The sequence below is a fragment of the Rana temporaria genome, chromosome 2 (assembly GCF_905171775.1).
Source record: "Rana temporaria chromosome 2, aRanTem1.1, whole genome shotgun sequence".
Lineage (NCBI taxonomy): Eukaryota > Metazoa > Chordata > Amphibia > Anura > Ranidae > Rana > Rana temporaria.
Genome location: NC_053490.1, coordinates 504,784,328 through 504,928,506, shown reverse-complemented (window position 1 = coordinate 504,928,506; position 144,179 = coordinate 504,784,328). Strand labels below are relative to the sequence as shown.

Sequence of the window (144,179 nt, the reverse complement as noted above, 5' to 3'; positions counted from 1 at the left end):
TACCTCCTTATTGGTCTGCAGTGTATCTATGAAAGATTTTAGGTGCAGGGTATAGATCCAGAAAGACAATATTGTTGTCATTAAAGGATCTGATACACGGGCCTGGTTCCTGTTCATTGACCTGCCTATTTGATCTGCCTTACTGACCATTTGTTAATTCAGTGGTCCATACATGAAGGTGAGAGTAGCCATCTGTAACGGTGGAGGGATCACTCTAAATTTGGTGGATTATCACGCGGTGGAGATTTATTTCGTCTATTTCACTTATTTTCTGACACTTATGGACTTTGGACTGTTATTTTGAATTTTATTCAACTTTTTCTTTATATTCACATTACAATGGTACTGGTTGTTTAGCATACCAGCATCATATTTATTTGAGTTTTGCGCTGCACTTATTCTATATATTTTGGCTTTCCTTGGATTTTTGCGAATTTCCCTTAGTGTTCAGCTGGCATTACCAGTGATCTGAACCCTGGGGGTCTGATTCACGTAACACATTTATTAGTTTTGATCTATATATTTGCGCTGATTGCACCTTGTTTTTTATATGTCTACAAAATGGGGGCTAGATTTATAGCTTTTTAAATTTTATTTCAATATATATAATTATTGTGACTGCGACATTATGGCGGACACATCAGAGACTTTTATAACATTTTTGGGACCATTGGCATTTATACAGCGAACAGTGCTATAAAAATGTACTGATTGCTGTAAAAATGTCACTGGCAGGGAAGGGGTTAACACTAGGGGGGCAATCAAGGGGTTAAATGTGTTTCCTAATGTGTGTTCTAACTGAAAGAGGGGGGGGGTGGGACTGGCTAAAGGAAATTTACAGATCGTGGTTCCTATCAGGAACTCATGATCTGAATTTCCTCACTGAACAAGGACGTGTGTGTGTGTGTGTGTGTGTGTGTGTGTGATATATATATATATTTACACACACGTGCCTGGAGATCAGTCGGACCACCTGTCAGAGCATCAGCACCCCCGCAATGCAGTGGCGTGCGCTTCCTAGCCCGCTTAAAGCGACCGACATACAGCTACGACGGTTCACCCAGCAGAGCCAACCTGCTGTGGTATAGCGGCGGCTGGTCCGCAAGCGGTTAATAATGCATTAAATACAAAAAGTGCAGCCATCAACACAACATTATGTCTTATGGTTCTACTTCCTGACTTGATGAAAACTGCCGCCAGAAGTGCCATGGTACACCAAGGCTGCATTCACACCTCAGCGTACAAAATCGCGGCGTTTTGTCCCGCGAATTGCGGCGACAAAACGGCGCGATTGTGAATGCAGCCTTCACCCCCTCTATGGAGATGGTTCACATCTCCTATGCCGAACGCCGAAAGCCGCCTGAAAAAAAGGTCCGGGACTTTTTTGCAGGCGTTCGGCGTGGAGATGTGAACCATCTCCATAGAGGTTCATGTTAAATCATCCCTCTGGCGTCTCGGGGGTGCAGCGGCGTTGCACTACAGGCGTATATACGCCTAGGTGTGAACGGGGGCTAAGTGATTTTGTACTGGTGACAACTCGCCACTGAGAGGATTGATGTAAAGCACAGAAATTCTCATGCGTTTCCACAAATTGCTCCTTTTCTGGGTGGATAAGTAAGGTGTGGCGGTCTCTCCTGGCATGCATTATCCTGTGGTATTTTCTTCAAAGGGGGGACACATATAAAAACAGGTGAGTATTTTCTCTGCACTTTACAGCAAGCCTGTTGGTGATTTGTTGCCAGTGTCGGGAATGCAAGTGTGCCTTGAACCAAAAGGATACACATACAGTAAGGCTCCATTTGCTCTAGTTTGACTCCAAATTTGCACGATTTCCAGTGCAACTTGGGAGCGACTTTTTTTTTCGTCTTTGTTCCGACTACACTCACTGGATCGAGGTCACACAAAGTAGTGTGTAGGCACCTTGTCAAAGTTGCTTTGACTTTAAATCGCACCAATTTGGGTGCCATTGAAAAGAATGAGCTGTGACTTGTCATGTGAATTAGCTGTCTAGAGTCGCAGGGCAAATAATGTGAATGGAGCCTAAAAGGCATTTGAAGAGACACTGCTACAACTTAAATCTTGTTAGTCCAATATTTCAGAAGGCAAAGTTATAATGCACTAATACACAATACAGCCTTGTTTTCAGTCTTCAGTCCTCCAGGATATGTGGTTGTCGGCTCCCAAGTGTAATATTCCACTGGACACTAGATGCAGGGCTTTGGCTACAGCTCTTGGTTCAGCTTCTTCTATGTGCTCGGTGATGGGGACTTCTGAGTCTGCGAGGATTGTCTCTTGTAAGACTGTAGGTCCAGGAGAGGAGCTGCCACCCTGTGTGTACAATATGTGAACTTGTAAGTAATATCAGATTTACTCTTCAAAGACATCAGCTTGTTGGGATTGCCAAGCCAATTATGCAAATGTATGGAATGCAGTGTGTTAAAGCCCAATTTCCCAGCTGCTTTAACATTTACACATGCAGTAATCCTGCTCCCCCCGCTCTGCATGAATTGGGCCCGGATTCTCGTACGAGTTACGCCGGCGTATCTCCAGATACGCCGTTGTAACTCTGAGTCCGAGCCGTCGTATCTATGCGCCTGATTCTTAGAATCGGTTAAGCATAGATTTGTATTAGATCCGACCGACGTAAGTCTCTTACGCCGTCGTATCTTCATATTTACACTGGCCGCTAGGGACGTGTACGCTGATTTACGGCTAGAAATATGTAAATCGGCTAGATACGCCAATTCACAAACGTACGCCCGGCCGACGCAGTACAGATACACCGTTTACGTTAGGCTTTTCCCGGCGTAAAGTTACCCCTGCTACAGGAGGCGTACCAATGTTAAGTATGGACGTCGTTCCCACGTCGAATTTTGAAAATTTTACGTTGTTTGCGTAAGTAGTTCGCGAATAGGGCTGGGCGTCATTTACGTTCACGTCGAAAGCATTGGCTTCTTGCGGGTCAATTTGGAGCATGTGCACTGGGATACTTTCACGGACGGCGCATGCGCCATTCGTAAAAAGCGTCTTTTACGTGGGGTCACATTAAATTTACATAACACGCCCTCATCTATCACATTTGAATTAGGTGGGCTTACACTGGCCTATATACGCTACGCCGCTGCAACTTTGGTTTGAGAATACGGCACTTGCCTGTCAAAGTTGCGGAAGCGTAACGTAAATAGGATACGTTACGCCCGCACAAAGATACGCGGTTCTACGTGAATCCGGCCTTGGTTTGTCAAAGGGGATTTAAAGAGGCAGTAAACCCTGATGGGTTTACTTAGTTTGTTTCCCTGCAAAGGTAAAGCATAATGGGCTACTATGCATCGCATAGTAGCCCATTATGTGTCACTTACCTGCAGGAGAAGCCCGCGATTTTTCCGGTCTTCCTCGCTAGTAGCGAGCGGCCATTCTTCACCCCTCTTCTTCCGGGGTCCGAACGCCGGCTCTTAGACTGGCCGGAGTCACGTGATATCACTCCCGCGCTGGAGCCGTCGCGGCATTACCCCATTCATAAAATGGCACGCTTAGTGCGCATGTGCTGTTATCTATGGCGCGCATGTGCCGTAGACATCGGTACAGTCTTTTTTGCAAATATCTCCTAAACTGTCTAGGTTAAGGAGATATTGCAAGCACCTACAGGTAAGCCTTAATCTAGGCTTACCTGTAGGTGAAGGTTCTACCTGAGGGTTTACAACCACTTTAACCTCCTTACAACCGCACACCGTCAAATGACGGCGGGCGGAATCCCCTGTTCTGACAGGACGTCATATGACGGAGATAAAAACCATTTTATTTTTTTTTTAAATGGGATATTTATTATAGCAAAAAGTAAAAAATATTGTGTTTCTTTTTCAAAATTGTCGCTTTTTTTTTGTTTATAGCGCAAAAACTAAAAACCGCACAGGCGATCAAATACCACCAAAAGAAAGCTCTATGTGTGGGAAAAAAAGGACGTCAATTTTGTTTGGGAGCCACGTCGCACGACTGCGCAATTGTCGGTTAAAGTGACGCAGTGCCGGAAGCTAAAATTTAGTCTGGGCAGGAGGGGGGTGTATGTGCACTGTAGGCAAGTGGTTAATAAGTACAAATACCTTGTTTCTAGCTCCACTGGCAGCCAGTGCTTGTCCCTGCTCTCCAACTTCCCAGGATGTAGGCAGGCCCTTGTATTCCTTGTGTGCAATACAAGACTGCTGTTCCTGCATTGTACTGTGCTGTGAAAAAGTACTTGCCCCCAAACCTAATAACTGGTTATGCCACCCTTGGCGGCAACAACTGCAATCAAGCCTTTGCGATCAGTGAGTCAATCCCATCGCTGTGGAGGAATTTTGGCAGAATTTTTTTTTAATTCAGCCACATTGGAGGGTTTTCGTAGATGAACAGCCTGCTTTAAGGTCATGCCACAGCATCTCAATTGGCTTTAGGCCCGGACTTTGACTGGGGCACTCTAAAACCTTAATTTTTTTTTTAGTCATTCAGAGGTAAACTTGATGGCGTGTTTTGGATTATTGTCCTGCTGCATAACCTAAGTGAGCTTGAGGTCACAAACTGATGGCTGGACATTCTCCTTCAGGATTTTCTGGTAGAGCACAGAATTCATGGTTCCATCAATTATGGCAAGTTGTCCAGGTCCTGAAGCTGCAAAGCAGACCATCACACTACCACCACCATGTGTGACTGTTGGTATGATGTTCCTTTTATGAAATGCTGTGTTAGTTTTACACCAGATGTAACGGGACGCACACCTTCCAAAAAGCTCAACTTTTGTCTCATCAGTCCACAGAATATTTGCCCAAAAGTCTTGGCTTATTAAGATGTTTTTTTGGCAAATGTGTGATGAGCCTTTTGTGTTTTTTGGTCAGCCGTGGCTTTCATCTTGGAACTCTCCCTTGGATGACATTTTTGCCCAGTCTTTCTTATTGTTAAATTATAAACGCTGACCTTACTTGAGGCAAGTGAGGCCTGCAATTGTTTTAGATGTTCTGGGTTCTTTAACAACCTCCTGTATGAGTCGCTCTCTTGGAGTAATTTTGGTTGGCCAGCCATTGAAGGAAGGTTCACCATTGTTTTCTCCATTTGTGGATAATGGTTCTCACTGTGGTTTGCTTGAGTCCTAAAGCCTTAGAAATTGCTTTATAACCCTTTCCAGACTGATGCATGTCAATTACTTTGTTTTCCCTGGATCGTCTTTCAGGACAGCCACCTTAGAGAGATCCCGGCTCCTCCCCTCTCAGGAAACACCGCCTTCAATCAGAGATTTAAGCCTCATCCTCCCACTGGCCCTTCAGTTATGGTGTTTCCTCCGGTGGGGAGACACCGCTGTGGAACCAGGAGCCGATGGCTGGGGAAGCTGAGGCTTATTGGGCAATTTTTAGAAGTTTGATTTCTTCTGCCTAAAAAGTTCACTTTTTTATTGTTTGAATTTGGCGCTCAGGCCGGCTAGTGTGTCGTCACCTGCAGCGCCGCATGTGCCTCCTAGCGTCTCTTTGGGGAAAAGAGTAAGCTGGGAGGTCCGTCATTTTCTCTGCCTAGGGTGGCGCTGTGGGCTGCCTCAGGCCCCCCTGCTTTGCAGCCAGCTTGGAGCTCGCTGGTCCGGAGGATGGGCGACGTCAGTTCCGGTTGGGGGCGGGACAGCCACACGAGGCCGCGTCTTCCGGTTCCGGACGCGGCCTAGGAAAGCGGACCACGCACGCTGGCTGGTGCAGTCTCTCCAGTCTGAGGTGTCAGCAGAGGAGACAGCAGACCACCGCTCCGCTGAGCAGCAATGTCGGAGACAGAGGTCTCGAGGACAGCTCCATCCGAGGAAAGCGCCAGCCAGCCGCAGGTAAGTGAACCCTGGGGTGGTGTTCACCTGCCTATACCCTATTAGCTCCACGGGTGTTTTCCCTTCCTGGTGGTCGGTGGGGATAGGAGTTTCTGGGACCCTGGTGGTGGTTGGTCCTGGGGGGCACTCCTGGTGATCCCTGTGTTTATTGCTGGTGGGCCCCAGCTAATGTGCTGCTGTCTTTTGTTTGCTTCTCTTTTCAGAAAGCCTCAAGCAAATCAGCCCATGGCTCTAAAAGGAAGTGCCCTGTGTGCAGATCAACACTAGGGGAAACCTGGTTGAAAACGCTCTGTAAGCGTTGTATTGGGGATGTTTTAAGAGAACAGACAGCAGAACAGGGGGCAGATCTAGCGGCGTCAGTTAAGGAGCTTTCTAGTACCTTTCAGTCCTTTTCAAGCTCTTTTTTCCTCTTTTCAACTGCCCCAGCCCCAAAGCAGTGTCCCACCAGCACAGCAGGTTGTTTCACCTAATCCCACGGATTTTCTCCCTAGTAGTGGCGAGAAACCGGAGGGTCTAGCGGAGGACATTGAGGAAGAAGCGGGTAGCGCCATTTCTGATTCCCAGGAGGAATCAGATATAGAGGGGCTGGACGGGGAGTCCTCCAAAGCCTCAAGGTACAAACTTTCTCTAGAGGATGTGGAGGAACTTTTAGATGCCATCCACACCACTCTAGGTATCCAGGAGGAAAAGAAAGTTTTGTCATTACATGACCAAATGTATAAAGGTCTGGAGGAACAGAAAAAGAAAGTTTTTCCAGTCCATGATGTGTTGGTCAATGCCATTAAAAAAGAATGGCAGGACCCAGAGAGGAAACCTTTTTTCTCTAATGCACTAAAAAGGAGGTTTCCCTTTGCAGGTGAAGATAGTTTAGTTTGGAATAAAACTCCAAAACTAGACGCAGCATTTTCTCAAGTATCCAGAAATACAGATCTGGCCTTCGAGGATATGGGGGGTACTCTCTGACCCCATGGATAAGAGGATGGATTCCCTTTTGAAAAAGTCCTGGGAATCATCACAGACAAATCTCAAACCCGCCATGGCAGCCACGGTAGTGGCCCGTAATATGGAGTTTTGGCTCACGCAAATCAAGGCGCATATCGAAGCTAATACAGCAAAGGATGTTATCCTTGCTTCTTTTCCCACACTCCTTAAAGGGGTGGCCTATCTGGCAGATGCCTCGGCCGAATCAGTACGCATGTCCGCCAGATCTTCAGCCCTGACCAATTCAGCCAGGAGAGCCTTGTGGCTTAAGACGTGGCAGGGGGACAGTGCGTCCAAGATAAAACTCTGTGGCATACCGCTTACCGGAGATTTATTATTTGGGCCTGGTCTGGAAGCCGTCCTGGATAGGACGGCTGATAAAAAGAAGGCTTTTCCCCTTAAAAGAAAATTTGGGCAACAGACAAAAAGAAAATTTCAGTTTCCGAGGAAATCTGAGACCCCTAAAACAGGTCAACAAAAGAAGTTCTGGGGACCTAAGGGGAAAGGGCGTGGGGCGGCGATTTTTCGCCCTCCTGAACAGCCCAAAAAGGCCCAGTGACACGGTAACAGTGGGAGGAAGGTTGGGGGCCTTTCTCCCACAGTGGGAGGTGATCACCACAAATCAATTTGTTTTGGGGATCATCAGACGGGGCTACAGGTTGGAGTTCTCAAATCCCCCACCTCTCAGGTTTCTGATTACCAACCTACCAATATGCGGGGAAAAAGCCTCCGCTCTTCTATCCTCTCTACAGGAATTGGAAGAGCAGGAGGTGATTGCCCAGGTGCCAGGTCCGGAGACAAACAGAGGCTTTTACTCCCACATTTTTGTGGTCCGCAAGCCATCAGGGAAATTCAGGCTCATCCTGAATCTGAAGCCTCTGAATGTCTCCGTCAAGTACAGGAGATTCAGAATGGATTCGATCTATTCGGTCAGAGCGTTACTCCCGCCAAACTGTTTCATGGCATCGATCGATCTAAAGGATGCATATCTGCATATTCCCATAGCCGAGGATCATCAAAAATATCTGAGGCTAGCAGTAAGGACTGGGAATCGGGTAGTGCATTGGCAGTTCAAAGCTCTCCCCTTTGGGCTATCGTCTTCTCCCCGAATCTTCACAAAAGTGATGGTAGAAGTTCTGGCCTTTCTGCGACTCAAAGGTCTTTCGATAGTTGCATATCTAGACGATCTTCTCCTGTTTGCACCCTCAGCGGATCAGTTGGTTCAGGATCTTCAGGTAGCAAGAGACATCCTGGAGAAATTGGGATGGCTTCTGAACCTAGAAAAGTCCAGTTTAGTCCCAGCCCAGAGAGTCACCTTCCTGGGTTATGTGGTGGACTCAACGATCCAAAGGGTCTTTCTTCCCTCCGAAAAGGTCCTAAAGGTGGACAAGACCATGTTGCGGTTGCAAAACAGTCAGGTTTCAGTCAGGGAGGCCATGTCAGGATTGGGATTACTAACATCCACACTTCCGGCAGTACATTGGGCGGGACTGCACTTTCGTCCTCTTCAGTTATTTATTCTGAAGGTTTGGGACCACAGTCAGACCTCCTTGGATGCCTTAATCTCCATCCCAAATCAGGCCAAAAGGTCACTCTGGTGGTGGAGAAAGGGAGCAAATCTGTCCCAAGGTCTCGAGTGGATCCTGCCAGTGACCAAAACAGTCACAACAGATGCCAGCGGTTCAGGTTGGGGAGCACACTTGGGTCCCAAGTGGGTCCAGGGGACCTGGAGGAAAGAGGACGCTCTAAGATCCTCCAACTGGAGGGAGCTGAGAGCAGTAGAACTAGCGCTCAGAGCCTTTCAGGGGGAACTTCAGGGACAACATGTGAGAATCCGTTCGGACAATTCCCCAACAGTAGCCTACATCAACAGGCAGGGGGGTACAAGAAGTTGCTCCCTATGGCTTCTGGCAGAAGCCATCCTGAAGTGGGCCGAACTCAATGTATTGTCCCTGTCTGCAACCCACTTGAAGGGAGATCAGAACCAGACAGCGGATTTCCTCAGCCGAACAACTCTGAAGGAAGGCAATTGGATCTTAAAGCAGGAGGTATTCAACATGATTGTTCAGAGATGGGGAACACCATGCATAGACCTCTTTGCCTCGAAACACAATACCAAGACAAGTCTTTTCTTCTCCCTAAACAGATGGGACGGAGCGCTAGGAATAGACGCACTCGCCCAGACTTGGGCATTTTCAAGGTGCTATGCCTTCCCCCCTCCGGTCCTGATTCCGGCAGTTTTGAGGAAGTTGCAAGGGGAGAATACGATCCTCATCTTGATCGCTCCTTATTGGCCGAGGAGACCGTGGTTCTCCATTCTAAGGAACCTGGCAATAGAACCTCCTTGGATCCTTCCGGCCCAGACCGACCTTCTTTCTCAGGGTCCATTCTGCTGCCCTCACATAGACAGGTGGAACCTGGCAGCCTGGCTTCTGAGGAGTCATTGTTGAGGGGCAGGGGTTTTTCTGAGCGTCTAATTAAGACTCTCCTAAATTGTAGGAAAGTAGAAACTCAAAACATCTACTGTAAGGTGTGGAGACGTTTTAACATATGGTGCTCAGAAGGCTCCTTTGACGTTCATAGTTCAGTGGCAGTGCTAGAATTCCTACAGTCAGGTGCAGACAAAGGTCTAGCACTTAGCACATTGAAAGGACAAGTTTCTGCGTTGAGCGTCTTTCTAGAAAAACAACTAGCGTTAGACCCTTGGATAGCAAGGTTCTTCAAGGGTCTAAGTAGACAGAGGCCAGTTAGAACCTCTTCCCTTCCAGTTTGGAACCTCTCTTTGGTTTTACAGGCTCTTACAAAAGAGCCTTTTGAACCACTAGAATCCTGTTCTTTGAAACTAATTACCCTCAAAACGGTGTTTTTAGTGGCAATTACCACGGCAAGACGAGTCAGCGAACTCGAAGCCCTTTCCATCAGGGCCCCTTATTTTCAAATTTTTCCGGACAGGGTTATTTTCAAAACCGATCCGGCCTTCTTGCCAAAGGTGGCTTCAAGATTTCATAGGAGCCAAGAAATCATCTTACCCACTTTTTGTTCTAATCCTGTGAGGGAACAGGAACGTTCATTCCATAATTTAGATGTTAGGAGGTGCATTCTCCAATATTTAGAATGCACTAGACAGTTTAGAAAGTCAGAGTCCCTTTTTGTGTTATTTTCAGGATCTAAAAGGATCCAGGGCGTCCAGACGGACTATAGCCAGATGGCTTAAATCGGCTATTGTTCAAGCTTATGAGTTGGGAGGGTCAGACCCCCCAGATGGGATCAGGGCACATTCCACTAGAGCGGCTACAGCTTCACAGGCGGAATGGGCTGGTGCTTCTCCTGAGCAAATTTGTAAGGCTGCAACGTGGTCCAGCTTCAACACGTTTGTCAAGCACTACAGATTGGATCTGCTGTCAGCAAAGGACCAAGCCTTTGGTCGTAAAGTTCTGCAAGCAGTAGTCCCACCCTAAGGTAAGGTGCTCGCTTATCCTCTCTAAGGTGGCTGTCCTGAAAGACGATCCAGGGAAATATGGAGTTACTTACCGGTAACGTCCTTTTCCAGGAGTCTTTCAGGACAGCACCGGTACCCACCCAGGTACTGGACGTCTGAGGACTCATCACATAAGACCGTCAGGTAAGATTGTAATGTTTGTGTTGTATGACGTGTTCTTGTGTCTCCCCAGTTGGCCGGAGGTGCTCGTGATAAACTGAAGGGCCAGTGGGAGGATGAGGCTTAAATCTCTGATTGAAGGCGGTGTTTCCTGAGAGGGGAGGAGCCGGGATCTCTCTAAGGTGGCTGTCCTGAAAGACTCCTGGAAAAGGACGTTACCGGTAAGTAACTCCATATTTTCTGTTCTTGAATAAGGTGTTGCTTTTTGAGATCTTAATTTTGTCAGACAGCAGGAGGAGAAGGAGGTTCACACAAAGGAAGCAATACAAAGCTAACCTGATGGTTATGAAATGTTAGGGTAACAAATGCTTTAACTCCGCTTTCCATAAAATGTGGTTAATCGCAGCTTCATTCATGAATTGGCAAGGGGGGCAATTACTAAAAAAATAAATCATAATTTTAAAAACTGCATTTTGTGTTTTTTAAATTGGTTTGATCTGAATCATAAATCTGCATAAGCAAAAAAGCAGGAAGGGGGCAAATACTTTTTTCACGCCACTGTATATGATCTAATTGGAGAGTCTGCAGCAAGAGGGGTGGCAAAGAAAATGGCTTTGGAGGCCTGGTCATGCAACACAGGAATCCTGGGTGAGTGAGGAATAAGATATTCAGATTTACCTTTTTAAGTGAATGGACACTGACAAAAAAATACAATCATCCCTCTCCAGTGATGACCTCTCCCAGCTCCACTAAGGCCGCGTACACACGATCGGATAAACCGATGAGAATGGTCTGATGGACTGTTTTCATCGGTCCAAACCGATCGTGTGTGGGCGCCATCAGTTAAAAAAAAAAAGCCAACTTGTTTTAAATTTAACCGATGGATTTCTAACCGATGGGGGGGAAACAATCGTTGGTAGGCATGTCCATCGGTTAAAAATCCATGCATGCTCAGAATCAAGTCGACGCATGCTTGGAAACCTTTAACTTCGTTTTTTTAGCACGTCGTTGTGTTTTACATCACCGCGTTCTGACACGATCGTTTTTTTAACCGATGGTGTGTAGGCGTGACGGACCATCAGTCAGCTTCATCGGTTAACTGATGAAAACAGTCCATCGGTCCGTTCTCATCTAATGGACCGATCGTGTGTACAGGGGGCATAAGACTTGGTTTTGTAGTAAGCACTGAGTAATCTCTGTGTCCTGGTGATATACTCCTAGATTTTTTTTTTAAAAGGTAAATGAAAAATCCTACATTACACGGCACAAGAGTTTTTAATATTCATGACTACTTGGGATGTCCCAAAGCCCTGAACACAAGGCATGGGCAACAAGGCAAAAATGCCCAAAATCTGAAAAAGAGGGGTAATCCCACTGCTAGTCTGCTTACAACATGACCTTTTGCCCAAGACTGATGTCTTTAGAGGTGTAAACATCTTCCTAGACCAGATAGTCGCTTTATCAACTTAAAGGGGTTGTAAAGGTAATTTATTTATTTTTTCCCCTAAATAGCTTCCTTTACCTTAGTGCAGTCCTCCTTCACCTCATCCTTCGATTTTGCTTTCAAATGTCCTTATTTCTTCTGAGAAATCCTCACTTCCTGTTCTTCTGTCTGTAACTACACACAGTAATGCAAGGCTTTCTCCCTGGTGTGGAGTGTCGTGCTCGCCCCCTCCCTTGATGGAGAAGGGGGCGAGAAGGAGAGTCAGGACGCTCTCTACGTTGCAGATGGAGAAAGAAGCTGTGTGTTAGTGGGTGACCTGACTCTCCTGCTCGCCCCCTCAAGGGAGGGGGCGAGCACGACACTCCACACCACACCAGGGAGAAAGCCTTGCATTTCTGTGTGGAGTTAGACAGAAGAACAGGAAGTGAGGATTTCTCAGAAGAAATAAGGACATTTAAAAGCAAAATGGAAGGATGAGGTAAGTGAAGGAGGCCTGCACTAAGGTAAAGGAAGCTATTTAGGGGGGGAAAAAATGTACCTTTACAACCCCTTTAAATAACAGAAGCCTGATAGCTCAGGAAGCATCTGACAGTCCCAGTTTCTTAAAGCGGAGGTCCACCCTAAAGAAAAAAAAAAATTACAGTAACAGGCTCCTTTAAAAAAAAAAAAATATATATATATATATATATATATATATATATATATATATATATATATATATATAAATTTTTTATTTATTTTTTACTTACCAGAAACGCCTGTTGCTAGGCAGTCATCCTAATCTGCCACTTCCTTCTGCGCGGAGCTCCTCGTTCTTGTCCTCCCTCGCGGAAAATGGGATGTGCTGTCTTCTGGGACATGTGTGTCACAGAAGACAGCCGGCCATTCACAAAGCGCCGCGCGACAGGAAACGGGCAGTGAAGCCGCAAGGCTCCACTGCCTGTTTCCCTTACTTAGAATGGCGGATCCGGTGAATGGATCGACATCGCGGTCCCCCTGGACAGGCAAGTGTCCTTATTAAAAGTCGGCAGCTACAGTATTTTGTAGCTGCTGACTATTAAAAAAAAAAAAAAAAATAATAATAATTGTTTGTTTGGCTGGATAATCGCTTTAACTTGGAAAGGACTTGTTTTTTTTTTTTTTTTTGTTTTTTTTTTTTTAACCTTGATGTCATCGGCCTAAAATGCTGTCCAATCCACTCTGAAATAATGGATTAAGGAACAACCAGACCCTTGTGAAGGACCCTCAGTTAGAACAAACAGAGAATCAGACTGTTTAAATGAAGCTGTAGACTTCAGATCACACCATTTGAACAAAATCCATAGCGTAAAAAAAAAAAAAAAAAAAAATGGCCTCTTTAGAATTAGGACAAAAAAAAACGCATGTTCTGAATTAGGTGAGAAGAAGAAATTGCATTCTTCAAAAAGAGAACTGAGGGCTTAACACCACCTTATCCTGATGAAGGACTTGTTGCAAAACCAACAAGATGGTTTGGGTGACAAGGACATTGGGGTCAAAGCGGGGCTGCAAAAGCAGAAGAATCTTTGTGACCCCCTGAATTAAAAGGCTTTGACCAAGGAATGAGATGTGATAGGGCTGCAACTAACTATTATTTTCATAATTGATTAGTTGGCAGAATATTGTTTAGATTAATCGGATAATAGTCTTAAAAAAAATAAGAAAAATTTGCATTTTTTTATTTTTTTGGGCCAATTTGTTGTTGGGTAGATTATAAAAACACAAATTGCTGCAAAAACACATTACATGCTTTTCTGCTGCTTCTCCATTGAAGTATATTGAACCAAAAAAAATAAAAAATAGCACCGTTTTGCGTTTAAAAAGTCCTCGCCCTTTCCAAATACGCAGCAGCTGAAAAAAAAAATCATGGATGTGAACGTGTCCCATAGGAAAACATATACCGTATTTATCGGCGTATACCGCACACTATTTTGCCCTGAAAATCAGGGCAAAATCGTGGGTGCGCGATATACGCCGATACCCCGCTTTCCCGCCATGAGTTTGAATACTGCGCCCGCATATAGCGAGCGCAGTACACTCGTGAATCTTCGGCCAGTCTCGGCGCCTCTCGTACTGACGTCCTGAGCGTACAGGACGTCGGTGCGAGAGGCGCCCGAGCCTGCCCGAAGATTCACGAGTGTACTGCGCTCGCTATATGCGGGCGCAGTATTCAAAGTCGTGGCGGGAAACGAGCGGGAGGACGCCGCCGAAGATGGACGCCGGACCCGCCGAAGATGGACACCGGTCCCGCCGAAGATGGACGCCCGACCCGCCGAAGATGGACACCCGACCCGCCGAAGATGGACGCCCGACCCGCCGAAGATGGACGCCCGACCCGCCGAAGATGGACGCCCGACCCGCCGAAGATGGACGCCCGACGAGGCCGCAGATGGACGCCGCGCAAGACATCAAAACTGTAAGTACAAAACAACAAAAAATCTTTTTTTCCCACAGGATTGGGGGCCACTTTGGGGGTGCGCGGTATACGCCAGAGCGCGTTATACCGCGATAAATACGGTAAATGAACTGTAGTGTGTTTCTGCAAAAAACAGAGGTGTGAACCCAGGCATGAGATGTTTAGTAACATAATGGGGTTAAAAAAAACAAACATGAGTACAAAAAGAGCAAATAATCGCTACTGTAAGGGGTTCATTTTTTTTACTGTGGGACAGTGAAAGTAATAAGTATACAGCCATGACTAAGCACTGACGCCAGTGCGAAACGTTGGCCATACTGATTTTTGTGGGCTTGCAGTGACTGTATGCACAGTTGAAAATAAAGACATCTCTTTTAAAGAAAATTTTGGAGTGCGGCTGTCCAGCTTTTGTTCTTTTGTTTTTTGCCATTACCGCATTGCCAGCACCCTGGTGGTTCAACAACCCCTGATCATCACGAGGCTCACCTGGAGCGGTGAGAATTCTGTCTAATATTTACAGTAGTGAATTGCTTTTTTGTACTATAAAAGGCTAATTTTAGTTTTTTTTAACCCCATTATGTTACTGGCCGATTAATCGATTACGAAAATTGTAATCGATTATGAAATTAATCGATTAGTTGTCGATTAACCACTTAAAGACCTTAGGTGTTTTTCAGATTTGGTGTTTGCAAGACTAAAACAGTTTTTTCTGCTAGAAAATTACTTAAAACCCCCAAACATTATATATTTTTTTTTCTAACACCCTAGAGAATAAAATGGCGGTCATCGCAATACTTTTTGTCACACCGTATTTGCGCAGCAGTCTTACAAGCGCACTTTTTTTGGAAAAAATTCACTTTTTTGAATTAAAAAATAAGACAACAATAAATTTGGCCCAATTTTTTTATATATTGTGAAAGATAATGTTACGCCGAGTAAAATGATACCCAACATGTCACGCTTTAAAATTGCGCCCGCTCGTGGCATGGCGTCAAACTTTTACCCTTAAAAATCTAGATAGGCGACGTTTAAAAAATTCTATAAGTTGCATTTTTTGAGCTACAGAGTAGCTCTAGGGCTATAATTATTGCTCTCGCTCTAACGATCGCGGCGATACCTCACTTGTGTGATTTGAACACCGTTTTCATATGGCGGCGCTACTCGCGTATGCGTTCGCTTCTGCGCGCGAGCTCGTCAGGACGGGGCGCTTTAAAAAATATTTTTTTTTGTTTTCTTATTTAATTTTATTGATTTTATTATTTTTTACACTAAAATATAAAAAAAAAAAAAAGATCACTTTTATTCCTATTACAAGGAATGTAAACATCCCTTGTAATAGAAAAAAGCATGACAGGTCCTCTTAAATATGAGATCTGGGGTCAAAAAGACCTCAGATCTCATATTTAGGCTTAAATGCAAAAAAAAAGAAAAAAGGAAAATTTGTCATTTAAAAAAATGACAAAAAAAAAATTGTCTCTTTAAGAGGCTGGGCGGGACTGACGTTTTGACGTCACTTCCGCCCAGCAGAGCTATGAGGACGGGTGGGGGCCATCTTGCCCTCACTCAAGTCCTCACTCTCCAGGCTGCAGCATCGGATCTCCTCCGCCGCTACCGACGGCTCCGGTAAGCGGCGGAGGGCGCGGAAAAGCGGCGGGAGGGGGGGGGGCCCCTCTCCCGCCACCGATAACGGCGATCTCGCGGCGAATCCGCCGCGGAGACCGCCGTTATCGTTTACACGGCCGCCCGCTGAAAACATGGATATCTCAGTTGCTGCCGTTACTGAGATATCCATGTTTAAAAAGAGGACGTACATTTACAATAGGCGGGTCTTTAAGTGGTTAATCGATTAGTTGTTTCGGCCCTAGTGATAGATGTCTGGTAAGGTAAATATCTGTCCCTTACTGGTGCTTAAAGCGGTGGTTCACCCTGCAGAACAACTTTTTAGCATAAAATTAGGCATAGTAGCGCGAGCTACAGTATGCCTGTCTTAATTTTTTTATCCCCGTACTCACTGTGTAATCGTACATAGAAGATTCCGACTGCTCGCGGGGAATGGGCGTTCCTTTCAAGAGGGAGGGTGATTGACGGCCGGCTCTGGCACGTCACGCTCCCCGAAGACAGCCGGAGTAGGTCTCGGCTCTTCACGGCGCCTGCGCACAGACTATGCGCAGGCGCCGTGAAGAGCCAAGCCTATTTCGGCTATTTCTGGAGAAGCGTGACGTGCCAGAGCCGGCCGTCAATCACCTTCCGTCTGGATTGGAACGCCCATTCCCCGTGGGCAGTCGGAATCTTCTATGTACGATTACACAGTGAGTACGGGGATAAAAAAAATTAAGACAGGCATACTGTAGCTCGCGCTACTATGCCTAATTTTATGCCAGAAGAAAAAAATATATATTTTTTTTTTTTATAGGGTGAACCCCCACTTTAAAGCCAGACTCCTTTCCACACAAAACCGGAGAAAGGCCAAAATGCACCCCATGTCAGACTTGTGGGGATGAAAGCCTCACACCAGGTGAAGTAAGACTCCCATGTATGATGGTACAACTTCCTGGAGGTTGACTTCTAGCCTTGAGGAGCGTAGGGATTACAGTCAGAAACAGCCCTCTTCCTTAGGACTTGGGCTTCCACAATCATGCCATTAAAACCAGCAAGATGAAAGCTCGGACCCTGTGACGGCAAATCTAGTAGATCTGGAACAGCTTCTGGCTTGCCTGCCAAGAGATTTATGAGAACTGTATAGCACAATCTTCCTGGCCAGGCAGGTTCTATCCGAATCACCGGAATGCCTCCCACCTTTTATCTTGCTCAGCAGGCAAGGAAGAAGCTGCAGTGGAGGAAGGCATAGACCAAGGTAAACTGATCCCAAGGAGTCACCAGGGTGTCTACTGCAAATGACCTGAGGACCCCTGGTCTTGGATATATATATATATATATATATCTGTCCAGTTCTCTGAATCTAGACACAGAGGTCTACATCTGTCACCCCCAACAAAAGACAAAGCTCGGTGAACACTTCTGGGTGAAAAGCCCATTCCTCCCAGACTTCACTCCTGACTGCTGAGAAAATCTGCCTGCCTTTCCACGCTGGGATTATGCACAGTGGAGAAGGTTGGAATGTGAAGTCGTGCCCAAGGCCAAATCTGGTCCACTTCTTCCGTCTGACTCCTTGTCCCTCGTTTGATGTATGTGACAGCCATGGCACTATCCAACTGTACCCTGACTGGAAGCCCCCAAAGGTAGACAGACTAATGCATGAGAGCTAGAATTTCCCACAGCTCCAGGATGTTGATTGGCAACTTCTGCTTCTAGGACAATCCTGTTCCCTGAACCAAGATGTTTTCCAGAAAACCTTCACAGCCCAATAGGCTGGCATCTATCTTCAAGACCTTTCGCTACATTGGAAGTGCTGGTCTCTAGCATCCATGTGGATATCCATCATTCTTGCTGTAGGGCCAGAAAGTCCAGTCTTCACCCATCATGGCAGGTGCACCCCAGTTTAGGGACTTTAACTCCCCTCAAAGGGGGCCCCCTGACCTGTAGAGCACCCTGCCAGCGAGGTCACTGGAGATCGCTGCCTACAGGGTTCAGTGCTTACCAGCAGACATTACAGGTGATCTTTGGTCTTGAGTAGGGTATCTGGGTCCAGTGTCTTTTGGCTTCTTGTTCATAGCACTTGATCGAATTAGGGTCCATCTCTGCCCCATCAGGGGTAACAGAGCTCACCAAAAAAAGATCTTTAGAGAGACTGAAGGAAGCACATCCACCACCTTCAAACCCTAGCACAAAAGAAGGCTTGGTAGAACTGGGAGGGCGATTTCTTGCCTTTTTTGGCCAATGTTCACATGCAGGTTCCACATAATCCAAGTAGTCATGAATATGAAGTCCTGTGATGTATGATTGAAAAGGTTTTTCTTATCTTTATCGCCCTACACAAAATAAGCATTGGAGAGCCAGGGGCTGCATACCACATACTGTAGGTACATTTTTACTGCAGCCCAAAGTGGAACTTGTCTGTCTGCAGACTTCAATTAACCTGCAGACTTTTATTGGGAGAAAAAGCAAACTATACAGATGTGCTTACATTATGAACAGGTACGACCTCTTCTGTATATACAGTATAAACAAACTTGCACATTTTGAAAAAAGACATTTTGATGATGAACATCTATTTAGTTAAAAATAATCATTCTTATTAAGTTAAAAGGCAGCGCTAATGAAATATAAAATACCCACCAGCAGGAAAGAGACGGTGCAGCCATGTAGCTTCCCAGAAGCCCCTTCCCCTTTCTGTGATGGGGAATGTTGTTGTGTATGGAGCTTCAAAATTTTTCCTGTTCAAGAAATATTAGATCATACATAAAGTAAGTTCGAGCTATCCGCATCCTTGGTAATGTACAACTTTTACTTATCTGATTTATCTTTTTACCCTATAAATATTTAGAAGGCCTTCTATTTTTTTTTTATTTTTTTTTTTCACAGGAAATCTATTTTAGTTTTATATTCTGTGTTTTGTTATATACTTATGAATTCTGAAACATGGCACTGTGTTCAAGGTTTACATAAATATTGTAATTTTCTAAATGTAATGTATCTTGTGAAACTGATTAGATTTCAGAAGCCTAATATCTAAGGCTGGCCTTACACTTGAATTATGTTAGTAAATTGTAATTTTCAGAATGTTTGTTTAATTCTAGTTAAAGGATAGCATTCAACAATTGGTTTCGACCAGAGCAGTTAAAAAATTAAACAAGGACAGGGATGGAAAATATTTGTCCAATTTGGAAACCAATTAACTTCTAATCTTTGAATTGGTTCCCTGATGAGTCCTAAAGTGGATGTAAACCCGAAAATGTTAATTTTTTTTTGATGTACAGTATAAGATTTCCTATCATCTGTGCCACACAGATTTAATCCAGCTCTGAGCAATCCTCTTTTATTGTTCAGTGAAATGAAACAGACTTATAGAGAAAAACCTTAGTCCGTTCCACCCCCTTGCTGTGAATGACAGGTTATTTACATATCTCATGCACTAGCTTCAGACGGGCATTATTTTTTAATTCCCACCCCCACTCCTTTTCTGAAATCATGTGGTTACTTTTCTGGATTTTGACTGGATGTTGGTGATCATAGCAGAATTCAGTGTAAAGCCTCGTACACGGTCAGACATCAAACAAACGTTCCTTTGGATTTTTGTCCGAAGGGAGTTGTCCGGTCACACCCATAGCATACACACGCTCAAACTTTTCTACAACTTTTCCAACATCACGTGGTTTTTCGGCTCTTTACCGCCACCCTTTGGTTAACTTCTGCTATTGTTGGTTGATTTTAACATTGGTTCTGAGCATGCGTATTTGCACTTTGTACAAAAGTCCGATGGCTTGCTGTACACACGGTCGGAGTAGGCACCATCTGACTTTTGTTTTTTTTTTTTTTTTTTTTTAAAACAATTTTATTGGTTTTTCACCAAACATACAGCAACAAAGCATGTCAGACCTGGGTGCAACCAGTGGCCTGTGTGGGATGGTCCCAAAGTTTTTACAATCAGAACTTACACCGTTGCAAACGGGAAGCAATACAGTAAAATATTAGACTTAATCAATCAAAATGTCTCTAAGTATGAAATCTATGAAAGAGAAAGAGAACAAGCGGTATCTCGCCACTATCAGGAGGCAACGAGTCTCTATTAACTTCGTCAAGGGGGCGGTGACTGACCCCACTGGCCATGAGAGCGAGAGAAAGAGAGGGGAAAAAAAAAAAAAAAAAAAAAAAAAAAAAAAGGGGGGGGGGGCAATGGGGGCCATGGGGGGGGAAGGAGGGGCACGTTGAGGGGGAGAGGTGTGGTCGTAAGTTAGACCGTCTTGTCAGGGACTACTTGGGAAATCAGTGGGGAACGACCATCTGACTTTTGTTGACGTAAAGTTTGTCTGTTTGCAGACCGAACTTTTTGTCCGATGAAACCCGAAAAAGTTGGTCCGATGGAGCGTACACACGATCGGACAAATTTGAAAACTTGCAGATTTTGAAGTTTGTTGGCAAAAAGTCAGACCGTGTGTACGGGCCTTTAGAAATACATAGGAAAAAATGCATGTTGACAAGGGGAATGTAGAGGTGGGCTGAGAGTCTGACATCACAACTCCACCCACCGATCTCCAGACAACAGACCCACCCACAGAATCTGCAGTTTTTCAGGTCTTATAACAGACAGAGGGGAGACATTTGAGAGGTAAGGATACATGCAGGAGGCATCTATGTCCTTATAGATCAGCACTATGGCAGTAGTTTAGAAAGGATGAGAGTGGGTTTACATCCACTTTAACTAGTCTTATGAGCATAAACGTGTAAAATCTTTCAACAAAAGTTAAGAGATTGACACAGCGTATGAAAAGTTTTTTAAAATTAGTTGAGTCCATGACGTAACCATGAAATAGTCATAAGAACGATTTTTCAAATTTCTCATCCAAATGTTCAGGTGCAAGGCCAGCTTAGGGCAGATTTCTTACCATTAACTTGATCCTGGTATCTGCCTTGCTTATACACTTCCATTATGTTCCAATTTTTGAAATGTCAGTTTTCATATTTTATTTTCCCTTGTATATTTTAGAAATTTATACAATAGTTGCATTCTGTACCTTTCCACTTTTCAAGGAAGTGTTCTGACAACATCCGTCCAAAGCCAGCCAGGCAGATCACATCAATTGAGAACTCATCCAGAACTTTGCATATCGTATTCTCAAAATCAGAATGACATGTGAACAGTGTATGGTCAATCACCTAGATGTAGAAATAAAAGCACCAAAAATACAATTTGGAATATATCAACATTTTAGTTATTGAAAAGGTAGTGCATCTCTATTAAACTGGACAAAAAAAAAAAGAACCAATTGACGTAAAACTGACGTTTTAATCTGCGTATACACTACTGTGAAAAAGCTTTAGGTAGATGTGAAAAAATGCTGAAATATGAACAAAGCATATCCGTCTATTGTGTGTCCTTTTCTCAATTAGGAGCACTAGGTGATGTGTAATTTCTGTCCGGTGCTTCGTTCCTCTGCTATCAGCATGAATCCCTTCTGACAAGTTTTCCTGACACCAAGAGAAAAATTTGTATCAGGGAGGGACCTCCAGCTAATTGACAGCCTCAGCTCTGTTCCTGTGTGAAGGGGGGGGGGGTGTCCCTTTGCTCCAATCAGCTCTCACTGAGGTAACATTAGCTCTCAGCCCCCTACTTATCAGAGCTGAGAAAATTCTGCACTTGGTAGTCACACCAAATTTTGATTTGAATTTTTCTTCTGCATTTGGTAATGGTGGGTGGACATAAAAAGTATAGAGATGAAAAAAAAAGGTATTTTTAAAGAAAGCATTCCAATTGTTTATAAGGGAGGAGTCAGAGAACTGGTTTGGTCATAGGTGAAGGTCAGCTTTAAGTTCACCTACCCGTGTAGGAATCCCAGCAGCCACAGCTTTCCGGAGCTCTTCTATGGCACTCTTATTGGAGATAACAAGGGCTAGCTTTGTATTGCTGGCCAACTGCCTTAGCGTGTCAATCAAGATCTTCAGCTTCATGCCTGAAAGTGTAAAGCAGCTTCATTTATCTCTATCACACACACTGTATATCACCATTCATCTCATGGTAGCCACTCAAAATCATAAACACAGTAGCAATTAAAAAACATATGGAATTGTGAGGTTGTAGGGACTGATGCCGTGTACACACGATCAGGATTTCCGACAAGAAATCCGTGGATTTTTTTCGACGGAATGTTGGCTCAAACTTGTGTTGCATACACACGGTCACACAAATGTTGTCGGAAATTCCGAACGTCAAGAACGCAGTGACGTACAACACTACGATGAGCCGTGAAAAATTAAGTTCAATGATTCCGAGCACGCGTAGGTTTTTTGTGCGTCGGAATTTCCGACAAGAACTTTTCCCGTCTGAAAATTTGAGAACCAGCTCCCAAAGTTTTGCTGTCGGAAATTCCGAACGTCAAGAACGCAGTGACGTACAACACTATGATGAGCCGAGAAAAATTAACTTCAATGATTCGGAGCACGCATAGGTTTTTTGTCTGAAAATTTGAGAACCAGCTCTCAAAGTTTTGCTGTCGGAAGTTCCGACAGAAAATGTCCGATGGGGCCTACACACGGTCGGAATTTCCAACCAAAAGCTCACATCGAACTTTTCTTGTCGGAAATTCCATTTGTGTGTACGCGGCAAAAGGCTGGATTCACACCTATGCAGTTTTAGTGCTTTTTGCATATTTGCACTACAGAACGTGTTCCATAGGAAACCATGGCAAATGGACTGTAGTGCAAATCTGCAAAAAGCAATAAAAATGCATAGGTGTGAATCCAGCCAAAGATTCTACACATGAAAAGTGGCTATTTCTCTTCCTTTTCTGTGAAGTCTCTAATTGTTTATGAAACCACCTCTTTTACCTGAATTTCTGCAACACTGGAACTGATGTGCGGAGGATCCAAAGGCACCCATGCTGGCCAAGTACAGCACAGTTACATTGTCAGCATGTTGAATGCTTAAGTTCTGCACTGACCCTGTGGGACTAGCAAGCCCAAAAAATGGCTCCACTGATTAGTGACATTAGAGCCATTATCTTAAAGCGGGGGTTCACCCTTAGAGGGCACTTTTCCCCCTTAGATTCCTGCTCGTTTTTACTAGGGGAATCGGCTATTTATTTTAAAATATGTGCAGTACTTACCCGTTTACGAGATGCATCCTCTCCGTCGCTTCCGGGTATGGGCTTCGGGAATGGGCGTTCCTTCTTGATTGACAGTCTTCCGAGAGGCTTCCGACGGTCGCATCCATCGCGTCACGATTTTCCGAAAGAAGCCGAACGTCGGTGCGCAGGCGCAGTATAGAGCCGCACCGACGTTCGGCTTCTTTCGGCTACGAGTGACGCGATGGATGCGACCGTCGGAAGCCTCTCGGAAGGCTGTCACTCAAGAAGGAACGCCCGCTCCCGAAGACCCATACCCGGAAGCGACGGAAGAAGATGCAGCTCGAAAACGGGTAAGTACTGCTCATATTTTACTACAAATAGCCGATTCCCCTAGACCGAACGAGCAGGAACATTATGGGAGAAAAAAAAAAAAATCTTAAATGGGTGAACTCCCGCTTTAAGCCACTGCTACGCTATCCTTTTAGTAAGGTAATGGAAAGGCTTTACAGGTTTCCATAGCTTTTTATTATTATTTTTATTTATTTTTTAACTTGGATTAAAGGTTTGAGAGTTTTTTTTTCTTTTTAAGAAGTTGCATTGTGGTTGAAGGGATACATGACCCATCTATGTTTTGCCTGCCTGGAATTCTGTTTAGGTTAAAGTAGTTCTAAAGCCTGAATGTTTTTTTACCTTAAAGTAGATGTCCATCCTAAATCTAAAATTACTGCATCTATAGACATGCACAATCTAACACTAACCTATCTAGCCCTGTAAAGACAAAATCATTTTACAGTCAGGTCCATAAATATTGGGACATCGACACAATTCTAATCTTTTTTGCTCTATACACCACCACAATGGATTTGAAATGAAACTAACAAGATATTCTTTAACTGCAGACTTTCAGCTTTAATTTGAGGGTATTTACTTCCAAATCAGGTGAACGGTGTAGGATTTACAACAGTTTGTATATGTGCCTCCCCACTTTTTAAAGGGACCAAAAGTAATGGGACCGATTAACAATCATAAATCAAACTTTCACTTTTTAATACTTGGTTGCAAATCCTTTGCAGTCAACTACAGCCTGAAGTCTGGAACGCATAGACATCACCAGACGCTGGGTTTCATCCCGGGTGATGCTCTGCCAGGCCTCTTCTGCAACTGTCTTCAGTTCCTGCTTGTTCTTGGGGCATTTTCCCTTGAGGCTGGGTTCACACTTGTCCGACAAACGGTCCTACATTGGGAGCTCATGTAGCATGACGTGTGAAAATCAATGTTTCCCTATGAGAGCTGTCTTAACTGGTCCTACACAAGTCGGTCCGACTTTGAAAATGCTCCCTGTACTACTTTTGGTCCTACATTGATCCTACTTCAACCCATTGAATATCATTGAAGTCGGACCAAAGTAGTATCCTGTTCATGAAAGTAGGATGGATGTAGGATAAATGTAGGACCAATGTAGCAGAGCAAAGTAGGATGAAAGTAGTGTAGTAGTGTGAACCCAGCCTCAGCCAGTGAAATGCATGCTCAATCGGATTCAGGTCAGGTGATTGACTTGGCCATCGCATAACATTCCACTTCTTTCTCTTGAAAAACTCTTTGGTTGCTTTTGCAGTATGCTTCGGGTTATTGTCCATCTGCACTGTGAAGCGCCGTCCAATGAGTTCTGAAGCATTTGGCTGAACATGAGCAGATAATAATATTGCCCAAAACACTTCAGAATTCATCCTGCTGCTTTTGTCAGCGGTCACATCATCAATGAATACAAGAGAACCAGTTCCATTGGCAGCCATACATGCCCACGCCATGACACTACCACCACCATGCTTCACTGATGAGGTGGTATGCTTTGGATCATGAGCAGTTCCTTTCCTTCTCCATACTCTTCTCTTCCCATCACTCTGGTACAAGTTGATCTCGGTCTCATCTGTCCATAGGATGTTGTCCCAGAACCGTGAAGGCTTTTTTAGATGTTGTTTGGCAAACTCTAATCTGGCCTTCCTGTTTTTGAGGCTCACCAATGGTTTACATCTTGTGGTGAACCCCCTCTGTATTCACTCTGGTGAAGTCTTTTCTTGATTGTTGACTTTGACACACATACACTTACCTCCTGGAGAGTGTTCTTTATCTGGCCAACTGTTGTGAAGGGTGTTTTCTTCACCAGGGAAAGAATTCTTCGGTCATCCACCACAGTTGTTTTCCGTGGTCTTCTGGGTCTTTTGGTGTTGCTGAGCTCACCGGTGCATTCTTTATTTTTAAGGATGTTCCAAACAGTTGATTTGGCCACACCTAATGTTGTTGCCATCTCTCTGATGGGTTTGATTTGTTTTTTTTCAGCCTAATGATGGCTTGCTTTACTGATAGGGACAGCTCTTTGGATCTCATATTGATAGTTGACAGCAACAGATTCCAAATGCAAATAGCACACTTGAAATTAACTCTGGACCTTGTATCTGCTCCTTGTAAATGGGATAATGAGGGAATAACACACACCTGGCCATGGAACAGCTGAGCAGCCAATTGTCCCAATACTTTTGGTCCCTTAAAAGGTGTGAGGCACATATACAAACTGTTGTAATTCTTACACCGTTCACCTGGTTTGGATGTAAATACCCTCAACTTAAAGCTGAAAGTCTACAGTTAAAGCACATCTTGTTCATTTCATTTCAAATCCATTGTGGTGGTGTATAGAGCCAAAAATATTAGATGTCCCAATATTTATGGACCTGACTGTACATACCCTTTATGAAGCCGATCTGACCTGATCTCCAGCGACGGAAGCTCTGTAGAGGACACAGCCGACAATGGCATTGAAATGAATGGGGAGTGATGTCACCCATAGAGTTACTATGGGGCTTCCGTTTAGTTTATATTTTCTAAAATTATTAAGTTTCCATGTTCTGTGTACTGTGGGAGACCAGATATAGTGAATGCAGGGTACTGGGTTTAGTAACACTTAAATACATTCTCTGCATTAAGGTAAAAAATCTTGTGTGTGCTGCAACCAGTTCCTCCCCTTTTATAACTTACCTGAACCCGATCTCAATCCAGCAATGTGCATGAGAGCAGCGGCTCTCCCAGCTCTCTCTCCCCTCATTAGTGCAGAGACAGCAGAAGGTGCCAATCACAGCCAGTGAGCGGGGGCAGGGCCAAGCTGTGCCCTGTGTATCAATGGACTCACAGAGCTGACTCTGGAGCAAGCAAGCATGAGTGCCCCTATCGCAAGCTGCTTGCTATCTGGGTACTTGGCAAGGGGGAGGTGCCAGGAGCACCTACAGGGGACCCAACAAGAGGAATCGAGCATAGCAGAATATATTTATAACAGGTTGTTATTTTGAAAAAACAAATGATTTTTAGTTGTTTGTCCAACAACTTATACTTCGTACATTAATTAAAAAAATACAGTTTAGGATGGGCTTTCAGGAAACGTGTAATCCAAAATGACGTAGAGGCTTCTATTGCAGAGATTACTTTGCAAATGCTAACTACTTGCCTTCCTCTAGTTTCAATACCTTCTGAGATTACCTTCACTTCCTGTCTATTTGATGACTGTCAGACAGAACAGGAAGTGAGGGAAAATCTCCCAACAGATGAAGGGTGTCCTACAAAACCGGCAGTGAGAAGAAATATCTTTAACCGGGACAAAGCATTTATAAACTGACCAAAGTTCTAGACCTACTCTATTCTACCCAAAATAAATTTGGCTGAAAAAATAAATAAAAAATAAATCTTTCTTGCCTGTGTTGGATATGAATACGGCCGCCTTTAAGATCTTAGTGTGTGTTCTTTTCAAAATGACATTTCTTAGTAGCTGAAATGTGTTGATTTTTAAAGCTTCTAAAAGATGACTGACCCGGACACATGGGAAATCTTGAAAATAAAACAGAAGGCATTGTTGGCATTTTAGATGACACATTTAATAAGTGATGATAACAAAATAAAGACCTACATTATGATCATAATGAAGATCAGTAAGGGGAACCTATGTCAAAAATGTATCCAAATTATATTTATTTTTTTATAGCTTTGTAAGGAATAGTTCAAACCTCTGTGAAGAGTAGCAGACACTGATGCCGCGTACACACGATCGGAATTTCCGATGAAAAAAGTCAGATGGACTTTTTTCATCGGAAATTTCAATCGTGTGAGGGCCCCATCAGACTTTTTTCCGTCGGTGTTTAGAAATAGAACATGTTTGATTTTTTTCTGATGGGGAAAAAAAAAACACGATAGGAAATTCCTATCGTCTGTGTGCAATGCCAATGGATAAAAAACCCACGCATGCTCAGAATCAAGTCGACGCATGCTCGGAAGCATTGAACTTAATTTTTCTCGGCTCGTCGTAGTGTTTTACGTCACCGCGTTTTGGACAGTCGGAATTTGGTCTGACAGTGTGTATGCAAGACAGCTTGAACCGAATTCTGACGAAAAATTCCATCGGATTTTAGGCCATCGGAAATTCCGATCGTGTGTACGGGGCATTAGCGGTAGGTAGGGTGGATGAGTCTGGCAGCAGCATTCATGATGGACTGAAAGGGGAATAGTCTGCTTAACCACTTGGTGCCCGCGCTATAGCCAAAAGACGGCCACAGTGCGGACTTAAATTGCTGGGAGGGCGTACATAGATGTCACCCCATGCTCGTGCTGCATGTGTGTCCCCTGTGGTGCACGAGCAGCTCGCTCTGTGATCACCGAGTCCTTGGGACTCAGGTGATTGGAGTAAACCACGTGATCAGCTGTCAGCCAATAACTGCTGATCACATGATGTGAACAGAGATCAGTGCCACCTACCAGTGCCTATCATTGCTGCCTATCAGTGGTTTCTGATAAACATCCACCAGTGCTGCCTTATCAGTGCCTATCAGTGCAGCCACATCAGTGAAGGAGAAAATGTACCTCTTTTTCAAAATTTTATAACAAACTTTGACATTTTTACAAAATGTTCAGTCTTTTTGTTTGTTTAGCGAAAAAAAAAAAAAAAAAAAACACAGTGGTGATTAAATACAACCAAAAGAAAGCTCTATTTGTGTGATAAAAATGTCATATGGGTACAGTGTAGCATGACCAAGCAATTGTCATTCAAAGAGTGAGAGCGCTGGAAATAGGCCTGGGCAGGAAGGAGGGTAATGTGCCCATTAAGCAAGTGGTTAAAGGGTTACTAAAGGATTTTTTTTTCCTTTAAAATAACAAACATGCGATACCTCCACTGTGCAGTTCGTTTTGCACAGAGTGGCCCCAAGCCACGTCTTCTGTGGTCTCTCTGTGGCTGTCTCTGGTCCTCCCCGCAAGTACTGACCACAGTCATGCGAGAGCTCGCATGGTGGTGAGTAATTGCGGGCACGCTCCCGTGATACAGCGAGCGGCCATAGCCGCTCACTGTATCACTCGGCCCCGCCCCTCTGTGCGCCGCGTCACTGGATGCGATTGACAGCAGCGCCAGCCAATGGCTGCGCTGCTCTCAATCCATTCGCTCTAGCCAATCAGCGGCCAGGCTGAGCGGCAAAGAGGATTTTGGGACTGCGCGGGACTTTCGAGGGGTCAGGTAAGTATAACCAGGGCTGGTGAGGGGGGGGGGGGGGGGGGCGGCAGCATGCGATGTTTTTTCACCTTAATGCATTAATTGCATTAAGGTGAAAAAATGTTTTTCTTTACAACTCCTTTAAGGACAGGCCAACAAGAAGGCAGTTGCAATACTCTGCACAAAGGTGTGCAGGAGGTTTGAATGGTCAAAAGGGTGCTGTCACTTTACTTTTTTTGCATTGTTTTTTTTTTATGTTCTCTACTGTCTGCTATTGGTGATATTGTAGTGTTATAGCACAATAAATGTATTTTAATAATGAATATAAAATGGTATAAGTGTCTATTAGGGTTGTCCCGATACCACTTTTTTAGGACCGAGTACAAGTACCGATACTTTTTTTCAAGTAGTCGCCGATACCGAATACCGATACTTTTTTTAAATGTGTCCCCAAATGCAGCCATGCCCCCCCCCCATATGCAGCCATGTCCCCCACATATGCAGCCATGTCCCTCTAGCCATGTCCCTCACATATGCAGCCATGTCCCTCTAGCCATGTCCCTCACATATGCAGCAATGTCCCTCTAGCCATGTCCCTCACATATGCAGCCATGTCCCTCTAGCCATGTCCCTCGATGCGATGCGGCGGCAGCGGCGGGGGGGGGAAAGTATTCTATTTAGGTATCGGGGGTATTTGCGCGAGTACGAGTACTCCCGCAAATACTCGGTATCGGTCCCAATACCGATACTGGTATTGGTATCTGGACAACCCTAGTGTCTATCATTGATTTCTCTTGGACATTTCTGTTTATCCAGGATGATTATTTCTGCTGATATCAAATAAGTTTTATTTTTACTGAAATTACCTGAGGTATTCTGGATTAGACCTCCCACCAACCATGCCTCCTCTTCCTGCTGAATGTCCACTAGAATTTGCTGGGCCATGGTCCTCTGTGCAATGATCACGGCTCCTAATCCACAGCTGAAGTTGCTCACCAGTTCTTTCTCTGACAGACCTCCCTCCTTGTACAGCCAGGAATACACTGGAGGGATCTTCCAACATAGAGCATCTGAAATGGTATAGAAAGTGATCCAGGGTAGCAGGAGAGCAAATTCTTAAAGGGTCAGTCCACCCTAAGACCCCATTGACATTGGGCGTTTATAGCCTCGGTGCATGGTGCTCTGCATAGGTGTGCGCAGTCTATTGCATTAGGGTGTGCACCCCAAAGCTCCAACACATATGCGTTTGACATATTTACCGGCCTCTTACCTGCTCTCCATCCTGAAACAATGGGAGAAAGGGGGAGTAAGGGAGCACATGGGTGACCCGGGCAACAGAAGGAAGAGGAACAGGGAAAGAAGGGGTGGCATATATTAGTACCAATCCCCTATATTTTCCTCCTGTGGCAGCTAAATGTTGACAAAATGGAGAGGAGGAGAAGCCTACTTTAAGCTGCTGCAGGAGGAAAATACAGATCGGTTCCACTAAATTCCACTCCCGCCGCCTCTCCTGTCCAGGTTCTGAGGACCGGCAAGAAAGGATTGCGGTTTACCTGTTGCCTGCCCACCATTGACGGGTTGCCAACTCCAGGATTAGGGTGTTCCCTGGCACACCCCTTGCGCACGCCTATGGTGCTCTGGTGTTTTAGCTGCATGTGCAGAGTACAGGTGTCTTGTCCAGCCCCACTGCCTGTCAAACTCTTTGAGCGGCTGATAGCCAATGGGACTTGACGGTAAACCTAATGATACAACATTTTAGGACATTATGCGCCTGGGGACAAATGCCCGTGTTCCAGGTATTCATCCCTGGGGGCATACTGCCCTAAGCGTTTGTACTGCTAGGGGTACTGTCCAGCTTCACCCAACTGCAAACTTCTGCATAAGCTTAAAGTGACACTAAAGGTTCACTTAAAAAAATAAAAATAACAAACATGTCATACTTACCTCCACTGTGCAGTTCGTTTTGCACAGAGTGGCTCCGATGGGGTCCCATAGTGGGTCTCACGGCTCCTCCCCGCAATAGCAATGCACGGTGCAAGGTGTTTTTTCACCTTAATGCATAGGATGCATTAAGGTGAAAAAACACAAAGCTTTACAACCCCTTTAAACACAAGCTGCATAAACTGTTAACTAAGTACGTGAAGGGAGGGGCAGATGAGCTGGGCCAGCACAGACAATAATACTCCCAGAACAGGAGAAGCCTAGGACATGTAAGGTGGGAGGGAAGATTTATCTTCAAGTATTAAAATGTTCTAGCAAGTTCAAAGGAACATTGCAAGTGACTAAAAAACAAACAAACACACTATGTAAAGAAAAAATACTGCGAGTAAGCATTTACAATACTTTATTATTGTGTGCTTTTACCTGCATTTCTTTTTAGTTGGTGACAGCATCTCTTTAAGTTGTCTTAACCCATTATTTGCATTCTCATCCCTCCTGCGCCTAAATAATCTCTATAATAGACTGACACTGCTGCACTGAGAGATTCCGGCACCATAGTATTTGCATTGGAATCTCCTGCATAGCAAAATTCCTGCCTTCCTCCCAGCACAGCTACTGCCAATCCAAGTGTCCTGCTTCTGTTACCCCAACCAAAATGCACAGTAAAGCCTCGTATACACGATCAGACTTCCAACCAACTTTTATTTTGGATTTTGGTTCGAAGGGTGTATGCCGTGAACTTGTTCTGCATACACACGGCACAACATTTTCAGCCAACATTCACCAAACCACGTGGTTTTTCAGCTCTTTACTGCCACCCTTTGGGCAACTTCTACTATTGTTGGCTGATGTTTAAGATTGGTTCTTAGCATACGTGTTCGTACATCAGATTTTAGTTGGACCAACTTGCGTACACACGATTGGATAAACCGACATAACACATTTATTGCCCAACAGTTGGTGAGCATGAACAGCCAACTTTTGTTGTCGTTAATTCAGCCAACAATTGTCTGATGGATTATACAAACGGTCGGATTATCCAACACAACACGTCCATCAGATAATTAAGTTGGATGAGGCTTTAGTGGACAACCCCATAGTTAGTCAAACCCATTCAAAATAGCTGAAGCAGCTGGGCAGAGATGGAAATGTTTGCAGTTGGGGTAATTAACCAGCAGAGTCCCCCAAAGATGTAACAAGTGGTTGAGTGGTTCCACCTATCATCAGTTGAGTGGTTCTACTTAGCATCCACCATCCGCAGTAGCTGAGTGGCTCCACCTATCATCCACCATCCATAGTAGTTGAGTGGTTCTACTTAACGTCCACCATCCACAGTAGCTGAGTCGTTCCACCTATCATCCACCTTCCCTTATTAATAAAACATCATGTTTGTATGAATTTGGCTTTAAAACACACAAGGTCCACCAGTTTATGCGATTTGTCATATAGGGACAGCTTACCTATAACAATTCCTAGGGACCTTGGTAGATATCGGAGAATGCTTCCAACTAGGCCTCCTTCTGTCATTGGTGTGCAGGCTCTGATGTGGCCAGACTGAAGAGCTCGGAGTAGAGAGGGGCTGTATACCGAGGTGGAGCCCATTACTATTTCACCTATACAAAGAAATGAGAGTTCAGTATAGTATCTTATGACTCGCCAGCATCACACGATTCTATTCTGCATACATAACAATATTGCTGAAAGCAATCATAAGGCTGCCTTTACTGTAGACAAGCCATTCTCACCCAGGTTTCTATGGAACCCTGGGGTTCCTTGAGCTGTGGCTGATAGACCTTCCATTTGATTGTGCCTGCATAGCTCCAGGGCCAACACAATTTGGCAGAGCTAGCTTTATTACACCGCTGATCTTTTCAGCTGCCCTTAAGGGTGGCATTCTGACCACCACTGTAGGGCAGGCATTCTTCCCAGTGACCACAAATGTAATTTACATTTTTCCCACTGTCCTCCAGTGAATTGGTTTTAGATCTTTCATTCATATTTGGGTTCTGAGCCCAACTCCACCAAAAAAACACTTTAGTAGGACTTGTATTATTTATTTATATAGCGCGGTCAATTTACGCTTTACACATTATACGTTCACATCAGTGCTGGCCCTCAAGTAGCTTACAATCTAAGGTCAGGCCAGTCATGCTAATCACCAAGCAACTGGAAACCATTAGAGCAGGGCTCAAAATTGTAAGTCCTGAGCTACTAATCAGGCTTTAAGAGTTATTCGCCACCGGTTGCCCCACCCTACCCTGGCCCTAAACACGCCCTTGTAAATTATCTCATGAAATTATACTGTTTTATGCAGAATTAAGTTACAAAAATAAATATTAGCATCAACAACTTTAACAATATTAACATAAAGCATATCAGTGCAGCTCTTCAGCGCCTATCGGTGTAGCCTGATTAAAGCCCATCAGTGCAGCATATCAGTTCTGCCTTAGTGCAGCCTCATCAGTGGCCATCAGTGCAGCATTTCAGTGCTGCCTTATGAGTGCAGCCTCATCAGTGGCCATCAGTGCAGCATATCATTGCTACCTTCTCAGTGCCCATTATTAGTGAAGCCTTATTAGTGCCCATCAATACAGCAGGGATCAAAGGGGGGAATCGGGAGGATTGCGAGTTGGATCACACAGAGCAGGGATCTCCCACTTTAACACGGCTTGAAAATGAAAAGCAGGCCGCTGTCAAACAAAGTCCCGCCTCTTGGACCGGCATTGAATCAGTGTGCTGTCTATCATAGGAGCCAGTTCTGTTTGACAGCAGCCAGCGTTTCATATCCAAGCTGTGTCACAGTGAGAACACCCCGCTCTGTGTGATACGGCCAGCTCTCCTCCTGACAGTTTGCTGGCTGATCACTTCTAGCAGAAGTGGTGCAGCCTTTTTTAAAGGGCATCAGAGCAGCCCGGGGGCCATTGCATTGCCTTTCTCCCCCCTGGGCTGCTCTGATGCCCTGTAAAAAAGGCCGCACTGCTTCTGTCAGAAGCAATCAGCCAGAAAAATGTCGGCCCAGTCCACCCCTGCTCCACACTTGCCCTCAGCTAATTTACACTCGCCAAATGCAAGCAGGCAAATGGAAATTTTGAGGCTGCTCTAGAACATCTGTCAGGTTTAAATGCTGTCCTAATTTGCCTTCAATGCTCATTCTGTCTGACACACAATGAATGTGGGCAAAGCCAATCACATGGTACAGGGTGCTGTGATTGGCCCAGGTACCATGTGGTAGCTGTAGGCCAATCATAGCATAGACAACACAGCTATTTTGAATTTATTCATTCATTCATAACCGCTTTGTTGACATTGTGATCATATGATCGCATAGCAATCACGTGATTACCGTATGTGATTGTGCCTGCACATGCCGCCCTGCCGCAGTGTGTACTGTTGTGGGTCGGCAAGTGGTTAAGGTCAATAAACTATTGAAATCTATTTGTCTTTATTGTATCCTAAATGTATAGTTTTAGGCAGGTGTAAAAAAATTCTGTCAATTAAGAATGCTTTTATAAATAAAAATGTTAATTTATTTTTATCAATTAACAAAATGGAAAGTAAACAGAACAAAAGAAATCCAGATCAAATCAATATTTATTGTGACCACCCTTTGCCCTTAAAACCGAGAGTGTTTTTAGATGCACCCCCACAAGAGAATATGGCACTTTGCAGGTTTACCACTGCCAAGATTATTTTTTGGTGGGTTTTATATATACACATTCCTTCACCCTAGTCCACTTAGTGGCTGAATCATTTACCACTGTTTTCTGCCCCTGTTTCTGAAGCCAGGTTCCTAGTCTTGTATTTACCGTTGTCTCCACATCTATAGACGTCAGTTTGTAAATTAAGCATTTGTGGGGCACAGTGTCAAATGCTTTTTGCAAATCCTTTTGTGGGGTAGATCTTGCCTTAGTACCTTGCTCAGGAACTAGCATAGTGAGGCAGAGTCAACAGTGGGGTAGATTCAGGTAGCAATTGCGTCTGCGTAACCATAATTACGCAGCGCAATTGCTTAGTTGCGCCGGTGTATCGAGTGCTCCTGATTCAGAGAGCTCGATACGCCGACTGCAGCCTAAGATATGACTGGCATAAGGCTCTTATGCCATCGTATCGTAGGCTGCATTCTTACGCTGGCCGCTAGGTGGCGTTCCCGTAGTGGTCAGCGTATAGTATGCAAATTGCATACTAACGCCGATTCACAACCCTACGCGAGCCCTGCGTACGCAGTTTACGTTCGTCGGGTTTCTCGCGTAAGGCTGCTCCTGCTATTAGCAGGGGCAGCCAATGCTACGTATACCCGTCGTTCCCGCGTCGCAAATTTAAAATTTAACCTCGTTTGCGTAAGTGAATTGTGAATGGCGCTGGACGCCATTTACGTTCACTTTGAAGCAAATGACGTCCTTGCGACGTCATTTGACGCAATGCACGTCGGGAAAGTTTCCCGACGGAGCATGCGCACTACGTTCGGCGCGGGAACGCGCCTAATTTAAATGATCCACGCCCCCTACGGGATCATTTAAATTACGCGCCCTTACGCCGGGCAGTTTTAAGGAGCGCCCGCGCAAATTACGTAGCTACTGCTTCATGAATGAAGTGTAGCGCAGATAATTTGCGTAGGCGCAGGGTAAAAACGGTACGCTGCGCCTCCGTAAGAAGTGCGCAGCGGTACCTGAATCTACCCCAGTGATAGCTTTTCTAGGCAACAGCTAACCTGAGGGATACCTTTTCGAAACCTACAAACCTTTCATAGGGATGGGGGTCAAGCAGTGGCGGTGCGTCCATAAATGGTGCAGGAGAGTGGCCCCCCCTCTCCTGCTCTCTCACATAGATCGATTCATGCATTGCATGAATCTATCTATGGTCGCCTCTGCCGCCCCCTATTCATGTGCCCGGCCACTTGTTGGGCGCCGGGCATAAAAATTACAGCGGCGGATGTGTTTTGGAAGCACCTGATTAAAGCCATATGCTCTAAAAGGTTTCCTGATTAGAGCCTCTGGGCTCTAATAGGCTTTCATTGCTCTAATAGGCTTCCAAAATGGTAAACAGTGGGGGCACTGCTGTGCGTTCGCTGATTACTCAGTCTTGTGTTAAGGAACCCGAATACATCGCTTCCCCAACACTGACCCGCCTCTCAGCCAAACAGGTGAACCGGGTTTGGTTACTCTGTCATCTGATCGGCTGAAACAACAGGCACCGCTATTGGACGCATGACAGGACACGAAGAGACATGAAGGACCCCGCTCGTCGCCGGTAAACCCGCTGCCCCATCAAGACAGGGTAAGTGCTGGGCAGATGGCGAGCCAGTGGGGGGGTCACACTGGCAGCATTTAATAGACACACTGGCAGCATTTGATGGGTACACTGGCAGCATTTGGCACACTGGCAGCATTTGGCACAGTGGCAGCATTTGGCACACTGGCAGCATTTGGTGGGCACACTGGCAGCATTTAACGGGCACCCTGGCAGCATTTGATGGGCACACTGGCAGCATTTGGCACAGTGGCTGCGTTTGGGCACAGTGGCTGCGTTTGGGCACAGTGGCTCCACTTCATGGGTACAGTGACTGCGCTTGATGGGCACAGTGGTTGCATTTGATGGGCACAGTGGCTGCACTTCATAGGTACAGTGGCTGCGCTTGATGGGTACAGTGGTGGCAATTTATGGCACAGTGGCTGCGTTTGATGGCACAGTGACAGCAATTGATGGGCACAGTAGCTGCGTTTGATGGGCACAGTGGCTGCAATTGATGATTTTTTTTTTCAGTTTGTTTGCGCCATCCCCCCCAAAAAAAAAAATAACATTTTGAGCACCAGCCCCCACTGGGACCAAGACTGGTAAATAGGGGCATTTTGGAACGTATTGTACAGTTTGACAAACATGTTTTCATAGTGCTTAGTGAAGTTCTTTTTTTAGTACCCCAAGTAGCAGCTCCATTGTTAATTGGCACTGCAGAGGTGTATTGTAAGAGATGTTTCTCCAGTGTCTTCCTGAGAAGGTCCAGGTTGCTGCAGTGTAGACCAGGTGAGCGGACTCCTATCACCATATCACCGTCTCTCATCTGCTCTGGCCGCGGTAGTTGGTACTCTCTCTCTACCACACCCACTGCACATCCAGACAGGCTGTAGCATCCATCATGGTAGATCACTGACTGCTGTACTATCGCTCTTTCTGAAAAGAAGACAATCATGTGAATTTATTGATGTAACCAAGATGATGTGACAAATTTAAAGCATAACTAAAAGGAAACATTTTTTTTTTTCTAATTTTGGATAGAGTGGGTAATGGGTTGGGACCTCTGTCAGGTTTATTGCTGTCTGTGTCTCAGTTGGAATAGAATTATCCTCTCTATTTGATCTTGTGACCACTATCCCAGGGATAGTGGTCACAACCTTAACAGGAAGAGATGAGAACTCATCCAATGGGGACATTGGTTCCAGTGACAGCTGTCTAAGAGGAGATTTACTTCACTTTGTAGTGATTTTCTCTCACTTCCTTGTTGTGTCTGCAGGGAATTTCCTTAAAGCTGAACTCCAGGCAAAATAAGTTTTCCCTTGTAGTGGGGCTGTGTCTGCACTGCAGGAGTTAATTGTTCATTTTTGTTTAGTGGACCCATGAAGAGAGATATGCGCAACTGACCCTCTGATCCTCCCTGCACAAGATGGGTCCCTGCATCTCCTGCACCCCTGCACTTTAGCATTCCTAAGCGGTGAACTGTTCTTGATGTGAGCAAGCTCCATAGACCTGCTCTGGATGTGAGGATGTCAGGAACAGTCCACCGCTGGATCATGGGGGGGTTCACTTTAGAGGACCAACTGGATCATGGGGGAGGGGCGCAGTTTGCCAGTGAAGCAGAGGATCTTGTGAGTATAAGGCTTTCTGACAAAACAAGCACCTAACATGTGCAGTGTGAGCACAGCCCCCCTGCAAGAGAAAACTTTTTTTTTTGCCCAGAGTTGGGCTTAAAAGGGGACACGGAAGGCAAAAATACTAAAACCTTAAACCATTCCCTACTCTATCCAAAGTGAAAAAAAATTGTGTTTAAAGTGCAACTCCACCTTTGTTGAGTTAAACTATATACATTGCAAGGATTTTAACAAATGTTATTGCAGATTCCTACTTTTTGTTGTTCTGAAGAAATAGCTGTTTGTCTGTATAAAATAAGAGTAAAAAGTTATTTCATAATTATAAATCAGCGGCTGCACTTGTAGGGCTCTAATGAGGGAAATTGCAGTGTCTGCATCCCTTTAGCCGCAATTTCCCTTTAGTATCTTGAGTATCTCACCAAAACTGACATTTTTGTTGCAAGGGATGCCCAATATCTGACTTACATCCTAATGCAGACGTCTGGGAAAATCAGTGAGCCAATCACACAAGGAGTAAATGACATTTCTGGGGGGCGTTCTGTACACCATCTGTGTACAGAACACCCCGAGATTGCCATGCATTTTACAGAAAATTACAGCATTGCAAATTGAAAATAAAAGGTAATTTTTAATAATATTCAATTGCAATTTGACTTGTACTGCAATTGTACACATTATATTTGCATTTTTTCCCCCCATGAAATTGGAGTTACCATTTAAGCTGGTCATACATTGTGTCTGGGTAGGTGCAGTGGGGGTGGTGGTAGTGAAAACACAGGGCCAGATCCACAAAAGGGATACGATGGCGTATCTACTGATACGCCGTCGTATCCCTGTTTCTATCTTTGGAACTGATCCACAGAATCAGTTTCCAAAAGATAGGGAGAAGATCCGGGAGGTGTAAGGGACTTACACTGTCGGATCTTAGGATGCAGTACCGCATCCGCCGCTGGGGGCATTTCGAGTCGAAATGCCGCTTTGAGTATGCAAATGAGCACTTACGGAGATCCACAAAGCTTTTCAGCTTTGTTTTTTCTCCGTAAGTATTAGTTTGCAATCGTAAAATTAGGGCTGCTTTTACAAGGCCTAAACTGTTTAGGCCTTGTAAAAGTAGACCCTTCTATCCCGCGTCACCGTCTTTTTTTTTTCAATTTTTTTTTTTTTCGCCGCAACTCGTATTTTTTATTTACGCCCGTCGCGATTCTCAAAACCTGGCGCAACGTAAAACCGCGCTGAGCACGTCGGGAAAATGACGTCGTGAGCTTGGGCAGTACGGCCGGCGCGGGAGCGCGCCTAATTTAAATGGGACTATAGGAACGCCTTGCGCCGGCCGGATTTAAGTTACACAGCCGAAAATTTCTAGGTAAGTGCTTTGTGGATCGGGCACTTAGGTAGAAATTTTACGGCCGTGTAACTTAAATTGAAAAAGTTACGTTGCGCCGGGTTTTTGTGGATCTGGCCCACCGAGTCCAGTTGCAGATAAACTCTGAATTTGTATTTCAGAAAATGCCAACTACAAACACCCCCATCGGGAGAGTGCCGCTATGGAAGCACTCACAGTTCAGTTTACGGGCAGAGGGGCAGTGGGTAAAGATACACCGACAGCATCTGTCTTCAGAGGGTGGAAATCGGCCTGGCCAGTTCAGTCACAAAAGGGGAGGCTACAGTAGTACTGTACGTTCCTAGCCTGTCCGTACTCATCTGGAACCTTTTCCTGCCGCTATCACTTTCCCTGACAGCCGGGTGCTCTTTTCCTACTCTAGCCACTTCTCAGGAATGCTTGCCTAACCCAGGGGCCATGGTCTTAAAAAAAACTCTGCCACATCCAAGATGGCCTCCAGAGTCACATGGATCGCCAGCATCCAATCGGATCACTGACCCAATGACTCGGGAAACTATAAAGGAACCATGTTCCTCATGACTTCTTCTCCCTCTGCTTAGCAGTTGCGGTTGAGTGCCACCTTCAGTGGAGACAGCAGACTGCACCTGCCTGCATGTTCTCAGTGGGTGGCCTGACGGTTGGCTGGAAAATTTTGGCCGAACAGCGGCATGTAACTAATTGGATGCATTCACTGCTTGATTATTTTGACAGCCGGAAAAACCAGCTGACAAAATGCAATAGTCGCAGCGGGAGATTCATTCATGCACACTATATAGCATTCATATATCAGTATGTAACCAGCTTTACATACACTTTTTACATAAAATAAATGTTTTACCTAACATAGAGCTCCCAGTTGTTTTGCACGCTTCAGACAATCCTTCCAGTACAGTTTCTGCCACCTCTGAATGTAGCTTGTCATAAGCAAAATAAGGCATAAAAAAGAGAGTCTGCGCTCCTTGGGATAAGAGGTCATTCATACACACCGTCACCAAGTCCCGAGCTGCCAACCTGTGCAGAGAACAGGCCTGAGCTACCTGGAACCAGACAAGAAACATGGAGGTGTGATTGGTCCATGATCAATGCGTGCTACAGTACAGTTTTCATAGACAGTCTCAGCAACAGTGTACACTGGCACAGCATATTTGGCATTTGAAATTATTATTATTATTTTTTTACAATTAGTCTGATTTTATTTTAGTTAGAAAAAAATAGACTTTTCAAGGTAGTTTTAGCATCGCCACATGCATTTTCATTGAGCGATAATAAACTTGCTTTGAAGGGCAGTAAGGAATTTAGGGCCAGATTCACAAAAGAGATACGCCGTCGTATCTCTGTTTCTATCTATGCGACTTATTCATAGAATCAGTTACGCATAGATATCCCTAAGATCCGACAGGTGTAATTGTTTTACACTGTCGGATCTTAGGATGCAGTACCGCGGCCGCCGCTGGGGAAAGTTTGCGTCGTAAACCAGCGTCGGGTATGCAAATTAGGAGTTACGGCGATCCACAACGGATTTTCGCGTTCGCTACGTCGCCGCTAGTCTAGTTTCCCGTCACAAAGTTAGTCGTCGTTTTAGGTGCCCTAACTTTACACAGCAATCGTATTGCTGTATAAAGTATGGCCGTCGTTCCCGCGTCGAAATTTAAAAATGAATGTCGTTTGCGTAAGCCGTCCGGGAATACGGAATTACGCTACGCGCGTCGCCGTTCGAAAAAATGACGTCACTGCGCGCAAAGCACAACGGGAATTGCGAAACGGAGCATGCGCAGTAGGTCCGGTGTGGGAGCGCACCTAATTTAAATGGCACACGCCCATTTGAATTGGCCCGCCTTGCGCCGGACGTCTTTACGATACACCGCCGCAAGTTTCTAGGTAAGTTACTGGAAACTTGCGGCGGTGTATCGTAAACGGGTTACGTTACACCGGCGCTCTTGTACGTGAATCTGGCCCTTAGTAAGGATAGGAGTTCACTGATGCTGTCCCTGTCTCTAGCACAGATCAGTTTCCATCAAACTCTCATTAAGAATTAAAGCAATAGTAAACCACTTTTAATAAAAAAAAATAAAAAAAATTGTCCCCCGCAGGGTAATGTCATAATGTGTTAGTATGCACAGCACACTAGCACATTGTGACAGACTTAACTAAAAGTCAGATGCCTCCAACGGCACCCTGTCACTGCTGACAGGGAATCCATCTTCATCCAGAATTTCTTCCGGGTTTGCAGGCTTCGGACGTTTGGCCAAGCCGCAATGACTTATCTCCTGCGCATGTATGTGGCAGTCATGGCCATGGCACAGCTCTCTCAATGGACGGCATTCCATCTATTGAGAGCGCAGTGCACATGCGCCGGTGATGGTGCACGTTTAGATGAAGAGACTGCAGATAATAGAGCAGTGTGAAATTAACCAGCAGTAGGACATTTTTAATGAAGGGGAAACTTGCAGGTGTTTTACTAAAAAGAATTGTAAGTTTGTCAGACAGCAGGACCGTTTTAATCACTGATAATGGGTCTAACCAGTGTATGCCTAACTTTTATTTTTACTATGGGGTTTTGCAACTTTTTTTCTTCTTTTACTGTAAACAATGCAAAGTTGGACAACAATTGTCAAAAGGAGCGTGCTAACGGTAAGATTTTAGGACAACAGTCTGTCAACAGACAATCCCCTGCCAACAATCGTATCGTGTGTACGATGCTTAAGAGGCTGGTACCAGGTTACATTTAAAAATACATTGAAGGATATTCTTGGTTACAGTCCTGCATTCATTTGTGCCTTTTATATTTTCCGGTCACATTTAAAACTGGGCGGCTTGCCAGTGTGCGTTTCCACCCTTCTTCTTTGTCCGTTATCAATCGGGCGAGATGAGCCCTTAGCGAGCTGCATTCAATGGGAGTGAATCACTGGGATTCCAGGGCATATGTCCAAAAAATTATTTTTGACCAGAGCTCAGCTTTAAAAAGTAGTGTTGCATCTACAGCAGACAGTGTGCTTCCACCAAGAGTGCATCCTAATGCTGCGTACACACGATCGGACATTCCGACAAACAAAACTGTGGATTTTTTTCCGACAGGCATTGGCTCAAACTTGTCTTGCATACACACAGTCACACAAATGTTGTCGAAAATTCCGAACATCAAGAGCGCGGTGACGTGCAAGACGTACAACGAGCCGAGAAAAATGAAGTTCAATAGGCAGTGCGGCTCTTCTGCTTGATTCAGAGCATGTGTGGAATTTTGTGCGTCGGAATTGGCTATACACAATTGTAATTTCCAACAACAACAACTTTTGTTTTCAGAAAATTTGAGAACCAACTCTCAAACATTTGTTGTCGGAAATTTCGACAGCAAATGCCCAATGGAGCCTACACAAATTTTCCGACAACAAGCTCACATCGAACATTTGTTGTTGGAAATTCTGACCGTGTGTAAGCGGCATAACATTAGATCTTACTAATATAATTTAATGCTAATAGGGGTAGAGCTTGCACAAATGGACTTAGTTAATCAAGTAACATGATGTCTAAACACCTGGCAAAACTCTCCCACTCTCCCCTATAACAGCACAAAATCACTACGGGTCGGGACAAGGGGTGGGCGGGAGGAACAGTTGCCCTGGGCTTTCTATGATCTTGTCCCGACACTGAGATCACTGACTCTCCCCATCCTAGCTCACCTTTATTTTGTTCCCAATGCTGTTGGTGGTGCACAGGAACACTGGATCCTTATACTGAGCTGTGTTCACCTCAAAGGAACAAACAGTCTTTCCGGTCTGATGAATGTTCATCAGTGCTAAAGATGAAAATTGAAAGAAAAAATTAAACATGTAAGCTGGGGATAGCAGCCATGCAGCAAAAGCGGTGACAGCCATTTACCCTCTCCAAGTACTTGGTGGACTCGCTTAGGCTGGTCCTTAAGGAGCCCGGCCCACCTGGCTTCAGCCTAGGTAGTTTATGGCGTATATTGCCCCTGTCAGGAGTCTTGTGCCCCAAGGGGTTCTGGGTTAGAGACCCTTTTGAGATTTGGCCATTTCTGTACCCTCTGTGCCCTCTTTTGCGCTGTGATTTCACGGTTCACATTTTTTTCAGAGATGTTCGACAACGCACCGCACTGCGGAGCAGTGATAAACAAGAATAAAAAAAGACCATTTACCCTCTAAACGTTTGGAGAATAAAACATAAGGTTTACAATTTACTATAGTAATTTATGCTTATAAAGCTTTCCTTCCAGGTTTAAATAATTTATACTAGATATTGTACATGCCGCATTCATGAAACACTGGCTATTTCTGCTACAATCATGGGCAGGGCTTGAGGGGGTCGCAATGGCGACCCAACCTGTGTTCTCGGGGGCCCACTCGGGCTCCCTGTCACATTAGGTTTTACACTGTGTCATTGGGGTAAAACATTTGCTGCATCACCCTGTGTAGGTAAAACCTGCAGGCAAGTCACACTCTGAGCTGCTGGGTGAAAGCGGTGGGCTTGTATAAAAATCTGGAAGCCCCAGATGGGGCCCAGGCCGGGCCCTTTGCATTTCCTCTTTTACATACCAGCCCATTGCTTTCAGCCTGCAGCTGTGGGGGAGCCCCAGGTCAACTTTTGCATCTGGGCCCACAAATTATGAGCTACGCCTCTGGCTATGACTTCTTTTAAATATTGGTGCTTCACTTCAAGATGTAAAAGGAAGTTTTTAGAGCTGCACGATTAATCATTAAAGAATCAGATCGCGATTCTTCCTCCCTGGCGATCTTAAAGTGGGAGTTCAACCGAAAAACAATTTTTAACATTAGATTGAGGCTCATTTTGTGAAGGGGAATCGAGTGTTTTTTTTTAAATTTAAGCAGTACTTACCGTTTTAGAGAGCGATCTTCTCCGCCGCTTCCGGGTATGGTCTTCGGGACTGGGCGTTCCTATTTGATTGACAGGCTTCCGACAGGCTTCCGCCGGTCGCATACATCGCCTCACGAGTAGCTGAAAGAAGCCGAACGTCGGTGCGGCTCTATACGGCGCCTGCGCACCGACGTTCGGCTACTTTCGTAAAATCGTGACGCGCTGTATGCGACCGTCGGAAGACTGTCAATGAAATAGGAACGCCCAGTCCCGCAGCCCATACCCGGAAGCGGCGGAGAACATCTATCTCTAAAACGGTAAGTACTGCTTTGATTAAAAAAAAAAAAACACCCCGATTCTGCTTCACAAAATGAGCCTCAATCTAATGTTAAAAATTGAGTTTTTGGGTGAACCTCCACTTTAACAAATCATTTTCCCGATTCTATTCTCTGCTCACAGCTGACAGCTGTCTGGAAAAAAAAAAAGAAGCCTGCCAAATTTATGACAACATCACTTAGACGGAGAAAAAGAGATACATTGTAACACTTGGGGGTTTATTTACTAAAGGTAAATCCACACTGATAAATGTAAGGCCTCATTCACACAGGCGGACTCTGTCGCTACGGAGTCCGCCTGCTCCCGTCAGCTCAGCGGGAGATCAGTCTGCAGATCTCCGCTGAGCCGACGGATGACAAGCTCCTCTCTGCTCACTGAGCGGGGAGGGGCTTGTCGGGCACAGCTGTCCTCCTATGGAGCGATCTTATGAAGCATGTCCGTTTTCATCAGATCTTACCCGATCCGATCGGGTCGGATGTCAGCGGACATGTCTCCGCTGACATCCGTTGCTCCATAGCGATGCATGGAGCGGCCGTTCAGGTCCGTGACAGACGGACCCGAACGGCCCGTAGTGTGAATGAGGCCTAACAGTTATTACCTCAAGGCATTTCCTGAGTGTAATTGCTTTGGAAAACTATTAAATCAGTGGGTTTAATTCTGCTTTATTAACAGAACACAATAGAACATGGAGCCCTAACCTGATGTTTATTTGTACAATTATATTGATCTTTATTCAAGGTTAACAAATGTTCATTTGGAACTGTTCATGCAGAGAATCTATACTTGGAAAAATTAAAAATCTAAATTAAGAAAGAAAAAGTTTTGGCTTTAGATAGAGATCTATGGATTATACAAGCTGGAGGTGGATATGCTAAAATGGATGTGAACATTAAATAAATAGTTTAATGCAATCATTCATAAGGGTGACTTCATTGTTGGCAGTAGTACGTGGGAACTTAGAGGTCAAAATTGCTACAGTAGCTGCGAGCGCTACTACAGAGAGATTCAAGTTATGTATTAAAAAACACATATATATATATATATATATATATATATATATATATCTTTACCATGCAGTATAGCGGGTATCATTAAATGGCGGACCACGGTCTGGATCCGGACCGAGCCGCTGTTTCATACAGACCTGCGGTCACCCCATTTAGGGGCCACCAGTCTCCATCACTGCCCCACTTCACATCATTCCCCCCCACACACAGCCAAAGTAATCTCCTCTGCCCTCCTTCAATCTCCCACCTTAGACAGAGCGGAGAGCTGGAGGCAGAGCATTTCTGGACCGAGTGTGGGAGGCTTAGTACAGCTTTGGACTGAGTGCAGGAGGTAGAGCACTTCTGGACTAAGTGTGGGATGCACAGCATTGAGCAAAGTGCAGGAGCGGGAGCTGCCAGGGTCAACATTTTGTATTGGGTGATTGGCTGCTAGGACCGCTCTGCGAGATGTAAAGTGGCTGGGGCAGTGTTGTGAGGGGGGATGTGACGGGGCACAGTTCTGCTGGGGGGTGATGTGAAGGGGCAAAGGGCAGTGTGTGTGTGTGTGGGGGGGGGTGATATGAAGGGGCACAGTTCTGTTGGGGGGGGGGGGGTGATGCGAAATCTGCAGAGGACAATACTGAGTGGGAGGGATGTGAAGGGGCAGAGGACAGTGCTGTGGGGCGGGAATGATGATGATTTGAAAGGAGGGGAGGACTGCTGTGAATAAAGGGGGAGTGTGATGTGAAGGGGGTTCAGTACACTATTGTAAAGGGTGGGGGGCATAGCTCCCAACTGTCCCTGATTTCGAGGGACTGTCCCTGATTTGGAGCAATGTCCCTCTCTCCCTCATTCCGCCTTATGTGTCCCTCATTTTAGTCTGATCTATATAGTTGTATATAAAATGCACATTTTATCTATCAAAAAGTGTTTCCCAGCGCTAAACCTTTCATCTTATTTCTAAATTGCTGCATTTGTAAATTCCAAAAGCCAATATAAAGGAATAGTAGTGATAAAAAAAAAAAGCACTTGTGGGTTTAACCAATCTTATTTTTTGTACAATTCTCCTTTAAGGGGGCGTGGCAAGGGGTGTGTCCTATGCCTGCATACTTTTGCTGATAGGTGTCCCTCATTCTCATCTCAAAAAGTTGGGAGGTATGGTGGGGGGTCATGTGCAGGGTGCCTAAGAACACCATTGTGAAGGGGAAACTGATGTGAAGTGGGGGACTGTGATGTGTGGGGGGAACTGAGGACACTGAATTAAAAGCTTGTCATCTAGAGAGGGCTGACAACATTTTTGATTCTGCCCTCTGGTGGAAGATAATTTTACTGGTCTGTAAACTTTGCCCAATAAAAGCTTTTTTTGTTCGGGACTTTTTTTTTTTACTGGTCGGACCTTCATGAATTTTAATTTGATACCCCTGCAGTATAGTATATTTTAATACAAAAATTAGAAGAAGACTAAGTGAATCCTGCTGGGGTTTATTTTGAACCTTTTATAGTAAACGTAAACCCTAACAATATACTTGGGTCTAATAAATATACCAGTGAAATTGTTTTATTGTATCTTTGCTGTGTGTGTACAGTAGTCTGTATTGCTATATCAAGCAGTGTTATCAGAAAGTGTGTTCGGACTACAGAACACCTCCATCCTATATAAAAAAAAGGAAGTATTCTGTAGTCATGTGCTAGGGGGACAATGTTGCTCCTCTGTAGATACAGGGCAGTAAGGGAGTGCTGTCACCCCAGGACATGTATGGCCTCATTCACACAGCAGTACCTATCTGTACACCCATGCAAAGGGACATCTTTACCCGTGCGGGATGCACAGTGTGGCATGCAGACCTGCGCAAGCAGCCTGTTTAAATCAGTGACAGGCAGTCGGCTGCACAAATCTGCACAAAAGCGCATTCCAGAGTGAACATCCGCACATCCGTGTGGGTCCAACACACAGATCAGAACGCAGACAAACTGGTCACCTGGTCAGAATAAAATAAAATAAAAGCATTAAAATTAAGAATAAAGAAAGAAAACTAAGGCAGCCACAGACATCTAGAGACTGGTAAGCTGCAACATCTCTATAGAATGTTTGTCATTCTCCCTCTGTTCATTGGTTTTCTCTACATTATTAGCCGGATTTAGGTAGAGCGGTGCTTCTTTGTACCGGCGTAACGCCGCCGCAAGTTAGAGAGGCAAGTGCTGTATTCACAAAGCACTTGCGTCCTAAGTTACGGCGGCGTAGCGTAAATGTCCCGGCATAAGCGCGCCTAATTCAAATTGGGAAGAAGTGTTTTATGTTAATAAGGCATGACCCCACGTAATTGACATTTTGATCGTACGGCGCATGCGCCGTCCGTGGACGTATCCCAGTGCGCATGCGTCGGATAGAATGCCTAAGATACGGCGAACACTGCCTACGACGTGAACGTAACTTACGCACAGCCCTATTCGCGTACGACTTACGCAAACAACGTAAAAAGATATGCTTGTTCCGACGTCCATACCTTGCATGGGCTGCGCCACCTAGAGAGCAGCTTTACCTTTACGCCGGCGTATATCTTACGTAAACGGCGTAACTAATTGCGACGGGCATACGTACGTTCGTGAATTGGCGTATCTTGCTCATTTGCATATTCAACGCGGAAAACAACGGAAGCGCCACCTAGCGGCCAGCGTAAATATGCACCCTAAGATACGACGGCGTAGGAGACTTACGCCGCTCGTATCTTAGCCTAATTTAAGCGTATCTGGTTTCCAGAATACGCTTAAATTTACGACGGCGCAGATTCAGAGTTACGACGGCGTATCTACTGATACGCCAGCGTAAACCTCTCTGAATCTGGCTATATTTGTCATAAACCCACTCCTACAGGGGCCAGAAATTAAGGCAGATTTTCTGGGACACAGACTGCTAAAAGATATGACTAGGAACAATTTGTATTTCCATTAGGAGGTGTTACAACTATTAACAATTATAAGCCCAGAGAGGATACCTTTAGATCCAATCTCTGCATAGTGAGAAGCAGAATCAGCAGCTAAGTGGGTCTCATTTGGAATCTGAGGATTGGACCTGTTGTGTGAAACAGTAAAACATATTACATCAAAATCTTTGCCTTTAATTACTAATCCTGATTATACATATTGTGAAAACATACATACACATACCTTTCTGTGTGCTGATGGTCTATATCTGAGGGTCCACCGTCGTTGCTGTAGATGGTCCCTGGAAATGCCACAACGCATCTCATTGCCTCTTTAGAAGAACTTACTGCTTCTTCAATGGGCTCACACTTTCCCATCCTCGTCATGTCAAGAAATTCCTCTGGATCTCGAGGTCTTGCTATGGGAATTGATTTCACCAAACAAAGAAACTCATCACATGATAATATGTGTTGTGTTGTTTCCTCTCTTGTGTTGTGGTTGATTTACGCCATTTTTAAATTGAAAAAAAGATCCGACAGTGTAACACAGTGTAACACTGTCGGATCTAGCCCTATCTATGCGTAACTGATTCTATGAATCAGGCGCATATATAGGACCAGTTTACGTCAGAGATACGACGGTGTATCTGTAGATACACCGTCGTATCTCTTTGTGAATCTGGCCCTTTGAGTCCAACAGCTGCAGATATGTAGGCCCGGATTCACAAAGCACTTACGCCGGCGTATCTTGAGATACGCCACGTAAGTGTAAATATGCGCCGTCGTATCTATGCGCCGTGCCCATATACTGAAATACGCCTGAAAATAGGCTTCATCCGACCGACGTAACTTTCCTACACCGGCGTATCGTGGGCGCATAGTTACGCTGGCCGCAAGTGGCGCTCCCATTGATTTCCTATTGAAATATGGAAATGAGGGAGATACGTCGATTAACGAACGTATGCGGTTTGCGTAAGTCGTACGTCCGGCGTAAAGTTATTCCCCATATATGAGGTGCAACTCATGCTAAGGTATGGACCAGGGAACACAGCCGTCGTATTTTATGTTGTTTACGTAGTACGTGAATAGAGCTGGGCGTAGGTTACGTTCATGTCGTAGGCAGTGATCCGTCGTATCTTAGGGAGTAGTTCCGACATGATTCTGAGCATGCGCACTGGGATACGTCCACGGGACGGCGCATGCGCCGTTCGTTTTAAGTACTTGTATGGCACTCGGCCCATCATTTGCATGGGGTCACGCCTCATTAGCATGGCTCACGCCCACTTCCACCTACGCCGGCTTACGCCGAGTGAACCCAGCGCAGATTGGGAGGCAAGTGTTTTGTGAATTCGGTGCTTGCCTCTCTGCGCTACGTCGGCGTATCGTATATTAGGTACTCTACGCCGGCATAAATATGCGCCAATATATGTAAATCCGGGCCGTAGTCTTCTCTAACATAGAAGGGTCTGTTATGGCCAAGTACAGAGGAGGCATAGGGGTGGTTATGTAGTCAGGATGCACCGTCTTTAGGTCTGCATCATATCAACCCTACTTATGCCGCGTACACACGATCAGAAATTCCGACAAGAAAAGTCAGATTGAGAGCTGGTTCTCTATATTTCCGACGGAAAAAATTCCTAATGGAAATTCCGCTCGTCCGTATGCAATTCTGACGCGCAAAAAAAAAACTTGCATGCTCAGAATCAAGCAGAAGAGCCGAACTGCCTATTGAACTTCATTGATCTTGGCTTGTCGTACGTGTTGTACGTCACCACATTCTTGACGGTCGGAATTTCAGACAAAATTTGTGTGTATGCAACACAAGTTTGAGCCAACATTCCGTCAGAAAAAATCCACGGTTTTCTTGTCAGAATTTCCGATCGTGTGTACGGGGCATTAGCGAGCCAGGGACTGAAACCCAGGAAGGATATTTGACAGTGCCATGGCATAGGATTGGGCACATTAATAGCAGTACATAACAAGTAGTGATATTAGCAAAGCTGATGTTGGCAGTAAGGGTGGACCTGGCATGTATGAAGTAGCGAGTAGTTCAATATGAGCATAATGGGACCTTTTTTTTGGTTAGCATGGGATGGGTTAAGAGTTTTATGAGGATTTTTTTTACACGGTCGAATTTCTACCAAATTTTCTTTTCAAAATCAGAAAGTTTTTTTTTTTGTGATCCGATGATGCCACCATTGATTTTCGAAATTCGGCTGACCAAGCCTTCAATTTTACCTCATGTTACTACAGAAAAGAATGTTTGTGTCTGGGAATCTTTCCGGAAATTTTCTTTTCTTGCACATGCGCATTCCTTTTTCTATTACATTTCTCGCACGATTCTCCCATCATTGATTAGAAAATTGTTTGTTTTTCAAAAAATTTTCAACATGTCAGATTCCTCAAATTTGATTGCTGCATGAAAATCGCCTGTCGCCGGAGCCCACTAAAGGTGCGAAATTCGTATGAAAATTCTTAAATACGGTTTTCAAAAGAAAATTATTTCGAAATTCAAACCGTCTATGGCCGGCATTTGTCCCTATTTGGGAGATTTCCTTACACTCTCCATTTTTCTGACAGAGGTCACCAGGACAGTGAAAAAAACAAAAAAACAAATCACCACTGGGACTACAGACAACAATAAAAAGAATCCAGGCAGAGGTTTTTCCTCTCTCATTCTATCCAAAACGAAAAAGTATTAATCTGAATCTGAAGGACACGTTAGCCTTGCTAGGCGCTGGTGATTCAATTAACAGATTGTTATGTTCAGAGCTTCTTTTCTCAGAAAATAGGTGCAGGAACTCAACCACGACCCGTTCAGATTTCACAAACAGTAGAAGGGTCTTAAAGGGGCATTAAATACCAAAATTGCATTACATACAGAGTGCAGAGTTCAGGGGGTTACAAAGCTGTCACTTGTAAACACAGAAACCAGACTTCTGTGTTTACAAGTGAATGTGGTGAGCAGGCACCAAAGGGTCTGAGCCAGAGGTGAGAGAGTGGGTAACCACTCAAAGAGAACCAGGTAATCTGATTCCTGTGGTCCGAGCCAAGGGTGCAGGCAGTGCAATCAAAATGCAGGTTAGGATGAAGGAAAAAAGCTGGGACAGCCGCACTCCAAAAAAACTCCTCCTTTAATTAAAAATCACAAAATACATGCCACAGCAAAAAACAGCACAACAAAAGAAAAGCTGACGTTTCGCACTATGCCTATGGTGTCTTGCGCTGCGTCCATCAGCGGCCTCGTCGGGTCCGGCGTCCGTCTGCGGCTTCGGTGTCCCCTTCGTCGGGTCCGGCGTCCTTCTGCGGCGTCCTCCCCGCTCGTTTCCCGCGCCGAGTTTGAATACTGCGCCGACATATACAGAGCGCAGTACACTCGTGTATAGTCGGGCAGGCTCGGCTACTCTCGCGCTAACGTCCTGTACGTCCAGGACGTCAGCGCGAGGGGAGCCGAGACTGCTCGACTATACCCGAGTGTACTGCGCTCGGTATATGTCGGCGCAGTATTCAAACTCGGCGCGGGAAAGCAGGTATCGGCGTATATCGCGCACCCACGATTTTGCCCTGATTTTCAGGGCAAAAAAGTGCGCGGTATACGCCGATAAATACGGTATATTTAGGGGCAATTACTTTTTCACATTGGGCAAGGCAGGTTTGGACAGCTTTTTTCCCTTAATATATTAAATCATCATTTAAAAACTGCATTTTGTATGTACTGGGGTTATCTTCGTTCAATATAAAAATTTTTTTGATGATCTGAATCATTTAAGTGTAACAAATATGGCAAAAAAAAAAAAATCAGGAAGAGAGCAAACAATGTTATGAATGTGTATTAGTAGAAAAAGTGACTCTTGAAACCTGCTTACCCTGTATATTTCTTTGCTTTAAGAAAGGATAAGACGTATTTGTGCCCTGACCCCACACAGGTAAATTGGAGGAAAGACTTCCTTCAGTGGCTGTCTGAATCACCTCATACAGATCAGAATTCAACAAAGGAGAGATGACCTGTGAATGAATAATTAGAAAATAGGAGTAGAAATGACAGGTCTTCATAGATGGCACACTGTACAGAAAATTCCCCAAACAATACCTGGTCATCCAGCTCTTGAAAGGTACATCTAAATCCAAGCACCATTGGACCACGTGCAGTGATCTTAATTTTGGCACCAAAGAGACCTGGTCACATAAGTAATATTGTCATTAAATTTAACTTTCAAATACCGTGGGTAAAAAAAAAAAAAATATTGCCCTCATTTCCATAATAGTCTATTAAAATATCCCAATCTAGGATTCACCTACACACTGACCGCAGCGCCCATGAAGGAAGACTATTTACATACCATCTTCATCTCTGTCAATATTATGGAGCGGTGAGAGCCCTTGGGTACCCCCCCCCCCTTCTTGATAAACTCCCAGTGATATGTCATACCCGTTCAACATTGGATTGCGAAGTTCACTAAGGCGTAGTATGTATACCATACTGACAGCTACCTTCATATAAGTTTGGATTAAACTATCCTACGTAAACTGAGAGACGATCTCTTCTTATGTTGTACGGACACTAGTAAATCTAGAGTTCAGTCAATTGGTTACATACTGACATATGTATTCCCCGTATTCCCTACCTTTGTGTGCCTTACCATCCTGAGTGATCTATATACCTACCCACCTAACTAATCTACACAAGTACAGCACAAGCCCTGTCAATGGACATGCCAGGTGTAGAGTGTACACTGGACTAGTCATTCGATCAGCTCCAGTCCTTCCATATCAGGCTATGCATGTGTGTGGGGCCCTGAGATTGGCGCCATATTGTGACAGTTTTGTAATTTTTTTTATGTGTTTTTCTCTGGGTGTACTGGGGGGACGTCTCCACTACAATGGTGCTATCCAACCTATAGTGGACTAATCCCATTGTTGATTTTTCAATAAAGTCTTTCTAATTTTTGATACTCCGTGGCTGATCCTTATAACTGCTATCTCTTTGGAGACATCTCTTTGTCTCAGCACTGTTTTTTAAAGTACACCTAACCTGACATGATCATTTAAGGTAAAAGCAGTACTGAAGTGTTCCAAATGTTGGTGCTTTTAAGAATCTGTGTTGGTCTTTAAGTGGATCCCTGTGGAGTTCCCATCGATCTTAGGCCCAGGATGTACATGGAGATTCAACTTCTAATAAAGGTAAGATTAACTCCCACCCCTTGTCATTTTTCGGTGAAATGTGCTAGCAGGCCCAAGGTATTGCTGAAGCACTGCTATTATTATATAATCAGTTTTCGTCAGGTTCACTTAAAGTGGAGGTTTACCCGGAAATTGCTATTTTTAACCTTAGATTGATGCTCATTTAGTCTAGGGGAATCGGCTAGTTTTTTTAAAATCGAACCAGTACTTACCTTTTTAGAGAGCGATCTTCTCCGCCGCTTCCGGGTATGGGCTGCGGGACTGGGCGTTCCTATTTTGATTGACAGTCTTCCGAAAGGCTTCCGACGATCGCATCCATCGCGTCACGATTTTTCGAAAGTAGCCGAACGTCGGTGCGCAGGCGCCGTATAGAGCCGCACCGACGTTCGGCTTCTTTCCGCTACTCGTGACGTGATGGATGCGACCGTCGGAAGACTGTCAATCAAAACAGGAACGCACAGTCCCGAAGACCATACCCGGAAGCGGCGGAGAAGATCGCTCTCTACAACGGTAAGTACAGGTTCGATTTTAAAAAAACTAGCCGATTCCCCTAGACTAAATGAGCATCAATCTAAGGTTAAAAAAATGTTTTACGGTGAACTCACACTTTAAATTTAGTTGTGAGTAAATGCTTCCATCACCTCCATATTTCTGGTTATGTCAGTGCTGTGCTTCTTGGACAAGCTTTATGATGATATGAGCTTACCTTTATAACTCCAGCCCTCCTGTCTCAGCCCATCGATTGCTTTCTTGAAAATTTTGCAGTGAATGTTTTTGAAAACATCTTCTGACATCTCTCAGGCAGCAATCAACATTCGAGAAAATACAAAAAAAAAAAACGAAGACAGGAATAAATGTAAACTACCGTATATACTCGAGTATAAGGCAAGTTTTTAAGCACATTTTTTTGTGCTGAAAATGCCCCCCTCGGCTTATACTCGAGTCACCTTTTTGCACCTGATCTCCCAGACTTTGGGGATCCGGTACCAGCACTTGGCACACATGTAGCCCCACTCTTCCTCTACAAGTGTGCAAAGTTTGTTGTCCGGGGGACCTACAGCCGGGTAGCACATATTTTTCAAATCCGGACACCCCTTCCATAGACTCCCATGTTAAACTGTAATTTCTCCGGTGACTTTGGGGACCCGGTACCGGCCGGTCGTAGGTTACCTGGACCCAGAACTTGGCACACATGTAGTACCATTTCTCCTCTACAAGTGTGCAAAGTTTGTTGTCTGGGGACTTACGGCTGGGAGCACCGATTTTTCAAAGCCGGGCACCCCTTCCATAGACTCCCATGTTAAACGTCAGTCTAATCATGGACACAGTGAGGCATGGGCACAGTGAGGCATGGGCACAGTGAGGCATGCACATGGACACATTGAGGAAAAGTGAGGCACAGTGAGGCATGCAGATGGACACCCTAGGCTTATACTCGAGTCAATACGTTTTCCCATTTTTTTGTGGTAAAATTAGGTGCCTTGGCTTATATTCGGGTCGGCTTATACTCGAGTAAATAGGGTACACAAGCTTATAGCAAGCTTGGTGCACAACTAAACTTATGTAGGCAAACTTCTGGTGCAAAACCTGACTAGACTAAGAAAATATCAAGGCCTATGGTTCTGGTAGCAGTGTACAGTTTTGCATTCAGATGATCAATTATTTCATACTATGAAACGCTCTGATGAAAGCAAGTAGACTCAACTCCAGGCAAAAGTTTTTTTTTATTAGTTTTGGACAGAGGGTGAAAGGGATAGGACAACAGTCATTTTTTTAATGTGGTCTGTGACACCATTGGAGAGACTTTCCCTCATGACTGCCGGAACAGGACATGATAGGAAATCTCTCCAGTGTACATACACGTGATTGGCTTCTCTGTTCTTCTGCTTTGACTCTAAGAACAACTTCAGCACCACTGACACACCATGTTAAGCAAATGGATATTGCACTGCTACCAGGGGCACAAATACAGATACTCTGCACAGAACTAAGGTTCCGTATCAAAAAGCAAACATTCAAGTGGTTATTGGTAAATGAACCCAATATATTCTCACGGGTTGCTGTAAATAGCACTATGCACATAAATGAGTAAGTTAAGTATTAGGTCACTCACAGCTCACTAGACAATATGTTCACTAGGCTATAGCAGCATAAAATGGAGTTCTATGCAGCTAAATTAGAGAAAACTTGGCAATCCACTAAATCAGCAATATGTAATGACATTAGAAAACAGTAATACCCTGTATACACGATCGGTCCATCCAATGAAAACGGTCTGATGGACCGTTTTCATCGGTTAACCGATGAAGCTAACTGATGGTCAGTCGTGCCTACACACCATCGGTTAAAAAAACGATCGTGTCAGAAGGCGGCGACTGAAAAAAATTAAGGCCCAGATTGACGTAAAATCGCAGCGGCGTAACGTATAGTACACCGCCGCAAGTTTTCATCGCAAGTGCCTGATTCACAAAGCACTTGCAATGAAAACTTACGCCGGCGGAAGCCCGCACAATTCAAAGGGGCGTGTGCCATTTAAATTAGGCGCGCTCCCGCGCCGAACCTACTGCGCATGCTCCCTTTTGAATTTCCCGCCGTGATTTGCGCGAAGTGACGTCATTTTTTCGAACGGCGACGTGCGTAGCGTACTTCCGTATTCCCGGACGTCTTACGCAAGAAGGAAAAATGTTTACATTTCGACGCGGGAACGACGGCCATACTTTATACAGCACATACGTGTGCTGTGTAAAGTTAGGGCACCTAAAACGACGACTAACTTTGCGACGTGAAACTAGACTAGCAGCGACGTAGCGAATGCTGGATCGCCGTAACTACTAATTTGCATACCCAACGCTGGTTTACGACACGAACTCCCCCCAGCGGCGGCCGCGGTATTGCATCCTAAGATCCGACAGTGTAAAACAATTACACCTGTCGGATCTAAGGGCTATCTATGCGTAACTGATTCTATGAATCAGTCGCATAGATACTCTGAGAGATATGACGGAGTATCTGAGATACTCCGTCGTATCTCGGCTGTGAATCTGGCCCTAAGTTCAATGCTTCCAAGCATGCGTCGACTTGATTCTGAGCATGCGTGGATTTTTAACCGATGGACGTGCCTACAAACGATTGTTTTTTTTTCTATCGGTTAGGCGGTTAGGTATCCATCGGTTAAATTTAAAACAAGATTGCTTTTTTTTAACCTATGGATAAATAACCGATGGGGCCTACACACGATCGGTTTGGTCTGATGAAAACGGTCCATCAGACCGTTCTCATCGGTTTGACCGATCGTGTGTATAACAGCAATGATAGTCAAAACAGTAGGCTGTATCTCCTTTAGAGTGCAATCTATTTGAAAGGTAGAGATGAAATTTAAAACTCCCTAAAGAGGTACCATTTAATTTGGACAATAGTCAAAGCACTTGTTAGGTAGTTATCTGAGTGAGCAGTCTTTAGCCCTAGTTCTTCAGTCAGCTAGCATTTGGGGCCCAATCTTTACTGTGGTGTACATGGGTACAGTCCCAGTAAAGTCTGCATGCAGTAAATAATGCTATGTGCTTAGGGTCAGATTCACAGTGGAGATACGACGGCGTATCTGCTGATACACCGTCGTATCTCTGTTTCTATCTATGCGACTGATTCATAGAATCAGTTACGCATAGATAGCCCTAAGATCCGACAGATGTAATTGTTTTACACTGTCGGATCTTAGGATGCAGTACCACAGCCGCCGCTGGGGGGAGTTTGCGTCGTAAACCAGCGTCGGGTATGCAAATTAGGAGTTACGGCGGATCCACGACAGTTTTTCGCGTTCGCTACGTCGCCGCTAGTATAGTTTCCCGTCGCAAAGTTAGTCGTCGTTTTTGGTGCCCTAACTTTACTCAGCAAGCGTATTGCTGTCTAAAGTATGTCCGTCGTTCCCGCGTCGAAATTCAAAATTTAACGTCGTTCGCGTAAGCCGTCCGGGAATACGGAATTACTCTACGCGCGTCGCTGTTCGAAAAAATGACGTCACGGCGCGCAATGCACGACGGGAGTTCGGAAACGGAGCATGCGCGGTAGGTCCGGCGCGGGAGCGCGCCTAATTTAAATGGGACACGCCCTTTTAAATTGGCCGCCTTGCGCCGGAGGTCGCCGGCGTAGGTTTTCATCGCAAGTGCTTGGTGAATCAGGCACTTGCAATGAAAAATTGCGGCAGTGTAACGTATCTACGATACGCTACGCCGCCGCTCTTCTATGTGAATCTGGCCCTAAGTCTCTGCTAGCAGCAACAGGTTAATGACAGCAGTGTCCTCTAACCAGTCCCAGCAGAAGAGCAACAGGGGTTCCTCCGTTTAGATGTCAGCTCACTTCTGGATCTGCCTGGAGTAACTCTGGTCCTCAGCACATAGCTGCCAGCTTGTAACAGGTTGACAAGCACGTAGGAGCAGCGATGTGCACACCTATATCTCCTCCCAGCAAAAGGGAAATCCCTCACTATTCATCCTGTGAAAATACAGCTCTCTCTCTTTATACACAGACAGCTTGCATTGGGAACTGTAGTCCAACAGTCCATTATCGCTAACTATCAAGTCTCCTGAGCTCCTTTTGCTTGTCAGCTTCACCCAATGTATAGAGGCATGGTACTGTTAACCCATTCAACTCAAGTCCATTGGCAGCATAGATAGCACTGCAAAACAGTGTGCTAAACCATTCTCTGTCTTTAGGCAAGCACCTGGCTACAAATTGGAACCCTTGTGATGTGGTTATTATTGCTTGTGTTTTCGTATCCCAGTCCTGCTATAACAGTTTTTCACATGGACAGGAAGTGAAGAGAAAACTTTCTAAGGTTGAACTGCAGTTTTCCCTCCCCCTGACCACCCACCTAAAGTCCATAACACAGCTGGAAAGAGCAGTTGAGTTGATAGGTGGCATTCAAGCAGGGCTTTTTTTTCTCAAACATAAGCTGCTGGAACTCAACCACAACCCCCCCAAAACCCCTCCACCACACACACCTCCAAATCACATCAAATATTAAATGTGGTCAGTCAAATTTCACAAACAGTAGGAGGGTCTTAAATGACATTAAATACCAGGATTGCATTTCATACAGAGTGCAGAGTTCAGGGGGGTTACACACAGAGTGCAGAGCTGTCAGTTGTAAACACAGAAATCAGACTTCTGTGTTTACAAGTGATTGTGGTGAGCAGGCACCAAAGGGTCTGAGCCAGAGGTGGTGGAACTGAGTTCTACCAAGTTCCCCCTGAAAAAAAGCCCTGCTTAATTCAATAGTGCTGTTCCACTACCTTGAGCCAAACGACTGGCTCACGGTTGTGGTGCATTAGTCCCATTGTAATTTGCTGTTTGGCAACATTGGGCCAGATTCATAAAGAAGATACGACGACGTATCTCTGAATCCGGCCGGTCGTATCTATGCGCCTGATTCATAGAATCAGGTTACACATAGATCTCCCTAAGATCCGACAGGTGTAAGTGACTTACACCGTCGGATCTTAGGCTGCAATTCTAGGCCGGCCGCTAGGTGGCGATTCCATTGCGGTCGGCGTAGAATATGCAAATGAGTCGTTACGCCGATTCACGAATGTACGCTTGCCCGTCGCAGTAAATTTACGCCGTTTGCGTAAGAGATATGCGGCATAAAGATAAAGCTGCCCCCTAGGTGGTCTAGCCAATGTTAAGTATGGCCGTCGTTCCCGCGTCGAAATTTGAAATTTAACGTCGTTTGCGTAAGTCGTCCGTGAATGGCGATGGACGCCATTTACGTTAACGTCGAAACCAATGACGTCCTTGCGACGTCATTTAGCGCAATGCACGTCGGAAAATTTTAGGGACGGAGCATGAGCAGTACGTTCGGCGTGGGAACGCGCCTAATTGAAATGATCCACGCCCCCATTTGAATTAGGCGGGTTTGCGCCGGGCAACTTTACAGGCAAGTGATTTGTGAATCAAGCACTTGCCCGTAAAACTTGCGGCGGGTGTAGCGTATATGTGATACGTTACGCCGCCGCAGATTTACGCGAAAATACGCGAATCTGGCCCACTATGTTTATCTAAAACTGTAAAAAAAAGTTTTGTCTGGAGTTTAGCTTTTAGATATTTTTATGTCAGTCCCAGTACTGTTTTTACCCTTTGGAACTCATGGGCCAGCACCTAGAGCAGTAAGGTTAGAAGTAGCTCAGATTGTCAAATGATAATCATTTGTCACAATGTATTTCTCTCTTCTCTCTATCTGTGAGTACAGTAAATTTGACTACAGAATAGTAGGGAGGTGTTTTTAGGATAAGCTAAGAGAAGTCAGAAGACTCAATACAAGTACTCGTCACTTAACAACCAGGTTCCATTCCAACGACCAGGTCCTTAAACGAATTGGTCGTTAAACTAGAAGCCACTATTTTAGACATTCTTAACTACTGTACTGTATTGTGAAAAAAAACACAACACCAGCTCAATAATGTTGTTTTTAAATTGCATAAGTACAGAACACAAACTAAAATTCTGTACTGTACAATACAATGATGTATAGCACGTCGTTCAGGTGGGGAAAGCTGGTCATAAGTCCGAGTGGTTGTTAAACAGGTAAGTCGTTAAACGAGCAGTATCTGTATAGCTAGCCGGTAGGGTTGAAAAGTGTCTCTATTTATATAGCATACAACTTCAATAGCATGTTCAGAATGTCGTTTTTACTAATCAAATGACACAAGGCAGGTAGCTGTACAAAGGGATTCGTCATTGAGGTGTGCCTAGAGCAGGCCAGTAAAATACAGCTCAGATTGTTTTTCTCCTGATTAGCCTCACACTTGTATAGGCGGAAATGTTAATCCGTATTTTATATTATTATGACAGAGGGTAAAGCTGTCAAACTCACCGTGGGATTTTCTGAAGATGAAAGTAGCTGAACTTTATGTGAATCTCCAGAAGGTTTCTGAATGTACACGGGTGGTAGAGGAGCGAGTGTAGTCCCATCAGTGATTCCTAAGCACTATAGGAACATCAACATGTCCTCATTAATAAAATAGTTACTATTACACAATACATAACATTTCAGTAGGGACTATGTATTACTGAAGTGGCAATAAAAATATAATATATTGTAATTTAAAGTGGAGTTCCACCCATAAATATAACATTACATCAGTAGTTTTAAAAAAATGTCATTAGTCCTTTAAAAATTTTTTTTTTTTTTTAGATGCCTTCAAAGTGTTGTTGCTAGGCAGAATAGTTAATCTTCCCACTTCCTGCACCTAGGTGCTTAATGCTTCCTAACCTACACCGCACAGACTCCTGGGAATGTAGTGGGTGTAACTTTCCAGGAGTCTGTGCACTCCCCAGTCTCAAAGAATCATGTGACTAGGACAGCACAGGTGCTGAAACCTGATCTGACACTGCTTGTGCAGCACTGAGCATGTTCGAGATCTGCAAGGCTGAAATCCAGGAAGTCATACAGTCTGGCTTCATGATGCCCACACTTAAGATGGCCCCAGTCAATTTCTATTTTATAAAGTGTCTAAATGCTGTAACAACCTAACAAAACGGACCTTAGTTTACAGGCCAACTTTACTAGAATACATTAAGCTTGTGTATTACAGGGGTATTTATATTTATAAAGTGAAATTGTGGCTGGAACTCCGCTTTAACTCCATTATCAGTATTGAACATTCTTGCTTCTGTGCAAGAACATTTTTTTGGCCCTCTAATCAAATAGGGGAATTGGACATCACAAATTGGATTGGACAGAAAGGAGGTCCCAGCAGTCATCAGAACCTATTTTTTTTGTAAATGGACCCCAAAATACCAGGAGGGCCTTGTACAGTTACAGGATGTGCACATACGATATATCTGCCTCTACCCATTATGATTATCCAAGTACAACTCTTTGAAAATACATAAACCACTTCAGCCCCGGAGGATTTGGCTGTCAAATGACCGGGCCACTTTTTGAAATTCGTCATTGCGTTGCTGTAACTGACAATTGCACAGTCGTGTGACGTGCCTCCCAAACAAAATTGACGTCCTTTTTTTCCCACAAATAGAGCTTTCTTTTAGTGGTATTTGATCACCTCTGCGGTTTTTATTTTTTGCGCTATAAACAAAAATAGAGCGGCAATTTTGAAAAAAAAAAAAGAATATTTTGTACTTTTTTGCTATAATAAATATCCCCATATTTTTTTTTTTTTTTTAGAAAGCTACATTTTTCTCAGTTTAGGCCGATACATATTCTTCTACATATTTTTGGTAAAAAAAAAAAAAAAAAATCTCAATAAGTGTATATTGATTGGTTTGCGCAAAAGTTATAGCGTCTACAAAATAGGGGGTTGTTTTATGGCATTTTTATTATTATACATTTTTACTAGTAATGGCGGCGATCTGCGATTTTTATTGTGACTGCGCCATTATGGCGGACACATCGGACACTTTTGACTCTATTTTGGGACCATTCACATTTATACAGCGATCAGTGCTATAAAAATGCACTGATTACTGTAGAAATGTGACTGGTGGGGAAGGGTTTAACCAGTAGGGGGCGGGGAAGGGGTTAAATGTGTCCTAGGGAGTCATTCTAACTGTTAGGGGCATGGCTTACTGTGACACATCACTGATCGCTGCTCCCGATGAGAGGGAGCAGACGATCAGTGTTGTGTCACTAGGCATCCCCGTTCTGCCGTTCCATGACCCGATCGCAGGACATCGGTAGACATCAAGCCTGTGGGTCCCACGGGCACGGTCATGGAGACCAAAGCGGGCACGCACCTGCTAGGCGGCAAATTCAAAGCAACGTATATATATATATATACATTGCTTTACCTGCCCGTGCCATTCTGCTGACGTATAAGTGCGTGAGGCAGTCGGCAAGCGGTTATAGTGTTCTTATGTATCTAACTGCCAGGTACACAAATTTCACATGTAGTTTGAGTGTGCGGTAACTCCTTTTCAGCTTGTCACAATGAAGGTCTGAACCAGGAAAAGGTATAGCAAAATCTAAATAGAGCTTTCCCTGCATCTTCATGAGCTCTTCTGTCGATTGGCATGTTGGTCTCCAACCAAAAAATGTAGCAGGAGGTAAATTGGCTGCATGCGCTGATCAAAGCAAATATTTCCAAAAAAGACGGTTTATGAGAAGTCAATGAATAGATCAACTTCTCGTGAACAAGAATGGCCATACATGGATCAAAATTTGGCCATTACCTACTGACCTAGCCACATTTTGATCCATGTATGGCCAGCTTTACAAATATTTATAGTCAGGGGTCAAGTCCTGCGAAAAAAAGTGTGGGAACTCCCACCCAAGATGCACTCCCTCACCAAAAAAAAAAAAATGATACGCTCATATGCATAATTACTAAACCGCATGTTTAGCAAAGCAAGTTCTTTCTAAATCCCGCGATAACTCGCGGCAGACCTCCGCAATGTCTCCTGGGAACAATGACAAAAGCTCGCAGGAGACATTGCGGCATCGAGAAAGTGACAGAATACCTGCACACTACCCGATGAATCCATATACAGGAAGCGGCCAGTAACATAAAGGATTACTAAGGTTCGCCTGCCCCTGACAGTGACTCGAGCTGGGCATCGCCGCTTAGTGAAGGATTGGCTCGGGCGGCTCGGCTGCTCTCGTCCTGCAAAGGGAACTGCGTTCCTGCTGTGAAAAAAGTGCAGGAACTCCGTTCCCACGCGTTCCCGCAGGACTTGAGCCCTGTTTATAGTGGAGAATGAAGAATTCAGTGAGTGCAAATAACTGTGTTACATCCAAATCCTGAAGTGACAGCTCATGGATGAACTGTTCCTGATGGCACACACACCTAAACCTATAGAGAAACTTTAGACAAGTAGAAGAAATATTCTCTAGAGACTTACATAGAATTCTTCACCTTGCAAAAACTCTTCAACAATTAACGGCACTGCAGAATCTCCAGGTATCCAATCCTGGGAAAATAACATAAAATCATAATTAAATGACACATTCAATTGGTCTGAAAGAGCACTGTCTATTCTGCGCTGTTATCCAGTCAGATTAATTTCCTATTTTATGAGCTGAAAAAAGGTCAGCTGGAATCGAATAAATAGCTAGAGGCAAGATACTGTATACTGTATGGCTTTCCTCTAAGGCCCCATACACACGATAGGATCCATCCGCTGAAAAATCCCAGCGAATGGGTTTCAGCGGATAGATCCTATGGTGTGTACACTCCAGCGGATCTGTTTCCGCGGATATTTCTCCCCTGGGATGGATTCCAGCAGATCAAATATTCGCTGACATGCTAAACAAATCTATCTGCTGGAATCCATCCCAACGGATGGATCCGCTGGTCTGTATAGACTCACCGGATCCATCCGTCCGAAGGGATCCCCCGCATGCGTCGTAATGATTCGACGTATGCGTGGAATTCCTTATATGACAGCGTCGCGCACGTCGCCGCATCATAATCGCGGCGACGGCGCGACACGCCATCGCCAGAGGATTTCGGAGCGGATTTCAATGCGATGGTGAGTACACTCCATCGCAGAGAAATCCGCTGAAATCCTCGAGAGGATTTATCCGCGGAAACGGTCCGCTGGACCGTATTCGCGGATAAATCCTCTCGTGTGTATGGGGCCTAAGTCCCTCTTATGCAACAGATCAATAAATGTTTTAACATAATAAAATGTGAGGACGCCTAGTGGAGTATTTATAAAATATTTGCATACCAATTCACCTAGCGAAAGTGAATGTACAGTACATCTGTTTAGTGCAAATGGTGCATAAACAAATCCATATGTTTTTAGGCTTTTTCCAGTGCCATTTGAATGTTTTTCAGTGATTTAAAACATATAATTCCCCATTTGGCCATTAGATAGTGCTAAGTATCATAGACAATTCCTATGATTATGATATATTGATTAAAGCTGTAATAAAACTAAAAGCATATTGCAGCTTACCAATTCTTAGATGTGATGGCTGCATTTGTTTTCTTTGCTGAAAATGAATCTTACTTTTGTGAGGTGCTGGACAGCTCTACATGCTTCGTCTTTATCCCGGGTGACATACAAGCATTCGCCTGATGTGAAAACACAGGTCTTTACCACCAGCGCTGGAAAATCTGTGCTTAATTATAAGAACAAACTATAAGTATTAATTTACTAATGTATGGTACATATCATCTAAGTCAAAGATGTACCCATACAGTAAGTGAGAGTGCAAAGTCACCTGAGCAATCTCTGGCCAACATAATGTACTACTGACCTTTTTGTTAGAGGATAAAGAACCATGGAGCAAGATCAGAAACCCAAGACAACAAATCAGTGGCCTTCCACAGTTTTGCCTGCCCTCAAAATGTGTAACCTGCTATAAAGCAGGGGTCTCCAAACTTTCTAACCAAAGGCCCTGTTTACTGTCCTTCACACTGGACTGTGGCTATTGGGAGTAAAATAGTGTATATATATATATATATATATATATATATTATATAGTAGATGTCAAGAAGCTGATAGATCTGCTTCTTATAGCTCTGATGGCAAGTTCTCTACATCATTGTTCTCGATTTTTCCAATCTGTCACAGGGCAGCTAAAATGTATCTAAAGCCAAAACTTTTTTTTATTTTGTATAGTATGGAAGGGTTGAAGCCTTTGTCAGGTTTATTTTTTGTTTAAGTCTGTGTAACCACTGGGAAATTGATATTCTCTATTTTCCCTGATGATTATCATCACCAAGGCAAAAAAATCAATTTGTTTTTTTTCGTTGTCATTAGAAAAAGAGGTGAAGAGAAATCCCCAAATGAGAGATTTTATCTCACTTAAAGTGGAGGTTCACCCAAAAAATCAATTTTTAACATTAGATTGAGGCTAATTACGGGAAACAGAATCGGGTGTTTTGTTTAAAATCAATGCAGTACTTACCGTTTTAGAGAGAGATCATTTCCGCCGCTTCCGGGTACGGGCTGCGGGACTGGGTGTTCCTATTTGATTGACAGCCTTCCGACCGTCGCATACAGCGCGTCACCAGTTTCCGAAAGTAGCCAAACATCGGTGCGCAGGCGCCGTATAGAGCCGCACCGACGTTCGGCAACTCGTGACGCGCTGTATGCGACCGTCGGAAGGCTGTCAATCAAATAGGAACGCCCAGTCCCGAAGACCATACCCGGAAGCGGCGGAAAAGATCTATCTCTAAAACGGTAAGTACTGCATCGATTTTAAACAAAACACCCGATTCTGCTTCCCGTAATTAGGCCCAATCTAATGTTAAAAAAATCATTTTTTGGGTGAACTCCCGCTTTAAGAGAGATTTACCCTGACTTGTTGTCATGCTGTACTCACTGGAGAAGCCACCAGGCTTCCTATTGTATGCTTGTATGCAGCTTCTTTGGACTACCCGTCTGCATCAGAAGTTCACCCTGGTTCTCCTGTTTAGAGCACAGCTTCACTCTTCTGGGGCAACACCTCTGGCAGGGCAATGCAAGCTTCAGGCCCCAGCTATGGGGCTACATTTTTCAATCACAGGTCCTCCCCAAACAGAAAGCCTGGGAGGTGAGCATATACACTCACAAGGCAGAGCCTGGGAGGCAAGAGAGCTTTGAGAACCCTATTCCAGGATGTACCACTGGCAATAAACCTCCTCATGGTTGGCTAGGGGGAAATATATATATTCAAAACTCTGGTTTTTGGATTCTCTTACACTGTTGCCAGGGGCAATCCCCAAACAGGCAGTCAGACACAAAGGCCCCATACACACGATAGAATCCATCCGCTGAAAAATCCCAGCGATTGGTTTTCAGCGGATAGATCCTATGGTGTGTACACTCCAGCGGATCTGTTTCCGCGGATATTTATCCCCTGGGATGGATTCCAGCAGATAAATATTTGCTGACATGCTAAACAAATCTATCCGCTGGAATCCATCCCAACGGATGGATCCGCTGGTCTGTATAGACTCACCGGATCCATCCGTCCGAAGGGATCCCCCGCATGCGTCGTAATGATTCGACGCATGCGTGGAATTCCTTATATGACAGCGTCGCGCACGTCGCCGCGTCATAATCGCGGCGACGGCGCGACACGTCATCGCCAGAGGATTTCGGCGCGGATTTCAATGCGATGGTGAGTACACTCCATCGCATGGAAATCCGCACAAATCCTCGAAATCCGCTGGACCGTATTCGCGGATAAATCCTCTCGTGTGTATGGGGCCAAACAAGAACCAGAGCTTAGGGAAAAACTGACAGCAGAATTATCAATTCAGGCCAAGGTTGACTACAGCCTAGCAGTACTAAATTTAAAGTAGGGATACTTCTGCTTATGGTTGGGTCCCAACAAGATTATTTCCTACTCTGTTAAGACTAAAAACAAAAAAGTTTGGGTTTCAAGAGGGATTTTTTACTCTTAAAGTGGTTGTATAGGCGTTTTTTTAACTTTTACCTACAGGTAAGCCTATAATAAGGGTATAAAGAATATCTCCTAAACCTGTACGGTTTAGGAGATATTCCGCTCGTAATGCGCCGCTGATTGTAGCGGCGCATGCGCAGCGGGGATCCTCGGCTAAAGGGCCGGCAGCCGCCGGACCTTGCTGGATTAAAGTCTCCCGCGCGCATGCGCGGGAATGATGACATCGCCGCTCCAGCCAATCACAGCGCTGGAGCGGCGATAACCGGAAGACACGCCGAAGCAAGATGACATCTCGCTCGGCGTGGACCAGGTAAGTTCTCTTCACCTTGTTCCGAGGTAAGTATTTCATAATGAGCTAATATGCGGTGCATACTAGCTCATTATGGCTTTTGCCTTTCAGGTGGAAAAAAAAAAAATCATTGCGGGTATACAACCACTTTAAAACTCTTATGCCGTGTACACACGATCGGACATTCCGACAACAGAACCGTGGATACATTTCCAAGGGATGTTGGCTCAAACTTGTCTTGCATACACACAGTCGCACAAATGTTGTCAGAAATTGCGAACGTCAAGAATGCGGTCACGTACGACGGCACAATAAAAATGAAGTTCCATACCAAGTACACCACCCTTTGGGCTCCTTCTGCTAATCTCGTGTTAGTAGAAGTTTGGTGAGAGACGATTCGTGTTTTTTCGCTTCGTGCTTTTCAGTCTGTTAGAGCGTGATGAATGTGCTATCTCCATTACGAACACTAGTTTTACCAGACCGAGCTCTTCCGTCTCGTTCTTGATTCAGAGCATGCGTGGAATTTTGTGCGTCGGAATTGTCTACACACGCTCGGAATTAACGAGAACGGATTTTGTTGTTGGAAAATTTGAGAACCAGCTCTCAAATTTTTGTTGTCAGAATTTCCGACCAAAAGCTCCTATCGAACATTTGTTGTCGGAAATTCCGAGCGCGGCATTACTCTTAAAAAGAAGTATGGAGAATGCAACCAGTGAGGTGAATCATCCTCTTTGTTTTCATGGTCTCCACAGTTCTGAATTGGTGGGATGTAGGATTAAATTATAGTAGATAAATCAGCATGCTGGATACAATACACCAGCACATTATGTAAAGTGACAGTTTTAATTTTGTCTGGACTTACTAGGTGATGAAATGACAAGCTTCATGAGGGTTGGTGAAAGACTTCCATCTTGCGGTTGGGATTCCATATTGTTGCATGAAGCACTTGGCGTTATTCTTGTTGGCCTGTAGCAGAGCTGCTTTTGCAGTGGGACCAAAACACTTTACTCCAGAGGCTGATATATCATTCACAAGTCCTTCAGAATGAAAACACAGAACAAAGGTTCTGAAAGAGTCATCTTACACCCAACTCATCCAAATATTACATGTTTCTAAATTGGATCTCTACCCAAGTGCTATGGTAGGAGGGGAGCGAGGGAAAACAAAAATGTTAAACTCTTGTCCATCTTATGCTGCAAAAATATTTCACATTTCATATGGGGACAGGGAGAGTCTCAGCCCGGTATAACAACCTTTCTCAATCTTTTCAACACAGAGGAACCCATTAAATATCTTTTTGGTCTCAGGGAACCTCTCCTATATATACAACTTGTGATACATTAGTGTGATGGTCAGTAGGAAGAGTGCTCCTCAGACTTGAGGTCATTGGGAAGAATTACTCCCTTACAGATGGGGATCAATTATGTCAGTGGGAACTTATCTAAGAGGCAGAATTTTCCTATTGCTCAAGGAACCCCTAGGAACCTCTGGAGGAACCCTAGGGTTCCATGGAACCCTGCCATATAAGCTCTGACATAAGCTGACAAAAAGGAAAATTTATTATCATACTTACCGTAATTTTCCTTTCCTGATGGACTCCATGGCAGCCTACGTGTGGGTTAATCCCGCCTCCTCTCCAATGTGATAGGACCCCATACCCATAAAAGTTAACTCACCAATAGACTCAGTGTTCTGTAACTATCCCGACTCCATAATTTCAGGGTGGGAACTCCGTCTGCCATGGAGTCCATCAGGAAAGGAAAATTACGGTAAGTATGATAATAAATTTTCCTTTTTCCTGACTGACTCCATGGCAGCCTACGTGTGGGAAATAACTAGCCAAACACACGGGTGGGTATGCTGAACAGAAATATATTTAATTTGTCCCGTCAGCCGACAAGACTGATAAACCAAAATTTACAGAAGACAGTGCTGCAGGTTCAACACAGTAATGGGACATAAAGGTGTTTATAGAAGACCAAGAGGCCGCTCTACAAATAACATCTGGCGCCACATGACGGGCTGCTGCCCAGGAAGCTGCCATCCCTCTCGTGGAGTGAGCTGTTACCGCCTGCGGAGGAGCCAAGCCCTTTGCACAATAAGCCTGTTGTATCGTCTGGACGATCCAGGATGCGATTGTTCTTGAAGATGCCTTTTTCCCTTTGTTCTTGCCTGAATGCAGGATGAACAGGTGATCAGAACGTCTGAATGTAGATGTAACTTGAAGATATTCAGTGAGTATCTTGCCCATATCCAGAGGGTGAGTCTCATCAGAATCTGGGTTTTTAAAGGTAGGGAGAACTACTTCCTGATTCTCATGGAAAACCGACGAGACCTTCGGTTTGGAGCCCAGCATAGGTATCAGAACCACTCTGTCTGGAAAAAAGGTGAGAAATGGCTCCTTGTGACCCAGAAAACCGATCTCGGACACTCTCTTGGCCGAGGTGATGGCTACCAAAAAGGCTACTTTGGCTGAAAAGTTCCTCAACGAGGACGGGGAGGGCCCCGACATACTAAGTCCATTCAAAAAGTCAAGTACTAACGGGAGATCCCATTTGGGGAATCTTGGCTTCCTCAGAGGTCTCAATCTTGAGGCTCCACGGAAAAATTGTTTGATTAGTGGATGGGTTGCCCAAGGAATTCCAGAGAAGGCTGAAAGTGCTGAGATTTGAACTCTTAGTGAGCTTACAGACAGGGGTAGGTCTAGCCCTGATTGAAGAAAGCTTAGGATGTTTTGGATTTCTGGGTTCTTGAAGGAACTGCCCGCGGTTAAAGAAAATTCCACAAACTTAGACCATATTCTACCGTACACTTTATTTGTGCTTCCTTTCCTTGAGCTCATAAGGGTAGAGATCACCCGAGAGGCGCAGCCAAGGGATTCTAGCCTTTCCCTTTCAAGAACCAGACCGTTAGTTTCATTTGAGCTGGACAGGGATGGAGGAGTGTCCCCTGGGAGAGAAGGTCTGGTCTGCATGGTATTAGAATTGGGTCCTGAAGACTCAGATGGACTAGAAGAGGGAACCATGGCCTGTTCGGCCAGAATGGAGCCACCATTGTAATTTCTGCTTCCTCCGCAAGGAGTCTCTTCAGGAATTTCAGAATTATTGGGATCGGGGGAAAGGCGTACGCCCTCTGAAACCACCACCGATCCGTTAGGGCATCCGTCCCGATTGCCTGGCTGTAGTAACTCCTTGTGTAGAATTTTTCCAATTTGGCATTGTTCGGAGAAGCAAAGAGATCCACTTGGGGATTGACTCCCAGGGACAAGATCCAACGGAAGGACTGATCGTGGAGAGACCATTCGTTGACGTCCACCTGAGTTCGTGACAGGAAATCCGCCTGGGAGTTCTGAATGCCTGGAATGAAAACAGCCGTCAGGTTGACCAGGTTCACTTGGGCCCATTTCATAATGGGCTCTACTTCCTGGAGAAGGGATGAGCTCCGAGTCCCGCCTTGTCTCTTGACATATGATACTGCTGTGGTGTTGTCCATCCTTAGAATTACTGACTTTCCCTTCAGCAGTTGTGAAAAGGACTGTAGGGCACACCAGGCCGCTCGAAGCTCCAGGGTGTTCGAGCCTGGATTGTGGAGGCGAGCGTCCCACCTGCCTTGCGCCATGCTTGTGCCGCATAAGGCCCCCCAACCGGAGCCACTGGCATCTGTCGTCACTGTGATCCACGAAACTGGAGCGATGGAGTGACAATTCAGCAGATTCTTCGGTTGAAGCCACCAGAAGAGGCTGCCTCTCATTGACGTTGAAATGTGGATCCGCTGACTCATGCTCCCTGATTTCCACTGCCTGAGAAAGCCGGATTGGAAGGGACGTAGCCTCCAAAGCGCCCATTTCACCATTGGTGTTGTGGATACCATTGTCCCAATGATCTTCAAGCATTGATGAGCTCTTAGGTGGCGAGTACTCAAGGCCCGGGAAATCCTCCCCTGAATTACTGGAATCTTCTCTACTGGTAGGGAGATGGTCTTCCTTACCGTGTCGAATTGAGCTCCCAGATAGGTTAGACACTGAGTTGGCTCTAGGTGGCTTTTTGCCAGGTTCAGGAGCCACCCGAATTCGGACAATGTCGAGATGACCTGATCTCTCTGTGCCAGGAGAAGGGTTTTGTCTTGGGACAAGACCAGGAGATCGTCCAGATAATGGTACAAACGAATCTTCTTCAGCCTGATGAGGGCTACCAGTGCCAAAAGAACTTTGGTGAAGACCCGTGGGGATGTTGTTAGGCCAAAGGGTAGACATATGAACTGAAGATGTTCCTGGTTGACATAGAACCTGAGGAACTTGTGCAGCTCTGCTGCTACTGGGACGTGGAAATAGGCATCCTTTAGGTCCACAGAAATCATCCAGTCGCCCGGTTGTATTGCTTGTTGGATGGTTGATAAAGTTTCCATCTTGAACTTTTTGTGTGTTATAAATTTGTTCAGGTATGTTAAGTCTATGACTGGACGCCAGGTACCGTTCTTCTTCTGTACTAAGAAGAGAGGGGAGTACACCCCAAGAAACTGTTCGTCTTTTGGGACGTGTACCACTGCCCCTTGAATTTTCAGGAGGTGAATGTAATCTAGAAGAACCTGTCTCTGTTCCAGTGACCCTGGAAGAAGGGTGGAGATGAACTTTGGACAGGGAGGACTGGAAAAGGACCATGTGTGTCCTGAGCTCACGGTCTTGATGACCCAAAAGTCCTTGATTGAGGCCGCCCAGACGTGCCGATAAAGGAGTAGACGAGCTCCAACACGATCCGCTTGGGCGGGCGTTGTCTCAAAAAGATTTCCCTTTGTCGCGTCCAGTTGACGCTTGAGTAGTTGGGGTAGGTTTGCGGTAGGAGCCTCTACCTCTGCTCCAATTCCTTCTGTAGTTTCCGCCAGGTCTGTAAGCGCGAGCTTCCCTAGCGCGATCCGGGCTGTATCGCCGAAATTGGGGTGTTTTTCTTCCTGTCTGGCGCTTGTCCTGAGGAAGGAAACCTGACTTGCCCCCCGTGGCTTTGGAGATGGCATCATCCAGCTTGTTACCAAACAGGGTTGACCCTTCGAAGGGAATCTTGCACCAGTTCTGCTTCGATGATGGGTCAGCAACCCAGGGGCGTAGCCAGAGGGCCCGTTTCGCGGTCACAGAAGAAAGCATAATCCTAGCTAACAGGCGGATTAAGTCAACGGAGGCTTCACCCAGGAATGCGACCGCCAGTTTTAGCTCTGCCGTAGCTGAGTTCTTAGCTAGTTCTTCAGAGACGCCTTTGAGGAAGGAATCAACATTTTCCGTCCAGGCTTCCATGGCCTTTGATAATGCCGCTAAAGCTAGAGCCGGTTTGCACGCTGTGCCCGCAAGGCCATAAATTCTTCTGAGGTCCTGGTCCATTCTTCTGTCCAGGCCATCTTTGAAAGAGACGGAGTCAGCAATAGGTAAAGTGACATGTTTAGCCAGTCTCGTTACTGCCGCATCTACTAGAGGAACATTCTCCAAATGTTTGACCTCCTCCTGTTTGAAGGGATAGAGCCTTGAGGCTTTGTTAGCCATGGAAGATTTCTTGTCCACCTTGCTCCATTCCTCTTCAAAGATACCCTTCAGTTCAGACAAAAACGGGAACGTAGGGCGTTCTTTTCCCAGGCGCTTAAAATATTTTTTCTGCTTGGCTGGAGAAGCAGGTTGTTCCTCCCATAAGAGAGCCTCCTTAATCGCTTTGACGAGTGGCGTCACCTGCGCGAAGTCAAATTCTAAGCCTTCTTCATCACTCTCTAGGTCACCCTCAGGAAAAGCCGGAGTGGAGGCTTGAGGCCGGGAAGGACCTGGATCCTCTAGGATCTCCAAGTTTGGAGAAACAGACCCGTCAGTGTTGGTCTGAATCTGCGTGTGGGGCATGTTCTCTCTTAGAGTTCGTTGAACCACACGTTCCACCAGAGACTCGATACAATGACCTTCAGTCTCTTTTTCCCTGACCGCATGGGCGTAGCATCGGTCGCATAATGACTTGCCCTCCGGGACACGAGTGTCACATCCCCAGCAGGCTCTGCGATCAGAGCGACTATCATGGCGGTGGGAGCGGTGTCTTGAGGAGGAATGTGAGCTTCTCCTCCGGTGGGAAGAAGTAGAAGGAGATCTATGTTTGGATCTCGACTTGGAAGATGAGTGTTGCGGTCTGGCAAGGTCTGCGACATTCGGCTCTGGATTAGAAGGGCTAGAAAAAAAAACATTTAGGGAAAAGTGAGTCAACACCCATGGATTGTGACTAGCAACCCTTAGCCCTGATCCCTTTCCAGCACATACCTTGTGCGTGAGGGCTGGCCGCCTGTAGACGGTGACTGGTCCATATTTTTCTGGACCTGCGTACAGTGGATGACAATTCGGAACCAACAAGGAACCTATGGTGCCGAATAAAAAGTATAAGAAATAAAAGTATGCTGTCCCCTTTAAGAAGAAATTCTCTGCTAATTACTGCTTTCTCTCTCTTTTTTTTTTTTTTTTTTTAAAACACAAATAAATAAATAAATAAATAAGTGTAACTAATTAAAAGATAGTTCATTTAGATAAAACAATTGAATATAATTAAATAAATGCAGAGAGACATAAGAAAAAATAGCATAGCATGGTAAAATCAATGTTAGCCAGAAGTAAAGAGCCATTCACTGACCTGGCAACCAGAGGGGAGACACCCAGACACTCAGCTGCTCGCCTGAAGGGAAACCCAATGAATACAGGCGAGCAGCTGATTTTAAATCACCCGCCGGTGACGTCACGCGTCCTCCACGAACGCGCCTGCGCAGTGGATCGCGATCCCACGGCGCCTGCGCGGCCGCCGCGGGAACCAACGGACTGCGCATGCGCGACCAAGCCTCGCTCTGAGGGTGGATACGGCGCATGCGCGGGGCACTAGCGATGGGAATCAGGAAGTCAGAGGCGTGCTGGAACGCAGAAGCGCTCCAGCCGCCATACAAACATAGACAAACAACACAGAGGCAAATATAAACCGCTGCCATGGAGGAATATAGAGAAAAGGGACCTTGCCAGCCGATCCTAGATGTCTTCAGCACACGCCACAGCCACAACCAAATGTGCTGGGAAGCTCTCCACCCGCCCATGGCTGGGATCCGAGCTGCACCGCTTAAAGTGTGCCCTTTTCCATTCCTTGAAGAAACGATTTAGATCCATGGAGGAGGAAAAAAAAGGAACACTGAGTCTATTGGTGAGTTAACTTTTATGGGTATGGGGTCCTATCACATTGGAGAGGAGGCGGGATTAACCCACACGTAGGCTGCCATGGAGTCAGTCAGGAAAGGACTATTTCTTAATGGAGCTGTGCATGAGTGGAAGGGTGGGTGCTACTATATTGCTTGTTGCACAACCTAAAGTGAAGCTAGCCTTTTAAAGACACCTCTTCTCTGGGCTGTTGACTTTTAAAAAAAAGTAGAAATTTGCATATCAGTATCAGCACTGTTTGGTTTGCATATACTGGATATTTTGGGGGAAAGTGAGGAAGAACCTTATGGTGATACCTCAATGTTTTATGTAAATAGGTGAGGTGTATGGGGAATGTAAATGTTCACCATGAATCAAAAGCATCATAAAAGATTGATAAAACGGTTATCAGAAAAACTGCAAAAAATAGCTCTTACCGGCAGTGAGAAGAGGAATGGGGCTGATCACTACAAGGCTGATATTGTGGTCCTTGCAGAACTGCTTCAGCAGTGGCCAGTTACTTGTTAGCACCGCTTCAGGGAGTGGACAGAACAATATGCAGAAAACGTAAATTAATATAATATTATAAATAATCCTGATTACTGTATTGAGTATAGCAGCAATGGGGTCATATTGAGACCGTATATGTGTGTTTGTATAACGTTTGTCCATTAAATAATGTATATTTATCTGTTTGTAATGTTGGAATTTTTTTTATAAAGAAATAAAAAATAGCAGCAATGAGAGGGATTTTTTTTAAAGAAAGCGAGAATAAAAACAAAAGGCAAAGGAATTAAAAAAAGAATTCGGAAATGGTAAACAAAATAAAAAAAAGGTAGGCGAGGAGAACAGAGGAGAGGCAATAAAGGAAATAAGAAAAGGAACAGGGAATGAAAAAGAAAAAGAAAACATGTAGGTAAGGAGAACAGGGGAGAGGGGAACAGTGATGAGGGGTTGAGAGGACAGGTGAGGAGAGAAGAGGAAAGCAAAGGAGAGAAGTGCAAAGGAGAGGACAGGTGAGGAGAGCAGAGAAGAGTGGAGGGGAGAAGAGGACCGGTGAGAGGAAAGCAAAGGAGAGGACAGGTGAGGAGAGAAGAGGAGAAGAGGGAGGAAAGAAGAACGAAGAAGAGGGAAGGGGAGAAGAACAGAGAAGATGGGAGGAAAGAAAAAAAGCAGAGGAGAGAAGAGCAGAGAAGTGGGGAGAAAAGAAGGGGAAAAGAAGAGCAGAGAAGAGGGGGATGAGAGAAAAGCAGAGAAGAGGGGAGAAGAGGACAGGTGAGCCGAAGAAAGCAAAGGAGATGACAGGAGGGAATAACAGAGAAGAGGGGAGGAGAGAAGAGCAAAGCATTGGAAAGACCAGGAGAGAAAAGGGAAAGTGGGGAGTCGGTGGAGAGGAAAGTGAAGAGAGGAGGGGAGAGCCCCCTAAAAATGACAAAAGTAAGTCAGGAAATAAAAAAAAAAGGCATAGAAAATAGGGGAAAGTAAGAAAGGAAATGAAATTATAAGAGAGAAAACAAAAGAGAAAAGGAAATCATTAAGGAAATAATAAAGAAATAAGGAAAACAAAAAGCAAAGGGAAGGGGAGGTGAAAACAAAGCCAAAGGAAAAACATAAAGCAAAGGTGAACAAAAACACAAACAAGGAGAAAAAAAAAAAGGAGAAGACGGCAAAAAATGAAAAGATGAGGGTCAAATATTATGGGCCACTTTATGCATGTAAATGATCCTCAGTGGTTGGAAATCCTTTAAGCAAGCATTATGTAATAATATTGCCAGATTTGCATCCAAATTAGAATTCCCTCTTACCTGACTTACATACTTTCCCGCTGTCTGGTGTACTATCTTTTCCAGGAGCAAAGAGAACCTGTTTAATATGGGGGGACTGAGCCAGACTCCAGCACAGGCTCTCCTCACAGGGACTGCTGCCAATCACCAGGACTCTGTCAGTCATGTTGCTGGATAAAACAGAAGATAAATCACATCTTATGTTACATGTGCTGTGATTCCTGGTGTCATATTTTATGGAGTTTCACCATACCATTTTTTTTTTAAGAAAAAAGTAACAAAAAATAGATTAGATAGATAGATAGATAGATAGATAGATAGAATTACTTACGTTCAGTTTGAATTTGCTAGTCTAGGTCTCAGAGTGAGTCTGCCTGCTGTGTTGGTGTAAATGATTCGGAAGAATTGTCCTTTATCTGCTGCTCTAGTATTGGCTCATAGAATAGGTCAGCTCCTCCAGTGGTCTCATATGCTTTGCATGCCATAAATATGTAAATATATGATATTTATGGCTCTCTATGGAATCTTCTACAAAGCATCTTAGTTGGGTGTAAGAAGGGATTTATACAGTAACTTTACAAGCCTGTTATGGATTATACAAGAATAAACCTGACATGTTACTGAGCCCTCTGACTCTCCACCCTAATGCCGTGTACAGACGGTCGTTTTTTGTGATAAAAAAAAAAACAACGTTTTGAATCATGAAATAAAACAACGTTTTTGAAACTTCATTTTCAAAAACGATGTTGCCTACACACCATCGTTTTTTAAAATGCTCTAGCAAAGCGCGGTTACGTTCAGCACGTACGACGGCACTCTTTTCCATTGAAGCTAGCTTCATAACTTGCTTCTGAGCATGCTCGGGTTTAAAAACGTCGTTTTGAAACGTCGTTTTGCCCACACACTATCATTTTCATTGACACAAAAAACGAAGTTTTGAAAAACGACACAAGAAATTCGAGCATGTTCGAATTTTTTTTTTGTCGTTTTTCAGAAGACATAAAACGACGTTTTCCCCACACACGGTCATTTTAAATGACGTTTTCAAAAACGTCGTTTTTTTTCATCACAAAAAACGACCGTCTGTACGCGGCATTAACCTTAAAAACATTCTTTCCAGTGGGTCAATCTGATACAGCAAGGAACAACAATGCAGTGAACGACATTGGACCAATATGATATATTAATTATATGCATAGAATTAATTTCCCACATTAAAGTGGTTGTTAAGCCACTCTAATCTGTATACACCATCAGCACTGCATCCTATTGTAGTATCCCCCTCTGTGTGTGATTTATAAAAATAAATGCTGCAAATACTCAATTTCACGGCCGAGACATGACCAGCCAGCTTTCTCTTTTCCTCCTTTGAGGGATGCAGTGGGCGGAGCTGAGATTCCTCTGCTGATGTCAGTCTGGAGGTGAGGAGGAGAGAGCTGGCTGGTCATGTGATCTCAATCTCGGCTCTTACATTAGGTATTTACAGCATTTATATTTATAAATTATTCACAGAGAGGGACATTGCAATAGGAGGCAGTGCTGACGGTGTATACAGGTTAGTGTTATGAGAGCAGCAGGAGGGGGGAGGGGCAGCTCACACACAGACAGAGAGGGGAGGGGGGGACACAGGAGCATGGAGGAGAGCAGATAGCAGGCTGCGGATGACAGAGGCATGTAAACTGACCACGTGTCAGGACTCAGCAGCCATAATACATTGTGGTCAGTTTACAAGGGGTGGGGATAACTGGCAGGATCAGCCAGCTTTTTAAAGTGTTACAGGGGGCCAAATGATACAGAACAAGCACTGTGTCATATAACATGCTTTAACCACTTACTTACTGGGCACTTAAACCCTCTTCCTGCCCAGACCAATTTTCAGCTTTCGGCGCTGTTGCACTTTGAATGACAATTGCGCGGCCATACAACACTGTACTCAAATTATATTTTTATAATTTTTTTCCCCACAAATAGAGCTTTCTTTTGGTGGTATTTGATCACTTCTGTGGTTTTTATTTTTTGCGCTATAAACAAAAAAAGACAGATTTAAAAAAAAAAAACACAATATTTAAAAAAAGAAATTCTCAGTTTAGGCCGATACGTATTCTTCTTCATATTTTGGGTAAAACTAAAATCGCAATAAGCGTATATTTATTGGTTTACACAAAAGTTATAGCGCTTACAAATAGGGGATAGATTTATGAAATTTTTATTATTATTTTTTTTTTTTACTAGTAATGGCGGCGATCTGCGATTTTTGTCAGGCCTGCGATATTGCGGCGGATATATCGGACACTTTTAACACTATTATCTGACCATAAACATTTATACAGCAAACAGTGCTATAAATATGCACTGATTACTGTATAAATGTGACTGGCAGGGAAGGGGTTAACACTAGGGGGGGGCGATCTGTGTCCATATGTACAAGGGACACACCATCGGTCTCCTCTCTCCATACCAGGCACTAACGCACCTTCCCGCCCAAGCCAATTTTCAGCTTTCAGCGCTGTCGCATTTTGAATGGCAATTGTCATGCTACACTGTACCCAAACAAAATTGGCGTCCTTTTTCCCCCACAAATAGAGCTTTCTTTTGGTGGTATTTGATCACCTCTGCGATTTTTTATTTGCGCAACAACTAAAAAATGACTGAAAATGTTGAAAAAATTACGTTTTTACGTGCGCGCGGCATTAAATCCTGCAGGACATCCATAGACGTCCAGTCAGGATTTCAGAACCACTTCCCGGACATAAATTGGCTATAGGCTGGGCGGGAAGTGGTTAAAGAAGCAGGATCAATTTTTTTGGGGGTTTAACAAACACATTACATAAATGCAGACAGTATGAAAACCAACCATGATTCTGATTCAGGATGTCTAAAGTGTCATAATCCACAGCAATACAATATCAGTTTATTAAATTTTCTGGTATTATCTGACATACACCTGCTAGTTTTTTACTTGTAATATGTCACTGGCCTGCGTGCCTTGCTAACGCATTTCCTATTTAATGCGTTTCCTGTTCTGGATTGTTGTGTCCCACATTATGAAAATAATAAAAATCATTGAACGGAAGATATCAGTTTATTAAAACCCAGCCAGGTGGAGTACACACATTCACTGAAGCATGCATTGACAGGTTTAGGTTCATGGGCATTGTATACTTACTGTGGGGAGGTTTCTTTGAACAACCACAATTACAGGACCTAAGCTTGGATCTTTCCTTGGATTCATCCTCGGTCTTGTTTATTTCAAAAGGCTAGGACTCCCTGCAGGTGATCATTGTTAATTTACAGTGACAAAGCCTTGATATCTAAACACAAGAAATAGATACAGACCACTACATCCCACCCCATGGTAGCCATGCAGGGCCACCATCAGGAATTTTGGGGCCCCTTACACAGCTTCAGGCATGCCCCCCCTGGAGCAGAGAACCGGGGGGGGGGGGGCTGCCGCCAATTGAGAAGCAGGGGGGGGGGCCTTTACAAAAAAAAGAAGAAATAAAGAAATATATATATATATATATATATATATATATACATAAAAAAAATTAGAAAAAAGGGGGGTAGCCATCCGGGGCCCTGGGGACCTCTGGGCCCTTTAATAAAAAGAAAAAAGAAACCTCTGGGCCCTTATAAAAAATAAATATATAAAAAATAAATAAAAAAATAAACATTTAATAAAGATACATAAAAAAAGGGGGGTTGCGATCCGGGGCCCTGGGCCTTTTAATAATAAAAAAATATATATAAACAAAAATAAAAAAAAATTTAAAAAAGGGGGGGGGGTTGCCATTCGGGGGCCCTGGGGACCTCTGAGCCCTTTATTAATAATAATAATAATAATAATAATAATAATAAAAATATATATATATATAAAAGTAAATAAAAAAAGGGGGGTTGCCATCCGGGGCCCTGGGTGTCTCCGGACCCCTGGACCCCTTACAGGTGTACTGCCTGTACCCCCCTGATGGCGGCCCTGTAGCCACGCAAGAAGAAAAAAAGCAGTGTATGTAAATTCAATACAAAAAAAAAAAAGATTTGGCTAGCATAGAGAAGGCTGAGATTCTCTATCAAGTTATTATTGCTGTCTGTGTCCCCGCTGGGTAGATTGGCCTCTCTTTTTGTCCTGGGGACCATTCTCACTGACATAGAAAGTTAAGGAAAATCAAAAACTTTACAGTTTTCAACAGAACGAAAAGTGAGTGAAAATCCTCCAATGGGGACAAATGTTACAATAATGGATGTCTAATGCCCTGTACACACGATCGGTTCATCCGATGAAAACAGTCTGATGGATTTTTTCATCAGATATCCGATGAAGCTGACTTTCATCAGTCGTGCCTACACACCATTGGTTAAAAAAACGTTCGTGTCAGAACGCGGTGACGTAAAACACTACAACGTGCTGAGAAAAATGAAGTTCAATGCTTCGAGCGTGCGTCGACTTGATTCTGAGCATATAAATTGGAAGGGCTCTCGCGCTATCGGTGCTAAATACTATGGGGGGGGGGGGCACTGCTGCAGTTACCTGGAACCGGTCCTGGCCAGAAATGTGTGAATGAAATAGATGATGGTGACTGCGCTGTGTGAGCAGGGCCGGCGCTAGGCATAGGCAAGTCAGGCGGCTGCCTAGAGCGCCAGGGAAGGGGAGGCGGCAAAATCCTGATCCCCAGCCACTCGCTGGGGATTCGGACCATTAAAATAACTCCCGGACCGGCGTTTTTAAAAACCATGCCTTATTGGCGCCAGCCGCTAGGCTATTGGGCGGTTGCGCCTGTGGAGACACTCGCATCACCTTCACCACTCTATTGCACTTGCCAGCCCGTAGCAGCGGTAGTGAGATGAGGGGAGAGAGCATGGACAGCAGCTGGCAGTGGCCGGAAGTGCTGCACAGGGCCGGCGCTACCACTAGGCAGATTAGGCAGCCGCCTAGAGCGCACTGTCATCAAGAGCGCAACTACGGCTGCTGTGTACACGGCTTTCTGGTGTGGAGAAGACTTGCCCTTGTGTGGAGAGTCGGGTGCCAGTCCAAGAGGACTGACAAACACAAGGAGGGGGTTGGAGTGCGGAGATGGCGTGGCTCAGTCACTGGGGAAAGCAGGTGATTTTTGGTGAAGCCGCTCCGCACTGTATGGGAGTGAACTCCGCTCCCCTCCTACCGACAATACACACAGCAGCCTGGAACTAGTGTCTTCACCAGCTCCCGCCGACACTCCTCCTGAGCACTGACACACACACACTGAAGTGACTAGCTGGGGAGCCGCACACCTCTGTGTATAGGGACTGGGAGACATTAGAGGAGGAAAATACAACGACTCTGTTGTTTGAAAATGCCGCCCATTCCACACCACTGACTGCTCGCAAACTGCACTCTGTACTCACTCAGCCCGCCTCCGTTATACGATGTCCTTCAGGTCGGGATTACACACACAGAGTTCTCCTCAGCTCTTCCTTCTGATAACCCTCGAGCTCCCTCCCTGGAATGTCCCCCCTCCCCTCACATTGCACAGGTCACAGCGCGGGAGATTGGAAGCCGAGAATGTAGGTGAGTGCTTGGCCATGATACATACAGTATGCTGTTGCTGGAGCTGGTATCACTGATTAGTGCTGTGCGGTCAGTGTATTTATTTAAGTTTCTTTCTTCTGCTGGTGGTGACCACCCATAGAAAACACTGCCTACAGGTCAGGCTGCTGCCCACTAGTCCCTATGTATTCTAGTTACTGCTGATGCTAGTGCAGCTGGGGGTGCAGAATTTACTAGAACTGGGCTGTATTTTCCTCCACTTGTAGCATCTAAAAGGGGTATTTTCCTCATCTCCCTTCCACCAGCAGTCAGCAGCTGCAGTAAAAAGAAAAAAAAGCCAATCAGTTCTAGTAAATGCTGCCCTCCCTGTCCAGAGGTCTGTACACCCGCTGTGCCCATTATGAGGAGTTCACACCGTCCCTGTGCTGAGTTCCCGGGTCTGTACACCCGCTGTGCTCATTATGAGGAGTTCCCACCATCCCTGTGCTGAGTTCCCGGGTCTGTACACCCGCTGTGCTCATTATGAGGGGTTCCCACCATCCCTGTGCTGAGTTCCCGGGTCTGTACACCCGCTGGGCCCATTATGAGGAGTTCCCACCATCCCTGTACTGTGCTGAGTTCCCAGGTCTGTACACCCGCTGTGCTCATTATGAGGGGTTCCCACCATCCCTGTGCTGAGTTCCCGGGTCTGTACACCCGCTGTGCTCATTATGAGGGGTTCCCACCATCCCTGTGCTGAGTTCCCGGGTCTGTACACCCGCTGTGCTCATTATGAGGGGTTCCCACCATCCCTGTGCTGAGTTCCCGGGTCTGTACTCCCGCTGTGTCCATTATGAGGGGTTCCCACCATCCCTGTGCTGAGTACCCGGGTCTGTACACCTGCTGTCCCCATGAGGGATTCCCCAATAATGGGCACTGATGGGCACAAAGAGGTGGCACTGATAAATGGCACTGATGGAGACTTATAGATGGCACTGATAGGCGACACTAATGGGCCTGCACTGATCAACAGTGCCTTGATTATTTGTGTACGTATACCCTGTACAGGGCCGACACTACCTATAGACAAGGTAGGCAGCAGCCTACAGCGCACATTAGTCAGGGGCGCCATGCCAGACCCCTCCCCCCACAGGCTCCCACATACGCTGCATGCGTAGGGCCAGTGACTGACTCCCCCCCCCCCCTCCCCCAATGGTAGCAGTCTATAAAAAGGTGGTGTATACATGGACAGTGCAAAGGGGGTGGAGCCAAGGGGGGGGGCGGCAAAATGAGGTTTTGCCTAGGGTGTCAAAAATCCTTGCACCGGCCCTGTGTGTGAGGAAGGGTAAAGAGCAGATGCACAAGGAAGTGAGTAGCAAAAACCCACCACTGAGTATTCGCTAGAGCCAGTGAGGGTGTGAGGGTTGATTCTGAGCATGCGTGGATTTTTAACCGATGGACATGCCCACAGACGATGTTTTTTTTCTATCGGTTAGTTAACCATCAGATGATTTTAAAACAAGTTCCTAGTTTTTTAATCGATGGATAAATAACCGATGGGGCCCACACACGATCGGTTAGTCTGATGAAAATGGTCCATCAGACCTTGGACAGGAAGTGATGAGACAAGGTAACAAACAATAACGTAGCTCCCAACTATCCCCAATTTCAAAGGACTGTCCCTGATTTGGAACAATGTCCCCCTGTCCCTCATTCCTCCTTATTTGTCCCTCATTTTGGTCTGATCTATATAGTTGTATATAAAATGCACTATGTATCTTTAAAATACTGTTTCACAGTGCTAAACCTTTCATCCAATTTCTACATTTCTGTATTTGTAAATTTTAAAAGCCAATATAAAGTAATATTGGTTATATATTGTAAAGCACCTGTGGGTTTAGCTACTCTTTTTTTTTTATTCTCCTTTAAGGGGGCGTGGCAGGGGTGTGTCCTATGCTTACATACTTTTACTAAAAGGGGTCCCTCATTCCCATCTCAAAAAGTTGGGAGGTATGTAATAACCTGATAGGGGTTTTATCCATTCTCTACCCACTATATCTAAAACATAACATTATGTCTATAAGGCACTTTAAGGCTAGATTCGCTTTAGTAAACTGACTGTGAAGACCTCAGGAAAGACGTTTGTATACTTTTGGATGGCAGGATATGCTAAACACAAAGGGCCAGATCCACGTACCTGCGCGCATTTTTCCGTCCGGCGTAGCGTATCTCAGATACACTACGCCGCCGTAACTTTCAGCGTATTTTCCATATCCTGAAAGAATTTGCGCTGTAAGTTACGGCTGCGTAGTGTAACTGTGTCGGCGTAAGGGCGCGCAATTCAAATGGATGAGATGGGGGCGTGTTTTATGTTAATACGTCTTGACCCAACGTAAATGACGTTTTTTTTAACGGCGCATGCGCCGTCCGTGGGGGTATCCCAGTGCGCATGCTCCAAATTAACCCGCAACAAGCCAATGCTTTCGACGTGAACGTAATTCTAAGCAAAGCCCTATTTGCGAACATTTTACGCAAACGACATAAAATTCGACGCTGGCCCGACGTCCATACTTAACATTGAGTACGCCTCATATAGCAGGGGTAACTTTAGGCCGAAAAAAGCCTTACGGAAACGACGTAAAAAAATTCGCCAGCCGGACGTACGTTTGTGGATTGGTGTATCTAGCTAATTTGCATACTCAACGCGGAAATCGACGGAAGCGCCACCTAGCGGCCAGCGTAAATATGCACCTTAGATCCGACGGTGTACTAAGACGTACACCAGTCGGATATAGCCCAGCTTCAGGCGTATCTTGTTTTATGGATACAAAACAAAGATACGCCGGAGCAACCTAGAAGTTACGCGGCGTATCAATAGATACGCCGTCGGAACTTCTTTGTGGATCTGGCCCAAAGAATGTAGCTAATACTCAATTGAATATGTCAGCTTCCATTAATTAATCAGCCCATTAAAGTAGAAATAAGGGAATTTTTTTCATTTTGGATAGAGGAAGGGAGGGCTATAACCCCTGTTAGTCTTTTTTTTTTGCCATCCATGTCCCATTGGGGAAATTTCCCTTCACTTCCTGTCCCATAGCCAAAACAGGACCTGAGTTGTCACCAGGGTTGTGCTCTATTCCTGTTCTGGTGACACCCCAAAATTTCACATAGTCAAATCAGGAAGTGAGGAAAAATCCCTCCAAAGTGAGGGGATGAACTAATTTCCTTACTAGAGGTTTTCCCCTCTCTGGGGACAACCCAACATCTTTTTTTTACTTTCACTTTCAATGGTAATTGTAAACTTAGAGGGTGAATCTCCCTAACGGGGACACAGACAGCAATAAAATCCTGACAGGCGTTATAATCTCTCTCATCTCTATCTAAGGCCGTGTACAGACGACCAAACATGTACGATGAAAGCGGTCTGCCGGACCGTTTTCACCGTACATGTCTGGCCGGGGATTTCTGTACGATGGCTGTACTAACCATCGTACAGAAATCCGCGCGTAAACACTACGCGGGGCGTGTCCGCGGCGTCGCCGCGACGATGACGTGGCGACGTGGGCGGCCCTGCCAGTTAAATGCTTCCACGCATGCGTCGCAGACCCCGCCAGAAAGCCAGCACTGCGCTAATCACAGGCAGGGAGACATTGTCCCGATGCGCGGCTGCAGAGATCGCAAAATGTCTCACTGCCTGTGATTAGCGCAGTGCTGACTTCCTGGCAGGCTCTGCACGTGGGGTTTGCGAACACGCCGGAGCGCATCCTTAGGCTGCATTCACACCTGAGCGTAGGTTGTTCTGTCGTTTTTTCCGAAGTTTTTTTTCCGGCGTTTTGTTGCGTGTATTCATGCTTATTTGCGCGTTTGCATACAGCGTCGTCCGACGTTTTTGTACTTCGACGTTTTTTATTTTAGCCAATAGGAAAAATGATCATGTTTTCATCACTTGTTGCTATGTTGGTAGATTTTTTTTATCTTCTGCCTGGGTGAAATGTTCTATTGATTAAAGCGACAAAACGCCCGTAGAAAACGCTCGTTGTCGCGCTAGTCGCTTGAATCGAGCGTTTCCATTACTTTCTATGGGAAATACAAACGCTCAAAAACGCCCAAACCGCCCGATTCGCGTAACAAAAAAGGGTCTGGAACTTGTTTGAGCTTCAGGCGTTCGGCGTCAGGCGTTTTGGAGTGGAGATGTGAACCATCTCCATAGGGAATATTGTATTATTAGGCTGCATTCACACCTGAGCGTGTTGTCGCCTGAAGCGCGACGTTTAAAAACGCTAGAGGGGAAAAAATACATTATTCCCTATGGAGATGGTTCACATCTCCACTCCAAAACGCCTGACGCCTGAAGCTCAAACAAGTTCCGGACCCTTTTTTGTTGTGCGAATCGGGCGGTTTGGGCGTTTTTGAGCGTTTCTATTTCCCATAGAAAGTAATGGAAACGCTCAATTCAAGCGACTAGCGCGACAACGAGCGTTTTCTACGGGCGTTTTGTCGCTTTAATCAATAGAACATTTCACCCAGGCATAAGATAAATAAAATCTACCAACATAGCAACAAGTGATGAAAAGATGATCATTTTTCCTATTGGCTAAAATAAAAAACGTCGAAGTACAAAAACGTCGGACGACGCTGTATGCAAACGCACAAATAAGCATGAATACGCGCCGGAAAAAACGACCGAACGACCTACGCTCAGGTGTGAATGCAGCCTTATGACCTGATCACGTAACATAAATACGCACAAGATACGAATTTTATAAAAAGATCAGTAGAGGGCGCTGTGACATTACAATACAGAACCACATTTCCCAGAAGCTCTTGCTGCACAACAAACATGTCAGCTTGCTAGAGTGAAGGAAGGGGCTCACCTATGATTTCTGCTCTCACACGGTAGGTTTACAATGTAAAAAAACTGTAACTCTGAAATTGCAGATATTATATAGATCTTGTGCAGTCACTGCTGTGCAGACCTGGATCTGACCTGCCATTGGATGTACCCTTTCATTGCATGTCCTCCCTACCTTTGAAATGTGCCTGACTTGTTATTTGTTTATTACAGGTACTTCTATAGCGCCGTCAATTTACGCAGCGCTTCATGCTGGTAATCTTAAAGTGGAACTTCAGTAATTTTTTCATCTTTCCATCTATTAAATCCTCTGCTATTGTTGTTTTAACTTTGGATACTAAAACATTTTTTTTTTTTTGCCAGTAAATACCTTCTACAGCCCACTTCCTATTTCCTGTCTGGTCATTAGCCTAGGCTTATGACATCATGCACAACTCCCTCTCTCTCTCACTCTTGTGGGAGTTTGCCAGGAAGGGAGGGGGGATGAGTAAGAGGGCCAATGAGAGCTGCAGAGCTGAAGGTGTGCCTCTGTGTAAATTCAGGAAGTGTAAAGACAGCAGCTTTAGGAGCGCAATTAATTTTTTTATATAGCAGCAGTTAAAATGGATGCAGCCAAACTCGATGGAGGGAGATTTCTGCAGCATATTTGGCAAGTACAGTATATATAAAAAAAGTATATATAAAATAATATGCAAAGTGGTTGGAGGGAAGCTTCAGAATGGTAAAGGTGTTTTTATTACAAATTATGTGAACAGACTGTAGTTTCTCTTTAAATAATTAACAGTTTATGGTCAGCAAATGCATTTGATATTAGTGTAGAGAACACTCTGCAAAGTGCAGTGACTATGATCAACCAGAGCTAGAAACTTTTCACTCTTTATCTGTTCAAAAGAAATTGCTAAGGTTGGTCATAAAATGGTAGGCCCCTTACCTAGAACGAGCGCTAGGGAGAAATCTTCCCTAAAAAACACACAAACTCCTGCGCACTGGTGGATTGTCCGACTGTTAACCACTTAAGGACCAGACCAATATGCTGCTACATGACCCAAGGGGTTTTTACAATTCGGCACTGCGTCGCTTTAACAGACAATTGCGCGGTCGTGTGACGTGGCCCCCAAAACAAAATTGGCGTCTTTTTTTCCTCACAAATAGAGCTTTCTTTTGGTGGTATTTGATCACCTCTGCGGTTTTTTCATTTTTTGCGCTATAAACAAAAATAGAGTGACAATTTTGATAAAAATTCAATATTTTTTTACTTTTTGCTATAATAAATATCCCCAAAAAAGATATAAAAAAACATTTTTTTTCCTCAGTTTAGGCCGATACGTATTCTTCTATCTATTTTTGGTAAAAAAAAAAAAAAAACGCAATAAGCGTTTGACGATTGGTTTGTGCAAAATGTATAGCGTTTACAAAATAGGGGATAGTTTTATGGCATTTTTATTAATAATAATTTTTTTACTACTAATGGCGGCGATCAGCGTTTTTTTTTTTTTTTTTTTTGACTGCGACATTATGTCGCACACATCGGACAATTTTGACACATTTTTGAGACCATTGTCATTTTCACAGTGAAAAGTGCTATAAAAATGCACCGATTACTGTAAAAAAAATGACAATTGCAGTTTAGGAGGTAACCACTAGGGGGCACTGTAGGGGTTAAGTGTGACCTTATATGTGTTTCTAACTGTAGGGGGCGGGGCTGGATGTGTGATGTCAGTGATCGTCTTTCCCTATATCAGGGAACAGACGATCACTGCCACAATGGTTCTTCAGCTCCTGTGACCGATCGCGGGACACCGGCGTCGATCGGGTCCACGGGTCACGGAGCTTCGGACTGGGTCGCGGGCGTGCGCGACCCACAGCTGGGCACTTAAAGGGGACGTACCCTTACGTGATTGTGCCCAGGCGCGCCATTCTGCCAACGTATATTGGCATTAGGCGGTCCTTAGGTGGTTAAGCTTATCCCTTTCCCGCCGAGTGAGTTCCTCCACACCAAAATCATCCAGCCATGTCTTTAAGGAACTGGCCTTGTAAACTGGGGCACAGTCCTGCTGAAACAAAAAAAGGGCCCCAAACAGTTACCACAAGGTTGGAAGAGCACAATTGTCTAAAATGTCTTTGTACGTTGTAGAAGTAACAGTACCATTCACTGGAAACACCTAAACTCAATATTTTTCAGGCATTGCACATACTTAAAGTGGAGGTTCACCGCTAAATTGCTATTTTTACCCTTAGATGGATGCTCATTTAGTCTAGGGGAATCGGCTAGTTGTTTTAAAATCGAACCTGTACTTACCTTTTTAGAGAGCGATCTTCTCCGCCACTTCCGGGTATGGGCTGCGGGACTGGGCGTTCCTTCTTGATTGACAGTCTTCCGACAGGCTTCCGACAGGCTTCCGACGGTCGCATCCATCGGGTCACGATTTTCCGAAAGTAGCCGAACGTCAGTGCGCAGGCGCAGTATAGAGCGGCACCGACGTTCGGCTTCTTTCGGCTACTCGTGACGCGATGGATGCGACCATCGGAAGCCTTTCGGAAGCCTGTCAGAAGCCTGTCAATCAAGAAGGAACGCCCAGTCCCGAAGACCCATACCCGGAAGTGGCGGAGAAGATTGCCCTCTACAACGGAAAGTACTGCTCGGATTTTAAAACAACTAGCCCCTAGACTAAATGAGCATCCATCTAAGGGTATCTAAGGGTAAAAAAAACATTTATGGGAGAACCCCCTCTTTATGATGTTAGTAAGCTTGTACATGGCTTATGGTAGAAATACTTTTCTGTAGCTCTTTAGCCCAAATCTATTTATTTTATTATTTTAGGTTTATTTAAGAACAGAACTGCCATCATGAAAATTGTACGGGTCTTTTTGCCTCAAAATATAAAGTACCCACTCTCTGTATGTTCATGGAACCCATCCGTCTATATGTATTCAACCTACAATCCCAAGAGGAGCATCAAGGACTGTTATCAACTTCTAAATGTTCCAGAAGGGTCCTCCGCAGATGAAGTTAGGCACTCCTATAGGCTTTTGGCAAAGAAATATCATCCAGATAGCGGTGCCAACACTGCCAACGCCAACATGTTTGTGCAGATCGATGAAGCCTACAAAAACCTCCTGACACACTTGGCTCCAAAGTCAAAGACAGGACAAGCCCTTGAAGATGATGAGGAGAAGACCTCGGAGTACAAGACACCACAGCATAGGCATTACTTGAGCTATGAAGGAGTTGGTTATGGCACCCCTAGCCAGCGGCAGAGACAGTACATCCAGTTTCGTGTAGACCGAGCAACTGACCAAGTTCTGGATTTCCGAAAGAAAAAATTTGAACAGGAGTACGCAGAGAACGCAATGGTTGCAAAGGACGTCAGGCAGAGAAAAAAGGTGAAGACAACTCAAGCCATAGAACGTTTGGTAGAAGACCTGATCCAAGAGTCCATGGCAAAGGGAGACTTTGACAAACTCAGTGGCAAAGGAAAGCCCATTACCAAGTTTTCCACGTGTCCACATATTGACCCGATGACTCACAATCTCAACCGAATTCTAATAGATAACGGTTATCAGCCGGAATGGATCGTTATGCAAAAGGAGATACGAGATACGATTGATAAGCTTCGAAATGATTTGGTAGCCTCTCGTAAGAAAATAGGAGAGCTCATGACTTCTTCAAAGGAAAAGGAATGGATGGAAATCTGTAAGAATTTCAGAGAAAATCTAACAAAGCTAAACAAGAAAGTGAATGACTTTAACCTGGTTGTGCCCCTCATGAGCAGACAAATGGTCCACTTTAACGTCGATAAAGAAATTTCTCGAGCTGAGCAGGCCTACTGTGTGCTAAAAGAGGAAATGGAAGCAGCCGTTAAGATGGAAGCAAAGAAAAATGTGGACTTTAAGCAAACCAGTCCTATGGAAATCTTATTAAATTGGATAAATCAATTTAACAAAGAAAATAAATAATTATAAAAAGTTTCTAATGCTGCGTACACACGGCCGTTTTTCTTGTTCTAGGAAAAGCAAAGTTTTTCTCGAAGTGATTCTTCTCAAGCCTGCCTTGCCTACACACGATCGTGAAAAAAAAATGCTGGAGCAAAGCGCGGTGACGTACGACGGCACTGTAAAGGGGAAGTTCCATTCAGATAGCGCCACCCTTTGGGCTGCTTTTGCTGATTTCGTGTTAAGTAAAAGTTTGGTGAGAGACGGTTCGCGCTTTTCAGTCTGTTACAGCGTGATGAATGTGCCATCTCCATTACAAACGCTACTTTTACCAGAACAAGCTCTCCCGTCTCATAACTTGCTTCTGAGCATGCGTGTTTTTTTCCCATCATTCGAGCCTACACACGATCATTTTTCACGACGTGAAAAACGACGCGAAAATTTAGAGCATGTTCTAAATTTTTAATGCCCATTTTTTCACGTCGTGAAAAATGCTCTGGAGCCTACATACTATCGCTTTTAATGACATTAAAAAAAATTGGCATTTTTTCACGTCATGAAAAACGGTCGTGTGTACGCGGCATAACAATCTCTTCAGGTTGCTTTTGAGTTTTAAGCCCTCAGTTTTGGTAATTTAAGGTGCTAGCCTTTAGAGTCCGGTGATTTTTAAAGGAATCCATATACTTAAAGGAGTTGTAAAGTCAGAAGGTTTTTTATCTTTATGCATTTTATGTATTAAGATAAAAACCCTTCTGTTTTCAGTAGCCCCCTAACACTTACTCTCTCTGGGCTATTGATACACCGCGTAATTTAAAAATTCCCGCGTCGTATCTTTGTTTTGAATCCTCAAAACAAGATACAACGGCTTCTGGGTTAGATCCGACAGGTGTACGTCTTCGTACGCCTTCGGATCTAAGATGCAATACTTCGGCGTCCGCTGGGTGGCGTTTTCCTTGTCGGGTATGCAAATTAGAGATTTACGACGATCAACGAACGTACGCACGGCCGTCGCATTTTCTAACGTCGTCTGTAGTCAGCTTTTTCCGGCGTACAGTTAAAGCTGGTATTTTGCGGCGTATAGATAGAATTGCCATGTTAAGTATGGCCGTCGTTCCCGCGTCGAAATTGAAATTTTTTTTTTTTTTGCCGTAAGTCGTCCGTGAATAGGGATGGACGTAACTCACGTGTAAGTTCAAAAAATGACGTCGTTGCGACGTCATTTCGCGCAAATCACGACGCATGCGCATTTTTATTCAGCGTGGGGACGCGCTTCATTTAAATGAAACCCGCCCCCAACCCGCCCAATTTGAAATCCGCCGCCAGAAATACACTACGCCGCCGTAACTTACGGCGCGAAATCGCTGAGGATTCGAAAATGCACCAGGTAAGGTACGGGGCTCCATGTCTGAATGAACACAGGGAGCAGTGACTCAGCATGGGTGCCCCCATAGCAAGTTGCTTGCTGTGGGGGCATTGAACAGACGGGAGGGGCCAGGATCACAGAAGAGGGACCCGAGAAGAGGAAGATCTTGGCTGCTCTGTGCAAATCCACTGCAACAGAGCAGGTAAGTATAACATGTTTATTATTTTTATAGGAAAAAAAACAAGACTTTACAATCCCTTTTAAGGGCCAGTTCATACCAGACACAGTTCCGTTCAGTTCTGTGAGCATTTCTTCTGCACTAAAAATGCATACACAGGCCCAGATTCTCATACAATTACGTTGCTCCTGGGCAGCGCCGTTACACCGCCGCAGGTTTACAGGTTTAGTGCCTGATTCTCAGAACACTTACCTGTAAACTTGCGGCGGTGTATCGTAAAAGCGCTCGGCAGCAAGCCCGCCCAATTCAAATGGGGCGGGCACCATTTAAATTAAGCGCTCTCCCGCGCCGAGCGTACTGCGCATGCTCCGTCTGGTAAATTACCCGACGTGCATTGCGCTAAATGACGTCGCCCCGGCGTCATTTGCTTGGACGTTAACGTAAATGGCGTCCAGCGCCATTCACGGACATCTTACGCAAACAACGTAATTTTTTTAAATTTCGACGCGGGAACGACGGCCATACTTAACATTGGTTGCCCCTCATAATAGCAGGAGAATCTGGGCCAGAGTGTTTTCCATGTATTCCAATGGCTCTAGTTCACACCATGCAGTCAGTTTCCCAGTGCAGAAACTGACCGGAACTGACTGTATTGGTGCATAAAAAATGGAACTGCATGGTGCTGCATCTGATGTGAAATGGCCCTAAAGCTGTAATAAACCCAGAAACAAGTAGCCATATTCAGGTAGAGTTACGCCGGCGTATCAGTAGATTCCATTTAGTCTCATGTTTTAACGGCAATAACCTGACATAATATCGGTAGCATCATGAAAATGGGGCTCCGCTGTAAAATTACTTTAAAATGTATTTTTACATTTAAAATAAAACTTCTATATAATTGGAAATACACAATCTTTTGCTATCATTTGCTAAGATACATAATGTAGAAAATATACGGCTGTTCCATTGACCCCCTGAATGGTTGCTCTCCCGTTTGACCCCTCCTCCATGTTTTCCACTATCCCACCTGTGGCCCCAGGGCCAGCATGGCATACAGTTTAACATTTTTAAACTTGCCCCGTCCCGACCCCAGATCTCATATTTGAAGTGGAGTTCCACCCTGAAAAAAATGTTGTACTCCAAAAATAAAAAATAAAATACAATTTTTTTTTTACTTACCCGAAATAGCTGTTGCTATGCGGAAGTCCCAAATCTGCCTCCTCATCCTTCAACTTGCCCTGTCCCGACCCCAGATCTCATATTTAAAGTGGAGTTCCACCCTGGAAAAAAAAAAATTACTCCAAAAATCTAAAAAAAAAATAAAATGAAAATTTTTTTTTTTACTTACCTGAAATAGCTGTTGCTATGCGGAAGTCCCGAGTCATCCTCCGCGGTGGATCCTCTTCCTCCTCCGACACTCGGTTTCTTCTTGTGAATGGGGCGCGCTGCATTCTGGGAACTGTGTGTATCCCAGAAAGCAGCCGCCCCATTCACAAAGCGCCGCAGTGGAAACGGGTAGTGAAGCCGCACGGCTTCACTGCCTGTTTCCCCTACTGTGGATGGCGGCGCCTGGAGCTGCCAGGATCGAGGGATCAGCCTCGGCGGGGGCCGACATCGCTGGCGACTAGGACAGGTAAGTGTCTTTATTAAAAGTCAGCAGCTACAGTGTTAGTAGTTGCTGACTTTTAATTTATTTTATTTTTTTACCGGACATCCGCTTTAAGAGGACCTGTCGTGATTTTTCTATTACAAGGGAAGTGTACATTCCTTTTAATAGGAATACAAGTGAGCCAATTTTTATTTATTTTTTTAAAGTGTCAAAATAAAAAAAAATTAAGTAAATTAAATAAGAAAAAATATTTAAAGCGCCCCGTCCTGACGAGCTAGCGTGCAGAAGCGAACGCATATGTGAGTAGTGCCCGCATATGAAAACGGTGTTTAAACCACACATGTGAGGTATCGCCACGATCGTTGGAGTGAGAGAAATAATTCTAGCCCTAGACCTCCTCTGTAACTCAAAAGATTATCGCCATTCTACGAGCGGGCGAAACTTTGAAGTATGACGTGTTGGGTATTAATTAGAGCTGCACGATTAATCGGTAAGAATCAAAATTGCGATCTTTTTCCCTTTAGGGCTCTTTCACACGGGCGGCCCGTTTAGGTCCGCCTGCCAGTTTTTTTGGTGGACCTTAACGGGCGCTCCGTGCTCCTCTATGACATGCCCGCTGACATACGACCCGCTCCGATCCGCCAAAGTGTGACGGAGGAAAAACCTACTTTTCCATCCATCTGGCGGATCGGATCGGGTCAACACAGACAGACGGTCCGTGTTCATCCGATCCCCCCATAGGGGAGAGCGGAGAAAAGAAAGGGCGGTCCCTGCACAGTGTGCGGGGACCGCCCTGTCATCCGCCGGCTCAGCGGGGATCAACGGAAAGCGCTGGTGGAGATTCATTACTGATCCGCCCTTGTGAAAGGGGCCTTACGATCTTCAAAATGTGTCACGATCTTTCTAACAAGTGCAGAGAGTTCTCACAGCTGGAAAAACAAAATCCAGGCAGGCTGCCAAGTTTTAATACAACACAATAAAGGCCCTTTCACACGGGGCGGATCAGTAATGATCCGCCTCCGTAAGCTCAGCGGGGATCGCTCCGTAGATCCCCGCTGAGCCGTCGGATGACAGGGCGGTCCCCGCACACTGTGCAGGGACCGCCCTGTCTTTTCTCCGCTCTCCCCTACGGTCCGTGTTCATCCGATCCACAGACAGAAGAAAAAATATGGTTTTCTTCCGTCTGCAAAATCAGATCTTTGTGGAGGCGGGTGATTACGGGTGTCAGCGGATATTTATCCGCTGACACCCGCAATCACATAGGGACCAATGTATGTCCCTTTTTCATCCGCAAACGGATGGATGAAAAAGCGGACATACGGTCCGCACATGTGAAAGGGGCCTAAGTATAAACAAAGTGGGCCAGATTCAGAAAGAATTGCCTATCTTTAGGCGGGCGTAGCGTATCTCAGATACACTACGCCGCCGTAACTTAGAGCGGCAGGTCCCGTATTCAGAAAGAACTTAAGTTACGGCGGCGTAGTGTAAATGGGCCGGCGTAAGCCCGCCTAATTCAAACTAGGCTGGTAGTGGGCGTGTTGTATGTAGATGAATCGTGACCCCACGTAAATGACGCGCTTTGCGAACGGGGCATGCTCAGTATCGCGTCGAATTTTCTCCGTAAATTACGCCCGCTCAATGCTTAGTCGACGTGAACGTAACCTACGCCCAGCCCCATTCACGGACGACTTACGCAAACGACGTAAAACGTGTAAAATTCAACGCTGTTCCGACGTCCATACTTAACATTGGCTGCGCCTCATATAGCAGGGGTAACTTTACGCCGGTCAGACGTCTTACGTAAACGACGTATATTGATACGCCGGGCGAAACTACGTTTGGAAATCGGCGTATCTTACTCATTTGCATATTTTTTAATGGGAATGCCGAATGCGTCCAGCGTAACTATGCGCCCACGATACGCCGGCGTAGGCAAGTTACGTCGGACGGCTGAAACCATGTTTTCAGGCGTATCTAGCTTTCTGGATCAGCGTAAAGATGGGACGGCGCACATTTGAAATCACGGCGGCTTATCTCCTTTCTGAATCTGGCCCAGTATCTCTTCATTGTTTTATCAAAGGAAAGAACTCTGGCATGTAGATAAAGGATGTTCAACCGTTTAAAGACCAAACCTTTTCTGACATTTTGTTGCTTACAAGTAAAAAAATCATTATTTTTTTGCTAGAAAATTACTTAGAACCCCCAAACATTATTGTTTGGGGGTTCTAAGTAATTTTCCGGCAAAAAAAATATTTTAACTTTGAAATCTTAAATTGGGGCACATTCTTCCAGGGCTGAAGTGGTTAAAGTTCATAAAAAAATAAAGAAAAGGGTGAAGTGGAAAGTCACTTATTTCCTGTCAAAATCGGAGCTCCATGTCTTCGCTTCCTCGAGTTGTGTCTAATGTCTATTAAGTGTTTGTTACATTAAAGTTCATTAAAAAAAAAAAAGTGGAGGCCACATGTTTCCTGTCAAAAGTGGAGCTCCGGTCTGCAGCCAGACCGCCCCCTTGTTTTTGATTGGGCTGCGTGGAGCAGGCGATTGGAGGGAGAGGAACACGCCCCCGGACGCCGTGACGTATAGGATTGTATTGGAGAAATTCTGCCAGAGAGAACTGCAGAGGGTAAGTGAGGGACTCGTTCAGTGCTGGGCGTGGCCTGAGTGTTGCTGGGCACACGGATACCCCCATGTCCTGTGTATTCCCAGGACAGGGTCATGTGACCTGCAGGGGGGACTAGAAGTGTCAGCATGCCTGGCTGGGTGCAGTGCAGAGTATGGGGGTGGGATGGCTCATGCTGTGATTGATGTATTCCTCACTTCCTTCCATTCCAAACAATAACATTGTATCTCTGAATGGCAGTGACTACATATATACTGTATATGGCAGCTCTGTGTGTTCTAATCAGAAGACTTCTCTACAATGAAATGCTGGTTTATCCTTTATAATTTCACTGCTGATCTCCTCCAGCTTATTTCAGCCACTTCCTTCCCACATCATTGCTGGCTTGGCTTCCTGGCAGTGACAACAATGAACCGCGCGTGACACGACACGTCAGGGCTCGTAGTCTTCACCTGGAGGGCAGGGTGACAACTCAGAAGTACAGTTTGGGAGAAGGTTGTCACCTTAGAACAGGAAGTGCCTGAAGAATAACTCACCAGTTTTTTTTTTTTTTTAACCACAGGCTTTTTTTTCTGGCGCTTTTCTAGTTTAAGGGCCAGTTCACACCAGACGCAGTTCCGTGCGCTGCTTTTCTGCGCTAAAAATGCATGCACCGTGTTTTCCATGTAGAGAGATTGTATATAGAGCAAGCACTATTAAAAAGATTTATTTTGGGGGTCAGCACCTACATCCCTGAAGGAAAAATATGTGAAAGCCCCAAACCGGGGGAAATGCGTGGGATTTTTAGGGGGTGCTTATATATCCTGTTACAAAGAAAAGAGACATTTTATAAAAATATTGGTATTTTATTCATGTGAATACATGGCATAAAAGAAGATATATGAAAAAAGATACAACGCAGTGCACTCTTTCATAAAAAGTCACAAACTTGCAGACCTACATGTTTCGCCTTCTTCAGGGACGTGTAAGGACTTTAATTCATCTAAAAATAGATATAAATAAATATATCAAACATTTATTAAAACTGTATAAACTAATAATTCTAAACTTAGAGGTATTAGTTTACACAGTTTTAATAAATGTTTGATATATTTATTTCTGTATGCTTGTTTATGTAACTGCTTCAAAACAATTAGGTAGATTCACAAAGAGTTAGGCCGGCTTATCAGTAGATAAGCCGGCCTAACTCAGAATCTACGCCGACTTATGTTTAAGTGTATTCTCAAACAGAGATACACTTAAAGCGGATGTGCCATGGGGAAAAAATATTAAAAGCCAGCAGCTACAAATACTGCAGCTGCTGACTTTTAATATTAGGACACTTACCTGTCCTGGAGTCCAGCGCTGATCGCAGCAGAGCACGAGCGATCGCTCGTCTCTCTGCTGCTCCCCCCGCCATCCACGCTGAGGGAACCAGGAAGTGAAGCGCTGCGGCTTCACTGCCTGGTTCCCTACGGCGCATGCGCGAGTCGCGCTACGCCCACCGATTGGCTCACACGCTGTGTGCTGGGAGCCGAGTGTTCCCAGCACACAACGGGCGACAGACGGGAAGGCAGAAAAACCCGTCTTTTGCCCGTGGCGTGTGGCCGGAAGTGGGTGCAAATACCTGTCTTTAGACAGGTATGTGCACCCCCCTGAAAGGTGTCAAATGTGACACCGGAGGGGGGGAGGGTTCCGATCAGCGGGACTCCACTTTAGGGTGGAGAACCGCTTTAAACATATCTAAGATATGACGGCTTGCGCCGTCCTATCTTAGATTGCAATATTTCGGATGGCCGCTAGGTGGCGCTTCCATTGCGGTCGGCGTAGAATATGTAAATGAGTAGATACGCCAATTCACGATCGTACGCCCGGCCGACGCAGTACTTTTACGCTGTTTACGTTAGAGATAGGCCGCCTAAAGTTTGAGCTAGGCACTAGTTGGAATAGTAATGTTAAGTATGGCCGCCGTTCCCGCGTCGAAATTCGAAATTTTTACGTTGTTTGCGTAAGTCGTCCATTAAATCGGGATTTACGTTGTTTACGTCCACGTCAAAATCAATAGGCCCGTGCGGCGTACTTAGCCGCAATGCACACTGGGAAATGTAGGCGCCCGGCATATGCGCAGTTAAAAAAAAACATCAAAAACGTAAGGTCAAGCCCCATTGACATAAAACATGCCCCCTTACACACATTTGAATTAGGCACCCTTACGCCCGCCCGCTTTAGGCTACGCCGCCGTAACTTAGCAGGCAAGTACATTGTGAATCATGTACTTGCCTCGCTAACTTACGGTGGCGTAGCTTAAATGCCTTAAGCTACGCCGCCGCAAAGTTGCGGCCATGTACTTGAATCTAGCTATATGTATCTACAGTATAAATTATTTATATCTATTTTTAGATGAATTAAAGTCCTTGCACGTCCCTGAAGAAGCCTAAGCTAGGCGAAACACGTAGGACTGCAAGTTTGTGACTTTTTATGAAAGAGTGCACTGCGTTGTATCGTTTTTCATATACCGTATATACTCGAGTATAAGCCGAGGCACCTAATTTTACCACAAAAAACTGGGAAAACGTATTGACTCGAGTAAAAGCCTAGGGTCTCCATCTGCATGCCTCACTGTGCCCATTTCTCACTGTGCCCATGCCTCACTGTGCCCGTGCCTCACTGTGTCCATGCCTCACTGTGCCTCACTGTGCCCATGCCTTATGCCGCGTACACACCATCACTTTATGTGATGAAAAAAAATGACGTTTTTAAAAACGTCACTTTAATTGACTGTGTGTGGGGGAAAACGTCGTTTTATGTCTTGTAAAAAACGACCAAAAAAAATTGAAGCATGCTTCAATTTTATGTGTCGTTTTTCAAAAGTGCACTTTTTACTTCACAGAAATTGACCGTGTGTAGCAAAAAACGTCGTTTTCTAAGACGTTTTTTCATCCACGCATGCCCAGAAGCTACTTATGAAGCAAGCTTCAATGGTAAAACGTGGTGGAACGTAACCTCACTTTGCAAGATCATTGTGAGAAAACGATGGTGTGTAGGCAACTTCGTCTTTGAAAATTGAAGTTTCAAAAACGTCATTTTTGACTTCACAGAAAGTGTCGTTTTTTTTCATCACATAAAGTGATGGTGTGTATGCGGCATTACTGTGTCCATGACTAGACTTGCGTATCTTCTTAACATGGGAGTATATAGAAGGGGTGCCCGGCTTTGAAAAATCGGTGCTCCTCGGCTGTCGGTCCCCCAGACAGCAAACTTTGCACACTTGTAGAGGAGAACTGGAGCTACATGTGTGCCAAGTTCTGGATCCAGGGGACCTAGGGCCAGCCAGTACCGGGTCCCCAAAGTCACTGGAGAAATTACAGTTTAACATGGGAGTCTATGGAAGGGGTGCTCCCCGGCTGTAGGTCCCCTGGACAACAAACTTTGCACACTTGTAGGGGAAGAGTGGGCCTACATGTGTGCCAAGCTTGGGGTCCAGGGGACCTACGGCCGGCCAGTAATGGGTCCCCAAAGTCTGGAAGTCAGGCGCAAAAAGGTGACTCAAGTATAAGCCGAGGGGGGCATTTTCAGCACCAAAAAATGTGCTGAAAAACTCGGCTTATACTCAAGTATATACGGTATCTTCTTTTGTGCCATGTATTCACATGAATAGAATACATATATTTTTTTATAAAATTTCTCTTTTCTTTGTAACCGTATATATAAGCACCCCCTAAAAATCCCACGCATTTCCCCGGTTTGGGGCTTTTACATGTACACCGGTATTTCCGGTGAAGAAACTGACTGCATGGTGTGAACTAAATCTGTATTTTTTGCTAGCAAGTTACTTATAGCCCCCCAAACATTATACTTTTTTTTTTTTTTTCATAGCAGAGACCCTAGGGAACAAAATGGCAATCGTTAATTTTTTTTTATCTTATTTGCACAGCGGTTTTGCAAACCATGTTTTGGGAAAAAATACACTTGAATTAAAAAACAAACAAAACAATATTTACACCAGTTTTTTGTATAATGTGAAAGATGCTACGCAGAGTATATAGATACCTAACATGTCACGTTTTAAAATTGCGCACGCTCGTGGAATGGCGACAAACTACGCTATTTAAAAATCCCCATAGACCACGCTTTTAAATGTCTTTACAGGCTACCTGGTTAGAGTTACAGAGCAGGTCTAGGGCTAGAATTATTGCTCTCACTCTGTTTGTGGCGATACTTCACATGTGTGGTGCAGTGTGAAGACATACAAAGAATTTTTAAAGGGATGCATTTTACTTGAGCTAAAGGTGCCGATAATGGCCGACAATAAATTCCTATTAATTTAAATTCATGATAATTAAAAAGTGAAATATAATACATAAATATATAAAAAAAAATGTTTGTGTGTATGTGTATATATATATATATATATATATATATATATATATATATATATATATATATATAATGAGATGTATACTGCACAGCGCATTGTCCACAGGCAGAGGAGAGAGAGAAGTTTGCATGTCTCTTCTGCCAATCTACGCTTCCGCCTAGCAGTTTTATTTTTTCACACTTCAGTTCTTCTTTCTATGAGATTTTAGGAAATGGGCTAACAAATAGAGGAAATGCAGACAATAATTATTTTCATTTCCAGGTTGAGGTTGTAATAATAGACTTTGTTTTTACATATTCACTGCATATCGTCAAACATATAAAAACATCCTGAATTAAATTGGTTCAAACGAGCTTGGTAACTTTTTTTTATTTATTTTTTAAAGCCGGTGACTTGTCCTTTAAGGTTCCCCTAACGTGAAAGTTCCTGCGCAGGCGCAATCTGATCTGCCGATATGGTTCCAGGTAAGGAGAAAGTTCCTTTTAAGGACTACGCAGGCGCAAACTTGCCGACGGAAATCTCCAAACCTCGCCCGGCATATAGGCTCATTTTTTAACATCCCGTGGATTGGAGGATGTTAAAAAAAAGAGCCAGGAGGCCGAGCGAGCGGAGCGAGGACGTGAGGCCGACTGGCCACTGTCCTCAAAATCCACGTCGCCCTGGATGCCGGCCGAGGTTCGGAGATTTCTGTCGGCAAGTTTGCGCCTGTGCAGTCCTTAAAGGAACTTTCTCGTTAGCCGGAACCATATCGGCAGATCAGATTGCGCCTGCGCAGGAACTTTCACGTTAGCCGGAACCATATCGGCAGATCACCGGCAATCAAAAAGTCCCCAATGTGTTGTGTTTATTTTGGGGGGGGGTGACAGGTTCTCTTTAACCACTTGAGTACCAGCCTGTATTACCTCTTAGTTTCCAGGTCATGTGTCAGTTTTCAGTGATGTGATTGCAGCACTGAACCCAAAGTAGTTTTTTATATCATTTTGTTTGAGACAGATAGAGCTTTCTTTTGGTGAAATGTAAAATAAATAAATAAACCGAGCCGGTTTTTGACAATTCCTTTTATCAATGGCTCTGTCTTCTCCCAGTGCTGTCCTGTTCTCCCGCCGCCGTCTTCTCCCACTGTCGTAGCTCCTGCCGCCGACGTCTTCTTCTCCTGCCGCTGTCACCTCTTGCCACCGTCACTCCTGATGCCTTCTCTCCCGCCGATGTCTTCTTCCTCGCCTCCGGTTATCCACTAAATTAATTAAAAAGCCACTGTGCCTCCTCTGTGTTGTTGTCCGCTGTCTGGCATCTGTTGTATCGCCATGGGGCGTGGCTATCCGATGATGTCACCCGGAGAGCCTGTCCTTGTGACATCACAGGGGGTGGGCTCTCCAGGTGACATCATTTGATGGGCACGCCCCATGGCTATATAACAGATATCAGACATTGGGCGTGGCTATCCAATGACGTCACCTGGAGAGCCCACCCTTGTGACATCATCTGATGGCCAAGCCCCATGGCTATAAGACAGATGACTTTGCACACAAAAGGTAAAAAAACTTCCGACTTTAGAAAACTAGATGTAAAAACGATGTTACAAAAAAAAAAAAAGAAGCAAATAAAAATGTAAAAGCACCATTGCATACATGCAATATCCAAATACAGATGGGCGTGTAGGGTATAGCATGTGTATGTAAACTGTGATTGCACCACACATGTGAGATATTGCTGTGAGTGTCATAACAAGAGCAATAATTAGGGCCATAATAAACGGTTATCTCTACAATAATAACCTTTTAAAGCATCGCCCATGAAAAATGTTAGATACCGTAGTTTGTCAACAGAGGCGGCTCTAGGCTTTGTGAGGCCTTAGGCAAAACTTAACATGGGGCCCCATGAAAAATAATTCCTCTTCCCCACAACCCTGGCCGGTGGTTGTGGGGGTCTGCCGGCAGGGGGCTTATCAGAATCGGGAAGCCCCCTTTAACAAGGTGGCCCCCAGGTCCTGCTCTTTAATAACTATGGGGCGGGCATCACCCGGTGATGTCAGCTTGTGACGTCATTGACTGAGGGCATGCTGGGTCATTGACGCCACAAGGGGTGGTGTCACTGATATTCACTGGTTGTTAGGGACGCTGGCTGCCCCACTCCTGAGTCAGGGCTCTTAACGCTGCCTGAGCACAGCAGCGTTAAAGGTCCCCTTTCCCTGAAAACTGGGGTAATGCATTGGGTAAGATAGGTGGCCGTGAGGCCCCTGTGAGTGTGAGGCCTTAGGCGACCGCCTAATTAAAGAGCCGCCTCTGTTTGTCAACACTTCACAGGCACACACAACACATCTTGATATATTTGGTATCGATTTACTCCATGCACCCTCCTCTTTTTTGCTTTGCTTAAAGCGGGGGTTCACCCTTAGAGGGCACTTTTCCCCCTTAGATTCCTGCTCGTTATTACTAGGGGAATCGGCTATTTATTTTAAAATATGTGCAGTACTTACCCGTTTACGAGATGCATCCTCTCCGTCGCTTCCGGGTATGGGCTTCGGGAATGGGCGTTCCTTCTTGATTGACAGTCTTCCGAGAGGCTTCCGACGGTCGCATCCATCGCGTCACGATTTTCCGAAAGAAGCCGAACGTCGGTGCGCAGGCGCAGTATAGAGCCGCACCGACGTTCGGCTTCTTTCGGCTACGAGTGACGCGATGGATGCGACCGTCGGAAGCCTATCAAGAAGGAACGCCCGCTCCCGAAGACCCATACCCGGAAGCGACGGAAGAAGATGCAGCTCGAAAACGGGTAAGTACGGCTCATATTTTACTACAAATAGCCGATTCCCCTAGACCGAACGAGCAGGAACCTTATGGGAGAAAAAAAAAAATGTCATAAATGGGTGAACTTCCGCTTTAACAGGAAAATATTATTGAGATTTTCAAACAAGTAATAAAGACAACAAATAATTGTACAATCAACCAGGGTACATAAGCTGGCAAACATGTCCTGTATATATTTAGAGAAAAAAATGAAGACATGTCAATATATGCATTCTACAGAGGAGGTATACAGAATAGAAAAATAACCAGTGTAGTAGCAACTGGTAGAGGCATGGTGTGTCAGAAATAGGGCAGGGGTGGGGAGATATGAAGAAAGCGGGGGGGGGTATCTTTTTGTATTTTACAAAAAAAATGGTATTATATTGGGTTTGTGTGCAGTAGAAAAGGAAAGTGTATTTTTTCATGAAAATTTGTGTTTCATAAATGGCTACAAAAACATTGTTTGAAATAAAATAAAAAAAATTGCAATGACCACCATTTTATTTTCCAGGGCCTCTGCTTTCAGAAAATGTTAATGTTTGGGAGTTTTAAGTAACTTTAGAGAACAAAATTGCTGACGTGTTGCTAATTTTTTTTTTATAATCTGTGTGAAAAATTACAAAAATGAAGTTGAGCATGATTGCATTGCACAGCTTAGTAGCACTCTGCCACCTTGGCTCAGAAAATGGGAATAATGTTTATTAGGAAAAGTCATCAAACTTCTATCTCCTGGCACTCCAGATGTGGGTTAATGGTATGAACTGTACATTATATATATATAATGTACACCAGGGGTCTCCAAACTTTCTAAATAAAGAGACAGTTTACTGTCCCTCATGCTTTGAAGGGGCCAGACTGTGGCCAGTGGGAGTAGAAAATGCCTGAGCCGCAGTGGAAAAAAGTAATGCCCCATCACTAGTGTCAGTGGGAGGAATGGTGCACCACCAGTGGTATTAGTAGAATGAATGGTGCCCCATCATTGGTGTTAGTGGGAGGAATAGTGGCCCACCATTGGTGTCAGTGGGAGGAATAGTGGCCCACCATTGGTGTCAGTGGGAGGAATAGTGGCCCATCATTGGTGTCAGTGGGAGGAAAATTGGCCCATCATTGGTGTCAGTGGGAGGAAAATTGGCCCATCATTGGTGTCAGTGAGAGGAATAGTGTCCCATCATTGGTGTCAGTGGGAGGAATAATGGCCCGTCATTGGTGTCAGTGGGAGGAATAATGGCCCGTCATTGGTGTCAGTGGGAGGAATAGTGTCCAAGAGCCAGGTAAAGGCAAGCAAAGGGCCGTAGTTTGGAGACCACTGATGTACATCAATGGAGAACTCTGGTGTTCAGATAACACTTTACTCTTTCATATGATTAAAGTGGAGTTCCACCCATAAATATAACATTACATCAGTAGTTTTAAAAAAATGTCATTAGTCCTTTACGATTTTTTTTTTTTTAGATGCCTTCAAAGTGTTGTTGCTAGGCAGAATAGTTAATCTTCCCACTTCCTGCACCTAGGTGCTTAATGCTTCCTAACCTACACCGCACAGACTCCTGGGAATGTAGTGGGTGTAACTTTCCAGGAGTCTGTGCACTCCCCAGTCTCAAAGAATCATGTGACTTGGACAGCACAGGTGCTGAAACCTGATCTGACACTGCTTGTGCAGCACTGAGCATGTGCGAGATCTGCAAGGCTGAAATCCAGGAAGTCATACAGTCTGGCTTCATGATGCCCACACTTAAGATGGCCCCAGTCAATTTCTAGTTTATAAAGTGTCTAAATGCTGTAACAACCTAACAAAACGGACCTTAGTTTACAGACTAACTTTACTAGAATACATTAAGCTTGTGTATTACAGGGGTATTTATATTTAAAAAGTGAAATTGTGGCCGGAACTCCGCTTTAATTCTAGTGCTCATCTTCTCCTTGTGGTGGTTGTTTTTGTTCTGCTTTATTCCGGTGTATCCCTCTTGGCTGACAATTGTTTTCCTTGCACAGTTGAAGAAAGAGCCACTGATAATCCTCTGGTGAAAATGGCTGGCTTCCTGGATAATTTCCGATGGCCGCAGTGCGAATGCATCGACTGGGGGGAGAAGAGGAACACCATAGCCTCTGTTGTAGCCGGGGTTTTAGTAAGTAATACTATTATCATATTTTCTTTACAGCACTGAGAACATTTACTGAACATAAGGGGGCGCTCTCTGTTCTTGTACTGTACTAGGAAAAGGGGAGGGTCCAACCAAGGCTCCAGGGATGCCATCCTGATACTGGAATCCCTTCCTAGAGGGTTAAAGACTTGGACCAAGTATACAGGGCTAACATTTAAGAGGTGTTGCTTTTATTTTTATTTTACATTCTTCTGACTGTCTGGGGACAAAGTGCAGCATGCATTTCCTTCTATGGGGTCTCCAAGTTGAGCTAGTGTGGTCATCAGCGCGCCCCTCTACTACCGCGCTGTCCAACAATGGAGTTAGCAAGGAGACAAATAATCAAATGGTCTTGATTGACAGAACTCGTCTCCGGGTTTGTGCACTTGCCCAAGACATGGGGGTGTTAGTGTAGGTTCACTTACAGCAGTGGTCATCAAACTGCGGCCCGTGGGCCGGATCTGGGCCTTTGCTTGCTCTTATCCGGCCCTTGGGACATTATTTCTCCCACTGACACCAATGATGAGGAACTATTCCTCCCACTGACACCAATGATGAGGAACTATTCCTCCCACTGACACCAATGATGAGGAAGTATTCCTCCCACTGACACCAATGATGAGGAACTATTCCTCCCGCTGACACCAATGATGAGGAACTATTCCTCCCGCTGACACCAATGATGAGGAAGTATTCCTCCCACTGACACCAATGATGAGGAAGTATTCCTCCCACTGACACCAATGATGAGGAAGTATTCCTCCCACTGACACCAATGATGAGGAAGTATTCCTCCCACTGACACCAATGATGAGGAAGTATTCCTCCCACTGACACCAATGATGAGGAAGTATTCCTCCCACTGACACCAATGATGGGGAACTATTCCTCCCACTGACACCAATGATGGGGAACTATTCCTCCCACTGACAACAATGATGGGGCACTATTCCTCCCACTGACACCAATGATGAGGAACTATTCCTCCCACTGACACCATTGATGGGGCATTATTTTTTTCACTGTTCTCATTTTCCTCTCCCACTGGCCACAGTCCGGCCCCTCTAAAGTTTAAAGGGCATCAAACTGGCCCTTTAAACGAGTAGTTGTGCCCCATCATTGGAATCGGTGGGAAGAATAGTGCCCCATGATTGGATGGAATCAGTGGAAAGGATAGTGCTCCATCATTGGAATTGGTGACATGAAGCACTGGCGATCATGTGACCATTGTCCTAGTAGTCCTGTGATCAGGAACCGCTGGACCGTTGGACCGCTGGACCGTTTTCATCGGACATGTCCGCTGCCGGATTTTGGTCTGATGGGTGTACACACCATCAGACCAAAATCCCGCGGACAGCGAACGCGGTGACGTGGTCGCGACGATGACACGGCGACGTGCTCGACCCTGGAAGGTCAATGCTTCCACGCATGCGTCGAATCACTTCGATGCATGCGAGGGCTTTCGCCGAGCAGACATGTCCGGTGAGTCGTACAGACGACCGAACATGTCCGACGGACAGGCTTCCAGCGGACATGTTTCTTAGCATGCTAAGAAACATTTGTCCGCTGGAAACCTGTCCGCTAGGCCGGGAATCCGGTCCGGTCGGCCGTACAGACGACCGAACATGTCCGCGGACCAGTTTCAGCAGACATGTTCGGTCGTGTGTACGAGGCCTAAGAATGATCAATCGCTGGAACAGCCGCTATGATCGTTCTTATGGTATAGGGAATAGCCGGCTGAAAACGGCAATATCTGAATGATGCCCGGAGTGTCACCCATCATTCAGATATAGCCCCACAAAGCCAAGGACGTCTTTAGATGTCCAGCCGTCGGCACGAGGTTAAATTGCAGTGTTTGGTGCCACATTTGCAAAAAAATAAAAGATTGACTGCAAAAAAGTCCTAATGACACAGACTGGCCGCACACTGATGTCAGCATTTTTATAAAACATTGTTTTGGATGTGCGTACTCAAAGTACTGCCTGGGACTGTTCGAAATGCATCAGCGGCAGGCGGTACAAGATGGTACTTTCAGTGTGCACATCAGAAGAATAAAGTTTTTATGAAAATGCGGTCTGTCTTTGAGATTGGGCCTTCTATGGGGAGTGTGGATGAGCTCCATCATTACTGCACCTGCTCTACTTGAACACCGGTATGTTATGTAAGCTTTCCAGCAGTGAAAAGTCTTAATAATAAAGGTCTTGGATGTTATCTAAGTACATTTTCTTTAAGTTTTTTTCAGGTTGGTGGATTATGATAGATGCAGCGGTGGTGTACCCTACACAGGATGTCCTGAACCACGCGTTTCACACCTGTGGTGTATTCTCTACTGTGGCATTTTTTATGTAAGTTGATTTTCTGCAGAATGCTGTTTGCCATATTTGGCCTGTATTTCATATGGTAAAGTCTCAGGAACCCATAACAGCCAGTCAACAGTTCTTCTTTCTGACTGTACTGGACAGATGAAGGCTGGAATCCCAGCATGGAGCTATGCAAGGTCAGGTGCGCCCTTGTGATGTTCCACAGTCTGATCGTATGAAGGAATGTTCCTAGGGATGAGCTCAGGCATGTTCGAATCTTTTTTTTTTTTACATTCAACAAGGTGTTTATTGAGAAGAAAATGCATACATGGTCAACAATTATATTTGCATACATAGGTTACAGCAAGGGTCCTCAGACTTTTTAAACAGAGGTCCAGTTCACTGTCCCTCAGACCGTTAGAGGGCCGGACTATAGTTTAAAAAAAAAACACTACAGGAGGTGGACAGAGGCTGCGGACATACTACAGGAGGTGGACAGAGGCTGCGGACATACTACAGGAGGTGGACAGAGGCTGCGGACATACTACAGGAGGTGGACAGAGGCTGCGGACATACTACAGGAGGTGGACAGAGGCTGCGGACATACTACAGGAGGTGGACAGAGGCTGCGGACATACTACAGGAGGTGGACAGAGGCTGCGGACATACTACAGGAGGTGGACAGAGGCTGCGGACATACTACAGGAGGGGGACAGAGGCTGCGGACATACTACAGGAGGTGGACAGAGGCTGCGGACATACTACAGGAGGTGGACAGAGGCTGCGGCCATGATACAGGAGGTGGACAGAGGCTGCGGACATACTACAGGAGGTGGACAGAGGCTGCGGACATGATAAAAATTGGCTTAAATTTACGGACTGCCAGTAAATCTACGAGCGGTTGGCAACACTGGCTGGCAGCGGTGGCAAAAAAACGCGGTGATAAATGTCCTCGGCGGGCCGCATATGGCCCGCGGGCCATAGTTTGAGGACCCCTGGGTTACAGTTTTGACATGCAGAGTAGATTTAGGCATGTTCGAATCTTAGTCTAAACCCATCTGAGTGATTCTGCCAGGAAGGTGTCACTGTAGGTCTCATGCATACAGGGAGTCTTTTTAAAACGGGGGTCTCAAACTGGCGTCCCTCCAGCTGTTGCATAACTACAAGTCCCATGTGGCATTGCAAGGCTGACAGTTACAAGCATGACTCCCAGAGGCAGAGACATGATGGGACTTGGAAAATGGAGGGCCACCAGTTTGAGACCCCTAATTTAAAGTGTTACTAAACCCAGGAGCCTGGAAATGCAATTATTTTAGTAAATATAAACAGATAAATACTTTTTCTCATTAGCAGTATATAGCAGACTTGTGACTTCCATCAGTGTCTGGTTAAAGCTTGTAGGAGGAGTTTTTATTCTTCTCTAACTGTCCTATGAGGCTGCAGGACCCCTTACCCTCTGTTTGGACAGTGCTGATTGGCCCTGTGCTGATTACATGCACTTGCACTTTCCCAAGAAAAGGAAAAAACTCTCTAGCAATCCACACCAAACTGAGCATGTGCAGATTAACTCCAAAGGCTCTGTCTTATCAGGAGATGGATTGTGGACAGTGGAACAAGGGAGTGTCAGAGAAGACCGGATCAAACGGCCTTTTTACACAATGTGGAGGATTAACCCCTTTGATTCCACATGACAACTGTCATTTATATAACCATTTGTATTAAGCGTGGCTTTTTATTTACATTTCTATTGACTGTGTTTATACCACACGGGTTAAGTTGCTGCTGAACTGTACTTGTTTTTATTAGGCACAAGTGACTTTAGCGTGTTTTCTGAGCTTACCTGTATATAAGTGTATTTTATTGTGCAAGAGACGTTGCATATCTCTTCTGCAATAAAGAGCATGCCTATTGGCAAAAAAATATAAAAAATTACCTTTTCAGTTGCGCATTAAGTGCAGCGTAAATAAAACAGAAAAATCAGCACAAGGGACATAACTTAGTAGGATGTGTACCTTGTGCTGATGCCTCTTCTTTTAGTTTATGCGCAGCATTCCTTCCCCTCCCCCCGCCGCATCAAAGATTACTACCACTAAGGGATTGTACAGAGAGATGGGGGGGAGAAAGCGTTTTCCTCCCATGCATAGAGTAGGGCCCAGATTCTTGTACAATGGGCGTATCTCTGCGGCGGCGTAACGTATCCGATTTACGCTACGCCGCCGCAACTTACACGGGCAAGTGCTGTATTCTCAAAGCACTTGCTCCGTAAGTTACGGCGGCATAGCGTAAATGACCCAGCGGAATTCAAATTCGGCGGGTAGGGGGCGTGTATCATTTAAATGAAGCGCGTCCCCACACTGAACGAACTGCGCATGCGCCGTCCCTAAAATATCCCAGTGTGCATTGCTCCAAATGACGTCGCAAGGACGTCATTGGTTTCGACGTGAACGTAAATGACGTCCAGCCCCATTCACGGACGACTTACGCAAATGACGTAACTTTTTAAAATTTTGACGCAGGAACGACGGCCATACTTAACATTGGCTGCGCCTCATATAGCAGGGGCAACTTTACGCCGGGAAAAGCCTAACGTAAACGTCGTAAATTTACTGCGTCGGCCGCGCGTACGTTGGGGAATTCTTGTTTCTAGCTAATTTGCATACTCAACAAGGAAATCGACGGAAGCGGCACCTAGCGGGCAAAAAAAAATTGCAGTTTAGATCCGACGGCGTAAGAGACTTCTAATGGATATCTATGCGTAACTGATTCTAAGAATCAGTCGCATAGATACGACGGGGCAGATTAGGACTTACGACGGCGTACATGGCGCTGCGCCGTCGTAAGTCCTTTGAGAATCTGGGCCTAGGTCTTTTAAGCATATGAGGTTGTTGCTGAGATAAGTATCATTTAAAATACAATTTTATTGTACAAACATCTATAAAAACCTCATAAAACATGTAGATGTGGGAGTAACGTATGGCACGTAGCCAGTATACTTGTTCCCAATGTATGGAAAATTCTTGGGCATAGAGTCAGTAGGCCAACACATTTTGCGGAGCTAGATCTCCGCTTCTTTAGGGAAACTTAATATGCATCTAGACTTTAAATTAGATTTAAGAAAATATAATTACAATCGCTTCAATCCACATACTGTTGAGTTTTGTCATTTTACAATAAAATTTACAACCAAAAATATATTGCTCACCAATGTCAACAATTTGGTTATGCATAGCCAAAAATTTGTTGACATTGGTGAGCACAACATTTATGAAACATATTTTTTTTTAATGATTTATAAATGTTATTTGTTATTGAAAAATGACAAAACTATATGTGGATTGCGGTGATTGTAATTACCGTATTTATCGGGGTATACTGCACGCCGGCGTATAACGCGCACCCCAAGCTGAGAAGGGAAGTTTTGGAAAAAACTTACTTTTTGGATGCTCAGCCTTGTCCGGCGTCCGTCTGCGCCTTGCGCGGGGTCCGTCCAGCCTTGTTGGTGTCCGTCTGCTGTCTTGCCCGGCGTCCATCGCCGGCCTTGTCCGGCGTACGTCTGCGGCCTTGCGTGGAGTCCGTCCAGCCTTGTTGGTGTCCGTCTGCTGTCTTGTCCGGTGTCCGTCTGCGACCTTGCGCGGGGTCCGTCCAGCCTTGTCGGTGTCCGTCGCGTCCTTCTGCCGGTCCGTCCAGCCTTGTCGTTGTCCGTCACGTCCGTCTGCCGGGGGTTGCAGCTTTGAAATTGGCGCCTCGGTCGAGCTGTGCAGAGCCAGATTTACTGTGTGTTCGGCTCCTCTAGGCTTCTCTCAGCTCCTCTCGTGTGGCTGTGGGCGGAGCCGAGCATGGCCGAGCCTAGCCGAGTGCGTAGTACACTCGGCTCGGCTCGGTCTTTGTCGGTGGCACTCAGAGACAGCAAGGATCGGCTGTCTCTGAGGAGGATCGGCGTATATCGTGCACCCACGATTTCCCCCTGATTTTAAGGGGAAAAAGGTGCGCGGTATACGCCGATAAATACGGTATATTTTTTTAAATCTAACTTAAAGTCTACAAAAAAAACAAGAGTCCTTTTTAGCGCTAAAACTGGCAGTCATTGAGAAACATATTCATGTCATAAAAATGACTGGGACCCAGTGCAGCTGCCAACCACTGGAAGAAGGTGGACAACAAGGTATAGACAACAATAGCAGTGCTCGATGGGACCAGTATTTATTATACTGGTCCCAATCGAGCGCTGCTATTGTCCATAATTTAAAGTCTAGATGCATATTGAGTTTCCCAGAAGAAGCAGACATCTAGCTCTGTGAAACGCGTTGGCCTACTCGATTTCTCTTTTTCCATACATTGGGAACACGTATACTGCCATACGTTACTCCCACATTTACATGTTTTATGAAGCTTTATTGATGTTTGTACAATAACATTTTATTTTAAATATTTTTTCTGTGCTCACCTCAGTGACAACCTCATATCCTTCAAAAGTCCTGCTCGATGCATTGGAGGAAAATGCTTACTCCCCCCTCCCCCCCCCGTCCCATTACTAATAAATAATAAAAATGCAATAAATCTATCCCCTATTTTGTAGATGCTATAACTTTTGTGCAAACCAATCAATATACGCTTATTGTGATTTTTTTTACCAAAATATGTAGAATACATAATGGCCTAAATGAATGAAGACATTTTTATTTTATTTTTGGATATTTATTATATCAAAAAGTAAATAATATAAAAAAAACTTTTTTTCAAAATTGTCACTCTTTTTTTGTTTATAGCGCAAAAAATAAAACCGCAGAGGTGATCAAATACCACCAAAAGAAAGCTCCATTTGTGGGGAAAAAAGAACGTCAATTTTGTTTTATGTACAGCATCACATGACCGTGCAAATCTCGGTTAAAGTGACGCAGTGCCATAGCGCAGAAAATTGCCTGGTCGGTAAGGGGGCAAATCCTTCCGGTCCTTAAGTGGTTAACTATCTCCGAAGTTGCCCAAAGCCACCAGCTAGATAAAAATTCAGATCGCATCCTTCATTTGAACATCTCTTTTATTTTTGTTCTGTTTTGGTTACTGCAGATGTTACTGTCTGATTCATAGAAGACATATGTTGATGCCCAAGGCAACAGCCATGTATGCTTTGTTGTCTATAACTTGAATATCATGTTTGTCATTGTCTGTCCTCCGCAGGATCAACGCCGTGTCTAATGCACAGGTACGAGGAGACAGCTACAGTGATGGCTGCTTGGGAAGGGCCGGTCAGTATTTTTCTGCTTGTAAATATAAAGTGTATCTCAATCCAAATATACTCCACTTTATCAGTCCTTAGAGGTGCTGGCTGTTTCCGACCCCCCCAAGCTTCCCCCCCCCCCCTATATTTTCACCTGGCGCTCTTGCGAGTAACACACTCCCTGTTCTAGGATCAGAGGGCCAGATTCACATACATTTGCGGCCCTGTAACGTAACCCGTTTACGATAACACCGCCGCAAGTTTCCAGTTTTAGTGCCCGATCCACAAAGCACTTACCTGGAAACTTGCGGCGGTGTATCGTAAATACGTCCGGCGCAAGGCGGGCCAATTCAAATAGGCGTGTGCCATTTAAATTAGGCGCGCTCCCACGCCGGACCTACTGCGCATGCTCCGTTTCGCAATTCCCGTCGTGCTTTGCGCGCAGTGACGTAATTTTTTCGAACGGCGACGCGGGTAGCGTAATTCCGTATTCCCGGACGGCTTACGCAAACGACGTTCATTTTTAAATTTCGACGCGGGAACGACGGCCATACTTTATACAGCAATACGATTGCTGTGTAAAGTTAAGGCAGGTCAAATAACGACTAACTTTGCGACGGGAAACTAGACTAGCGGCGACGTAGCGAACGCGAAAATCCGTCGTGAATCGCCGTAACTCCTAATTTGCATACCCGACGCTGGTTTACGACGCAAACTCCCCCCAGTGGCGGCCGCGGTACTGCATCCTAAGATCCGACAGTGTAAAACAATTACACCTGTCGGATCTTAGGGATATCTATGTGTAACTGATTCTATGAATCGGTCGCATAGATAGAAACAGAGATACGACGGCGTATCAGGAGATACGCCGTCGTATCTCTTTTGTGAATCTAGCCCAGAATTCTTATTACCGTATCTGGAGAACAGAAACAGGGCAGGAGTACTGGGAATCCCATGTTCTCTTGTACATAACATAGATGGGTGTGGTTCTGTAGTCCTCGGAACAATATAAGGCCCCTGTTCACATCTGGTGTTTTGGGATCTCGGGCAGAATCGCTGCGATTCTTCCCACAATCCCAAATCGCACTGCAATAAGGGCAAAATGCACTATGCATGTTCGAGTTGCATTCATTTTCAATGACGCCTAAATGCAGCGCGGTTTTGCTGCGATTGTCGCCCCAATAAATTAGTGGCAAACCACATTGCGTGAAGCAGGAGCTTCTTTTGGTCAACAAGCTTTGCGTGATGTGGTTTGCCACAATTGACACATGATTTATCACGGCTAACCCATACTGTGTTTAGGTGCCATAGAAAATGAATGGCACCTGACCATGCGTGGTGCATTTTAACCACTATTGCAGTACGATTTGGGATCGCAGGCAGAATCGCAGCAGTGTTGCCTGAGATCCCAAAACGCTGGATGTGAATGTAGCATAACTGATAGCCAGGGCTGCTGGTAGAAATCACGGGGCCCATACAGCCTAACTGGCAGGCCCCCCAGCTGAAAGTGACTGAGGACATAATTTATCAGTCCCTTTCGCTACAGCCTCAGCTGCACAGATAAATGAATAGGAAGCGCTTTGAGGCTTCTTGCTCATTTACAAACTGTAGCATAGTAACCGATTACTATGCTTCAGTTATGAATGGACACAGGAGTGATTGGTATTGATCACTCACTGTGTTCATTGAGGAAAGGGGGCCAGTAAATTACATATTTACCGGCCCCTTCCTCGCTCTACATCCTGAAACATCTCCCCTATGTGCCTACAGCAGCTGCTGATGGGAGAATAGGGAAGCCGGCGGTGCTGCGGGGTAAAGGGGCACAAAGGGAGACCCAGGCAGCAGATGGAAGGGGCAGATGTACAAGAAACCATCCCGCTGCATGAGAAGCTGGCAGCGCTAGAGGGGGAGGCAGTAGCAGAACAGTGTCTGCAATAAGACAGTACAGCTGGCCCTCCTGCCCAGGCCCCCCTTTTGAACTGATGGGGCCCAGGCCCAGTACAAAAGGGATAGCTGCACTGCCTCGTCGGTGTCTAGCTAATTTGCCAATATGCAGCAGATGCAGGAAAACAGGACATTATCAGCTAACAAGATGGCAGGTTCAATAGGTATGTTTGCACTTATCAAACCTATATATACCTTTTCATGGTATATCGAACAAACCAAAAGTGAACATATATAAGAAGTGCATTGCCATGGATGCTATCTGGGGGCTTCACCTTCCCTGATACTGGTCCGAGGGGCTGCAAAAACCACCCGCCCCCATTAATTTTCCCCTAGTGGAAATACCCAGAACTACAGCTACAGCACTAATAGGAACACCATGGCATAGAGAGAAACAGGGATTGGAATTCATAACTATTGTTGGATTTGCCTGGGTAGCTAATTTTCATATTGAGGACTCGGGTTTTTGCCAGCAAAAGTTTTACTATGATATATTTGCACTTATTTACAGCATCGTCATACAATTTTTATATATTTTTTTGGCCACAGCTAGAGTTCTTCTTTAACACCTCTCTGTGTTTCGCCAATGGAAACCTGTCCAGAGTTACATTTTGATGGGTTGTCTTTATTGACTTTCATCTAAGTATTCTAGCTGGCTGTTTTTAAGTTCAATACCTTTAAAGTATGCAGCTATTTAGGAAAGCGTGAAGTCCGAGCTCCTTCTCTTCTTCCTGGTCAGCAACTCAGAAAGTTGGATTAGCGTGGCGGCTAGAATTTTCTGGATGAGATGTCGGCAATGGCAGCCTACCCATCTTGGTGCTTTTTATTTATGTAGACATCTCTTTGTGCCAGGTACACTGTTCATCAGTTAAAGTGTATGTGAACCATCACCTTGTAAAACAACTCATTCAGTTTAAAATAAAAGACAAAACATTTGTGTATAGCTAAAAAAAAAAGTATTTAAAGCGGGGGTTCACCCTAAAAAAAAATTCTAACATTACATTAAGCTCCATTCTGACATTGACTGTACGCTGATCTTTTTTTTTTTGCCATACATACCGTTATACAGGGAGTGCAGAGTTATTAGGCAAGTTGTATTTTTGAGGATTAATTTTATTATTGAACAACAACCATGTTCTCAATGAACCCAAAAAACTCATTAATATCAAAGCTGAATATTTTTGGAAGTAGTTTTTAGTTTGTTTTTAGTTTTAGCTATTTTAGGGGCATATCTGTGTGTGCAGGTGACTATTACTGTGCATAATTATTAGGCAACTTAACAAAAAACAAATATATACCCATTTCAATTATTTATTTTTACCAGTGAAACCAATATAACATCTCAACATTCACACATATACATTTCTGACATTCAAAAACAAAACAAAAACAAATCAGTGACCAATATAGCCACCTTTCTTTGCAAGGACACTCAAAAGCCTGCCATCCATGGATTCTGTCAGTGTTTTGATCTGTTCACCATCAACATTGCGTGCAGCAGCAACCGCAGCCTCCCAGACACTGTTCAGAGAGGTGTACTGTTTTCCCTCCTTGTAAATCCCACATTTGATGATGGACCACAGGTTCTCAATGGGGTTCAGATCAGGTGAACAAGGAGGCCATGTCATTAGTTTTTCTTCTTTTATACCCTTTCTTGCCAGCCACGCTGTGGAGTATTTGGACGCGTGTGATGGAGCATTGTCCTGCATGAAAATCATGTTTTTCTTGAAGGATGCAGACTTCTTCCTGTACCACTGCTTGAAGAAGGTGTCTTCCAGAAAGTGGCAGTAGGACTGGGAGTTGAGCTTGGCTCCATCCTCAACCCGAAAAGGCCCCACAAGCTCATCTTTGATACCAGCCCAAACCAGTACTCCACCTCCACCTTGCTGGCGTCTGAGTCGGACTGGAGCTCTCTGCCCTTTACCAATCCAGCCACTGGCCCATCCATCTGGCCCATCAAGACTCACTCTCATTTCAGCAGTCCATAAAACCTTAGAAAAATCAGTCTTGAGATATTTCTTGGCCCAGTCTTGACGTTTCAGCTTGTGTGTCTTGTTCAGTGGTGGTCGTCTTTCAGCCTTTCTTACCTTGGCCATGTCTCTGAGTATTGCACACCTTGTGCTTTTGGGCACTCCAGTCATGTTGCAGCTCTGAAATATGGCCAAACTGGTGGCAAGTGGCATCTTGGCAGCTGCACGCTTGACTTTTCTCAGTTCATGGGCAGTTATTTTGCGCCTTGGTTTTTCCACACGCTTCTTGCGACCCTGTTGACTATTTTGAATGAAACGCTTGATTGTTCGATGATCACGCTTCAGAAGCTTTGCAATTTTAAGAGTGCTGCATCCCTCTGCAAGATATCTCACTATTTCTGACTTTTCTGAGCCTGTCAAGTCCTTCTTTTGACCCATTTTGCCAAAGGAAAGGAAGTTGCCTAATAATTATGCACACCTGATATAGGGTGTTGATGTCATTAGACCACACACCTTCTCATTACAGAGATGCACATCACCTAATATGCTTAATTGGTTGTAGGCTTTCGAGCCTATACAGCTTGGAGTAAGACAACATGCATAAAGAGGATGATGTGATCAAAATACTCATTTGCCTAATAATTCTGCACTCCCTGTATCTTTATTTTCCCCCCTGGCTTCCGGGTATGAATCCCGCGGGAGTGGGCGTTCCTATGCACAGGCAAATTGATTGACGTATGACATAAGCTTCCCCCCGGCGCATACGGCCGCGTCACGAGTTGCCAAAAGAAGCCGGACTGCGAGTCGGCTCTATACGGCGCTATACAGCGCCTGCGCACCGACGTTCGGCTTCTTTCGGCAACTCGTGACGCGCCCGTATGCGCCGGGGGGAAGCTTATGTCATACGTCAATCAATTTGCCTGTGCATAGGAACGCCCACTCCCGCGGGATTCACTACCCGGAAGCCAGGGGGGAAAATAAAGATAGAACGGTATGTACGGCAAAAAAAAAAAAAAGATCAGCGTACAGTCAATGTCAGAATGGAGCTTAATGTAATGTTAGAATTTTTTTTTTTAGGGTGAACCCCCGCTTTAAAAATGCTTTTTTTTTTTTTATAAGTGATTACATAATCTCTGTTCTCAGCTCAGAAAGGGAATGATAGGCAGGCTGTGCTCCCAGCGCAGCCATAAAACTGACCACGCTTGGATGAATGTGCTGTCATGCTTAGCATGGTCAGTTTGAAATAGGAAATCAGAGGGACTGGCAGGATCACCAGGTATTTCACACAAAGGAAGCAATAGAAAGAAACAGGATACTTTATATATATATATATATATATATATATATATATATATATATATATACATACACCGTATATACTCAAGTATAAGCCGAGTTTTTCAGCACATTTTTTTGTGCTGAAAATGCCCCCCTCGGCTTATACTCAAGTCACCTTTTTGCGCCTGATCTCCCGGACTTTGGGGACCTGGTACCGGCCGGCTGTAGGTCCCCTGGACCCCAAACTTGGCACACATGTAGCCCCACTTTTTCTCTACAGCGTGCAAAGTTTGTTGTCCGGGGGACCTACGGCTGAGGAGCACCGATTTTTCAAAGCCAGGCACCCCTTACATAGACTCCCATGTTAAACGTCAGTCTAGGCATGGGCACAGTGAGGCATGGACACAGTGAGGCATGGGCACAGTGAGGCACAGTGAGACATGTAGATGGACACCCTAGGCTTATACTCGAGTCAATAAGTTTTCCCATTTTTTTTGTGGTAAAATTAGGTGCCTCGGCTTATATTCGTGTCGGCTTATACTCGAGTATGTACGGTATATAATATCTTTATTTAGGACAAAATAATATGCCATCATGAACATATCCATGGATGCAAAGTGGTAGAAACGTATACAGGTAGACATGTACAAAATGCAAGTGTATAGCATATAAGACAACTTGGCTATCAATCACGTTAAAGGGTTTGTAAAGGAATTTTTTTTTTATCTCAATCGCTTCCTTTACCTTAATGCAGTGCTGTTTTCATGTCCTCATTGTTCGTTTTTGCTCTCAAGTTGCTGTAATTCTTCTCTGATCTCCACACTTCCTGGTTGTCTGTTTCCTGATAACCACAGTATTGGGAGCTTTCTCTCTGTGGTCACTAATCAAGGAGGTGTGATTACTAAGATACGAAGAAAGAGGATGGATAGCCGCACTCCAATGACCAAACGGTTGTCTTTTATTCAAAAAAACACAGCAAGTACATCACTTCACAGGTGCAACAAAGGAACAGGTAGATAGCCGACGCGTTTTGCACTGAGCTAGTGCTTAATCATGGCCATGATTAAGCACTAGCTCAGTGCGAAACGCGTTGGCTATCTACCTGTTCCTTTGTTCCTCTTTCTTCGTATCTTATGCATGGTCAGTGCATTGCCAGCACCCACGGTATCCTGAGTCAGTCCATCTCTACATAGTGACCCACCTGGAGCGGTGATCCCTTCTCTTCTCTAGAGGTGTGATTACTGTGTGTCTAAAACCCCTCAGCACCAATCAGTTTTGTTTTCCAAACCATCACTGCCCTGTATTGGCTCTGTGGCTCTGTACAGCAGAGAAGCAGGAAACATCATGCAAAAACGAAACTAGAAACTGCAGGTTCATTATATGATTGATTTTTATCTATTTTAATCGTTTTTAAAAGGAATCTGTTAACTATTATGTCTCTATACCCTGTAAACAGTCATTTCAGCATACATTTTTTTTTATATATACAACTCCTTTAAGGAAATAAAGACAGCCCAATGGGCAAACTTATTGACCAATACGAATAAGGGCCCAGTCAGGTAAACCCAAAAGCAAGCCTAGACAGGCCGGTATAACTAAAATGCTTGGTTGACTACAGGATGGCCCTGCTGGCCCTCGGAGGAAGGGGCGCCCCGAAGGTCGCAGTCAAACCTCCTCCAGAATAGGATACTTTTTAACACAAGTACAACAGGCATATATCAGGATTATGAAATGTTGGGGTAATGTATTCTTAAAATGTGTGTAATGCTGTGATCTCTGTCTCACAGGAGCTCGGATCTGGCTATTCATCGGCTTCATGATGATGTTTGGGTCACTTATCGCCTCCATGTGGATCCTTTTTGGTGCCTATGTTACACAGAGTGAGTCCCCCTTTCCCATTGTTGGGTATAGCAACCCGTAAGACTGCAGCTGTCATCTGTCAGAGCCGGGCACATAATGAAAGCTACAGTCATTTTTGGTGGGGAATTTGTATACCTTTTACATGCATGACATAGAAATGTAGTATAACCAGTAGATTAAGCCGAAAGGATATAGAAATCCATGAAATTTTATTTTACTATGTGAAAATATATTGACACACAAGGGCCAGATCCTCAAAGAAGTTACGCTGGCGTATCTATTGATACACCGCGTATCTTCTATTTTGCTCCGGCGTATCTTTGTTTTGTATCCACAAAACAAGATACGCCTAAAGCTGTGCTAGATCCGACTGGCGTACGTCTTAGTACGCCGTCGGATCTAAGGTGCATTTTTATGCTGGCCGCTAGGTGGCGTTTCCGTCGATTTCTGCGTCGAGTATGCAAATTAGCTAGATACGCGAATCCACAAACGTACGTCCGGCCGGCGCATTTTTTTACGTTGTTTCCGTAAGGCTTTTTTCGGCGTATAGTTACCCCTGCTATATGAGGCGTGTCCTATGTTAAGTATGACCGTCGTTCCTGTGTCGAAATTTGAAAATTTTACGTCGTTTGCATAAGTCGTTCGCGAATAGGGCTTTGCGTAGAATGACGTTCACGTCGTAAGCATTGGCTTGTTTCGGGTTAATTTCGAGCATGCGCACTGGGATACCCCCACGGACGGCGCATGCGCCGTTCAAAAAAAACATCATTTACGTCAGGTCAAGACGTATTAACATAAAACACGCCCCCATCTCATACATTTGAATTGCCTGCCCTTACGCCGCCAAAGTTACACTGCGCCGCCGTAACTTACGGCGCAAATTCTTTCAGGATACAGAAAATACGCTGTAAGTTACGGCAGCGTAGTGTATCAGAGATACGCTACGCCGGCCGTAAAGAAGCGCCGAGGTACGTGGATCTGGCCCACAAGACTTTAAACATCACGTAAAAGAAATAGTCCTTCTGCCAATACAAAGACATAGAAGTTTCCTTTTGTATACCCCTTCATATATTTTAATATCTGAAAATTCTTCAACAAAGGGTGCAAGAGAAGGTTATCTGTCTTATACCAAAGTGAACTTATGTGTCTTTTTATTTTAGTAAGGACTCTGAGCAATTTCTTTTAGCCATGGCTCCCACCAGTGCGGCTTTGAAATCGCGCTACTTTAGCGTGATTTCAAAGCTGCAGATCAGTGTGCTTTGGATCGGTGACTTAATTTAGCAGAACTCACTGCAAGTCGCAATAAAATTGCAAAGAGGTAGTGCAGGAGCCTTTCTCAAAGTCACTCTGCTGCGACATGCGTCAAAACGATTTGGGGTGCAACTTGTCATGTGATTTTGAACTGTGAAATCTCATGACAAATCGCGGTGTGAAGTTTAAGTTGTCTTAAAATACATTTGGATACAGTACAAAGTATTGATATACTTTATACGTGTGTGTACAGTCAGGTACATAAATAATGGGACATCAACACAATTCTAATCTTTTTGGCTCTATACATCACCACAATGGATTTGAAATGAAACAAACAACTCAACTGTGCTTTAACTGTAGACTTTCAGCTTTAATTTGAGGGTATGTACATCCAAATCAGGTGAACGGTGTAGGAATTACAACAGTTTGTATATGTGCCTCCCACTTTTTAAGGACCAAAAGTAATGGGACAATTGGCTGCTCAGCTGTTCTATGGTCAGGTGTGTGTTATTCCCTCATTATCCCATTTACAAGGAGCAGATAAAAGGTCCAGAGTTCATTTCAAGTGTGCTATTTGCATTTGGAATCTGTTGCTGTCAACTCTCAATATGAGATCCAAAGAGCCGTCACTATCAGTGAAGAAAGCCATCATTGGGCTGAAAAAACAAAACAAACCTATCAGAGAGATGGCAAAAACATTAGGTGTGGCCAAATCAACTGTTTGGAACATCCTTAAAAAGAAAGAACGCACCGGTGAGGTCGGCAACACCAAAAGACCCGGAAGACCACGGAAAACAACTGTGGTGGATGACCGAATAATTATTTCCCTGGTGAAGAAAACACACTTCACAACAGTTGGCCAGATCAAGAACACTCTCCAGGAGGTAGGTGTATGTGTGTCAAAGTCAACAATCAAGAGAAGACTTCACCAGAGTGAATACAGAGGCCCGGATTTAGAAAGGATTTACGACGGCGTATCTCCAGATACGCCGTCGTAAGTCTGAATGTGAGGTGTCGTATCTCCGCGCCTGATTCAAAGAATCAGATACACCAGAATTTGTCTAAGATACGACTGACGTAAGTCTCTTACGCTGTCGTATCTTGGGTGCATATTTACGCTGGCCGCTAGGGGCGCTTCGGAATATTTCCGCGTTGAATGTGTAAATGAGGTAGATACGCCGATTCAGAAACGTACTTGCACCTGTCGGATTTAGCTACGCCATTTACGTAAGGCGTCGGTCCAGCGTAACTTTACCCCTCATAAAGCAGGGGGTAAGTCATATTAAGGTATGGACATCGGAAACGTCGGAACAGCGTCGTATTTTACGTTGTTTGCGTAAGTCGTCCGTGAATGGGGATGGGCGTCGACTAAACATTGAGCCGGCGTAACTTTGGGAGAAAATTTGACGTGATACTGAGCATGCGCCGTTCGTTAAGCGAGTCATTTACGTGGGGTCATGATTCGTTTCCATACAACACGCCCCCTACCAGCCTACTTTGAATTACGCGGGCTTACGCCGGCCCATACACGCTACGCTGCCGTAACTTCGGGCGCAAGTTCTTTCTGAATACAGTACTCTCCTCTCAAAGTTACGGCGGCATAGCGTATATGAGATACGCTACGCCCGCATATAGTTACGCTATTCTATCTAAATCCGGGCCAGAGTGTTCACCACAAGATGTAAACCATTGGTGAGCCTCAAAAACAGGAAGGCCAGATTAGAGTTTGCCAAACAACATCTAAAAAAGTCTTCACGGTTCTGGAACAACATCCTATGGACAGATGAAACCGAGATCAACTTGTACCAGAGTGATGGGAAGAGAAGAGTATGGAGAAGGAAAGGAACTGCTCATGATCCAAAGCATACCACCTCATCAGTGAAGCATGGTGGTGGTAGTGTCATGGCGTAGGCATGTATGGCTGCCAATGGAACTGGTTCTCTTGTATTCATTGATGATGTGACTGCTGACAAAAGCAGCAGGATGAATTCTGAAGTGTTTCGGGCAATATTATTATCGGCTCATATTCAGCCAAATGCTTCAGAACTCATTGGACGGCGCTTCACGGTGCAGATGGACAATAACCCGAAGCATACTGCAAAAGCAACCAAAGAGTTTTTTAAGAGAAAGAAGTGGAATGTTATGGCCAAATCAGTCACGTGACCTGAATCCGATGGAGCATGCATTTCACTGACTGAAGACAAAACTGAAGGGAAAATGCCCCAAGAACAAGCAGGAACTTGGCCTGGCCTGGCAGAGCATCACCAGGGATGAAACCCAGCATCTGGTGATGTCTATGCGTTTCCAGACTTCAGGCTGTAATTGACTACAAATGATTTGCAGCCAAGTATTAAAAAGTGAAAGTTTGATTTATGATTGTTAATCTGTCCCATTACTTTTGGTCCCTTAAAAAGTGAGAGGCACATATACAAACTGTTGTAATTCCTACACCGTTCACCTGATTTGGATGTAAATACCCTCAAATTAAAGCAGAAGGTCTGCAGTAAAAGCACATCTTCAATTCATTTCAAATCCATTGTGGTGATGTATAGAACCAAAAAGATTAGAATTGTGTTGATGTCCCAATATTTATGGCCCTGATTTACAGTATCTCACAAAAGTAAGTACACCCCTCACATTTTTGTAAATATTTTATTCTATCTTTTCATGTGACAACAATGAAGAATTGACACTTTGCTACAATGTTGTGTAGTGAGTGTACAGCTTGTATAACAGTGTAAATTTGCTGTCCCCCTCAACACACAGCCATTAATGTCTAAACCGTTGGCAATAAAGTGAGTACGCCCTTAAGGCAAAATGTCCAAATTGGGGCCAAAGTGTCACTATTTTGTGTGGCCTACATTATTTTCCAGCACTGCCTTAACCCTCTTGGGCATGAAGTTCACCAGAGCTTCACAGGTTGGCACTGGAGTCCTCTTCCACTCCTCCATGATGACATCACAGAGCTGGTGGATGGTAGAGACCTTGCGCTCCTCCACCTTCCGTTTTGAGGATTCCCCACAGATGCTCAACAGGGTTTAGGTCTGGAGACATGCTTGGCCAATCCATCACCTTTACCCTCAGCTACTTTAGCAAGGCAGTGGTCATCTTGGAGGTGTGTTTGGGGTTGTTATCATGTTGGAATACTGCCCTGTGGCCCAGTTTCCGAAGGGAGGGGATCATGCTCTGCTTCAGTATGTCACAGTACATGTTGGTATTCATGGTTCCCTCAATGAACTGTAGCTGATGTCATAACATCAGTTCCCGGTTTACTGGCATCTTAAAGGCGCCAGTTTTAAAAAATATTCAAAAACGTCAATCTTGACGAAGTGCAGAGGAGGGATTTGGGGTCTTATAGACCTCCGATCCCTCCATAAAGAGTACCTGTCACTGCCTATTACTGTCACAAGTGCTGTTTACATTCCTTGTGACAGCAATATCAGTGATAATAAAAAATGTGTACATTTTTTTTTTTTTTTAATGTACAGAATATTGGCACACAATATCGGCTATTGGCCCAAGAGGTGGCTGAAATATCGATATTGTATTGGTACCCGGAAAAACAATGCCGGTCGATCCCCAGTTTAATACATACACAGACCAAAACCTAAACTGACATTGTGGTGACCATGCCACCAAAAGAGAACATCAAACTATACCACACAGTATGACGTGAGATTCACATCACACTGTAGGGTGCAGACTTGAAAAGCTGGATGTAAAATAACCTTTTAGGCACCATTTCCGCTAGTGCGACTTTTAATGCGACCTTGGACACGTAACGTATCATGACAAGACACAGCCCACTGATTTTCTCATCTGTGCGACTCTGAAAATCAGCGACCTTAACCACTTAAGGACCGCCTCCTGAACATATACGTCGCAGAATGGTACGGCTGGGCACAAGCACGTACAGGTACGTCCTCTTTAATTACCCCGCCGCGGGTCGCGGGCACCGTCCTAAGCTCTGTGACTGCGGCCGCGGACCCGATCATCGCTGGAGTCCTGCGATCGGTTCCCGGAGCTGAAGAACGTGGAGAGCTGTGTGTAAACACAGTTTCCCCGTTCTTCACTGTGGCGCCGTCATTGATCGTGTGTTCCCTAATATAGGGTACCACAGTCAATGACGTCACACCTACAGCCACACCCCCCTACAGTTAGAAACACAGATGAGGTCACACTTAACCCCTTCAGCGCCCCCTTGTGGTTAACTCCCAATTTGCAATTGTCATTTTCACAGTAATCAGTGCATTTTTATTGCATTTTTTGCTGTGAAAATGACAATGGCCCCAAAAATGTGTCAAAATTGTCCGATGTGTCCGCCATAATGTCGCAGTCATGAAAAAAATCGCTGATCGCCGCCATTAGTAGTAAAAAAAAAAAAATTATTAAAAATTCAATAAAACTATCCCCTATTTTGTAAACGCTATAAATTTTGCGCAAACCAATCGATAAACACTTATTGCGTTTTTTTTTTTTTACCAAAAATAGGTAGAAGAATACGTATCGGCCTAAACCGAGGAAAACATTTTTTTTATATGTTTTTAGGGGATATTTATTATAGCAAAAAGTAAAAAATATTATTTTTTTTTCAAAATTTACGCTCTATTTTTGTTTATAGCGCAAAAAATAAAAACCGCAGAGGTGATCAAATACTACCAAAGGAAAGCTCTATTTGTGGGAAAAAAAGGACGCCAATTTTGTTTGGTAGCCACGTCGCATGACTGTGCTGTTGTCAGTTAAAGCGATGCAGTGCCGAATCGCAAAAACTGGCCAGGTCCTTTACCTGCCTAAAGGTCCGGGTCTTAAGTGGTTAAAAAGGAGCCTGCACTACTCTGATGCAACGTTTTGATGCAACCCCGATCTAAAAGATGTAAAGTTGGAATAAAGCTGCAGTCAAAGTCGCACTCTGGGTCACAATAGTGAACACCCGCATTTTCCAATTTGTAGATCTCTTTCAGGAAACTATACCTGTTGGCCAGTCCCATCAATTGTGTTTTCTTGTCCACTTGTTTTTCTAAAGCTATTTCTTATATTGTATTTATGTACTCTGTTTAGTAATCTGTTGTCTGCAGAATTACAGGATAGATTAATATTTCAACCATATTCTGTGACTCATCTGTGAATCTCGGGTCAGGTTTACTTTCACCTGAGAGAAGGAATTTTATAATCAATGTATGTTTCTGGGTGAGGCTGAGTTCATTGTGGACTTTGCGCTGATAGTCAGCTGTATTCATAGAGAATATTTACAATTGGCTTACACTCTATAGAAATATATAACATGTACTCTGTATATGGTCTTTAATCCAGATTTATGTTGCATTCCATTTTTTTCCCCTGTGAATGGTTAAAGGGGTTGTAAAGGTACAATTTTTTCCTAAATAGCTTCCTTTTCCTTAGTGCAGTCCTCTTTCACTTACCTCATCCTTCCATTTTGCTTTTAAATGTCATTATTTCTTCTGAGAAATCCTCACTTCCTGTTCTTCTGTCTGTAACTCCACACAGTAATGCAAGGCTTTCTCTTTGGTGTGGAGTGTCGTGCTCGACACTCCACACCAAGGAGAAAGCCTTGCATTACTGTGTGGAGTTACAGACAGAAGAACAGGAAGTGAGGATTTCTCAGAAGAAATAAGGACATATAAAAGCAAAATGGAAGGATGAGGTAAGTGAAGGAGGACTGCACTAAGGTAAAGGAAGATATTTAGGAAAATAAAATTGTACCTTTACAACCCCTTTTATGCATCCTATGCATTAAGGTGAAAGCAAACTGGCAATGACGGGCCCCCATCCCCCCCATTTTACTTACCTGAGCCCAGTTCATCTGCTGCGCTCGCCCCCGACGTCCTCTTCTTCACTCAGTCTGACCGTTAACTACTTGCCGACCAGCCGCCGTCATTTTACGGCGGCAGGTCGGCTCACCTGCGCGAGAGCCCGTAGCTATACGTCGGCTCTCGCGCAGGCCACCTGGGAGCGCGATCACCGCCGGGGCACACACGATCGCTCGTTACAGAGCGGGGACCGGGAGCTGTGTGTGTAAACACACAGCTCCCGGTCCTGTCAGGGAGAGAAATGCTGATCTTCCGTTCATACAATGTATGAACAGAAGATCAGTCATTTCCCCTAGTGAGGCCACCCCCCCCCCCTACAGTTAAAACACACTCAGGGAACAAACTTAACCCCTTCCCTGCCCCCTAGTGTTAACCCCTTCACTGCCAGTGGCATTTTTATAATAATCCAATGCATTTTTATAGCACTGATTGCTATAAAATGCCAATGGTGTCAAAAGTGTCCGAAGTGTTCGCCATAATGTCGCAGTACCGAAAAAAAATCGCTGATCGACCGCCATTACTAGTAAAAAAAAAATATTAATAAAAATGCCATAAAACTATCCCCTATTTTGTAAAGGCTATAACTTTTGCGCAAACCAATCAATAAACGCTTATTGCGATTTTTTTTTTTACGAAAAATATGTAGAAGAATACGTATTGGTCTAAACTGAGGAAAAAAAACGTTTTTTTATATATTTTTGGGGGATATTTATTATAGCAAAAAGTATTATTTTTTTTCAAAATTGTCGCTCTATTTTTGTTTATAGCGCAAAAACTAAAAACCGCAGAGGTGATCAAATACCACCAAAAGAAAGCTCTATTTGTGGGAAAAAAGGACGCCAATTTTGTTTGGGAGCCACGTCGCACGACCGCGCAATTGTCAGTTAAAGCGACGCAGTGCCGAATCGCAAAAAGTGCTCTGGTCTTTGACCAGCAATATGGTCCGGGGGTTAAGTGGTTAATTGGCTTCTAGACTGTAAGCTCTAACGAGTAGGGCCCTCTGATCCTTCCTGTATTGAATTGTATTGTAACTGTACTGTCTTCCCTGATGTTGTAAAGCGCTGCGCAAACTGTTGGTGCTATAAAAATTCTGTATAATAATATAATAATAATAGATTGGATGGATTGATAGCAGCGCAGCCATTGGCTTGCGCTGCTGTCAATCACATCCAATTACGCAGCGCTGCCGGCTGTGTCACGGGAGGGCGCCCGCAAGAACTAATTCCCATGGGAGAGAGATCCCATTAAGGGGGTTAGTTCTTGCGCGGAGGAGCCCCCAGAAGACCAGGATCGGGGCCACTCTGTGCAAAACAAGCTGCACAGTGGAGGTAAGTATGACATGCTTGTTATTTTATTTTTAAACGGGAACCTTTAGTGTCCCTTTTTAACATCTTTTTTATTCTCTGATTTATTCTCTAGATATTAATGTCTACCCCGGACTGGCTGTGTTTTTCCAGAACGCTTTAATATTTTTTAGGTAAGTTAAAGTTAACCCCTCCACACTTGTTTCAGCATCAATAAGCATCTTTGAACTACATTACAAAAATCATCAACGTTTCTCGCCCTATAGTTGCAATTTTCAGATTCCACTTCTTTGTCCAACTCCATGCTAAAGACGACCACCATATTGATTCCTGTATCGGTGGATGGCTTTGTGACCCTGATTTTTGAAGCCAACCTACCAGTGACACGTGGACCAGCACAGGCTTAAAGCGGAGTTCCACCCTAAAATGAAACTTCCGCTTTTCGTAATTCTCCCCCCCCCCCACATTTGGCACCTTTCAAGGGGGAACAGATTCCTGTATAACGCAGGTATTTGCTCCCACTTCCGGGAATAGATGGCCACAGTATCCACAGATATCTGTGCCATATCCGGCCCCTCCTCTGTCCCCCCTGCTGTCTTCTGACCATTCAGATTGCGCAGCGTGACTCGCGCATGCGCAGTAGGAAACCAGGAAGTGAATCTGCATGGCTTCACTTCCTGATTCCCTTACCGAAGATGGTGCAGCACCCAAGAGCCAACGGACAGATCGGCTTTAGGTGCTGACTTTGCGGGCGCCCTGGACAGGTAAGTGTCCATATTTTAAAAGTCAGCAGCTGCAGTATTTGTAGCTGCTGACTTAAAAAAAAAAATTGGGGGCAGAACGCCGCTTTAAGATCTGGAGTTCTTGCATGTAGTTAACATTTCGCCATAGGCTTGCGCACAGGGTGTGCCAGGTGTGCCCAGGCACACACTATTAACACTGTGCGGCACACCCCCTACTGCCCTGGCTCCCCCTCCTTCCCCCCACAGCACTGCCAGCTTCCCTCCTTTTCCCACTGGTTGTTGCTGTGGATGTTTTAGGATGAGTGTGGGAAGGAGCCAGTAAATATGCCATTTACCGGCCACTTCCCTTTCTGAATGAACATGAGTTCTGAATGAGTGATTGGTAGAGTGGGTTTGAGCTTTGGGGTGCACATCCTAATGCCAAAGGCTGCGCACACCTATGCATGTCGCCATAGCAACATGAGCTTTACGCGCGTGCAACATCAGCATACTGATTTCCATCATTTCCCATGATCTTGGGTAATCTCACAGTTCGGGTTCAGAAGCTGCCAGGACTGTTGATATCACCAATGCCTAAAGCTGCCCATACATTATACAGTTTTCTTATTTAATCTCATTTAGATTTACCTTCAACTATGTAGTGCAAGGGCCTGCCTGATTGCATACAAATTGAAAGTGTTTGGGATTGACCTCATATTATATGGTTTTGGTAAATCTAAAGGAAAATTGTATAGTGTATGGCCAGCCTAATAAGAGGTGGAAAGGGATAAATTGTAAGTCTGATTTTAGTGGAAAAACTAGATTTTCAAATGATAATGTAAAGTTTTAACCCCTCCACCGCCGTGCTATAGCCGAATGACGGCTACAGCACGGCCACATTTTGCCGGAAGGCCATCATAAGACATCCTCCCGTGTTCGTGCTGCCTGTGCACCCAATCACAACTGTTCACGATTTAAACAGGATTTGCCGGTTGAAAATAAAGATAGCGGCACTTCCACTCTTACACAGTGCAGGTGGTGTGGGTGATTTTTATTAAAAATTCCCCAAAAAATTAAGTACAGTTCTGCACACCTGTAACCCGTTTTCAGCAGACAGCGAGCTGAAGCCCGCAGCCGGCTGACGTCACAGACTTGGTCCAGGCTCCAGTAAGATTGCGACCATATGGTCTAGTTTCTGCCCACATGCCCAGACTGGCATTGGGCTCAGCCTCTTTGCAAGCCACTGAGAGCCTGAGCCAGCCGCTCCCGCCCCCTCCACAGCCCAGCGCTCCAGTGAGCACTGTTGGGGGGCAAAGCAAAGAGCCATTGACTGACAGTCGCCAGCTCTCTGCTCAGGGAGCTCTGAGAACCAAGCGATGATCGGGGGTGTTAGATCGCTCAGCTCTTAGTCTTCGAGCCGGCGAGGGACAGATGCAGCATAGGACCGATACTGCATCTACCGAATGACAGCTACAGCACGGCCACATTTTGCTGGAAGGCCATCATAAGACGTCCTCCCGTGTTCGTGCTGCCTGTGCGCCCAATCACAGCTGTTCACGATTTAAACAGGATTTGCCGGTTAAAAATAAAAAGATAGAGGCACTTCCAGAAAAAAAAAACAGCTCCTTTTTATTCTGCAAAAATAGGAATGAAAGACATGCCACACACACTCAACCCACAGAGGGTCAGCAGACGCGTTTCACACTCCTGTGCTTAATCATTTTGGCAAGTTTGCTGACCCTCCGTGGGTTGAGTGTGTGTGGCATGTCCTTCATTCCTATTGTCATAAAATAAAAGGAGCCTTTTTTATTTTCTGGAAGTGTCGCTATCTTTTTATTTTCTACCTGCATATGGGGTTTGCGGACCCAGGCGCAGGCACCCAGGATTTTTTGGCAGCTGAAGATCTCACAGGAAAGCCTTTGGAGTGATGCTCACCCTATTTGCCTTTCCCAGGATTTGCCAGTTATCGGCAATCCTCCCCTCATGCTGAGAGTGCGTAAGGAGAGGAGAGACATTCTGTATGTGAATGTGTCTACCTTGCATGTAGTTTATTGTACCATGTCAACTGGTATACTGTAATGTGTCTTTTTTTATGACAAGAGAAGCGAGACAAAAAACAGAAAATCCACACAGGGGACATGTGCACTGACAATCCAGTCTCCTGATTATCAGTGCAGCCCCAACAGTGCCCACCAGTGCTGCCAATCAGTGTCGCCTCATCGGCGCACATCAGTAAAGGAGAAAAATTACTTATTTACAACATTTTATAACAGAAACCAATGAAAACTTTATTTTATAAAATTTTCAGTCTTTGTTCATTTAGCAAAAATTAAAAAAACAGAGGTGAAAAAATATCACCAAAAGAAAGCTCTATCTGTCATTTAATTTGGTTACAGCATCGGATCACTGCACAATTGTCATTCAAAGCGCGAATTGGCCTGGGCACGAAGGGGGTAAAAGTGCACAGTAGGCAAGTGGTTAATAGATGCATTATATTGTGTTTTTTTCATAGAATAGGGTTCCATAGTTACATAGTAGGTGAGGTTGAAAAATGTCCATCAAGTCCAACCTGTGTGTGTGTGTGATTATATGTCCGTATTACATTATATATCCCTGTATGTTGTGGTCGTTCAGGTGCTTATCTAATAGTTTCTTGAAACTATCAATGCTCCCCGCTGAGACCACCGCCTGTGGAAGAGAATTCCACATCCTTGCTGCTCTTACAGTAAAGAACCCTCTACGTAGTTTAAGGCTAAATCTCTTTACTTCTAACGAGTTTTAACGAGTGGCCACGTGTCTTGTTAAACTCCCTATTGTGGGGTCACCAGTACGGTATTCATAAATTGAAATCGTATCCTCTCTCAAGTGTCTCTTCACCAGAGAGAATAAGTTCAGTGCTCACAACCTTTCCTCATAACTACAGTGGGGATCGAAAGTTTGGGCACCCCAGGTAAAAATTTGTATTAATGTGCATAACGAAGCCAAGGAAATAGAAAAAATCTCCAAAATGCATCAAATTACAGATTAGACATTCTTATAATATGTCAAAAAAAGTTAGATTTTATTTCCATCATTTACACTTTCAAAATTACAGAAAACAAAAAAATGGCGTCTGCAAAAGTTTGGGCAACCTGCAAAATTTATAGCATGCACTGCCCCCTTTGCAAAGCTGAGACCTGCCAGTGTCATGGATTGTTCTCAATCATCGTCTAGGAAGACCAGGTGATGTCAATCTCAAAGATTTTAAATGCCCAGACTCATCTGACCTTGCCCCAACAATCAGCACCATGGGTTCTTCTAAGCAGTTGTCTAGAAAACTGAAACTGAAAACAGTTGACGCTCACAAAGCTGGAGAAGGCTATAAGAAGATAGCAAAGCGTTTTCAGATGTCAATATCCTCTGTTCGGAATGTAATTAAGAAATGGCAGTCATCAGGAACAGTGGAAGTTAAAGCAAGATCTGGAAGACCAAGAAAAATATCAGACAGAACAGCTCGCAGGATTGTGAGAAAAGCAATTCAAAACCCATGTTTGACTGCACGATCCCTCCAGAAAGATCTGGCAGACACTGGAGTTGTGGTACACTATTCCACTATAAAGAGATACTTGTACAAATATGGTCTTCATGGAAGAGTCATCAGAAGAAAACCTCTTCTACGTTCTCACCACAAAAATCAGCGTTTGAACTTTGCAAATGAACATATAGACAAGCCTGATGCATTTTGGAAACAAGTTCTGTGGACTGATGAGGTTAAAATAGAACTTTTTGGCCGGAATGAGCAAAGGTACGTTTGGAGAAGAAAGGGCACAGAATTTAATGAAAAGAACCTCTGTCCAACTGTTAAGCATGGGGGTGGATCAATCATGCTTTGGGGTTGTATTGCAGCCAGTGGCAGAGGGAACATTTCAAGAGTAGAAGAAAAATGGATTCAATAAAATTTCAGCAAATTTTGGATGGTAACTTGATGCCATCTGTGAAAAAGCTGAAGTTAAAGAGAGGATGGCTTCTACAAATGGATAATGATCCTAAACACACCTCAAAATCCACAGGGGATTACATCAAGAGGCGTAAACTGATAGTTTTGCCATGGCCTTCACAATCTCCTGACCTCAACATAATTGAAAATCTATGGATAGACCTTAAAAGAGCAGTGCGTGACAGACAGCCCAGAGATCTCTAAGAACTGGAAGACTTTTGTAAGGAAGAATGGGCAAAGATACCTCAAACAAGAATTGAAAGACTCTTGGCTGGCTACAAAAAGCGTTTGCAAGCTGTGATACTTGCCAAAGGGGGCAGTACAAGATATTAACTCTGCAGGGTGCCCAAACTTTTGCAGACGCCATTTTTTTTGTTTTCTGTAATTTTGAAAGTGTAAAGGATGGAAATAAAATCTAACTTTTTTTGACATATTATAAGAATGTCTAATCTGTAATTCGATGCCTTTTGGAGATTTTTCCATCTTTCCTTGGCTTCGTTATGCACATTAATACAAATTTTTACCTGGGGTGCCCAAACTTTCGACCCCCACTGTAATATCCTCCAGACCATTTATTAGCTTTGTTGCCCTTCATTGTACTCGCTCCATTTCCAGTGCATCCTTCCTGAGGACTGGTGCCCAGAACTGGACAGCATACTACAGGTGCGGCCGGACCAGAGTTTTGTTGAGCGGGAGAATTATCGTTTTATCTCTGGAGTTAATCTCCTTTTTAATGCATGCCAATATTCTGTTTGCTTTGTTAGCAGGAGCTTGGCATTACATGCCATTGCTGAGCCTATCATCTACTAGGACCCCCAGGTCCTTTTCCGTGATAGATTCCTAGGGTGAAAGTATTCGCAATGTGGTTCTAATGGCATGCTGGCAGTGAAATAGGCTTTTCTACTGGCTGTGGCTGTTTTCCTAAGAAAACAAACTATAATGCCCTGTACACACGATAGGTTAGTCTGATGAAAACGATCTGATGGACCGTTTTCATCAGACCAAACCGATCGTGTGTGGGCCCCATCGGTTATTTATCCATAGGTTAAAAAAATAGGAACTTGTTTTAAAATCATCTGATGGATACCTAACCGATAGTAAAAAAAACGATCGTCTGTAGGCACGTCCATCGGTTAAAAATCCACGCATGCTCAGAATAAAGTCGACGCATGCTTGGAAGCATTGAACTTCATTTTTTTCAGCACGTCGTTGTGTTTTACATCACCGCGTTCTGACACGATCGTTTTTTTAACTGATGGTGTGTAGGCAAGACTGATCATCAGTCAGCTTCATCGGATAACTGATGGAAAAATCCATCAGACCGTTTTCATCAGACTAACCTATCGTGTGTACAGGGCATAATGCCGCGTACACACGATCATTTTTCAGCATGAAAGAAAACGTTGTTTTTCAGCATGTCTAAAAAATGAAGTTTTCCCAACTTCATCATTAAAAAGACGTTGCCCACACACCATCTTTTTTTAAAAATTATCTAGCAAAGCGCGGTGACGTACGACGGCACTCTGAAGGGGAAGTTCCATTCGCCTTTGGGCTGCTTTAGTTGATCCCATGTTAGTAAAATACGATTCTCGCTTTTCTGTCTGTTACAGCGTGATGAATGTGCTTACTCCATTATGAACGGTAGTTTTACCAGAACGAGCGCTCCCGTCTCATAACTTGCCGCTTCGGGTATGCAAATTAGCACTTACGGAGATCCACAAAGCTTTTCAGCTTCGTTTTTTCTCCGTAAGTTTTAGTTTGCATACGCAAAATTAGGGCTGCTTTTACAAGGTGTAAAGTTAGTACACCATGTAAAAGCAGACCTTTCTGTCCAGCAACGCGATTTTTTTTTTAATTTTTAATTTTTTTTTTCCCGCCGTATCTTTTTTTTTTTTCCCGACGCAACTTTATTGACCCGTCGCAATCCACAAAGCTCGACGTAACGTAATTTCGCGCTATACACGTCGGGAAAATGACGTCACGAGCATGCGCAGTACGGCCGGCGTGGGAGCGCGCCTATTTTAAATGGGAATCGCCCCCATTACAATAGGAACGCCTTGCGCCGGCGGAATTTAAGTTACACAGCCCAAAATTTCTAGGTAAGTGCTTTGTGGATCGGGCACTTAGGTAGAAATTTTAGGGCAGTGTAACTTAAATGGAAAAAAATAAGTTAGGCACGATCTTTGTGGATTTGGCCCTTAGTGAACATTTATGAATGAATGAAAAACTTATATAGCGCGGCACATGCAAACTGAATCGCCTCTGGGCGCTTGTTGTTCCTGTCTCTTTTGGTATCAAAAGAGATGAGTTTTGATCTTTCTTCTGAATGCTAAGTGATTTTCCTCCAACCGAATGCTGGTTGGTAGAGCGTTCCATAGTCTGGGACCCTGGACCGCGAATCTTCTTTCTCCACTTTGACCTTTTTTTTTTTTTTTACTTTCTCCTGCAGCACTCTCATCTACAAGTTTGGAAGAACAGAAGAATTATGGTCCTGAAAGATAGAATTTCATCTGTTTTTCCTGGTTTGACTGTTTTTTTTTGCTGGTTAATGTTTATACATATCCGTTTATTTAAAACATTTATAGCCTCAGTTTTTAGCACAATCTCCAGCGAGGCAGAGAGTCATTTTACAACACCTTAGAATTGCCTGCTGTATCTCTGATGAGCTGGATCCTGTAATTTATTTTTTTATGAAGACCTGTGTTCAGAGGATGAAATGTCCTGCAGTTCATGACGTGGTTATTCATTTTCCAGCAGAGGGGGTCATTTAAAGCAGTGGTCATCAACCCTGTCGTCAGGGCCCACTAACAGGCCACGTTTGCAAGATAACTGAAATACATGACAGGTGATATAATTTGCTGCTCAGTCTGCATCTCCCCAAGGTAATACATAAAACCTGGCCTGTTAGTGGGCCCTGAGGACAAGGTTGATGACCACTGATGTAAAGGATCAATACATCCAAAGGTGATAATTTAGTTCTAGGTAGATTGGGTCATGTCTTGACTTTTTGTATATGGCCCGGTTCACATTTGTGTGGTGCGTTTTTAGGTGCATTTTCCATGCGTTACCATTGAACTCTATAACTTGCGTTTTGATGACAACTCATGATCGCAGCAAGCTGAATTTTTTTAATGACCTCAGCACTTTGGGTCGTTCAGCACAAGTTGATGGCTGTAGCAGCCACAGAAGCTTGTGCTTGTTTTCTTCAGCTGGCTCCTTGCTTTAAAGTCAAAGTGATCTCTTTCACAGTGCAGGTGGTGGGGGTGATTTTTATTAAAAATTCCCCAAACAATTAAGTACAGCCAAAGCTTGTTTGGCTGTACTTCTCCTGTGGATCATAGGAGTGCAGTTCGTTTTGCACTCCTGTAACCCGTTTTCAGCAGACAGCGAGCTGAAGCCGGCTGACGTCCGCAGCCGGCTAACATCACAGACTTGGTCCAGGCTCCAGTAAGATTGCGACCATATGGTCTGGTTTCTGCCCACATGCCCAGACTGGCATTCGGCTCAGCCTCTTTGCAAGCCACTGAGAGCCTGAGCCAGCCACTCCCACCCCCTCCACAGCCCAACGTTCCAGTGAGCACTGTTGGGGGGCAAAGCAAAGAGCCATTGATTGACAGTCGCCAGCTCTCTGCTCAGGGAGCTCTGAGAACCAAGCGATGATCGGGGGTGTTAGATCGCTTAGTTTTCAGTCTTCAAGCCGGCGAGGGACAGATGCAGCATCGGACCGCTACTGCATCTACCCAAGTATGATTCCCAAATAAATAAAAAATTGCATACTTCTCTTTTAATCACAAACCCCATTGCCCTGCACACATCTGCAAATGCAAACATACGTTCATGTACACTGTGATTGAGGTATCACCACGATTCTGGCCCGTGTGTACAGGGCTTTAGTGTTTCTGTATAGGAGGTTGCAAGAGACGAATATCAAGTCAAGGTCTGGTACTTCCATTGGTAGTTTAATTAAAAAGGGTTGATTTAATGATAACCCATGGCTACCTAACTGCTGTATTGTGTGTCTTATAACTGCCTGGGGTTCAGTGTTAAAGGATCCACTCAAAGCTGAAATCCAGTTTGGACGGATGCTGCTGGTTACATTCATCCATTGGCTTCCGATACTCATAAATCTCAAACTAAAGTCTCTGTTTCCACCTCCTGCATCATGGAGAATTACATCTGCTATGGAATGATGGAGTCAGGAACCTGGAAGTAGAGATCTTGTAGCCTCGTAGGACCCCAAATTAAAAGGCTTGCGCCCCTCTGCTGTAGATTTGTTTTAACCACAAAATGACTGCATTATGATATTTATATAGAACAGTATTTTTCATTCACTCATTTACTGCCAAGTTTTGCCTTGTCGTTTCATCTACTGTATTTTTATTTTATGTACTTTTATCCATAGCATTACCATTGATTGGTGTACTGATGTGTGCTGAGACATTATTGCTGTAAGTGTATCTTTCCTATGCATTGACTAGACACATTCTGGTTCATTTACTAAAACTGGAGAGTGTAAAATCTGGTGCAACTGTACATAAAAACCAATCGGCTTGAAGGTTTTCGCCCAGGTTCACACTGACCGCGGGAGTTGAATCGTACTCCTTTTTCTGTTCACAATATTGGGCTAGCAGCATTTTGTCCACATCCAGGGGAGGTGGGTCCCAATCCTTGTTCAGAGAGGGTGAATCTTACTAATGGAGACACAGACGGCAATAAAAACCTGACATTTGATCTAACCCTTCCCCACTCCATCCAAATGTACACAAATGTTTTGCCTTTAGTCATACTTTAAAGCAGTGGACTCCAAACTGTGGCCCGGGGGCCGGATGTGGCCCTGTGCTTGCTTTTATCTGGCCCTTGGGGCACTAGTATGCCAACTGACACAAAGGACGGGGCATCATTCCCCCTACTGATACCATCAATGGGGCAGTATTCTTCCTTTGATACCAACAATGGGGCACTATTTCTTCCATTAAATCCAATGATGGAGCACTATTGTTGGGGCATTTTCTACTTCCAATGGCCACAGTCCGGCCCCCTGAAGCCTGAAGGATAGTAAACTGGCCCTTTGCTTAGAAAGTTTGGAGACCCCTGCTTTAAAGGGGTTGTAAAGGTTAATTTTTTTTATTTTCTAAATAGGTTCCTTTAAGCTAGTGCATTGTTGGTAGACTTACAGGAACAGGAAGTGAGAAATTCAGACAAAGAAAAAAAACATTTAGAAGGGAAACCGAAGGAACAGGTAAGTGAACCAACAATGCACTAGCTTAAAGGAACCTATTTGGAGAATAAAAAACGAACCTTTACAACCCCTTTCAAGTGATCATTCACCTTTTCAGGAAGAATTAAAAGGTCAATTAACACCCATCACCCTCTCCAACCCCCCTGGTCTGTGTTGCACTTACCTCTTTGGATCACACATTTTTATTATACACGTTACTCTTTTTACCCTAGGGAAGCTGTAATGAATCAAATTGGTTCTAATTGGCTAGCATGGTCATGTAGCAATGCCAACCAATGAGAAGCGCTCTGATCTGTCCCATTGTCCCTAGGGAAAGTAGAGTAAGAATAACACATTTTTTCAAAGCCCAGGACCATTGTACCAGGCTAAAAAAGGAATGTCAAGGTGTCTGTTGGCAGTTCTACATCTTGTACACATAGGTAAGATTTACTAATGCCCGATACACACAATGAGATTATCGGACAAATGATCATCCGTTTTTTTTTTTTTTTTTTGCATGCTAATCTCAGATCGCATCTGATGAGTTTACTAAATTCACGAAAATTCCCGTACGACAGAATAAAAATTTGAAAGTGATATCGTGTTGTAAGGCCCCTTTCAGACGTCCGCTCCGCCTGTCCGTTATTACAAGTCCGTTAACGGACTTTTAATACATCCCTATGGGATCGCGTCCGTTAGCGGATGGAGCATCCGCTAACGTCCGCGTCCGTCGGGATCCGGTTTTCGGACGGAAGAAAACCCTATTTTTCTTCCGTCCGGCGGAACGGAACTGATGCAGACGGACAGACGGTCCGTCTGCATCCGGTTCCCCATAGGGCAGAGCGGAGCTGAGACAGGGCGGTCTCTGCACTGTGTGCGGGGACCGCCCTATCCGCCGACAGCTCAGCGGGGATCCCCGCTGAGCCGACGGAGACACACGGAGCGGACCCAGAAACGGTCCGCTCCGTGTGAAAGAGCCCTAAGGCATTAATTTGTATTGCATTTTCGAATGATAGCTGTACTGATTAAACGAAAATCGTACGATCTGTCATTGTACAAAAAAACATTTTTGTGCATGTCTAGATGAACTGTCATGATCGGCTCTCGAAAGCTTTGTACTAACGATCCGATTTATACGATCGCTTCGAAAACTGTATTTTTCGTACAATTTTCTCATGTGTAGGAGCTTTAAACTGATGCATGCAGAATCAGGTGCAGCACTGCACAGAAACCAATCGACTTCCAGGTTTTAGTGTTCTAGCTTAAAGCGGAGGTCCAGCTTTAAAAAAATAAAATTTAATTAAAAGTCAGCAGCTACAAACACTGTAGCTGCTGACTTTTAATAAGCGCACTTAGACCTCTTTCACACTGAAGCGTTTTTACAGCGTTTCAGCGTTAAAAATAGCGCTATTAAAACGCTCTCCATGCATCTCAATGGACCCTTTCACACTGAGTCCTGCAAGCAGCATCTTTGGAGCAGCTTGTGTGCGCTAAAAAAAAACGCTCCAAAAACGCCCCTCTCCAATGAAATGAATTGAAAGCGCTGTAAAAACGCCTTGCCCTTTCACACTGAGGCACTGCAAAAACGCCCTAAAACGTTAGGGTCTTAGCGGTGCTTTACCAGCGTTTTTCGGGCGCTGGCAGTGTGAAAGGGCTATGAAAGCACTCGGTTTTCACATTGGGATTGCAGATGAGGTTTCTTTCAGGCGCTTTACAGGCTTTTTTTAACGCCAAAGCGCCTGAATAACGCCCCAAAAACGCCCCAGTGTGAAAGGGGCCTTACCTGTCCAGGTTGCCCGCGATGTCAGCCGCCCAAGGCCAATCCGTCGATCGTGGAAGGTCCCGGCGCCGCCATCCCCACTAAGGGAAACAGGCAGTGGCCCACTTCCTACTGCGCATGCATGATGCGCTTTGTGAATGGGCGGCTGGCTTCTGGGAGACACACAGTTCCCAGAAGTCAGCACGCCCTATTTCCCAGAAGACAACGCAAGGAGGAAAAGACAGAGGAGCACCGCGGACAAGGAAGGGGCAGATTAGGAAGATCTGCCTGATAACAGCCATTTCTGGTAAGTGTAAAAAAAGTTTTTTTTTTTTGGTTTTTGTTTTTTCAATTTTGTTTGAGCCTTTTTAACTATTTTTTTTTTTTTTTGGGAGGACCTCCTCTTTAACTAAACAAACGGAAGTTAGAAGCTGATTGGCTACCATGCACAGCTGCACCAGATTCTGAGTGCTCCAGGTTTTAGTAAATCTCCCCCTTTATGGACATTGTTTATTCTTACACTGTCATAAATCAAATGAAAGCCATGCAAGATTTTCACAGTGAAATGAAAGACGGTTATTAAATTGGTCTTTATAAATAAGCCCCATTGACTATCTCAGCCACACTGACGTCACCTGAACTGTGAACACAAAGTACAGTTACAATCGCTGCACTAGCTCTCCATAGGAACGAATATAACACCCCCTATGTAGCTGGCACGAGCATGCCAACCTCTGTAGAAAATTGTCTCGTGTCATTAATCCTTAATTCACCAACACACTAAACATTGTCTGTAATGAGCTTTTATTGTGGCTTAACACCATTTATTATGCATGCACTTCAAACTGTTTAATGCCCTCAATTGCAGCATACGATTTTCTATGAGTAATGGATTGCTATTTTAAATACTGCATGATGCTTAAATGGGTATGAAGAAGAGGTAACAGTAAAGTGCACCTGTCTCTTATATTAATGGAAATAGCCACATTTCATAGTTCATAACTGCAGATCGCCCATGGGTGACAGTGTCGCATTTATCAAAAATAAAGGTGACCTGACCCTTTAAACAGTGAAGTGTATTTTCAGTAAGTACACTTTATTTCATGTATACATTTATCCAAAAACATTTTTTTTTTTTTTAGGATGCGCTATCTGTTGTATATTTTGGTAACTGTAGATCGTATAGAGAAGTGTAAATGCTCCCTCTAGAGGTCATCTGTATATCAGGGAATGTGGTCAGCATCATTTGCTTAATGACTGTTGGGGTAGCCATAGTTAGCTCAGATAAGCTCAGGTAGTCGATAGTTTTCAATCAGGTCTGACCTGACCAATAGATTTGCACTTAAAGAGAGTAGTAAAGCACTTTTCAACAGGAACAAGGCCTGCACATGTAATGAGCAAACATGGCCACCCCCATGTACATGTATGTATTAACAAAACTATATAGAGAAACAAGGTTTTTAATAGTCATTGATCACATTAAAGTGGATGTAAACCCTCCATACACCCATAGTTACATAGTTAGGTTGAAAAAAGACACAAGTCCATCCAGTTCAACCACAAAAAAACAAACAAACAAAATAAAAAACAAACTACAATCCCATACACTAGGGCTGCACGATTCTGGTCAAAATGAGAATCACGATTCTTTTGCTTAGACAAAAGATCACGATTTGCTCACGATTCTCAAAAATGTAATGCCAGAACCCCCCCCCCCCCAAAAAAAATAATAATAAATAAACCTGTGATTTATCTGAAAATATAAATATATAAAAAAAGAGACCAGTGATATGTCTATAATGTTAAAGATCATATAACTCCTATGAATAAAGCAGAATAAAACTTTGATTCAGATTTTTTCATAGGAGTTATATGGTCTTTAACATTATAGACATATCACTGGTCTCTTTTTTTATAGATCAGAAGCAGTACTGCCAGCAACCATTGGGTTGCACATGGATACACACAGTTGTACAGAACTGTGAGAAGGTTTAATACATCAGAAGCAGTACCGCCGGCAACCACTGGGTGGCGCATGGATACAAACTACTGTTGTGAGAGAAGCTCAGGCATCTATCCAGCGGCGCAGGCTGCTGACGTCGGTTTCGATGTCGGCGGCATTTGCGTTCCACACTGGTTACGTGGACGGCGTTGACATGTAGGAGAATCGTCGGTCATTCTGAGGGGAGATCGCGGAGGAGGAGAATCGAAATCGCGATTCTCTCCGCGATTAATCGTGCAGGTCTACCATACACCCAACTCCATACCCTCAGTTGATCCAGAGGAAGGCAAAAAACCCGAGCAGAAGTGAACAGCCTCAGATGATACACAGAGATTAACCAAATCTCCCTACATAAGTTTTACATTTTATATCTGCTGTCTTCACTTTTATATACTGTTGTGAAAATTCAGATCGTGTTAGGAAATGTTTTCTTTTCCTGTTTAACACAGAGTTTGACGTCTGGGCATACAGCCAAGATAGCTACAATTGCTGATTGGAGAAAAGGCACACACACCCCTTTCCTCATAGGCAGAGACTCTCAGAGGTGTTTTGTAACAGGGCCAGCTCCCTGTTAATCTATTTTAGCAACCTCCCTGGACAGAAATCTCAGGCTGCTTTTATCTGATGTGTCCGAGAATGTGTCAGGTGTTATCAGGCTGATAACAGAGGAACAGTTCGGCAGAGAGCTATGGGACTTGGCTCTTTGAAAAGAGATATAAAAAAAAACACTGCAGGTATATGTGCCCAGCTCAAATTTCATGAATTGGGTTTACGTCCACTTTAAGCTAAATATAACTGGGAAATGCTATTGTTTCCTTTTAAGGAGTCTATAGAAGTGGGATGATATACATTGGATTTAGCCAATGATCATTTTGTCTATGCAGAAAACCATGCTTTGTGGAATTGACAGTTGGCTGGGTTGTACTGTTTAGCCTCTGCAGTGGATATGCTTAGCTGGTGCCCCTGCTCCATAGACACTTTAGTGCCATTGTTCTTTAACTGTATGCAAACCCTCAAGTCTTATTTTTTACCTGTCTTTGCTCTTGAAAGACCATCCCTGTGCAGCCTGCTGGGAGTTGTACAGCCCCTTCAATAAGGGCCCATTCACACTATGCGGGTGTAGTAATTCATGCTCTACCGCAGTGCTTGGCAACACATGGTAAATGACTTGATGTGATTCAGTGCCATTCATTTTTTTTTTTTTTTTTACAAAGAGATCTGAGTTTTCAAGAAAGCGGTATACAGAGAGCAAAGCACAATACAATGCAGATAGTACATCAAAATAAAGCATATAGGGTAACAAGTCTCAAGTACCTGCAGGGGCGGACTGACAACTCATGGGGCCCCCGGTCAATAGAAGATTATGGGGCCCCCGGGCTTACAGATGGCCACCACGCCAGGAGGCAGTGCAGAGGCGGGGCAGCTAAAATCGCAGGATTTTCACATCAAAAGGATGTCGGTTTCGGACATATCGGGGACAGATGTAAAAAAACCACAAAATTTTACATACTGTCCCTGGTTTTATTGAGCCTGGCAACCCTGATGGGGCCCCCTAGTGGCATGGGGCCCTCGGGCAGAGCCTCAATGGTCAGTCCGCCCCTGAGTACCTGGCAAAGTGCACTAGTAGAAGCAGATATCAATTGCCACCAAATGGTGGCCAATCAACTCACGACAGGAGAGCCAAACGCAGTGCCACCGCCCATGAGGATTGCGGATTGCACCCCAGTTTGTAAAAAAGTATCCCCTTTGGGGGGCATTCAAACAGGAAAAGATAAGAAGGAAGAGAAGAAAGGAAAAGTGTGAGGAGAGCAGAAATTAAAGAGAAGAAAATAGAGCTTGATTTGCCAGTAAAGGAAAAAGGAGAGAGAGAAAAGGGGTCCATGAGGATTCTCTAGTGGTCCAATCCAGCTGCAGCTTTCTTATGCCGCGTACACACGGTCGGAATTTCAGACAACAAATGTTCGATGGGAGCTTTTTTGTCAGAAATTCCGACCGTGTGCAGGACATTTGCTGTCGGAATTTCCGACCACAAAAAAAGAGCGTGTTCTCAAATCTTCCAACCAAAATCCGTTCTCATAAATTCCGAGCATGCGTGCTCCGGTCTGGTGAAACTAACGTTCGTAATGGAGAAAACACATTTGTCACGCTGTTACGGACTGAAAAGCACAAGGCTGAAAAGCGCGAATTGTCTCTCGACAAACTTCTACTAACACGACTGATATTTAACTTCCCTTTTCTAGTGCTGTCGTACGTGTTGTACGTGACCGCGTTCTTGACGTTCGGAATTTCCGACAACATTTGTGCGACCGTGTGTATGCAAGACAAGTTTGAGCCAACATCCGTCGGAAAAAAATGCACGGTTTTGTTGTCGGAATTTCAGATTTCAGATTAGACTATAGCGCAGTGGTTCTCAACCCTGTCCTCAAGTACCCCGAACAGGCCATGTTTGCAGGATTTCCTTTATCTTGCACAGGTGCTTTAAATCAGAGTCAATGGCTTGGTATTTTGGACAGCTATTTTTACCTAAGAGAAATTCCCAAAACATGGCCTGTTGGGGGTACTTGAGGACAGGCTTGAGAATCACTGCTATAGAGTACCGTCACACAGAGAGTAAGGTTTGGTGAGTGTTCACCTGGGCATTACATGTGATCCAGGGGTCCCAAACTCTTAGGAACTTA

General features: G+C 44.6%; 4 protein-coding genes across 5 annotated transcripts; 2 read left to right on the top strand and 2 right to left on the bottom strand.

Annotated features, from left to right (window-relative positions):
* Positions 1-26,642: 26,642 nt before the first annotated feature.
* Positions 26,643-42,537, bottom strand: LOC120928369 (trifunctional purine biosynthetic protein adenosine-3-like). Its single transcript, XM_040339467.1, has 6 exons — positions 42,343-42,537; positions 39,504-39,702; positions 36,338-36,589; positions 31,885-32,037; positions 29,350-29,553; positions 26,643-26,835 (listed from the first exon to the last, which is right to left on the bottom strand). The coding sequence occupies exons 1-6, from the start codon at positions 42,535-42,537 to the stop codon at positions 26,651-26,653; spliced, it is 1,188 nt and encodes a 395-aa protein (XP_040195401.1). The 3' UTR covers positions 26,643-26,650.
* Positions 42,538-55,090: 12,553 nt separating this feature from the next.
* Positions 55,091-67,647, bottom strand: LOC120928368 (trifunctional purine biosynthetic protein adenosine-3-like). The gene is made up of 5 exons (XM_040339466.1): positions 67,428-67,647; positions 63,891-64,002; positions 62,775-62,843; positions 59,788-59,901; positions 55,091-55,117 (listed from the first exon to the last, which is right to left on the bottom strand). The coding sequence occupies exons 1-5, from the start codon at positions 67,502-67,504 to the stop codon at positions 55,091-55,093; spliced, it is 399 nt and encodes a 132-aa protein (XP_040195400.1). The 5' UTR covers positions 67,505-67,647.
* Positions 67,648-85,841: 18,194 nt separating this feature from the next.
* On the top strand, positions 85,842-89,861 carry DNAJC28 (DnaJ heat shock protein family (Hsp40) member C28). The gene is made up of 2 exons (XM_040338902.1): positions 85,842-85,928; positions 88,706-89,861. Exon 2 carries the CDS (start codon positions 88,732-88,734, stop codon positions 89,839-89,841), a length of 1,110 nt encoding a protein of 369 aa, XP_040194836.1. The 5' UTR covers positions 85,842-85,928; positions 88,706-88,731; the 3' UTR covers positions 89,842-89,861.
* On the top strand, positions 85,844-135,364 carry TMEM50B (transmembrane protein 50B). Of its 2 annotated transcripts, none has more exons than XM_040338904.1 (7): positions 85,844-85,928; positions 104,723-104,856; positions 107,104-107,216; positions 112,347-112,414; positions 119,366-119,458; positions 127,940-127,997; positions 134,972-135,364. In XM_040338904.1, exons 2-7 carry the CDS (start codon positions 104,758-104,760, stop codon positions 135,015-135,017), a joined length of 477 nt encoding a protein of 158 aa, XP_040194838.1. In that variant the 5' UTR covers positions 85,844-85,928; positions 104,723-104,757; the 3' UTR covers positions 135,018-135,364. The 2 variants fall into 2 exon arrangements, with proteins under 2 accessions (XP_040194838.1, XP_040194837.1); XM_040338903.1 differs by lacking the exon at positions 85,844-85,928 and adding an exon at positions 95,522-95,590.
* The last annotated feature ends 8,815 nt before the right edge of the window (positions 135,365-144,179 follow it).

What these genes read in the sequence shown, in the direction of transcription:
- LOC120928369 (XM_040339467.1), bottom strand. Translation starts at nt 42,537, where the DNA reads ATGGCTGTCACCGCTTTTGCTGCATGGCTGCTATCCCCAGCTTACATG. An exon ending in CAATGGAGCTGCTACTTGGG is followed by an intron (nt 32,038 to 36,337) that starts GTACTAAAAAAA and finishes TTCTTTGTATAG; the next exon opens with GTGAAATAGTAATGGGCTCC. An exon ending in TCTAATCCAGAATACCTCAG is followed by an intron (nt 26,836 to 29,349) that starts GTAATTTCAGTA and finishes TTTATTTTCAAG; the next exon opens with ATTTCCCATGTGTCCGGGTC.
- LOC120928368 (XM_040339466.1), bottom strand. Translation starts at nt 67,504, where the DNA reads ATGCAACAATATGGAATCCCAACCGCAAGATGGAAGTCTTTCACCAAC. An exon ending in CTGTCCAGCACCTCACAAAA is followed by an intron (nt 62,844 to 63,890) that starts GTAAGATTCATT and finishes TTATTTTCCCAG; the next exon opens with GATTGGATACCTGGAGATTC. An exon ending in CATCTTCAGAAAATCCCACG is followed by an intron (nt 55,118 to 59,787) that starts GTGAGTTTGACA and finishes TTGCTGATTTAG; the next exon opens with TGGATTGCCAAGTTTTCTCT.
- DNAJC28 (XM_040338902.1), top strand. Translation starts at nt 88,732, where the DNA reads ATGAAAATTGTACGGGTCTTTTTGCCTCAAAATATAAAGTACCCACTC.
- TMEM50B (XM_040338904.1), top strand. Translation starts at nt 104,758, where the DNA reads ATGGCTGGCTTCCTGGATAATTTCCGATGGCCGCAGTGCGAATGCATC. An exon ending in CTGTTGTAGCCGGGGTTTTA is followed by an intron (nt 104,857 to 107,103) that starts GTAAGTAATACT and finishes ATTTTCTTTAAG; the next exon opens with TTTTTTTCAGGTTGGTGGAT. An exon ending in TGGTGCCTATGTTACACAGA is followed by an intron (nt 119,459 to 127,939) that starts GTGAGTCCCCCT and finishes TTTATTCTCTAG; the next exon opens with ATATTAATGTCTACCCCGGA.